This window comes from Bos mutus, chromosome 19 (genome assembly GCF_027580195.1).
Source record: "Bos mutus isolate GX-2022 chromosome 19, NWIPB_WYAK_1.1, whole genome shotgun sequence".
Taxonomy (NCBI): Eukaryota; Metazoa; Chordata; class Mammalia; order Artiodactyla; family Bovidae; genus Bos; species Bos mutus.
This window is the reverse complement of record NC_091635.1, coordinates 18,500,275-18,644,453: the sequence shown is the minus strand read 5'-3', so window position 1 is coordinate 18,644,453 and position 144,179 is coordinate 18,500,275. Positions and strand designations below refer to the sequence as shown.

Sequence of the window (144,179 nt, the reverse complement as noted above, 5' to 3'; positions counted from 1 at the left end):
CCTTGGCTTGGATCTCCTTGTGATGGATGGAAGGCAGAATGCATGATGTCCTAACACTGATATTAATTTGGGGGAGTCAGGTTCTGATTTACCAGGGTCTTGTGAACGAGAATTGGTCATTGAAAGCCTTAATGTTTTTGTTTTATTTTGTCTTTTAATCTCCATCCAGGCTTGTGATTGAAAAATGCTTTCAGGACCCTTGCTTTTCTGGCCAGCAAAAAACTTACAAAAACTATTCTCATGTGGGGAACACACAAGGAAAAAATGGATGTGTTTTCTTCAACACCTGTTTTCATTAAGTAAGGGGAAGGAAACGAAAGAACTTTTTAATGCTTATCAAGTAAGTGCCAGAAGCTTACATATGTTATCCCACTTTATCTTTCAACTCAGAGAGGTGTAGATACTGTGGTCCTTGTTTGGGACACCCTCTCTAAGATTTTAATGAAATAAGATTTATCTTTTAGAATTAAACTGTTAATGAATTTTACAGGACTCAAGTAGAAATTAAAAGTTACAAGAAAAAGAGAGAATAGTGTTTAGATCAGCACAACATGAAATCATGTTCATGTTAATTGATGTTCTGACTAAATAACAGTGTCCTGGGATAAAGGTACAGATCAGCCACAGAAGTTCAGACAAAAGAGGGACCCAGAGATAAACAAGAGCTGTCAGGGGAAAAGGAGAAACTCGACCAATGAATCGGGAGGAATCTTGGTTCGTTGCCAGGTTCTCCATTTTGTGGAAATGTACACCTGAGGCTATATTAACTCGATTCCATCAAACACCCAACCAGCTTCCCTTTTTCTGATTTCATGCTCAACAAACAAACCCCTGGTTGTAATTTGACTTCCACGTGGGTTTACCTACAGGAAAAGAAAGTTGCTGACCAAGCAGCTGCGAGGATTCTGGTCCAAGTCTTATTTATCTTGGGAGATTAATAAAATGGCTTTCTGATTTTATATGTTAGTCTTGTGATTGGTTACTATAAATAGATCCTCCTGGCATAATCAGGTTTCTGAATCTACCAAAGAGAGACCCACATCGTGGATGGGAGAGTATTTGTCAGGCAGTTCATGCCAAGTTGTAAGATCTCACTGGAATTAACCACTCTACCTGACACATATTACTTCAGCCAGGTGATAAGACTTGGCGTCAATATTGATACTATGTAGGCTTTTGACAGTGTGATGGAATTGCACTTTATCTCTGTGGTTTTCCTTCCAAATAGCTAAAATCTCTGCCTAATCATGAGGAAAAGATCAAACATTCTACAGAATACCTAACCCAAACTCACTGAACTCTCAGGGTTGTCAAAAACAATTAATATCTTGAGAAGCTATCACAGCCAAGAGGACCTAAGACAACACACAACTGAATGCAATGTGATATTTTGGGTGCCTACATGAGATTGTGGAACAGAAAAAGAATGTTAACTAAAAACCAAAGAAATCTGCATAAAATATGTGTTTTAACATCAAAGTATTGACATTGGTTCACTAACTGTAACAAATGTACCACATCTTTATGGTGGCCCAAGAAATCTGTTTAGATTATGCTGCATTTAGGAAAAAAGTACTTCTTATAGACCATATGTCCTATTAAAAAAATTGTGTTGGAAGTTGTGTGTAAATCTTCAGCCTTATTATAGTTAAGAAAACCATATGAAGAGTAAAGAAGGCTTACCTAGACCTCACAAGAGAGGAGAGGCTTTGAACAGAAAAGAACTTGAAAGGTCAAAGCTCACCCTGAATTTGTCTGATATGTTTTGGAGACTTGTAACTGAATTGCTTGGATGAAACAATCTGTGATGTGATTCTCTGCTTAGTAACTCAGGCGTTTGGGAAAGACATCGCTGTGGGTTAGTGTGACATGCTGTTTGCCTGGAGGAGGAAGGTGATGAAATCTAAGCTAAGATCAATGCTTGTGGACTACAGATGTGGTTTTCTGAAAGGCAAGTAGAGACTATTTAAAATAAGAATAAAAGAATATACTTCTCTCAGAGAGAAGGAAAGGAGGCTCTCAAGATAGAGAACAAGATTGTGAACTGAAAGATACTTCCTAAAGGATATGGCAAAGACCTCCTCTTCATCACCCATCCACCCATCCATCCCTCTAACCCATACATCCATCCACTCATCCATCCACCCATCCACCCGCCCATCCATCCACCCATACACCCATCCATCCATCCACCTATTCAACTGTCTTCTCTTCATTCATTGTCTTATCTGGGGCTCTGGGCACAATCCTATTTCATATTCCACTCTAAGTTATTGTTTCCTCTGTTGGATAAGAATAGTTATTCCCAATGCTGTCATCATATCTGCTATAAGATTTGTATGGTTGGGCTGGAGGAATTAAGAAACACAAGAGGAAAGGGAAGTAGCACTCCACATTTTCCAATCCCCTGATGCCAGCATAGCAGCAGCAGAACCACCTGAAGGAGGGTGACAGTCTCAGAGTTTCTGGTACCAGCTGGAAGTGCAATGAGAGTTGTCCAAGAGGCAGCAGAAAGCAGCGGAGAGGAATATGCAACCCAGAGAAGCAGCTGCCCTTTGGAGCAAGAAACCGTTTTAAGACAAATCCCCCTCTCCCAAAATATGGAGGAAGGTAAGCCCAGTACTTGGGTTACACATGGATTATGTCAGATAATATATATTCTGCACATAGTAAGCACTGGATATATGGTAGCTATTAAAATAATAATAATAAATCTAAACGAATTCCACCTGTGGGACTATTTATCTGCGGAGGAATCTGGAGAGAGGTATAGCAGATCTGGGGGCCTCTGGGAATGGAGTAACATTATTTAAAACATCAACAAATACTGGAAACATAGAAACATTGAATGCCAGAGCTGGGAAGCCTGAAGAAGCATTTTAGGTCAACACTCTCATTTTACAAATGTATAGACTGAGTCCCTGAGAAGTCAAGTGACTGGCTTGAAACCATCCAACATCTGTAGCAACTGAGCTGGACACGCTGACTTCCAATTGACTGGGACTTTTTAAAAATTGTTTTTCAAAAAAATCATCCAAATCTAAGGTCCATAAATAAATTCAAGAAAATTCTGGATAATGGTTTTCTTAGATTTAGCTTAATGGGAAGTTATTGGCAGATATCGTCCCAGAAAAGTCGAACCATTCAGTGGGAAAGAAAGTGTATTAGGGTTTCAGTGATAGACATGAATTCTTAAAGGAATGAAAATTCTTCCCCAGAAAATGCTGTAAAGATGCCCATTTTGTGGGTGTCTTGAAAACTTGATTTTCTGTTTTCCATCTTCATACAGTCAGGAAATCTTGCTGAGATGCTAACAAGGGTCTGTAGACCTTCTCCACCCTACAGACATGGGAGCATGCACAAGGAAAATGGACAGAAGCCCAGTGTCATCAGGCTCGTGGTCCATGGGATAAGGAGGGAGCCCCAGGCCAGCAGGTCCTGAGATCAGCTCCGGGGAGAGAGGCTGGTCTTGTGTGTCCATCAAAATCCTCTATCTCCACTTGGAACCTTTCAACTAGGACCATCTTTTGTCAATAAATATTCATCCTGGGAAGCAACCTTACAAATAGAGTAACACCATCACTGTCAGGAAGTCTTTGACCTCAAGTTTCAGAACCAAGACTAGAACATAATTTTTTAATTTCTAGATCTTCCTGGAAGGTCATGATGTTATAGCATCATTGTCAATCCCAAATGAAGGGATTGTTGTTGTCAATCCCAATTGAAGGGACCAAATTGAAGATCAAGATATTACAGCATCACTGTCAATCCCAATCCCATCACACAAAGGTCATTGTTATGTCTGGTCCACTGGTGTATTTGCCCTTTAGGTCTGGCTCACGAAATCAACTCTCTCTGAAGTAGCGAAACTGAGTAGTTTAATATATTCTCTCATTACTCTAAATCCTGGTCAACCTCTTAATGACCCAAACTAGCCTATCTCCTAAAGTTTATTATCCTAACCTACAGGTTCCCTTGGAAATCATGTAGGTCGGAGCTCATACAGCCTACCTGAGCTTCTAAGTGTGCAAGCCTTGTCTTCCCTTGTCTCCTAATTCCCCCCCCCCCCTTTGCTTGTACCACACGGGTATTAGTTCCCTGACCAGGGATCAAACCTGGGCCCTTTGCATTGGAAGTGTGGAGTCTTAACCACTAGACTGCCAGTGAAGTCCTTAGGTTTTCTTTGTACTAAATGTCTTGCCAGGTCAGGGCCCCTCGACAGAGATCCTTACTTCAAGTGCTGCCTGGAAACTACTAATTGATGCCAAAGGTTTTTATTATTGCTGTTGTTGGTTTTGTTTTGTTTTGTTTTTAAGGAAAACTTCCTCCTACAACAGGTGTTGGACAGATTATACAACCTTGGGAGGGATGTGTGTGGTATCCTCCGGCATTTTTACAACTATAACAGCTATTCATGACATCCCTTGATTGACATCTAAGTTTGGTATGAGATCTGGTGCTAGCCAGAAATTCCCAACTTGGCAGATTTTAATGCTGCTTTAAGTTGCCAAGGATTTTGAGGCTGCTGAGTGTGGAGGGGAGTCTAAGTGATGCATGTCTTCTCATCCCATCTGTTATTTATTCAAAAAATACATACCGAGCTTATAGCATGTGTACAAGGCCATGAAAATGCAACATGGGGTCAGATAGTCTGGAATCCCCCCACAATGACACTCATGAGAGTCTACAAGAGCATTTGAGGCAGGCCACAGAGCCTTAGAAAAAATAAAGTGATTCCTCATCAAAGAACATGTGGAATTTCAAACGCAACTCACTCAGCCATTAGGCATGCTGACATATTTACTGAGGGAGTCAAAATTTTAGCTGTAAATAACATGACTCTCGCCATCTTGGAAAGTCTTATGAAACCCATCAAATGAATGTTTGGTGAGTATCTGGATCAAAGGAAGCCATCTTAGGACATAAGAAGAACCTTATAGGGGACCCAGACAGGAAAGAGGCTATGCATGTGAAGGCCAGGTTCAGAGGGCTGCCCCGTGGGAACTGTTTAGGCTCAGGGAAGCTGTCCTGAAAGACTTATCTGGGATGGCCTTGGGAATCAAGTGAGATATGAGGTGGGAATGAGCTAGTGATGAGACAGTTCTGAGCAGAGACATCAATGAAGAGCAATGGAGACCAGTTTTGGTCATGGAGTGAAGAAACCCTGAGCATATTTGCTTTGTACAAAAGGAGACCATACAGTCTAAAGTTCTGCTTCGAACACCGTAATGGGCTTTTCTATATCTAATATCAGTTTTGGCTACAGTATTGCAAGCTAGTCCTCTCAGGTGGCACGGTGGTAAAGAATCTGCCTGCCAACGCAGGAGACGCAGCTTCGATCCTTGAGTTGGAAAAATCCCCTGGAGAAAGAAATGGCAACCGACTCTAGTATTCTTGCCTGGGAAATCCCATGGACAGAGTAGCTTATGGTCCATGGGGTTGCAAAGAGTTGGACACGACTGAATGTGCACTCTGTTTAAAAACAGTTCAGTTTTATTACATTTCTCTAGGGACTGGCAGAAGCATTGATTACATGAATGACTATCTTGTGCTTTGTTCTGAACAAAGTATAACTTATAAAATCTTTAAAGTTTATTTACCATCAATTTGGAACACCCTGAATAGCCATTCCCTTAATATGCAAAAACTTACACAGTTCAGTTCAGTTCAGTCACTCGATCGTGTTCGACTTTTTGAGACCCCATTGACTGCAGCACGCCAGGCTTCCCTATCCATCACCAACTCCTGGAGTTTACACAAACTCATATCCATTGAGTTGGTGATGCCATCCTATCATCTCGTCCTCTATCATCCCCTTCTCCTCCCACCTTCAATCTTTCCCAACATCAGGGTCTTTTCGAATGAGTCAGTTCTCCACATCCGGTGGCCAAAGTATTGGAGTTTCAGCTTCAGCATCAGTCCTTCCAATGAATATTCAGGACTGATTTCCTTTAGGACTGACTAGTTTGATCTTCTTGCAGTCCAAGGGACTCTCAAGAATCTTCTCCAACATCACAGTTGAAAGCATCAATTCTTCAGCACTCCGCTTTCTTTATAGTCCAACTGTCACACCCATACGTGACTACTGGAAAAACCATAGCTTTGACTAGATGGACCTTTGTTGGCAAAGTAATGTCTCTGCTTTTTAATATGCTGTCTAGGTTGGTCATAACTTATCTTCCAAGGAACAAGCTTCTTTTAATTTCATAGCTGCAGTCACCATCTGCAGTAATTTTGGAGGCCCCCCCAAAAAATGTCTCACTGTTTCCACTGTTTTCCCATCTATTTGCCATGAAATCATGTGTAAAGTTTACACATGAAAACACAATTTAAGTAACTTGAAATGTATTGCTTTCCATATATCTTAGTGTATTTTTTTGGTCATATTCGATTTGACTTTTGTTGTTCAGTTGTTAAGTCCTGTCTGACTCTTTTCAACCCCATGGACTGCAGCATGGCAGGCTTCCCTGTCCTTCACTGTCTCCTAGAGATTTGGCTTTAGAATGATGTTTTTCATTTGATGAGAGTAGTGTGGGAATTACTTTATTTATGCAATACAGATTTAAGGGGAAAAAATATCTTTGTATTTTTTACTGCAGAATTGTACAAACATCCATCATGGAAAAGAGGTTTCCATAGATAGCCTGCAAATCAGTACTTTGCCAACAAAGATCCATCTAGTCAAAGCTATGGTTTTTTCCAGTAGTCATGTATAGATGTGAGAGTTGGACTATAAAGAAAGCTGACTGCTGAAGAATTGATGCTTTTGAATTGCTGGAGAAGACTTGAGAGTCCCTTGGAAAGCAAGGAGATCCAACCAGTCCATCCTAAAGGAATTCAGTCCTGAATCTCCATTGGAAGGACTGATGCTGGAGCTGAAACTCCAATACTTTAGCCACCTGACTCGAAGAACTGGCTCATTTGAAAAGACCCTGATGCTGGGAAAGACTGAGGGCATGAGGAGAAGGGGGATGACAGAGGATGAGATGGTTGGATGGCATCACCGACTCGATGGACATGAGTTTGAGTAAGCTCTGGGAGTTGGTGATGGACAGGGTGGTGGCATGCTTCAGTCCATGGAGTCCCAAAGAGTCGGACAGGACTGAATGACTGAACTGAACTGATACCCAGACCTTGTGTCATCAGAAGGTGCTATGGACTCAACTGTGTCCTCCCACCAAATTCATATGCTGCTGCTGCTAAGTCGCTTCAGTCATGTCCAACTCTGTGCGACCCCACAGACGGCAGCCCACCAGGCTCCCTTGTCCTTGAGATTCTCCGGGTAGAACACTGGGGTAGGGTGCCATTTCCTTCTCCAATGCATGAAAGTGAAAAGTGAAAGTGAAGTCGCTCAGTCGTGTCGGACTCTTAGCAACCCCATGGACTGCAGCCTACCAGGCTCCTCCATCCATAGGATTTTCCAGGCAAGAGTACTGGAGTTGGGTGCCATTGCCTTCTCCACCAAATTCATATACTAAAGCCTTAACTCCCAAGGTGACCATATTTGGAGCCAGGGCCATTTTGAAATTAATTAAGGGTAAATAAGCCTCTTGAGAAACTTTTATGCAGGTCAGGAAGCAACAGTTAGAACTGGACATGGAACAACAGACTGGTTCCAAATAGGAAAAGGAGTATGTCAAGGCTGTATATTGTCACCCTGCTTATTTAACTTATATGCAGAGTACATCATGAGAAACACTGGGCTGGAAGAAGCACAAGCTGGAATCAAGATTGCCAGGAGAAATATCAATAACCTTAGATATGCAGATGACACCACCCTTATGGCAGAAAGTGAAAGGAACTAGAAAGCCTCTTGATGAAAGTGAAAGAGGAGAGTGAAAAAGCTGACTTAAAGCTCAACATTCAGAAAACTAAGGTCATGGCACCTGGTCCCATCACTTCATAGCAAATAGATAGGCAAACAGTGGAAACAGTGTCAGACTTTATTTTTGGGGGCTCCAACATCACTGCAGATGGTGATTGCAGCCATGAAATTAAAAGACGCTTATTCCTTGGAAGGAAAGTTATGACCAACCTAGATAGCGTATTGAAAAGCAGAGATATTACTTTGCCAACAAAGGTCCATCTAGTCACGGCTATGGTTTTTCCAGTGGTCATGTATGGATGTGAGAGTTGGACTGTAAAGAAAGCTGAGTGCCAAAGAATTGATGCTTTTGAACTGTGGTGTTGGAGAAGACTCTTGAGAGTCCCTTGAACTACAAGGAGATCCAACCAGTCCATCCTAAAGGAGACCAGTCCTGGGTGTTCATTGGAAGGACTGATGCTGAGGCTGAAACTCCAATACTTTGGCCACCTCATGCAAAGAGTTGACTCATTGGAAAAGACCCTGATGTTGGGAGCGACTGGGGGCAGGAGGAGAAGGGGATGACAGAGGATGAGATGGCTGGATGGCATCTTCGACTCGATGGACGTGAGTTTGAGTGAACTCCAGGAGTTGGTGATGAACAGGGAGGCCTGGTGTGCTGCGATTCATGGGGTCGCAAATAGTCGGGCACGACTGAGAGACTGAACTGAATTGAAGGTCATAATTATAGGACACTGTCCTGATAGGGTTAATCTTTATAAGAAGAGGAAGCCAAGACTAGAGCTCTCTCACTCTCCACACACAGGTGAAGGAAGGACCATTTGAAGACACAGCATGAAGGTGGTTATCTTCAAGCCAAAAAGAGAAATTTCATCAGAAACTGAATTGTGACGGCACCTTGATCCCAGACTTCTCGCCTGCAGAACTCTAAACAATTAATTCTGTTACTTAAGCCACCCAGGAGAAGGTGTTTTGTTATGGCAGCCCAAGCTAAGACAGAAGGCATTTCAATAGATAAAAATTTCCAATTTAAGGACAGTCAATAACTGATAACAGTGATTCAGAAACCTGTGCCTGTTCATAAGGGCTATAAGTGCAAATATACCATGTGATGTTGCTAATATATTTATTTGTAACACATAGTAATATTAATGTATATTCCTATTTACATCTTTATAAACATAAAATAGGAAATAGCCTTTCACACATAGAATATATGGAATCTTTTTGTAAAAAGAAGGAATCATTTGTGTAACCGAATGATGAGGTTCCAGTGGTTGATCTTGGAAGCATGGTTCTTTGGGGAAAATTCTTTCATTTTGTGATTTCTGCATCACTTATCTAGACCAGATCTCTTGAGTGTCATCTTAAGAGCTCTCCATAACATAAATCATGCCAAATGGGTAGTAAAACGTGGTAGAAGGTAATAGGCTGATTTGAACCATTCTTCTTTCTGACAGTTCATGATGATACCTGCTCTGTGATGGTTGTAAGTCACAGAGCTCCGGTCTGCTCATCAAAGTTCTCTGCACACACTTCCATGTAAACCAAAGGGCTCATCAAGACTCATACAGAGCTGCAGAGCTGTAGCCAAAATTCAGCCTCTATACACGCGTACCCAGAGGAATCTTGGAGACAGAGTTTTGGGTGAAGTAGAAAAGAATAGTTTTATCCATAGTGGCTTAATGTCCTCAAAATTGCGAGTGCCAACCTGGAGAGGGTACTGAGGAGATTTACATCAATAGAAATGGCTCAAAAAGGAGCACGTGATCAGCTCGTGGACATTCTTCTGATTGGTTGATGTGAGGTCAGCATCATCAACCTTCTTGTTCCAGCCAGTCTGATGTCTACGTGTTTGTGGGCTGCACACAGTTAACTTCTCCCTTCTGGAGAGGGTTTATCTGCAAAGGGGCTTATCTGTGCATATCTTGAGGTGGAACCAGGACCTGCCTCAAGGCTTCACTACTGTTTCTTGACCACTCCTCCCTTGTCTCCACTTCCCCTCCCTTCCCTGATTTGCTAAACAGTTGCTAGTGTTTGGACCTGCCCTTTGAAAATCAGGGGAGATATGGAGGCTGTGATCGAGTTGAGACTCACCTGGGTCACACATCTAGTTAGTGGCAGGGCCAGAATTGGACCCCAGGACTCCTTCTTCTTGTTGTTTGGTTGCTCAGTGGTGTCTGACTCTTTGCAACCCCATGGACTGCACCACGCCAGGCCTCCCATCCTTCATTATTTCCCAGAGTTTGCTCAAACTCATGTCCATTGAGTTGGTGATGCCATCCAATCATCTCGTCCTCTGTCATCCCCTTCTCCTGCCCTCAGTCTTTCCCAGCATCAGGGTCTTTTCCAATGAGTTGGCTCTTTGCATCAGGTAGCTGAAGGATTGGAGCTTCAGCTTCAGCATCAGTCATTCCAATGAAACTTGACTGGTTTAATCTCCTTGTTGTCCAAGGGACTCTCAGGACTCCTACCCTCCTGTTTACAGATGCTTCCCACATCTCACAGCCTCCTGGAAAATGCAGAGGAGGGTTTTAAAGAATCCACCTGAGTTTCAGCCATGAGACTCTTTTACTGTTGGACTCAATATATAAGCAGAAAAGTTATGTGGTTCTTATTTTCCTCTGTTGAATTATTAATACCAAGAGCTGACCAGCATGACATTGAAACAACGCAAACTTAGTGTCAGAGTGGGTGGGGCAGGTGCAGAGAACAGAGAGGAAGAGAAAAATCACTGACTTTAGGCAACACTGCCTTGGCTTCAGGACTTGCGGGCGTAGGACCAATTTTGGAAAGGGCTTTTGATTCCTTCTGTGTTAGCTTTTGAGAGTCTTGGAGAAGATGCTGAAGCTGAAGCTCCAATACTTTGGCCACCTGATGAAAAGAGCCGACTAATTAGAAAAGACCCTGATGCTGGGAAAGACTGAAGGCAGGAGGAGAAGCGGATGACAGAGGATGAGATGGTTGCATGGCATCACTGACTCGATGGACGTGAGTTTGAACAAGCTCCAGGAGGTGGTGAAGGGCAGGGAACCCTGGCATGTTGTAGTCCATGGGGTCGCAAAGAGTCAGACACGACTAAGTGACTGAAAACAACAACGTTAGCTCATCCGTGTGCCCACTGCTCCCTTTGCCTCCAGGCATAAGTAAGAAGACTCCATGAATATCAGCAAAACCCTTGCTTTATCACTTCTTCAAGCAGAAGCATTGTTTCAGATGAGAGGTCAAATTGTAAATGGGATGAGGGCTTCCCTGGTGGCTCAGAGGGTAAAGTGTCTGCCTGCAATACAGGAGATCTGGGTTCGATCCTCGGGTCGAGAAGATCCCCTGGAGAAGGAAATGGCCACCCACTCTAGTACTCTTGCCTGGAAAATGCCATGGATGGAGGAGCCTAGCAGGCTACAGTTAAGTGTATGTACTGGGATTGCAAAGAGTCGTACATGACTGAGCAACTTCACTTTGAGGCCTATAGATGGGATGGTAGGTATATGTGTTTAACAGTTTAACCAATTAAAGAAAAGAAGTTTCACATTGGAGAAAGAAAAGAGCATCCAGGTTTTTCTGAGAAATGAATATACACAGCGATATAGGCTTTGCATTGTGACTTGGTGACAGCTGAATTAACTCAGTTTCTCTCCTCCATTGCTTCACGCACTCACATTACTTGTCTCCTCAGTGGACAATTGACCTGGTGGCCCTTGCTTTAAAAAATGACATGAATTACATAATATTATTTTCTGCTTACAAGTACAGCATGCTCTGAAATTAAAAAAAAAAAACACTTTAAAATTAGATTTCTTTTTTGCCAGTTGATGCTAGTACTTGCTCCACTGGACCTGGTCATAGTAGAACTCATATATATATACATACACACATACACACACCTGCACACATACACACACCCTCACACAGGCACTAATGGTTAGATCTTTTAAGCCCTTCTTTTCTGCACTTGAGCATCACTGATTCTATAGTATTTCAGCTTTTAGTCCATTGCCAGTTGGAATATAGGTGTTAAATACCTCACTGACATCTTCCTGCTACTCATTCTGAACACTAAATATCTTCACGGGGATTTAAAATTCTGTGGGCATCACCCTTTCCCTAACAGAGCCAGTGGCTTCGTGAGTGTAACTCTCAGCTTCTACTGGACCCAGCTTTCAGCTCTGACATCAACGCCAATTTCCAAAAACGACTGAAAAGACTCTTGAAGCACAATGTTGACCTCAGTTGTCTCCAGTTCTCTCTCTCTGTTCAGTGAGGGTCACCAAGAATGAGATGCACCTTGGGTCAAAGCAAACTGCCACAGAAATACAGATCAGACTCTCTTCCTATGATATGAAACTAAAACATTCCTCTACCGTAAAATCTGAAAGGTCCCGAAGTTTCATCATTTGAAAACAGACAAACATGTTTTTCTTTTAAGAGAAGGCAGCGGTGACCCAAGTGTTTTATATTCATTCTCACCCTGGGGAAAAATATATTCTTGGAAAGTTTTTACTTTTTTGAGCTCATTCCAAGGATGCGATGAACACGGCTCGATTCTGCGGCTGTATTTCATGAAGTGTCATTATCCTTCTGTCAGAGCAACTAATGGATGGCTGGGAGGAAAGACACAATTTGGAGGCAATTAATTCTGCTTCAAGTCCCAATTCACTGATGCTAAATAGCATTTGAAACGTGATTCAAGATTTAGAGGCCAGTGGAAGTCTGCCTGAGCTGCTGCTCTTCTGGGCTCCTTCTGCAAGGAGCCTGCCTTTTGTTTCACTTCCTCTTGGTCCTGTGCTTGGGGCAATTAGATGGGTGATGGGGCCCCGGGCTTGTTTCTGCCCTGGTTTGCAGTGGGGAGGGAGCCCCAGGTGAGCTGTTGCCAAAGATCACTCCACAGGACCCATCCACGTCAGGACATATGCTGCCATCTGCTTGCAACACTGCAACAAAAACACATTTTGTTTCCTTCAGTGAGGCTGCTGGGTCCACTCTGCCCTGGAGATGCACCCAGCAAGCCAGAGAGGCTTCACACCAGCTGGCCAGCATTATCCTGAACCCAGGCAGAGCCAGAGGCCAGCCCGAAGATATCACTACTGGGAATACAAAGGCATCAACTTCCGTTCATGATTTATGAACAAGCGGAAATAGTCATAAAGCAACCTCTGCTGAGAGAGCAGCCATTAGCCCACCTCTTTCCTTCTTCCTCTTCCAGGACAAAGTTGCTGCTAGCAGCCCTGGGGAGCAGGGAGTCTGCTAGGAAACCAGCTCAAGTCAAGTGGCCTCCCCTCCCATCAATGCCTTCCAGAAAAGCCACTGGGTAACCCCTCACTTGCCCTGCCTCTAGGGTCTCACGTCAGACTCGGCCACTCCTTGTCACCACGGACTCCTCACTCAGCATCCTGTGCCTCTGTTTCCTCGTCTTTCTGCCGTACCTGTTGTGGTTGTTGTGCCCAGAATGATGGACTGCATTAAACGGTGCACACACAGCAGAAGCAGGAGATGTTAGTTATCATCCCCAGGTGGGGTTCCACTCTGACCACAGTGAGCGAGCCAGATTGGAACAGGGGGGTCAAGCAAATCCAGGGCACAAAGTCCCAGGGATGGGTTAAAGCCAGTGCTTGTGTTCCAGCGCCTACTGAAATCAGTGCGAGGTGGACCCACGCCCTGACAAGGGGGCCCCGTCTAACACATGGTGGTCCTCAGTGCCTGGTGCGGCTCCATGCAACTCACATATATTAACTGCTTGCCAATTTCACCACAGCCCTGGGAGGTTGTAACTGTTTGTATCATTTTCCTCATTTCTCTAATGAGGAGGTTGATGTCTTGTGGACATTAAGGAAACTCCTCGGGTCACCTCGGATCCTATGGCTGCCCGACTGGCTTGTAGCGCGTGATCTCAACCACACCACCCTCCACCACTCAGAGTCATGGAGGTGGACAGTCCTGGGGCCAGATGGTCTGAGCTGGGCTCAACCTTCTACAGCCTAGTTGCATTGAACTCCTTCGTTTTGCAGAGGCAGGAACTGGGGGTGAAGAGTCGGTTTTGGACGATGCCATGTAGTAGGGCAGCCTGAATCAGAGAGGTTGCTGAGAGTTCTAATTGTGCCGCAAAACAGCCCCTGACTTCAGAGGGCTCACTAATCACTAAATCACCCCTGGGTTTAGATTCCCACACTTAGGGTCCTGCCTCCTGCCTGTCTCACAAGGTGCAGGGAAGACCCCCTGGGTGACGTGCTGGGCATGGTGAGTGCTACCTGGGCGGAGGTGGGGCAGCTGTTCTTACCCAGTTTCATGCAGTTGAAGCGGTGGAGTTCAGAAGTCTGACCTGAAGACTAACTCCAACTCCAGGAGGCCTTCCCCTGCTGTCTACTGTCTGGAGAACAGAAATGAAAAACAAAGCCAGAGGTCTAGTGAAGCCCCCTGCCTGGACTTCACCCAACATGGTTTCCAGACCCTCAGAGCCAGGGTGGGTCACAGCAATGGGGGCAACAAGAAAAGGGGCTGCCAGCGTAACTTGCGGCTGCCACTATGGTAAACAGCATGAAAGTTTCTAAAAATAGAACTATCATATGACCCAGCAATCCCACTTCTGTGTATGTATCCAGACGAAACTGTAATTCAAAAAGATCCATGAACCCCAATGTTCATAGCAATACTATTCACAATAGCCAAGACATGGAAGCAATCTAAATGTCTGTTGACAGAGGAATGGACAAAGATGTGGTACATGTATACAACTGAATACTATTCAGCCATAAAAAAGAACAAATTAATGCCATTTTCAGCAACATGGATGCAACTAAAGATTATAATGCTAAGTGAAGTAAGTCAGATAGAGAAAGAGAAATACCATATAATATCACTTTTCTGTGGCTAGGTGGACCTGAGGAAATGGCAACCCCCTCCAGTATTCTTGCCTGGGAAATCTCACAGACAGAGGAGCTAGGTAGTCCATGGGGTCACACAGAGTTGGACATGACTGAGACAACTTAGCATATGTACGCATGGAACAGAAATGGACTCACAGACATAGAGATCAGGCTTGCGGTTGCCAAGGGGAAGGGGGTGGAGAAGGGTGGACAGGGAGTTTGGGATTAGCAGATGCTAGCTAGTATATATAGGATGGGTAAACAATAAGGTCATACTGTATAGCACAAGGAACATTGAAAACATTCAATGTCATGTGATAAATCAGAAAGAAAAGGAATATGGAATGAATACACACACACACATATACACATATATACGGATAAGTGAATCACTTTGAAATTATCACAGCATTATAAATCAACTACAATTCAATTCAAAAAAGAAACAAGAGGGCCTGCCTATAGGAGGAGCATTGACAGGGCGAGGAGCCCTGAGTCCAAGCCCCGCCCCTCACCCATTGGCCTGGCTCTGTGCCAGAGAAGCCAGTGACCCTTTAGGCATGGCCTGACCTCCCCTTCCCAGATCCAGGGCTCAGGTTAAATTGGTCCTCTTCCTAGTTACTAGACGTCCATTCTCTAAGGCTCAGTTCATTTCAGAGTTCATTGCCAGGTGCCCTGCCGGAGATACGCAGAAAGAAGTACATGGGGAACTTAGAAATGGGAAACCTGGAAAGTACCTGGCTACCATGCATGGCTGGGGGTGCACACAACATGGGAATTCTAAGAAGGATGTGGTTAATGCGGTTTGGGAAAGTGAAATGTTGAGCGTTTTGTGTATGTAAATGTGTTTTATCCTGAAAACATTCTCAGAGATGAACTTAGTTAATTTTGCAGATGGAGCTTCAATGACAAAAATCACGTACTCAAAAGGTCAGAGTTAGATGTTGGGATCTAACTATTGAAGCAAAAATCCAAGTCCTTGCTACTATCTCATTATTTCTCAGTGTTTATGGACTATCTACTGTGTACCAAGTACTCTGCAAAACATGTTATACATATTAGCTTATTTAATCCTCACAGAACCCTTGGGAGACAGATAATATTAGTCCCAATTTCTAGCAAAAGGAAGCTTTAGTAGCTTGCCCACGGTCACATCAGCAAGACAAAGAGCAAGATTTGAACAAGATTTGTGGAGCTCGAAAACTATGCTCCTTCAACTACACCCTCATTTTCCCCTTTCTCTCTCTCTCTCTCTTTTTCCTATAAGTTTTAAACAAAACATTCCCAAATTCCATCAGGAGTTTGACAATAGGCTGCCATTGCTGCAAGTGAGCATAATCCTCACCATCCCTACCAGACCTTCTCTCCTTATTTCAGGGACCAAATATTACTTCTCGAGCCCTACATACCTTCCAGGTCCAATCACTTCTTATGATGGAAGACTTCTAGGTCAAGCAGCAGATTGGTGTTGTGACCTTTTCGTACTTAACCCCTAAGCATGCTGCCCACTGCCCCCAATCCAAAGTGACCACCTGTAACCCTTCCTTCTACCTGTGTCCCGCATCCCATCAGTTGTCAGATCCCTGATGTTCAAAGCCAGGCTCCACATTTCCACAGACTTCCTCAAATTCAGGGAACCCCTCCAGCTACATCTCTCTTTCAAATCTCTCCATTGACCTCGGGTGCCAGATACATAACTTCCTAAAGAGCAGCAGAGGAGATATCAGGACAAACTACAGCATCGTAACTGAAATAGATAGTATGTAGAATGGGGAATATAGAGAACCAACTGGTTTAATGATTTTCTGCCGAGATTATGGAAAGGTGACAAAAATATCCCTTCTCATTCTGAGTCCAGGAAGAAACTTCTGAGCCTTTCCTCTGTAAAGGCAGCAAAACCTTATTTGTCAAAGAAGACTTATTTTTTTTTTTTGATACAAAATCCACGGCCTCTGCATCATTATCGTGTTCGTGTGTGTGTGTGTGTGCTTGTATAATTTTATTTATACGTTTATTTTTGGCTATGCGGAATCTTCACTGCTGTGTGTAGGCTTTTCTCGAGTTGTGGCCCTCTGTTGTATTTGCATTATTAAAACTCTCTCCTTTGATGGTTCTCATTTTAGTATCTTTCTTATCCAACCCAAAAGGTGATGGAACAGCAGTGCAGCAGCAGGCAGGTGGAAAGGAAGGCAGGTCAGTCCAGGAATCGTCAGCCAGACTCTGCTCCTCAGGTGGGGAGACAGACTGTTCCAGTTTGCCTGGGGACTTTCTCAGCCTTAGAACTGAAAGTCCTACATAATGAGAAACCCCACAGACGATCTGATGGACAAATCAGGAGGGTCAGTCACTCTGTCTTTCTAAGGTGAGAATAGAGAGGGGTAAAGATGTAAAATTAGTGTGAAAAAGCTACACTTTTCCTAGAGTTTCTTTTCTTTGGAACTAAGGAGACTTTCTAGAGATGGCAATCCCCTGGAAGATGTGCTAAAAACACAGATTGATGCTTTCAAATTGTGGTGTTGGAGAAGACTCTTGAGAGTCCACTGGACTGCAAGGTGATCAAACCAGTCAATCCTAAGGGAAATCAACCCTGAATATTCTTTGGAAGGACTTATGCTAAAACCAAGGCTTTGGCCCCCTGATGCTAACAGCTAATTCACTGGATGCTGGGAAAGACTGAGGGCAGGAGGAGAAGGGGATGACAGAGGATAAGATGGTTGGATGGCATCACTGACTCCATGGACATGAGTTTGAGCAAGCTTGGAGAGATGTTGAAGGACAGGGAAGCCTGGCATGCTGCAGTCCATGGGGTTGCAAAGGGTGGGACAGGAGTTAGTGACTGAACAACAACCACGTCCACCCCAGTTTCTGCTGCGGATGTCAGGGTAGAGTAGAGAATCTGCTTTCCTGGCAAGGTCCCATGTGATGCTGCTGCTCCTGGTCCTGGGACCACACTTTGAGAACCACCGCTCTCCAGTTTACAGATCTCCCCTCCAGAAAGTACAGGGTTCCTCCGACTGTGATTACACCAGAACCATCTTGCCACTAGGTCTGACCTTGTACGTGCCCACTGAGCCATTTTATTGTTGCTAAAGTCTTTATTGTTCAGAGAGAGCGAGTGAGTGCCAGGCCAGTGACGTGGCCACCACTGATTAATGAGCCTCCTGCAGCCCTTGCATCTTCAGGAGACCCTGGCATGCGGCTTTTGCCCTCAGAGCCCTGCGTTCGAGGGGGAACGAAATGAGAGGTCTCTTTAGAAAGGCCAGAGGGTGAAGGCTGGAGGGGCCGGGCGAGGCTGCAGATCACTGGAGAAAGACCAACCTGACCCTCTCCAAACCCACAACAAAACCTTTTCTTGAGTGATTAGCCCCAGAGAAAGGTGATTTGTTAAAGCCCGGGGTTCACCGCCTTTGTGTCCCGGGCCTTGGACATCTGGCAGGAGCCAGCGAGTCCTCTGATAGCGGGCTTGAGCCCCCATTCTCAGCCAGTGGACTGTGCATCATTGAAACACTGGCTACTTATTCTCATGCTAATCTGTGAACTCAGAGCAGATGCGAGGCGTTTGGTTCTGTTCTTGCGCGCTTGTAAAGAACTAATGCAACTTTTTGAAAAGGGAAGGGCAGGGTTGGGCTGAGAGAAGGGTGAAGGTGAAGGGGGAGAGGGAAAAGGAGGGGACCGGGGTGAATTCCAGAAAGAAGAGTTTACTTAAATGACTTTCTCTCTTGGTGGGCAAGGCACTGCGTGCAGTTCATGCAAACTCCAGCCAAAGAAGTATAAGACAGGAAATGTGAATTAATATTAAAGCTGTGGGACACCTCCAACTGGCAAAGTGGACAATATTCATAGAATGCAAAGGAAGAAAGGCATAGAAATTTCTCTCCCAATAAGCTTTCATGAGTCTTTTTCTCTCTGTCTCATGCAAAAACTTTATCTTCTGGGGCATAGAAACTTTATTCCAGCCACTAAAGATTACAGGTGGTGCAGTGGTAAAGAATCCACCAGCCAATGCCTGCCGCCAACACAGGAAAATCCCCTGGAAGAGGGCATGGCAACACTCCGGTATTCTTGCCTGGGAAATACCATGGACAGAGAAGCCCGGTGGGCTACAGTCCATAGGGTCACAAAAGAGTCAGACATGACTGAGCGCGCACACACACACACACACACACACACACACACACACACACACAGATTGCTTGACAGACTTATGGCACCCTTTGTTTTATAGTTAGAATGCCATTTGAAAATTGAGATAAGTTAAAGGGGAAGCTGGTAGTTGTTCAAAGGACTATGTCTCTATTTTTATATGCATTTCCTTTTTTCTATCGATAAAAAGATATGTATAGATTTATAGAGAGAAGGACAGATAAATAACTTTCAAAGCTGTCAGGCATTTAATACTGTTATTCCTGTGTGGTTCATTTGACTAAAGTGCCTATATTATTGATTACATTGTAAATCTGTTAATGACAACATCGATTCTGTGGAATATCTAGATTTGTTTCCTACACTGTCATTAGGAAAATTCTTAAGGAGAAAGACTTATGATGCATTTGCTGATGGTGGACTGTCCCTCTTGCCCAGAATTTGTGACCTATTTAATGCACGCCATGGACACAGGCTGACGTCTGCAAAGCATGCCAACTCAAAATTGTTTACAACTCTCACCCAGATGTCCTCTCCAGGCCACCAGCTAGCATCACTCACTTTAACGGCTCTGCCATGTCAATAGCCTCTTCGTGCTCAGTGACCAGACCGCCACCTTCCACTCTTGAATCTTTCAAGAAGTCTCTGAAGTCAGAGTTGTCTAGACTTCCCTAGGGGTGAGAAGAACCTGGAATGCTTGTTACACAAAGACCTCTCTAGATGCCCCTCCACTACACACCCTTATTCAGTAGATGAGAGCAGGCAGGGGTCCTAGCACACCTGCCAAGAGTCCCAGGTGACTCTGATCAGCAGAAATCTCTGGATCACATTGTCCAAAAGAGCATGCTTGTGACAGTCGTGGGGTGAGCAGGGGTCTCGTATGTAACCTGAGCTGCATGCCCTCTGCCCCTTCTCTGCGAATGCTGTCCTCTTTTGTTGGGCAGGTGTTTGGGTGTATAGTATTTAGTTGTAATTTTTAAAATAACACACCTGTTTCTTTCGTGATCTAATTCTTCTTTAGTACACTTGTGTTTAGCCACCTGTGACTTCTGATACCTGGCACGCCTGTTTTCACTGTACTGCCATTACCTGGAGCTTTTGTCTCCTGGTACCTGGTCCTCAGGTCTCTGTCTTGTAGAACGATGGGCACAGGGACATTTGGTGATGAAATATAGAGTACAGTAAGTGTATGGGCTTCCTTGGTGGCTTGGACAGTAAAGAATCTGCCCACAATGCAGGAGACCCAGGTTCAATCCTTGGGTCAGGAAGATCCCCTGGAGAAGGGAAGGGCAACCCACTCCAGCATCCTTGCCTGGAAAATCCCATGGACAGAGAAGCCTGATGGATTACAGTCTGTGGGGTCACAAAGAGTCAGATACAACTGAGTGACTAACACACACACAGACAGTAAGCGTATAGTATTTAATTGTAATTTTTAAAATAGTGCCCCTGTTTCTCTCATGATCTGATTCTTCTTTAGTACACTTGTGTTTATCCTTCCTTTAGGCAGTGCAGTGGTAAAGAATCCGCTTGCCAAGGCAGGAGACACAGGTGACGCAGTTTTGACCCCCGGGTCGGGAAGATGCCCTGGAGAAGGAAATGGTAACCCACTCCAGTATTCTTGCCTGGAGAATCCCATGGACAGAGGAGCCTGGCGGGTACAGTCCATGGGATCGAAAAGAGCTGGATATGACTGTGAACGCAAGAGTATTTTCTTTGAGTCAGTCATTCTATAAAACCTTTTATATGTATTAACTCATTTACTGCTCATGTCAACTCAGTCATCATAGATATCATATTACTGTTATCCTCCTGACATAGATAAGGAAACTGAAGCCAGAAGCAATTAGGTAACTTGCCCAAGATCAGGCAGCTTACAGGAGGTGGACTCAGGGTTAAACCCAGGTAGTTCAACTCCAGAACTCAGCATAATATACACATCAGTTATCCTTTCATATAACCCCTCAGTTCCTCATCTGTAAAATGGGAGTGTTAGATTTGATCTGATGTAACCAAGTTTATTTCTGTAATGGGTATATGATCAGAAATTCATCTGTGTATAAATTCCAAGGATTTAAAAATAACTTTTACTGAATGAAGCATGTCTACATTTAGTGATTTTTAGATGTGACTCCACCATGATTCAACTGTACAGGGGGTATAATTTATACCTATTTTCTTTCTGTCAGCAATCCTTCATTATGTCAGTTTGGTGACGTCAATTTAATGAAGTGAAAGTTCAGCAGTTCAAGATTGTGTGACTAACGACATTGCACTTCAGTTATAATTGGCACTCGATCCAAGGATGCTAGAGGTATACCTGGCAAGGTTAGTTCTGCAAAAGAACCAGTGAGACTGGTGGCAAATACTTGCTGCCCTGCGAGGTCAGATGTGTTGGCTCAAGTGATAGAGAACGTTTGGTAACAAGCCTCTGGGACACACTGTTGGCCCCCAGGTCACACAAGAGCAGTGGGGTAGAGGAGTGCACAGCCAGGCTGATCAGCAGTGCATCCTTACTGATACCTGCTCAGCGTTCAAAGTGTGGTCCAGCATTGAAGATGCTGTAGGAGACCTGTAAGGTTTGGAGTGGATACAGATAAAGCATCTTGCTAGTATTTAGTGGGGGGTTGTTTGTTTTTTTAAATATCTATTTATTTACTAGGCTGCACTGGGTCTCAGCTGTGGCACGTGGGGTCTTTAGTTGTGGCATGTGAGCTCTTAGTTGCAGAATGTAGGATCTAGCTCCCTGACCAGGGATCTGTCCTGGGCCCCCGCATTGGGAGGGTGGAGTCTTAGCCACTGGACCACCAGGGAAGTCTCATATAGCTAGTATTTTAGACTTGCCAATTAGTAAAGAGTCTGCCTGCAATGCAGGAGACCCCGGTTCAATGCCTGGGTCAAGAAGATCTCCTGGAGAAGGAAATGGCAACCCACTCCAGTATTCCTGCCTGGAGAATCCCACGAACAGAGGAGCCTGGTGGGCTACAGACCATGGCGTCACAAAGAGTCAGACTCGACTGAGTCACTAACACAAACAGTACCAAAAAAGCAGCCTCTGTACTCATAAAAGCCAATTCCTTTAAATAAATGAATAAAGAAAATATATGGAGAGAAAAATGGATGTAAAGATGCATATATGCGTATGTGTATGGGGTTGTGACTTTTAAAAATGTATTTTTACTCTAGGCCAAGGTCAAAACCAGTTTTTAAAGTACTCCCTTAGGTCTTCTCGTGACCAACAATTGCACCATCTCCAAAAGCCCTGTATCAGCACATGTTATTTTTCTAGTCACTCCCCTCAAAACCATTGGTTTTTACCATTTCTCACTGTTTGATGCCCACTCATACCTTCCCTTTTCTCCCACTCAGCTTAGATTCTACAGTTTTCCATGGAGTGGTTTGCCTACAATCCCTCCCTTAACTCCCTTTTCTTCTTTGACTTCAGACTATTTGACAACCTCCACTTCGGGGTCCCTAATCTTGATGCATTTCAGCTGCACCCAGGCAACTGACTGAACACAACTCAAGAAAACACAGCTGTGCTGGTTTGTTGTTCATGACAAGTGCCACGTGGGCTTCTGTGCTTGCCGTATTTCCCGATAAACTCACTCTCCTGCTCTTAGACGACACAGTTTCACACCTTTGTGTTTGTTTTCAATCTCAGGCAAAATTCTATCCACAAGGAGGCTAAGGTGCCTGTCTTCATTTTGTTATATAGCTAAAGACTCCATGATAAACAGTGTATATTTTCTGACACTTAGTAAAGGTCTCATGAAAGACTTTAATTAACTGGGTTTGGGTCCTTTGCCTGTTCATGAGCCAATTACTATGGCCAAGTTCTGGCTTTTGTGCCCACCCCTCTAAATCAGGTTGGATCCAGGCTTTCCAGGCCACGAGGACCAAGAATGAGGGGGTGCTCATTTCCAAAAGAGATATTTGGGGTGCCTACAATGTAAAATGAGACAGACTGTTCTTGCTTTGCACGTGAGGTTCATAACACAAGGCCCAGCAGGCAGCAAAGAAACATTAGCTCGATGCAAACAGCACATAGAAAAGCTTTGGGATGTAGACAAAGTTCTACCTAGATAAAAAGGTAAACCCTAAAAACTTGCATCACTGAACAATAAAAAAATGAAAATAAATAAAATATGATCTCTATTCTTGCTCAAGATTCTAGAACAGACAACAAAATACATCTAAGGAAAGAAGAAAAAAGGAAACAATAGAGTTACAAGCAAAAATCAATGAATCAGAAAATAGAAAACGGTAGTTTTACTCCTCAATTGTTTTTTTTCTTTTTGTTATATAAAATAAATAAACGTATATAACTCTGGCAAGCTTAGTTAAAAGTGATGTGTGTGTTGAGTCATGTCCAGCTCTTTGGGATCCCCTGGACTGTAGCTGCCAGACTCCTCTGTCCGTGGAACTTTCCAGGCAGGAATACTGGAGTGGGTTGGCGTTTGCTACTTCAGGGGATCTTCCTCACCCAGACATCAAACCCAGGGATCCAGCCCGCATCACCTGCACCTCCGGCACTGGTAGGAGATTCTTTACCAATGAGCCGCCTGAAGGGAGGCTAAACATGAGGGTACCAAATAAGAATTAGAATCATGAAATAAACAGGTACAATGTTTTGAAAACTATTATTGAATACTATCCACCATTTGAATACTTTGATGAAGAGAATGATTTTAGCATGTTTTTAATGTTCATTGAGCAAATATTATACAAAGGAAACATAAACATATTGTCATAGAAAGAAATCAATTACGTACAGCAAAAACCAAGAATGCTCCCTTTTCCATCTCTCTAACACTCTTCTTAAAAATAAATACCGTCAAGAGTCGAGAGTTCATTTTTTCTTCCACTGACGCATTTACATATGTGTGCATTTATGTCTTCGGTGTCATATGGGAAAATCTACCTGTGAGATAATATTATCCACACTGCTCTGGGACTTACTTTTTCACTTAAGCAAATGAGTCGATGATAAATCTAGTGTTGACATGTAGATCTATCTCATCTGATTTTACAGCTTCAGCATGTTCCTTAGGAAGGTAGCCTTTTGTGTGACTTAAACCAGTTCTCTGTTGGACATTTAGGGTGTTAGCAACGTTCCTCTTATAAACATGAAAAATGAGCGTCTCTGCATCTTTGGGCTCAAGAGCAAGTATTTCTTTGGAATAAATTCCTGGAAGATTTTTATTTTGATGGAGGGTGGCAACTTGTCTTCCTAAAGGTCAACAACTAACTCTTTTTGATTTTTCATTTTGTTTATTCTTGAAAATATTCTCTGTCATCAACGTTTTTACTCTGCCAATGGGATGAGGACACCCAGTAATTTATCTCAGGCTTTCACTGCTCCCCAGCGGTAATTTCTATTACATATTGATCAGAAGACTTAAAAGATAAAGCTGCTTCCTAAGTTTTCATCTCTCCAGACTTGGGAATATTAGTACAATTTCTCAGGTTTATGTCCATTCACCAGAATGGTCTCTAAGGATTGAAACGAACATAGGCACAGAATCAAACATTACTGCCCAGCTCTATTCCAATTAGTTTTCCTCTTTTTCTTTCCTTTCTTTCCTTCTGGTAAATTTTGTAATGGGAGAAAAGTAGCTTGTTTCTCAATTTTTACTCATTTCTTTAGGTAATGAGTAAAAGAAATTACTGTGAAGATTTTCTGGGAAAGAGATTTTCTGTGAAGAATTTTCCATCTCAAGGGAGAGATGGAGTTGAATCTTTTGTATGAATACAATATTCTCTTGATCCTCACTGATGGTAATAATTTTGTTACTGAAAAGTGTTTTTATTGTTTCTGTTTTTTTCTTTTCTACAATTTACCTACAGATATCGTTTCTTCTTTTAAGGCAATTGAGTATCGATCTTTCCTGGTGGTTCAAAGGTTAACCAAATGTCATCACTGATGTTTGGCTATTTTGTAACCTATGAAACCAGTGAATTCATATCTTTCAAGTCTTGTAAGATCCACTGTTTCTCTGCCTATGCTTTTCTGGGTAGTTTGGGCACTGATAGGGTTACCAGGTGAGGTGGGCTGGCCCCTTGAGACCCAGAGCCTCTGAGAGCTTCCCCTTGCTAGACCAGACTGCACGCAGTGTGGGTGGGAGGGGCAGAGGAAGAAGGTTGAGCATCTCTTCCTGTCCTGTCACCCTGAGGAATTACCCCTCCGCTTTAAACCCACCTGTGACTGTGGCCTTGGGACCACACCGCAGCACACTCATCTTACAGCACGTTGGGTAGCACTTGGACCCCTGTATCTACTCCATTCTCCTGGCTTGCTTTCACACACTCAGCAACATTTCTGGTCTACTCATTACACTTTTTCCTTTCCCCTCAAAGGTAATGAGTGCTCAGATTACCACAGTGATCTAAATTTTCATGAATAATTTTAAGGAATAATTACTGATTCAAGAAATGGTGGAAAATCTAAATATAGCAACCATGATTTTTTTAAATTGTCAATGCATACCCTTCCCCATTAGAGCTCCAGATCCAAATTGCTTTATGAATAATTTTTATATTACTCTCATATAAATTTTTCTACTCTTGCAGAGTGTGGAGAAAAATATAGACTATATAGAAAAATACAGACTTTTTGGATTATTTTAGAAATCCAGATTAGTCATAATAAAAAAATGACAAAATTGAAAACAATAAAAGTTTAGCCTTTTGAAAGAATATTGATATAAGCATCCCAAATAAAATTTTAGCAAAATACATACAATAGAAAAATAAAATAATAATAATAACAGCACTATATTACCAAGAAGGTGAATGTGCATATACTTCAGCATTGACACACATTGATGTAACATGAAATATTACAGAAAAGAAATAAAAAACAGGTATCTCAGTACCTGTAGAATATATTAAACAAAATCCCAGTTAATATGTACTTCTACATTTGAAATGAAGTTATCTAGTTCTTTAATAAGATTAAAAAAATCCATAATGGAAAAAGAACAAACATTACATTTTTAACCATCAAAATACAGAAGTATTCCATAAATAACATAAACAGAAGGACATCTGATATTTTATTATTATTCTGCATTTTTTATAGTTCTAACCAATTCAATGTGGCAAGAAAAATGAATGAGGCAGACAATGTGGAAAGCAGATTTAAAATTTTTGTCTACTAGAGATTAACTAGAGGTTAACCGAAAAACAATGAAACTAGTAAGAGTGCCCACTATGGGTGTTGGTTACTGAACACATGTGGAAAAGGCAATAGCTTGCTTATATATCAGGGGGAAATCCTGAAAATATCTTGAAGAAAGATTTATTTACAAAATGATCACACATCTAACTCACATAGAAATAACCATAACAAAAGACGCAGGAATGTTACGAAGACAATGAAAAATTCATCCTGTGGCCATGCAATACAATTCGATAGAACAGAGTAATTGTGGTGCTCTAGAATATGGCATACAGTGTTCTTGGAAGGGATTACATTTATATGTATGTATATATATATTTATGTGTGTTTGTGTGTGTGAATTTCCTCTCAAGTTCAGTAAATTGAATTAAAGTCCAGTAAAAATGTAAAGAGCATATGGGACGGGGGATGGTAATTGATATAACAAACTTCAAATTTCTAGGAAAATCAAGATGTGAGAATAGTCATCACATTTTGAAATGCTAGTTCAGGGTTTAGAGTGTCAAAGTGATAGTACACAAGTAATACTGCAATGATAGCATGTGATCCTCATGGGAATAACAGTTGAGTGTGTGTGTGTGTGTGTGTGTGTGTATGTGACATAGTTGTGTCTGACTCTTTGCAACCCTTTGGACTGTAGCCCACCTGTAGCCCTGCCTGTAGCCCAGGCTCCTCTGTCCATGGGATTCTCTAGGCAAGAATGCTGAAGTAGGGTGCCATGACTTCCTCCAGGGGATCTTTCCAACCCAGGAATTGAACCAGCATCTCCTGTGTTGCCTGCATTGCAAATGGATTCTTTGCCCACTGAGCCATCATAGAACAAAGTAAAATGTTCCAGGACAGATACGAATATGGATCAAGTTAAATGTGGGCTTTCCAGGTGGCTCAGATGGTAAAGAATCTGCCTGCAATGCAGGAGACCTGGGTTCGATCCCAGGGTTGGGAAGATCCCCTGAAGAAGGAAATGGCAATCTACTCCATTATTCTTGCCTGGAGAATTCCATGGACAGAGGAGCCTGGCGGGCTATAGTCCATGGGGTCACAAAGAGTTGGACAGGACTGAGAGACTAATACTTTTCAAGTTGAACGTAGGAGAAACATGTCGTTTCAAGTCAGCAAGGAAAGAACAGTCATTAGGAAAACTAGTTCATCATTTAAGAAGTTTGAAGGTTAACTTGCAATAAGTAGAGAAATTGCTTAGGTAAGAAACATACGCAGAACACCCCTTTCCTGGTAATTTTCCCTGGTCTTGCTCATGATCTCTTAGGATATTTAGTACACTAGATTGAATTTCCCTGTTTATAAAGGGAAAAAAGAGATCTAATGATATACAAAGAAGAAACTACTTTTTAAAATCACTATAGAGCCATTCTAGAAATGTTATTTTTTTTTCTGGGCAAATGGGTCTATAAGAACCACATTCTTATACAGTCCGGGATTTGAATTATCCCACATTCTTTAAAAGGGTGAGAGCTGTGTCAGAGGCTAAGCTGTAAAAAGCTCAGACATGAGTTTGGGCTTTTAGTGTTTAATTAGTAAAGATAAGCTTTATCTGTGCAGCCCCAGCTAATATTATGCCAGAAGTTGAAAGGCAGAATGCTAGAGAGATGGGGTGTGATCAGATGGATAAAATGACTGAGTCCATGTGCAGAAACTATCAGCAGGAATGAATCTTGCACTCAGTTGCTTAATAATATGTCTGGAAAAGGTACACTATTGTGTAGAAACAATAACTGGAACTAAGAATTAAAATAAAAGCCATTTGTTGAAAGTACTTTGCCTCTGTATGTCAAGGCATGTTCTAATGAGCTAACTAAGCCTAGTGGTCCATACCTACTTCAGAGAGTGTGTTGTTTAGTCGCTCAGTCATGTCCAACTCTTTGCGACCCCATGGACCATAGCCCACCAGGCTCCTCTGTCCATGGGATTTCCCAGGCAAGAATACTGGAGTGGTTTGCCATTTTCTCTTCCAAGGGCTCTTTCAGACCCAGGGATTGAAGCTGAAACTCCTGCGTTGGCGGGTGGATTCTTTACCAATGCGCCACCAGGGAAGCCCTCAGTGTTCAGTTCAGTTCAGTCACTCAGTTTTGTCCGACTCTTTGTGACCCCATGGACTGCAACATGCCAGGCTTCCATCTCCATCACCAACTCCTGGAGCTTGCTCAAACTCATGTCCATCACCGAGTCAGTGATGCCACCCAGCCATCTCATCCTCTGTCGTCCCCTTCCCCTCCTGCCTTCAATCTTTCCCAGCATCAGAGTCTTTTCTAATTAGTCAGTTCTTTGCATCAGGTGGCCAAAGTATTGGAGCTTTGGCTTCAGCATCAGTCCTTCCAATGAATATTCAGAGCTGATTTCCTTTAGGATTGACTGGTTTGTAGTAGTTAAGAGAATGTAGCGGGCACAAAAAAATCTCAAGTTGGAAATCAAGTATTCACAAAGTAAATTTTTTATACTTTTGAAAGCTGAACTGAATTTCCATTTTTAGTGCCTATTTTAACAAGTGGCAAAAATGTAATCATAGTCCATTCTGGGTACCTTTGGACTATGATTACATTTTTTTGCCATTTGTTAAAATATGCACTAAAAATGGAAATTCAGTTCAGCTTTCAAAAGTATTAAAAAAAAAAATTGGCTCAGATTGTAAAGCCTGAGGTAGCCTGTAAAGTCTGCCTACAATGCAGGAGACCCGGGTTCAATTCCTGGGTCGGGAAGATCCCATGGAGAAGGAAATGGCAACCCACTCCAGTATTTTTGCCTGGAAAATCCCATGGACAGAGGAGCCTGGTTGGCTACTGTCCATGGGGTTGCAAAGAGTCAGACACAACTGAGCAACTTCACTTTAACAAGTGGCAAAGATGTAATCATAATCCATTCTGGGTACCCTTGGGGTCTCCTTCTGTCTCCCCTGCTCCCATCCCCTTATCAATCCCTCTGCTCCCACTCTGTTATCTCTTGTTTGGTCTTAGAGATGCTAAGACATCACAGACAGTCTGAGCTTGGGCCATTGTTACCATCCATTGGGTATCTGCCGAGCTGTACTTTGTCCTCCCTGTCCTTGGTCACAGCACATGACTATCACAGTTGCATCATGCCTTGTTCCTGACCTCCAGGCTTCTCCAGACCCTGCATCCTTATCTGGACCCCACTGCCTCCTGGTTGTTGCTTCTTCCGTGGCTCTGGCGTTTGGAGGGGGGAGTTGTTGCTGGTGCTTCCTGCTAAGGAATCCCACAGCCCTTCTCCTTTGCTCTGAGGTGGGGGATATCGTTGAGACTTGCCCTTTCTCTGGCTTTCCCTGGAGGCCGTTGCACAAGTCTCCTTGGCTCTCAGATTCCCTCGGCTCATCTAGAGAGTCTAGCTTCTGCCAGACATAATCTCTGGAAGAGGGCGGACAGGAAGCATCAGCCTGTTCCTCTCCTACTTTTTTTCTGACTCATATCTCCTTCTCCTGCAACACAGGAAAGGTTAAAAATCTTTGGCACCCCACTCTAGTACTCTTTCCTGGAGAATCCCATGGATGGAGGAGCCTGGTGGGCTGCAGTCCATGGGGTTGCGAAGAGTCGGACACGACTGTGTGACTTCACTTTCATGCATTGGAGAAGGAAACGGCACCCCACTCCAGTGTTCTTGCCTGGAGAATCCCAGGGATGGGGGAGCCTGGTGGGCTGCCATCTATGGGGTCACACAGAGTCGGACATGACTGAAACGACTTAGCAGCAGCAGCAGAAGTGGAGAACTAAGGAAACTCACTCAGAATCACCTTATCATTCATGTCTATTGTTTATGCATCACGTCCTTCTAAAGTTCACCTAAAAGATTAACTCGGTTTGGATCTTCTACCATAAAACTATGTTTTTTGTTTTTTTTTTAAGGTGGACCAATTTTAAAATCTTTATTGAGATTGTTACAGAATTGCTTTGGTTGTTTTATGTTTTGTTTTTTTTTTTGGCAGAGAGGGACCTAAGCTCCCCCATCAGGGATCGAACACACACTCCCTGCAGTGGAAATAAAAGTTTTAACCACTGGACCACCAGGGAAGTCCCTATGATATCTTTTAAATAAAAGAAACACCAATATTAGAGTGAAACAGAAAAAATTATGGACCGAGCCTAAAGGAGATCAGTCCTGGGTGTTCATTGGAAGGACTGATGTTGAAGCTGAAACTCCAAAACTTTGGCCACCTCATGCGAAGAGCTGACTCATTGGAAAAGACCCTGATGCTGGGAAAGATTGAGGGCAGGAGGAGAAGGGGACGACAGAGGATAAGATGGTTGGATGGCATCACTGATTCAATGGACATGGATTTGGGTGGACTATGGGAGTTGGTGATGGACAGGGAGGCCTGGTGTGCTGCGGTTCATGGGGTTGCAAAGAGTCGGACACGACTGAGCAACTGAACTGAACTGAGCATCCTCTACTTTCAGAAAAGAAACAGAGAAGAAATTAAAAAAAAAAACTCACATAACCCACCTTAAATCAACTTTTAGCTCCCTGTAATTTATGTAAATAGGCACCATTTTTAAATTAACTGTTCTTAATTGTTCTGATGCTTAGCTTTTATTGTACCCAGGCGATTTTGAGAACTTCAGTGATCAGCCTACTGAAAATGTCCCTTGATCCTTTTGCATGTTAATTCACCTCTTGATAAGGTGTATTTCCAAACCTGCACCCATTTCTTTCATATGTCACAGAATCGGAAAGAATTGACTCAGGACAGAAGCAAGATATGTGAGTAATTATCAACGTTTCCAATTATTTTTTTTTGCCAAATCAATAATTCATGAAAGTGACCATTTGTCAAGACCTTAAAGTCCTATCCCTCAGGGGAGGTGGGTCCCTGGAGAAATAGAACAAAGAAAATTCCAGATACATGGGTGGAATGTCCCCCACCTGGTCTCAATGTAAAGCCAGCCCTCACTATCTGCAGCTGAGGCTGCTGTCTGTTCAGAAAACATTTGTCCTCTGAAGTTCCTGACAACAGCGAGCCTTTATAAAGTTTAGGATTACATTTCTTGAAGCATGTTCTGAGAACAATGAATGTTATGGGATAGGACGTGGGTAAGAGGAGTCCATGGTCCAAGAGGCTTGGAAAACATTGGACGAAGCAAATTTAACTGGTATCTTTACTAAAACGTCATCTCAGAGACTGTAACATGCTAATGTCTATTGGGAATACTCAAGAGGGTACAGTCTTTCGAATTTATTCTATTGCAGAATACTTTGCTATGGAACACCCGCCAGGATTCGGGATGTAGCTGGGGAAACTCTGGCCTCTTTCAACACTGGAAATGGCAAGAAAAGGCTTGAGCATCCACTCAGAGGAAGACCTGCTAGGAGCAAGCCCCAGCTCCTACCTGGCCTTTAGTAAATATCATTAGTCTCTCTCCCTCATCATCCTTTCTTTTCCAAAGTTCAGAGACTAATACTGGCCACTATCAGCAGTAAGACAGCTTCCCTGGCGGCTCAGCAGTGAAGAATTCGCCTGCCAATGCAGGAGACACAGGTTCAGTTCATGGGTCAGGAAGATCCCCTGGAGAAGGAAACAGCAATCCACTCCAGTATTCTTGTTTGGGAAATCCCATGGATAGAAAAGCAGGGTAGTCTACAGACCACAGGGTCGAGAACAAGTCAGGCAGGACTTAGTGACTAAGCAACAACAAAAACAGTGGAAAAAACACTTCTTAATATGGTTTTATAATAATTTTGCTCGTTTCTCAGTCTGGAAATACCACTATGCTCATCTCCACCTGCAACAATCTTACTCGATCTTCAACAAGGTCCTTCTTCAATTCCACTTACTTTGGGAAATCTTGGCCATCTTTCAGGGCATATCCAGGAGCTGGATATGAATCTGGTGAGTGGGTAGCACTGTCAGTCACTCACTGGAATACAGTGCACTGTTGCATTCTAAAGAGTGTGTGCATGTTTTGTCTCATTGAGATTACACGCCCCTAAGGCCTGTGTTTCCCCACATGCAGGACATTGGCTGCTTGCTCATCCAGATCCATGTCACCCCCTGCTTCTGCTCCAGGAGGCTCACCTGGAGAGCTGACATCAACAGGCTCCCAAGCTCTGTGGCTTCCATGATGGTTTGGCCACTGCAGTGCCAAACACACGCTGGATTTTGAAGACTTTGTATGAAAAGAAAGAACATAAATAACCTCAGTCATTTTTATATTGACATGTTAAAATCATGTTTCTAGGTATGTAGGATATATTACTAAAATCAACTTCACCTGTTTCTTTTTACCGTGTTTAGGTGGCTACTAGACATTTAAAATGACCTATGGGGCTTGTATTCACGGCTTATGTTTTATTTCTAAGGTACAGGGCTGCCCTAGGGCTAGATATGGTGTGAGTGGTTCTGAGAACCCCAGTCTCCTACACAGTGTGGGTGTTTAATACCCACGTAAAGGAAATACCTGTACTTGGAATGTGAAAGCCATGTTGGAGCTGAAGCTAGAAGGGAACTTGGCCACCACCATTTCCAGATGGGAAAATCCAACCATGTTTGTAAACATTTATGGGATTGCACATGTTTTCAGAATAACTTTAAAATTTTCTTCTTCTTCTTCTTTTTTTTTTCTTTCTGGTCTTACTTCTGCAAGTCAGACTGAAACACCTAGAGATAAACTAAATATATTAAAGCTCAACTAGATTGTTGACATCCAGTATTAGGACACAATGAGGCATTAAAGCTTGGCAGGACTTATTGCTCATCCTTGTAAAAGCTCATTGCTTTATAGCAGCAGAACCTAACAAACTCTTCACCAGTGGACAGAAAAGGCTGGGATTGGCACTTCATAAACAGAAAACCACGTCCAGCCCTCAGTATTTATCCAGCTGGCATACATACAGCAATTCCACCCAGGCACCCAGAGTCAGAAACCGCCAGATCGCCCTGGAAAGGTTATAAAGACTTCACTTCCACGTCAGATGGAGCGCGGGAAGGCAGGCGGGCCAAGTTCCCACACTGGGCAGCAGGAGCCCCCCGCACCCCGGCCCCGCGGCCGCGGCCAGCCCTGGGCAGCACACACCGGGCGCCGCGAAAGCCGCCCGCATGGCCTGCAAGGGTGAGGGTGAGGCGGCCAGGCTACCGCCCACATTGCGGGGCATCCTGCTGAGACCAGGAAACCAAGAAATCAGGAACAAATCGGATTGGAATTAAAAACCACCTCATGCAGGTTCCACGGGCCACCTCCCTCCATTAAACAGCAAGGCGATTTGTAGGCCTTTCTGACCCGCTCTCTGAGGAGCGCGCGGAGAGGATGTAGGGTCAGGGGGGGCAAGCGAACCAGGAAACCGCTGCTCAGGAGAAGACATTTAACTCCGCATTGGGGCGCGCGCACGCTCGCGCACGAAAGCACACACACACACACGCGTACAAACAACACTAAAAGAATTCCTTCATCAAAAACTGCGCCTATGGATTTGGAATCGGAGTTGATTTCTTTAAAAAAAAAATTCTGAATTTCTCCATTTGATTCAGTTTTTGGCTCGTTTCCTAAGAGATTGGTCCCTTCCAGGTCCAGGGAAACTTTGATCATCCTAAACTAGCATTCGGGAAACAATGAAATGAAAAAAACAACAAAGCACCAAAAGCTGCTGCGGGCAGAAGGCTTCGCCCGGGAATCCGCAGTGGACAGCAGCGTAGGTGGGAGGCGAAGCCGCAGCGAAGGAATCCAGTTCGCCCCGGACAGCCAGGGGCGCGGCGCGCGGAGCGGTCCCGGGAACCGCCACCAGCGAAACTTCCGAAGGTTTGTGGAAGTGGGGACTTGGCGGCTCCGGGGTCAGAACGGAGAGACCCTGGAGGGAGGGACCCCGAGCACAGGCATCGGAGGGGTCGGGGCTGCGCTGGGCTGAGTGGCGTCGGAGTGGTTTGGGAGCCCCTGATGGAGCGCGTGCCTCGCGGGGTGGGAGTCAGGTCCCGGGGATCCGGCCCCCGCGCCTGCCGGTCAGAAGTCCCAGGAGCCGCCGCAGACCCGGCCCGGCTCCGAGGGGGCGAGGCAGCCGGCTGGGGTGGAGGGGGCGGGGTGGGCGGAGTAGGGAAGGGGCGTCGCCTCGGTCGCCCCCGCCCTCCCCGCGGTCATTGGGCGGCCGCCGCGGGGTCCGCGCCACCTTCTCCCCGGCGCACCAGTCCGCCCCCCTGCGCTCCTCCGGGGGCTGGTCCGGCCCCGGCCGCTGACGTCACCGACAAGTTTGCTGCCCTCGGAGCTCCACGTGTGGCGGCGGCGACTGCCCGGGAGGCGGCGGGGAGGCGGGGAGCGCAGTGGCCGCGGCTGCAGACGGGTCCCGCGCAGCCCGGTTCAGCCGCGCCGCTCCCAGGTGGGACCAAGAGCCGCCGGAGCGGCCGGGCGCGCACGGAGAGGGGCGGACGACTGGGCGCGGCCCCTCTGGCTCCTGCTCCGGCAGAGGGACTCGGGGGACCTCGCCCCAGGGCCGGGAGCGCGCACCCAGGCGGGCCGGGGACCGAGCAAGCGGCGGCTTGGAGGCGCTGTCCCCGCCGCGGTCTGGAGCGCGCGGAGCCCAGCGGCCCGGGAGCCGCGCGTACGCTCTCCGGGACCGAGCGAGGGATGCACGATCACTGAGCTGGGACGCGCGCTGAGAGGCTGCTCCTGCCGGGGGCTGAGACGCACTCCTTCGCCACTCGCCGCCGAGATCCCCGTTCCGGCAACTCTCGGGGACCTGGGGCGCCGAGTGCGGCCCCGGGCTGAGGACTTGGGCGAATCTAAGACGATGGTTTCTTAAGCACGGCATCACGTCCCCCTTCCCGCCCCCTCGACCGACCGGAGGCTGGGATCCCGCGCGCGGCTCTGGGGCCTCCATCTCCCGGAGGAGTCCCGGCTGCTGCCGCCTGGGCAGCTCGCACGGCCGCGGGGGCGCAGGGCGATGTGGCCTCGGTCCAGCGCGCAGGAGCCCCCGGAGGATGTCCCGGCAGTTGGCGGAGTCCCGGCCTAGCATGGCCCGCGCGCTGCCCGACGTTGCCTCCGGCTAGGATGGCCCCTCCAGGCCCGGCCGGCGCCCACCCCACCTCGGCCGAGCCGCTGTCCCGCAGCGTCTTCCGCAAGTTCTTGCTGATGCTCTGCTCTCTGCTCACGTCCCTCTACGTCTTCTACTGCCTGGCCGAGCGCTGCCAGACCCTATCTGGCCCCGTCGTGGGGCGGTCGGGCGGCGGCGAGGAGGCGGGGACCCCGGGCCGCGGCGTCCCGGCCGGAGGCCCGGGGGAGCTGGCCGCGTGGCCCGTGGCCGCGCGAAGGAAGCGCCTCCTGCAAGTGCGGCCGCGGCCGAGGCGCCGGCCGCCCGCCCCGCGAGCCGACCGCGAGGAGGCCGGGGAAGAGGAGCCCCCCGGGCTGGCGGGGAGTCTCGGCGGCTCCGGGGCCGGGAGCAGCGTGGCCGAGACTCCGCCGGGGACCTTGGCCCTGCTGCTGGACGAGGGGAGCAAGCAGCTGCCGCAGGCCATCATCATCGGCGTGAAGAAGGGCGGCACGCGGGCGCTGCTGGAGTTCCTGCGCGTGCACCCCGACGTGCGCGCCGTGGGCGCAGAGCCCCACTTCTTCGACCGTAGCTACGACAAGGGCCTCGCCTGGTACCGGTGAGCGGACGTGGGGCAGGGAGTGGGCGGCCGGAGCTCGCGGTGGGGGCTCAGGAGCCCTTGGCGACCCTCACCCAATGCATCTCCCTCCCCGATTTCATCAGAGGGCAGAGGGTCACCAGTAGCTGTCCTTAAGAAGAGGGATCTTTCCCCCACCCTGCCTCTGTCTAAATATGGCGAAATATTTAGTACTAAACCCCTGTATTTTCGATTTGCCATATAGACATTATTTCCACAATAAAGTGGATGAGGGCGGGGGGGTGGATATTTTGGCCTTGGAGATATTTTTCTTTAGTTTTTCGGATTCCTTTCCCCCCAGATAGCCCATCTCTTCATTTTCTCCTACTCTGTGGAAGCAGAGAGAGAGAAAATGTCCCTGCCAAGTTAGAAACCTGCTCACCAATTACTAGATAAGTAACCTAGTGGATCCTTTCCCCAAGGAAACCTGTTTCTATTTCTCGTTTATCTTCTGGGCAGTTCCCTGGGGTTAATGCAGTTTTTGCCATCGCCTATTTATTTGCTTATCTTAACTCTTTGCCAGAGAATTGTCCTGGGTGGTAAGTAATATAGATAATTGTTCTGAGTGGTAAGTAATACAGACACTTAAAGTGTCTAGAACTAGACTCTAGGTTTGGCGGTATGTATGTGAGTGTGTTTTAAAAAAGGCTTTGTTGGCAATAACTTTTGTTTAGGGCAAGGAAATTGCACAAAATGCCTTCTGTATTTGTGGGAAAGAGTACCTTTTGTCTCTGGACTGGCAGAAACTTTTCTAAAGATCTTCAAACAATTCCCTTTATAAATGAGGTAGCTGAAATTTTTGTTAAAGGAAGAAAAGCGGGGAGGGGGAGTAGGAATCTTGGTAACACTGTGAAAAAACCTTCCTAATGCAGTGTAGGAAACAAGGCTGATTTAGATCTTAATCTTAAATTTGCCAGTCTTCTCAAATTCAGACCACCTTTAATAACAGAATAAGCCAAACTCTAATAAATCTTAGTGTCACCTGGGTTTTGTTTGCCATAAAATAGTGGTGCTTTTTTCTCTCCTCGGAGCATAAGGAAAAATACGCTTAAATTTTCCATTTTCTAAAGTTTTATCTTATTCATTAAATGTTCCTTCTCCTTATTATTTTAACTGAAATGATATTAGAAAAGTTACAACACCATTTAAGTATATTTCAAAAGCCCACTCAATTAGCCATTCATACCCCAAAGAGAAATGGACATGATTTGACAAGTTTATTTACTTGAGAGTCAAGCACAGGAAGCAAATTTACAGTAACCCAACTCAGGAGAAAACGGTTTCGTCCTAAAAGTCAAACTTGAACATTAAACATGTTTCAAACAGTAACTTTCCATTTGTTGGAAAGAAAAACAAACAGCCTTCCCGTGCTATGGGATATATATCATTTAAAATCATCAGCCACTTAAAAAAATCCCCCTGTGTTTCTGTCATTTCTGTTGTGTCCTCTGGGAAGTTCTTATAAAAATGACCTGTTGAATCTGGAAACAACAGGTCCTTCTTCTTAGCACAAAGGCAGCTCTGTTTTTTCCATCAAGGACACAAGAAAGACGTGATTAAAGACCCCCTAAAACTCTTATCTAAAGCAGTTTGCATTGAATGCGGCCCGGTACATGGCTGTAAGTGAACACATTTCAAGCCGACTGCCCCAAAACATCTAAGACAATGTTGGACTCTGAGGTGCTGTTATGTATGGTGAAATATTTAGTACTAACCCCCTGTATTTTCGTTTCGCCACATAGACTTTATTTCCACAAAGTAGGATTGTTTCTTCCCGTTTCAGAGATGAGTAGCTGAGGGTACAGTATATTCAGAGAGCTGGATCTTATTTTCTGTGGACCTTTCTGAGCTTGTGTAAGAGAAGGAAGGTTTCAAGGTAACTAGAAACACAAATTGTTTTTTTTTTTTTTTAGAAGGGAGAGGCAATTTAGAAAAAGAAGAAAAAGTCATAAACTTTTAGGCTGCTCTCTTGCTTGGAAACTGGATGCATGCTGTAAAGTAAATATCTCCTTGGATTGTTTACTTGGGTAGAGGAGTTTTATAAAGCAATTTATGGTGGTTACAAAAATAACTGCACAGTAGACTTCATGGTTTGGTGGATTTAATTTTCTGAGTGTTGGAGCAATGTCTTTGTTTTACCATTTGCAATGGGCTTTTATTGGATGCATAAATTTAAGTTTAACTCAATTACATGGAAAACTCTTATTAAAAAAGTCCAACCTATGGAGGCTGGATTATGCGATTATTTAATGAAATTTTGCCACAGTTCTCTTTGATCTTGGTTCTGAACTTGGAGTTAGATGTTTGTGGAAAAGACTGAAGACTTAAACATGAAAAAGAAAATCACACACAACACCGTCTATTAGGCACGTTTTAGCTCTTGTGTTTAGGCAGTATTTTAGGTAAAGGGATTCCTTTTAGAGCTTCCTGATTCCGTCCCAGAATTGTAATATAGGATTTCTAACACACACTTATGAAATGCCACCCCTCCCCCCTCCACACACACACAGGAACAGAAAGAAAACCCTAGTCTTTGAGCCCTGAAGTGAGTTATTCCAAGCAAAAAAAAAAAAAAAAATCGGTACAATATTTTTTAGATGCTCTTTGACATGGGAGAATCATGCAAATCTAGCCTTGTTTTTTCACCTCCTGAAGTTTCTCTCCATTTGCCAGAATAGTTTGTTGTGGCAGCGCCCCCTACCGTCCTGATGATGGCACAAATCTGTTGCTGATGAGAAGTTGGGAGAAAAATCTCTTGGAAATTGAGTTTGATCGTTTAAAACGCTTGTTGCTAGGACGTGTCAATACATTTCTCTCTCTGGGGAAGAAAATTAATGGTACTTTTTAAACTACATCCCAGAAATAGTGTAATCAATAGTTTCTTCGTTTGGACAAGTGTGTAGCAAAGCTTAAGAAAACGAGTTTATTCAAAATCTCTAAAAAGGAAATTATTCATATTGATTTAAACTGTCCGAATAGTACTGTCAAATCAGTGAAACATAGGGACATTTTACTATGCCAGGGAATTTGTTAATGATAATTTAGGGAGCTCCAGTGGAGTTTTCTGGATATGAAACTCCGCCCTGATGGGGTTTAGAAAACATTCCACATGACTTAATTTAGCCGACATGCTATCAAGGACGACGACAAATGTCTGGCTCACGCATCACTGGAAAGCAGTCCTTCGCCATGCTCTGTCTCCGTGTCCATTGGATGTGTGGCGGGTTCCTCGAGCAAAGTGGGGAATTGTTGCATTAATTTCAAAACTTTAAGATTTCTTCTGAAAGTTAAGACCAGATACCTCTGCTGTAGTTCAAGACCCGGTGAACTTGGAATTCAATAAGAACCCCCCTCCTCCACTCTGCTTGTATATTTGCACCAATTATAATGTATGGTTATTTTTCTCCTAAAAAGATACCTTAGCTTTTATCTTACCTCCTAAGATAAAAAATGCCTATTTATAAAGTATTTAAAGATACGTGTGTGCGCTTATGCATACTATGTATTTATATATGTATGTATATGTTTGCATTCTGTAACACTTCAGTCTTTTATTTTGGGACAAGATAGTTAAGTGTTCCTTGTCTAATCTCTTATGCTAGCATGTCTCATTCCTATATTTTGATTCAGTTTTTTTAGTGAGACCGGATGATTTCCACAGAGAAAAATGTTGCCAATATTATTTTACTCCGTGGCAGTGGTCCCCAGCCTTTTAGGCACCAGGAACAGTTTGGTAGAAGACAATTTTTCCACAGACTTGGGGTGGGGGATGGTTTCAGAATTATCCAAGTGTATTCCATTTATCGTGCACTTTATTTCTGTTATGGTTACATGAGCTCCACCTCTGATCATCAGGCTTTAGGTCCCGGAGCTTGGGGATCCCCGTGTAGTATCCAGGAAGATCAGAGGTGACTCAGCTTGGAGTTCAGAAGATGCTTCTTTCCATGGCTTCAGAATGTGAAGCTCTCTGGCCCTTCCCGATCACGGCCTTGTTTATCATCCTGGGGAGAGGCAGGCTGAGCAGAGGCCCTTTCGGTTTGTATCGGGGGTGATGGGCGTCTCAGAGCAGCTGGGAGCAGCTGCAGAGCACCCCGTGTTCGCTTTCCCACCCTTGTGAGCCACCAGCCCTTCTGCAGGAAGGGTGGGGGATGAAATTCGAGCCACAGGAGTCTGGCCACCCATGCAAGGTCCTGGGGACTGCCATCCAAAGAGGCCCTGTGTCCTCAGAAGGGAGTGAAGGACCTTGGAAGGGCTGAAAGGTCGAGGGGGGAAGTGGGGAGAAGCAGCTTTGGGCCCCGAGTCCTGTGTCTTTGGAGGGGGAAAGGGCATCATGTCTTTCATGCATTTGCTCCCAGGAGTCCTCAGTGACTGGACGCATTCCATCGAGTGGGAGGTTGCAGACGGTGCCTTGAGACGCCTCATGCTGCCATTTTGTTTGGCCTGGGTTCATCCCCTGGTAGACCTCCCCGGCAAGACAAGTTCAACAGTCTCGTCTCTGTGTGTGTGTGTGTGTGCGCGCGTGCACTCAGGTTTGTGCGTGAACCCACATTCAAGAGCAGGCAGCCAGTAGGTGGACAGATGATAGAACTGATAACAGGAATGTTACTTAGTGGTTCGGGAACTTCTGAGCAGTATCAGACTCAAGTGAAACAGGGTCTAGGATATTGAGTCCAGCCATTAAAACAACAACAACAGCAAAGCCATGCTTGGTACAGTCCGGAGCGGGAATGCCTGGTGTGAGTGATTATTCGCTTAGAGTGATGAGCTTCATCACTTGCTGATAGAGCGTATGTGAAGCGCACGGCCATCTAGGAGCAAAAATCCTTTTGTCATCTCCTGCCTTCCCTTAAAAAAAAAAAAAACCTAAGAATGGTCTGGCCCAAATATTTGTCTCATGGAAATGTCTGTGGATGGGCCCAGAAAGAGGACATGCCAAATCTGTGTTCTGGAGGGGCCATGAGAACAAAATAAGCTTTTGCAGTTAATGACAAGAGGGAGTGACCTTACATAGGCCAGAAGCTCCCGTCTTAGGAGGAGAGTGTCACAGAGCAAACACACCCACTTGATATAAACAACTAAGGCTTGCCTGTCTCTACGGGATGCGTTTGAACAACTGCACATCATACTTACCATCACTCAGGTTGCTGGGTCGGAAACTTCATAGATGTAGCGCTTTTCCTTAGGGAAAAGCTTTCCCTTTCTCCACCAAGGAACAGGAACTTAGCTGATAAAGAGCATCATTTTTCCATGTGCTTCCTAGTGATACTGGACTTGAAGCTTTGAGAAAGTTTGTTTCTCCTTAAGTGATGAATCCTTATTGTGGAAATGAGGTTTCTTATTAAGGCATATGCCTTTAATATTATAACCAGAGGAAATTGCACTTCAGTAATATTTTGGCTGCCTAGTCTTTGCGTTTGTAAGAATGTCTTTAAAATGTTTGCCAGCACTTTAAAATCTTTGCTAATTTGATACAGTTAAAAAGTCTCTACGGGCATAGGGATATTGATACAGTTAATAAATTAGCCTATATGAAATAAACTTATGTGAAACCAGAACCTAGAAATTGAGGAAATGCCGAGTTTAGAGATCTGAAGCATATTCCCAGCTGCTTGCCTCCAGTGATACAACTTCTGATTTTTTTATATCACTCATGTGGTCATGACTGTTACATTTAATCTGTGGTCCTTTGAAAGCTGTATTCCAGAAGTTCAGATTTGCTGTCAGATGGCTATAAATGTGGGCTTCCCAGGTGGCTCAGTGGTAAAGAATCCACATGCCAATGCAGGAGACTCAGGTTCCATCCCTGGATTGGGAAGATCCCCTGGAGAGGGAATGGGAACCCACTCCAGTACTGTTGCCTGAAAAATCCCATGGACAGAGGAGCCTGGCTGTTTACAGTCAATGAAGTCCTAAAGAGTGGGACGTGGCTTAGTGACCAAACACGCACATAGGCGGTAAATGTTTAAAAAAAGAAAAGAGGAAATATTTAGTAAGAAGGAAACTTAGTACTTGATGTTAGGCTTGTGATATTCTTGCAAACTTTTAAAAAAGAAAAAAAATCCTGTTCAGGGACTCTTGAGAGCAGCCCACTTTGAATGTGACATTTAGCGCCACCTAGTGGGAGGGAGAGTCAGCAAGGAACCCAAAGGGCTGAACTTGGAAAACTTCATCATGATCAGAGTATATTTGGTCTCCCCATTTTTTTAAAACAAAAAACAAGGAGGGAAAATCATGTTGGGTAGCACTTACAGCCTCTCTGCCTGAGCCCGCTCTTTCAGGCAGGGAGGTTATCCTTTCGAGAGAAATAAAAAAGACCTGCCTTAACAGTAAACCTGAAAAGCAAGGTAGAAGTGATTAGGAGATTTGTATTAGAAATGTGCATGCCTGAAAGAAATACCATATGCCCCAGATTAGTTTTGTTAGTGTGTTTTGCCTCTGTTTCTTAAAACCAGCTTCACATGAAAATACTTCCAGATGATTTTTATTTCAACATCAGTCATGCAGTCTTATTTCTTCCACCCTGTGGGACAGGCTCTTGAGGAGGGTCCCAGGATTCTTAGGGGGTGGCACCCGGAAGCCTGTTTAACCCTTGACATGCCTGAGATACACTTTGGAAGATCTGTCTGTGTGGGACAGTCTTATAGGAAGGTCCTTTCAGAGTTTCCAGCAGGAGACGGCTTCCTGTGAAGCCGTCCAGGGCCTGGGGAGCAGAGTGGGCAGGTACACAATACTATATGTAAAATAGATAACCAGCGGTGGACCTACTGTATAGCACAGAGAACTCTACTCAGTATTTTGTAATAACCTATATGGGAAAAATATCTGAAAAAAACAGATAAGTGAGTGTATCTGAATCACTTTGTTCTAGAGGTGAAATTAATGCAACATTGTAAGTCAACTCAACTCCAGTTTTTTTTTTTTTTTTTAAGTAAGCATGGGTGGTAAGGGGCTTATAGGAATGTTACAGTGGAGGAACCTGGCAGACCCTGCCCAATCCAGGTGATGTGGGTGACATCCCCTTGTTTTCCTATGGAGATCCTGTGTGTGTGTGTGTGTGTGTGTGTGTGTGTGTTTGAGTCAGTCAGTCATGTCCAACTCTTTGCGACCCCATAGACTGTAGCCCACCAGGCTCCTCTGTCCATGGGATTCTCCAGGCAAAAATACTGGAGTGGGTTGCCATTTTCTTCTCCAGGGAATCTTCCCAACCCAGGGATTGAACCTGAGTCTCCCACATTGCAGGCAGATTCTTTACCATCTGAACCACCAAGGAAGCCCCTGAGATCTTGTATCCCCTGGTGTAGTACAGGAAGGAAGGCTTCATGTGCGGGAGTTTCTGGCCCCACCAAATGCTCAACCACCGTCTGGTCGTGAGAAAACATGAAGGGAGGGGGCAGCCACAAAATGCCTGAGCAGCATTCTTCACAAATGTCAAGATCGAGACTAGCAAAGTAAGGCTAAAACACTTGTCACCACTGGGAGCAGATGAAAGAGACTAATTACTAACGAGTACATAGAATCTGGTACCGTCCACTGGGTCCCAGGAATAGAAAAAGGGTGTTGATGAAAAACTGAGGGTATGTGACTGGCGTGTGTGGTTGAGTTCATGGTGTCATAGCAAGGTTAGTTTCCTGGTTTGATCCTTTACCAGGGAAGATGATAACCTCAGGGGAAGCTGTCTGGGTGAAGGGGTTTCTGAGAATTTTCTGTACTGTTTTGTTTACAATTTTCTTGTCTAGAATGATCCCAAAACCAAGAGGAAAAGAGCATCATTAACAAAGAAGGCAGAGGGGTGGGATGAGGGTTCAAGAAGGGCTCGAGAGGGAGGGCTTATATATGTACTTACAGCTGATTCATGGTATTCTACAGCAGAAACTAACCCAACATTGTAAAGCAGTTATACTCCAATTAAAAAAAAAAAAAGAACAGAAAAACAAAAACAAAGAAGGCAGCGGGCAGGAGGGCTCATTCTGAAACCCTCTACCAAGCGAGCCCCTTTGCTCCTCTCCTTCCAGCTGCCCCCACCCCCCATCACGCCCCCCAGCATGGGCTAGCAAGCTCCCCTCCATGCCAGCACCTGTTGCTCTAGACATGCTGATCTTTCCCTCAGCTTATTTCATAATAAAGTTGGCTCAGGGCTCCCCTTCCTGCTCTCTTGTCTCTGAAACATGGGCAGAGACAGTTTTGTGTTCCTTTTCTGTTCTTTGTGGCTGGCAAGTGTCACATCACGAGGGTATAAAGTCACCAGCCCTGACTGAAGCCCTCTCAGGCTGGAGAGCAAAAGCTTTGATGTCGGTGATGGGTTTTTGAGGACACAAAGCGCTGAAGTGGGAGTCAGAGGAAAATCTGACGTGGGCATCTGGCTTTGTATGTTGTTGCTTGCAATCAAGGAGGAGGAGTTGTCAGGGCTGGGGAAGCTGCCGATGTAGGTTAGAGGGATGGGTGGACCCATGCCTGTGGATGCGCCTTAAGCTGGGATAACAACACAGTCTAGATTTTAGGGGTGAGCTTAAATATTCTTTTTTTTTAAAAATATTTATTTGGCTGCACCAGGTCTTGGGGCAAATGGGCTCTTTAATTGCAGCATGTGGGGTCTAGTTCCCTGACCAGGGATCAACCCCGGCCCCCTGCATGGTGTCTTAGCCACTGGACCGCCAGGGAAGTCCCCTCAGTTTAAATAGTCTATCTCCTCACTTGACCTTGTGCTTCAACCTTTGGTTTAGACCCTGGCTTGTGAGACCCGCTGCAGCAGCGATGCAGATCTGGACCAGTTGCAGGTGTGCAAGAGAGGGAGGAGAGGAGAAAGTCCAGCTTCCATAGTGCTGGAGGGCTGGACCAGGGTGATCTGGGTGGCTCTTGCTGCTGGAACGGCTAAGCCTGGGATGCCAGCGTTATCAGACTCCAAGTTCCCGTCTGGGCGGCATACTGGCGTTTTCTGCTTCTGATTTTAAACACACAGTGGTGCATCGGAGGCTCTGACTTAATAGAATTATGAAAATCTGCTTCAGAACATCTCCTTTGATATTTTTAACGACTGTCAAAATAAAAATTACCTTTTTACTAGAGCAAAACAAGAAAACAACTCTGGCTACATCTTGAGACTCAAAGAAGATAACAGTATTTCCTCTTAATCCTTGACTTACTTACCTTGATTGAATCTGTTTTATGAACCTGTGTCATGCCAAGGACAAGCTATTAAATGCTTGTGTAGATAAAAATAATTTCTGTGATTTAATGCTATTCTGGGCTTGTTTGGCATTTTTCCACCTTAGGTGGCATACACTTTTCTTCATGCAGTTTGGAACTTTATAAATATACCAAAATATTTGAACCTGCAACGTACGTTTGATGAAATGTCATTTTCATTTCTATTTCATTTATTTTCACTCTGATTTGTGTTATTTTCTTCCTTCTAATAACTGTGGGCTCAGGTGGTTCTTCTTTTTCTGATTCCTTGGGGGGTAAAGTTAGGTTGTTCATTTGACTTTCTTGAATGCAGGCATTTATCACTATGAACCTCCCTCTTAGAACTGCTTTTACTGCATCCCCTAAGGTTTTGGAGTGTTTCCTTTCCATTTTTATTTGTCTCAAGTTATTTTTAAAATTTACTTTTTGATGTGTTCTCTGACTCATTGGTTGCTGTCTGACTCATCGTGTTGTTCAGACTCTACGTATTTGTGAATTTTCTATTTTTCTTCTTCTCACTGATTTCTAGCTTCATACCATTGTGGTCCGAAAAGACACATACCATGATCTCAAGGTTCTTAAATGTGTTAAGACTAGATCTGTGGTCCAGCCTATGACCCACCCGGGAGAATGTTCTGTGATGTTCAGAGTTCATCTGTAGGCATATCAGAAATCCTGAGCCATCCAAGTGATTTATCACCCATCCATTAAAAAATAACAATCAGCATGGGGGGAAAAATCCTCTTTATTTAGTGGTCCTGATGAGCAAGTCTAAATGGCTGAATGGGGATGCCAAAATATTGTCAGGAATATAATGAGAAGGTGGCTGGCTGCTCCTGGAAGTGGGGGGCAGGGTGAGTTGGTGGTTGTACTCATTCCTTAGGATCTCCAACCCTGTGCTCTCTTTTGACTGTGGGAAACCCCCAACCAGACCACCCTGAACATGGCTGAGTCATCGCCAAAGTCCATCTTTCTTACTCTTTTCTGAAGTATTTCAGATCGACACTTTTTTCTTTAGAAGTGTTAATACTCCCAGTCAGGCAATAGCCTAGTTTTTACCCCCCAGCACTCTTCTGTTGATCTTCATTATTATTGTTATTAATAACTTTTATCTAATTATTCTGCCAATTGGTCATTAGTAGTGCCAGGCTCTATACTATAGTGGTTAGGTCATTGCCAAATAAGACATGACTGTCGATTTGCATTTCTTTGGTTCTAACAATCAGAAACTGTAAAGAAAATTGGAATGAGAAGGTATCTTAGAGATTGTCTTCTGCCTATGAAAAAACAGGGTGCCTTGCCTAAGATTAAACCAAAGACAAGTGCTCAGAACTTCTATTTTTCATGGTAAAATTCTGGAGACTACAACTGGGAAACCATTGCTTGCTCTAAATTACGTAAATTTTATTTTGGAGGATTTATATCAATGGCAAAAATATTCCAGAGAATGGAACAATTGATAGCATTATTTTCTCTCCTTCCAAGACTGGTGATTAAAACAGTGAATCAAGTTGAGTCAGTGATCAGTTCATCTTTGCATTTCTGGCTTTCATCTCAGATGTTTTCACCAATATTTTGATGCTTATAGATTTTGGAACCCAGCTAGCACCATTGGCCTATGGATCCTCGTAAGTAATTTGTTTTATGGTTGTTACCTGTTTGTAAAAGATTAGTGGGAGAAATCCAAGTACAGACAGGATAACGTTTTCTTTTTCTCTCTTGAGCATTTGGAATAGGAAGTAATCAATCAAATTATAGGAATAAAATTCCTTTCCCTTTTTCAGAGTTCTCATTTGGATTAGAGCTCTCCTTTCAATAGGAACTATCAAAGTTGCCAGGCTGGTTTGAGTGACAAAGTCAAAAATGGTATGTTTGTTACGGTCATAAATCTTTGCAGATACTCATTACGCTCAGGTATTTTAAAGAGGCAACTGGATTAAGCTGCAGTGAAAGTTACATTCCCAGGGCTAACTGCTCCCCCCTCGTCACCTTTCTTAACTGAAGCCATGTTTGCTGCCAGTGGATGCTTTGAAAATTTCTGGCCCTACAAACAGGCTTCAGTGATGAAGCGATTTCGTTTTACAAACAAAGCTGTCGAGTAAACAAATCTGGCATCTGGTCCTTTTTCTTAATTTTCTGCTGGACTTTAATTATTCTTGTAGTTTTCTTTCATCAAATGTTGTGGGATTTTTTTTCTTTTTTAAGAAATAAAGGCTGCTTGTTTTTCTTTCCAATGAGGTCTTTCTCTTTCTTCTTGCTATAGGAGGACTTGAGATTACAACAGTATCTGTTAAAAAGGCTTTCCCCAAAGCCAGAGGGTCTGCTAAAATGACCTGCTAAGGTTTAATGATGGAAAGAAAATACATTTAATCTGTTTCATATTTATACGGGGGGAGGTCATGGGGAGCTAATGCTTGTGATGAAAATTCTTGGGGTTTTCAGGTGCACTTGCTTTGTGGCAAAGGGTGGCAAGTTGGAAGCAAATATTGGAGAAACCACTTCTCGGCTCCAGTTGACAGTTAACAGGAAGGTAGACTTCTAATTCGGAGAAGGCAATGGCACCCCACTCCAGTACTCTTGCCTGGAAAATCCCATGGACGGAGGAGCCTGGTAGGCTGCAGTCCATGGGGTCGCTAAGAGTTGGGCACGACTGAGCGACTTCACTTTCACTTTTCCCTTTCGTGCATTGGAGAAGGAAATGGCAACCCACTCCAGTGTTCTTGCCTGGAGAATCCCAGGGACTGGCGAGCCTGGTGGGAGGCTGTCTACGGGGTCACACAGAGTCGGACATGACTGAAGTGACCTAGCAGCAGCAGCAGCAGACTTCTAATTGCCATACCCTCTGATTTCTCTAAAGAATCTTGGGATATTGATTTTTTAGAAACCATAGTGAGAAATAATTAACATATTCAAAACAAAAACTCAGAAAACCCAAAATTCTGCAAAGAATGGAGTAAATCAACCTCATCTGACCCAAAGTGGCTGCTAGTTTTTAGCCTTTGGCTTGCAGTGAAGATCCGCGTCAGCAACAAAAATCTGGTGCGTACTAAGAGTTTTTCAAACTCTGAATTGCAAGACATTGGTGTACAGTAAAGCCAATTACTATTTTTTAATGGAAGGGGTTATAATAGCATAAAATAGGAGAGTGAATCCCAGGTAGTAACCCAGAGAAATATTACCTTGACAAAGTTGCTTCAGGTATGAACATAGATAAGTAGATCAGGTGTGTGCAGGAAGGTTGGAGATAAAATGTACTTGTCAGTAGTGGATCTCATTAGAAAAAACTTTGAAAAACACTGGCCACTGTGAGCAGAGGTCCTGTGTGAAAAGACTGCAATGAACATGCCAGGGGTGTCCCTCCAGGAACTCACCTCAGTCTTTGTCCACCTTCTGTCTCCGGGCCCTGGAACTTTACCTCTCACAGGAGAGATTCGCTATTTGTTTAGTGAAACAAAAATGATGCCTTAGGTCATGGGTCAGCAGTTTTTTTGTGGAAAGGGCCAATAGTAAATGTTTTAGATTTTGTTAGTCAGACGGTCTCCATCACAAGTATTCAACTGTTTCTTAGCAGGAGAGCAGCCTTGTTGTTTTTCAGTCACTCAGTCTGTCTGACTCTCTGCAACCCCATGGACTGCAGCACACCAGGCTTCCCTGTCCTCCACTGTCTCCTGGACTTTGCTCAGATTCATGTCCATTGAGTTGGTGATGCTAGCCATCTTATCCTCTGCCGCCCTCCTTTTGCCTTCAGTCTTTCTCAGCATCATGGTCTTTTCCAATGAGTGGACTCTTTGCATCAGGTGCCCAAAGTATTGGAGCTTCCTTATATAAATGATGGATGTGGCTACCTCCCAATATGTAAATGAATGGGCTTGGCTATCTCCCAGTAAAACTTTATTGACCAACACAAGCCTTTGGCTCACTGGACATGCTTTTCAGACTTCTAGGACAGGCTAAAAGCTTCATGTATGTCCCTGGACCTTCCCTTACTTTACTGATCATGTAACTCTCAGGTGAGTATCCATCATGGGAGGTGTTGAGGATGCATGATGTAGCTGATGGACTCCCCACAAGGTATCACTCAGAAACTACAGCTCCTCTTAGCCAGATGAGGCTAGAAGAGTCCATCCTGGGAGTGGCCTGTGGGAACTTTTTGAAATATGCAGACTTGTGCAGGATGATGGCATTTCATGTAAAAGTGATTCATGTGCTCAATGACAAACATTTTACTTTAGAAAAGCCATCATATAAACAGATCCAAGAGGTCTTTGGTCTTTTTTTAATATATATAAAAACAGTTTAATAATGCAGTTTGCTGTTTCCTTGACTTCGTGTTTGAGTATGTGCTTAATTTACATACATCTTCCTCCACGTCTCCATTTTTCCTTCAGTCTTTTGGATGCCTGGGCATCCTGCGATGGGGTCACTTGACCTCTGTCCTGAAATGCAGTCCCACCATGTGGTTCCAGCCAACAGTTTGAGTTTGCAGGTGAGGAGTGAGACATCAAACTGGGATCAAAGTGTCAGGAAGGATTTTTGAGGCTATTTCATGGCATGTGTAGGGAGACTAATAATATTTTGATAGAAGCCAATATGCCTGAAATATTACAATTTCAATGCATAATCAACAGTAAACCATTATCAATGAGATATTTTGCATTTTTCATACAAAATCTTCCAACTCTCAGGTGCCTTTTATTTTTTAACACTTTATTTTTTAAGTTTAAAATTTTTTAGTTGTGCCACATGGCACGTGGATTTTAGTTCTCTGACCACAGATTGAACCCGTGCCCCCTGCATTGGAAGGCAAATTTCTAACCACTGCACCGCCAGGGAAATCCCTTTTTTTCTTTTAATTGCAGATTGGGCTCTTTGGATGGATACTTATGGCTTCCTGCATTAGTTTTTACACACAAGTAGCATCTGATTGATATTCCTATTTAATTTTCTTGAACGTTCTGGGAAAAGTGCAGTGGCTAATTTCCAAGGCAGTGCTGGATGAGCCTATTCTAAACTCCATCACAAGGGTAGAAAGCAAAATAAACTTGCTTTAAGAATCCCTATCTTTTTGAAAACTCACTCAAAAATTCCCTGAAAGAATGAAGATATTTGAATACTTTGTGTTTTCTCTTACCAACACTGAAATTCAAAGTTTCAACCATGGATATTCTTTCATTGGTGACATCTTATTTCTTCTCAATGAATGCCTAATAGCGGACATTGTAATGCTTCTGATATTTTCCTTTTCACTGGGAATTTTGGTGATGACGAGAAAGCATTAAAAAAAGGGAGGGGGAGAAAAAACTGAGAAAAGCAAACCAATGTATTCCTACTATTTGACTCACAAATTTATTGCTTGTGGGAAAAAATTGCTTCTACAGTGTTCAATGTAAGTTGATGGCAGTAATTTCTGTCTGATTCACAGAGGCTCATGGAGAAAGGACTTGGAGGACATTGCAAGTTGAAAATGGCTTAAAATAAGGATACTCGAGTATCTAAAGTTCAGAAGCTATTTTCATGGCATCTCTCTAGGTTTAGTCTTGGAATGTTGTAACTAATTAATCTATTTCACTGTGGTGGTCCTTTTCTAGGTCACTCAGAAACTGAGGTGGGGGGCCTTTAAATAGCATGGTGATGGATCAAGGGGATCAATTTGGAGAAGAGGAGGGAAGGGGAGTGTGTGAGGTTTGCAGAGAACTGTGGCAACCCCCTGCAGTATTCTCACCTGGGAAATGCTATGGACAGAGAAGGCTGGCGGGCTACAGTCCCTGGGGTCCAAAAGAGTCAGACACAACTTAGCAACTAAAAAACAACAACAAGAACAAACAAGTTCAGTTCCTAGAGAGTTGAGATTTAGTACAAAGTCTGTGAAACTCAAACAGGAACTGAATATCACAAAACTAAATCCAGTCACACCATTCTGAGCCTACGGTGCCCTTGAGAGCTTCGGTTCAGTTCAGTTCAGTCACTCAGTCGTGTCCGACTCTTTGCGACCCCATGAATCGCACCATGCCAGGCCTCCCTGTCCATCACCAACTCCCGGAGTTCACTCAGAGTCACGTCCGTCGAGTCAGTGATGCCATCCAGCCATCTCATCCTCTGTCGTCCCCTTCTCCTCTTGCCCCCAATCCCTCCTAGCATCAGGAGTTTTCCAGTGAGTCAACTCTTCGCATGAGGTGGCCAAAGTACTGGAGTTTCAGCCTTAGCATCATTCGTTCCAAAGAAATCCCAGGGCTGAGCTCCTTCAGAATGGACTGGTTGGATCTCCTTGCAGTCCAAGGGACTCTCAAGAGTCTTCTCCAACACCACACTTCAAAAGCATCAATTCTTCGGCGCTCAGCCTTCTTCACAGTCCAACTCTCACATCCATACGTGACCACAGGAAAAACCATAGCCTTGATTAGACGGACCTTTGTTGGCAAAGTAATGTCTCTGCTTTTGAATATGCTATCTAGGTTGGTCATAACTTTTCTTCCAAGGAGTAAGCGTCTTTTAATTTCATCCATCTGCAGTGATTTTGGAGCCCCCAAAAATAAAGTCTGACACTGTTTCCACTGTTTCCCCATCTATTTCCCATGAAGTGATGGGACCAGATGCCATGATCTTCATTTTCTGAATGTTGAGCTTTAAGCCAACTTTTTCACTTTCCACTTTCACTTTCATCAAGAGGCTTTTGAGTTCTTCTTCACTTTCTGCCATAAGGGTGCTGTCATCTGCATATCTGAGGTTCTTGATATTTCTCCCGGCAATCTTGATTCCAGCTTGTGCTTCTTCCAGCCCAGCGTTTCTCATGATACACTCTGCATATAAGTTAAATAAGCAGGGTGACAATATACAGCCTTGACGTACTCCTTGTCCTATTTGGAACCAGTCTGTTGTTCCATGTCCAGTTCTAACTGTTGCTTCCTGACCTGCATACAGATTTCTCAAGAGGCAGATCAGGTGGTCTGGTATTCCCATCTCTTTCAGAATTTTCCACAGTCTATTGTTATCTACACAGTCAAAGGCTTTGGCATAGTCAATAAAGCAGAAATAGATGTTTTTCTGGAACTCTCTTACTTTTCCCATGATCCAGTGGATGTTGGCAATTTGATCTCTGGTTCCTCTGCCTTTTCTAAAACCAGCTTGAACATCAGGAAATTCACAGTTCACATATTACTGAAGCCTGGCTTGGAGAATTTTGAGCATTACTTTACTAGCATGTGAGATGAATGCAATTGTGCAGTAGTTTGAGCATTCTTTGGCATTGCCTTTCTTTGGGATTGGAATGAAAACTGACCTTTTCCAGTCCTGTGGCCACTGCTGGGTTTTCCAAATTTGCTGGCATATTGAGTGCAGCTGGAGAAGGAAATGGCAACCAACTCCAGTGTTCTTGCCTGGAGAATCCCAGAGACAGGGGAGCCTGGTGGGCTGTCGTCTCTGGGGTTGCACAGAGTCGGACATGACTGAAGCAACTTAGCAGCAGCATTGAGTGCAGCACTTTCACAGCATCATCTTTCAGGATTTGAAATAGCTCAACTGGAATTCCATCACCTCCACTAACTTTGTTTGTAGTGATGCTTTCTAAGGCCCACTTGACTTCACATTCCAGGATGTCTGGCTCTAGGTCATTGATCACACCATTGTGATTATCTGGGGTATACAAATGACTGCAAGAAATCTTTGCTCAGCTAATATCCTGATTAAAATGAAACCAGTCACCCCATAGCCATCTGCACTTGTGCGACAGAACGGAAGAGCGTTTTCATTGTATGGCCAGATTACTACGTAATTGCAGCAGTGGAGAAAGTAGAACACTTGAAGGGGAAGAGAAAGAGAAACACTTTGGAACAAATGCCTCAGAGGCCACCGATAAAGGGGCCTAGAGACCCACGTCGGGGGTGTGAGGTGGGAAAGGTGGTTCAGGTCTGGCTGGTGGGTGCCCTTGTTCTCCGTAGATTCCTCTGGGGATTTTTGTGTGTCATGGCATGATTCATTTCCAACAGATTTGTAAGTGAAGTGAAAGTCACACTGTATCAGCGTGCCTGCTGGGATGACTGTCCAAGACAGCATAGCTAAAAAAGAGGGTTTGGGGAAAATACGACAAAATGTCAAATGTGATTTCTTATAACAGATTATTGATTTCTTGGGGAGAGAGAACAGGAAAATCATGAGTGGCATGATATGATGTGTGAACAGAGATATACATATGTAATAGGTAATTATTATGAAGTCCTTACAAATCCTGGTAGCTCAGTTGGTAAAGAATCCACCATCAATGCAGGAGACCCCGGTTTGATTGCTGGGTCAGGAAGATCCACTGGAGAAGGGATAAGCTACCCACTTCAGTATCCTTGGGCTTCCCTTGTGGCTCAGCTGGTAAAGAATCCACCTGCAATGTGGGAGACCTGGGTTCCATCCCCAGGTTGGGAAGATCCCCTGGAGAAGGGAAAGGCTACCCACTCCAGTATTCTGGCCTAGAGAATTCCATGGACTGTATAGTCCATGGGGTCACAAAGAGTTGGACACAACTGAGTGACTTTGACTTCACTTACAAATCTGTTGGACATGAGTCATGCCATGACCAATCCCCTGATTGTTATCAAACTACATCAATGGAGAGATCTATATATATGCATATGTATATATATATTTGTGCATCCTGAAATTCCCAGAGGTAGAGATGTTTGTACCAGCCCCTATAATATATATATATATAGGGCTTTCCAGTTGGCACTAGTGGTGAAGAATCTGCCTGCTAGTGCAGGAGACATAAGAGATGTGGGTTTGATCTCTGGGTTGGAAAGATCCCCTGGAGGAGGCCATGGCAACCCACTCTAGTATTCTTGCCTGGAGAATCCCATGGACAGAGGAGCCTGGGATTCGATAGTCCAGAGGGTCCCAAAGAGTCAGACACAACTGAAGCAAGTTAGTATGCTTCAGGGCTAAGATATGTAGATGTATATGTGTATACCTAAAAGTCTGTATTGATATATAGTTGATTCACAATGTTGTACTAATTTCTGCTATCCAGCAGAGTGACTCAGTTATACATACATGTATTCTTTTCCATTATGGTTTATCATGGGGCACTGAATACAGTCCCTCTGCTGTACAGCAGGACCTTGCTGTCCATCCATTTGGAGAGATTGTATTTTGACTCTCTTCTTGGAGGCATGTTTCCCCTTCGTTTATACCAAAAAATAAAAAATAAAAAAAAGCAAATAAATAATAGTTCATTTAAACAGCTCTGTTAGTACATAGACTTGAACATGGGACTTCCATGCAACTAGTCTTATAGGCTTAGCACAGTTTTAAAGGTTCCAGTGAAAAGGTTCAAAACAGGAAGTTCTTAAAAATTGCATTCTCACTAGATATGTAAACAATTTCAACACAGTGATGTGGGCGTCTGACTTCTGACTGCCTCTTATCAGAACTCAGTAGAATATGCTAGCGCAGTTTTTGAAAGCGTGGGCAAAATCATTTTCCGTAAAGAAAGTACTTTTCGTTCCTCCCCAAGGCCTTACAGATCTGAACTGTTGAACTCAGACTTGAGTAATGATGTCCTATACTTTGCCAAACAAGTCGTTTCCCCGTTTATCACATCCATCAGAAGGGGAAGTGTCCCGCAGGACAGACTGTTTCCCAGGAAAGGCCTTTTCGTGTGTATGTGTCTGTTTTCTGAAGTCAAGGTAAGTTGAAAATCAGAGGAAAATTTCAAGTTGGTTTCCATATCGTTCGCAGGCGATGTTCACAAATCTGAGTCTGGGGGTTGTATTCTATTGGCACCGAAATGCTGAGATGTTAATTAAAGAGGAATCTATTATCACAGAAAAATAATGCAGACTGTTTAACAGCACCAGATCATGTAAAAAGGATGGAAATAAGACACAGTTGCAGCTTTATTAGACACAGCTGCAACTAAATAAAAAATATGTTGTAAATATTTTTTTTGAAAACTTGAAAAATTTAGGCTCAGAACAGTGTGACTGAATTTACTTTTATTGTATTTAATTCCTGTTTGAATTTCACAGAGTTTGTACTAAAGCTCTCCCTAGAAACTGAACTTATCCCAAAATCAATTATTAAGAAAAAGTACATGATCGTAAAATCTCATATTAGCATTGGAAATGACCTCCCGAGTCATTTGGCCCAATACTTATCTGATAGACCAAAGTTTATTAATATTAAAACGGCTCCATAGCTACTCTGGTCAACAAATCATCTCCTGATATATCTTAAAAAACTGATAACGTTTGTGTGTGCTCAGTCTCTCAGTCGTGTCCGACTCTGCGACCCCATGAACAGTAGTCCACGGGCTCCTCTGTCCATGGAGTTTTCTAGGCAAGAATACTGGAGTGGGTTGCCAGTTGCAACTCCAGTGCATCGTCCTGACTTAGGGATCGAACCTGTGTCTCTTGCATTGGTAGGCAAGTTCTTTACCACCGAGCCACATGGGTTGCCCTTTCCTTCTCCAGGGGATCTTCCCAGACCAGGGATCAAACCCCCATCTCCTGCATTGTGGGTGGGTTCTTTTCCACTGAGCCACCGTGGAAGCCTGAAAGAAACACTAGAGGAATGCAGAAAACTGCACGCAGCTGAACTGAGTCGTGTAAGTCTACTTGAGTCTATACACACATGCAGATACGTGCCTCACCTGTCCACCAGCCACCTCAGCTCAGCTCCAGTTCCGATTCACATTCATCCGTGTCTGGTCAACAATTTTCTGTCGCATTTTTGACAACCTTCCTTCAACACTTTATAATAACTCCCAAGCTGCAATCTTCCCAATGCCTACTTTCATGGAAAACATCAGGGCTTTTTCAAGGTCAAGTGTCATATTTATTGTTGTATCTATGAATTTCTTAACCAGTTCAGGTGTGAAAACTGTGCTACCCTTATTGTTAGGTTCCTACCTTTCAAAAAAGTGTGCCCCTGATAAAGTTCGAGAGTGTTATACCCTTATTCCATTTTCCACATAAGCTCTGTGGCTTTTATGTTATGATTTTTTATAGTGGGGGATTTGGGAATGTGTACCATGAGTTACAGCACAGCTGATTGTATACCATCACAGAAAATGTAGCAAATGCGGCACAGACAAGCTTTGTACCAATCTGATGTATTTTTTTCTCAGGCATCTTACTGTGTATCACATATTTTTAAAATTTTGTTGGTCTAATTAGACTCAGGGCATATGTACAATTTGTTAGGAGTTTTATCATTTAGAAATTTAATATAAACATTTTCTAGCTACATTGTTAGACCTTTGATAAATGTTGTAATGACTTCTAAGTCCTCTTTTAAGAATATGTCATAATTTACTTATCATTTAATCACTTAGCCTTTAATCACTTTTTGCTTCTGTTCTGCTGCTCTGTCGTATCCAACTTTTTTGCAACCCCCTGGACTGTAGCCTGCCAGGCTCTTCTGTCCATGGGATTTCCCAGGCAAGAATACTGGAGTGAGTTGCCATTTCCTCTTCCAGGGAATCTTCCCAACCCAGGGGTCAAACTCATGTCTCCTGTGTTGCAAGTGGGTTCTTTACCCACTGAGTCATTGGGAAAGCCCAGTTAATCACTTTTTAATTTGGGGGCTATTTTACACAGTACTTTGATGGATGTCTTTGTAGAGCTTTTTGTTATATTGAGTCCAACTTGTTTGGCATGAACTCTGAGAAGTAGAATCATAAGGTCAAAGGCCATGAATATTTGATACATATTGCTAAATTGATTTCCAAAATGATGGTGTGAATTTATACTCCTGGCAGTGTTGTACAGGTAGAAATGTGATCAAGTTTCTCTGTTTCCAGGATTCTCAAACACAGAGGAAAATTCCATCTGAACACGGAGACATGAGCCCTGCATCTGCAGGATCAGATGCTCAAAACTGCTCTCTCGTTGCTTTTTCGGGCTCCTACCTTGTTCTTAGCATCCTGGCTTCTTTTAAATCTCCTTCTAAAGTGTCCAGGAGTGTTGTCTGGTCCTTTCAAGTCACACCCTCGAGACAGAGGTCCAGCTGTCCATCCCCTGGGAGACCTGCTCCTGAACCCTTCGGGTGATGACCTGGGACAAGTCCATTCTCCTTGTTAGGACCTCAGTTTTGTTTTCTTAAAAACTGGGTTCGACTCAGTGTTTTCTGAACATATTTGGAGACATCTTTAGAGACATGTTCTCAAGGAATTCATAGAGGTAAGAAAGAAATGGTAAAGGTTGAGGAGAAGGGAGATGAAGGCAGATGAAAAACATCTATCCCTCTATGACTTAGGAGAAGACTGATTTTCAGAATAGCATTTTGTTATGAAACATTTCAGTATAAAGTTAAAAGGATTTTATAGTAAGTGTACATCTACTCACTACCTGCTAAGTCACTTCAGTCGTGTCTGACCCTGTGCGACCAATAGACGGCAGCCCACCAGGCTCCCCCGTCCCTGGGATTCTCCAGGCAAGAACACTGGAGTGGGTTGCCATTTCCTCCTCCAATGCATGAAAGTGAAAAGTGAAAGTGAAGTCGCTCAGTTGTGCCGGACTCTTAGCGACCCCATGGACTGCAGCCTACCAGGCTCCTCCGTCCATGGGATTTTCCAGGCAAGAGTACTGGAGTGGGGTGCCATTGCCTTCTCCACTCACTACCTTGAGTCTATTTTTAACATTTTTTTATATTTCTAGTAATTAAAAAAAATTTTTTGACCACACCATGTGGCATGCTGGATCTTAGTTCCCCAACCAAGGATCAAACATGTGCCCCCTGCATTAGAAGGTGAAGTCTTAACCACTGGACTGCCAGGAAATTCCCACTGCTTGTTTTGTCACATATTTTTCTGACAACTGTGGATTCTCTTTTGTTTTCACAATCCCTCAGGGCACAGCGACTCTCTTCAGACTCCACGGGGCTCTGGGAAGGTTGGGGTAGTTTTGGCAGTTAGTCACTGAAACCATTGGAGTTGGCATATTGGTACCCAGCACCATCTTGGATGGTACCCAGTGCCATCTTAGATGCCCTCTGAGGGAGATTTTCTCCCTGCAGTTTCATAGAGAAGTGCTTATACTAAAATAATGCATCAGTTGCAGAGTGTAAAATATAAAACTAAGGAGACTGGATTAGAAACGACACAGGATCTGTAGATCCACATGAGCCAAGGTCATCGAAGCCATCTCACTATAGACATTCCAAGGTTGCCACCACACAGAGTGTGCGGGCGGGATTTTTTTCTTTTGGAATTCCCCTGAGGACCGTACAACTCACCAGAACACTGGCTTTATTGCTCTGGGAGGCACACGCTAGTTAGACTAGTGACCCTGGTCCTCCAAGCCACCCCCAGCCCCCGCCTTCTCCCGTTAACTCCAGCTGTGGCTCTTGTGCTCAAGACCCATGAGCTTGTGTGGGCTGAAGTCAGGAACCCTGAGCTCCCTGGGTTTGCAGACATCTGAGGAGAGAGTTTGGATGACAGTGAGCTTCTCTTGCCTCTTTGTGCTGCTGAGCAACTCACCATCAAATGCCTGTGTCATCCTTTCCTTCTCTGTAAAACATGGCCGAGAATTTTTACCTGGCTTGAGTTAAAGGGTTGTTGTGATTTTTTAAAAAAAATGAGATACTTGGGAATCCCAAACTCCTGTAAATACATGAAAAGTACATGGGGTAAAATGATTTTAAATAACAGTTTGCGATACTGACGGAGGAGGGCTTGGCAACCCACTCCAGTATTCTTGGCCTGGAGAATCCCATGGACAAAGAAACCTGGAGGACTCTGGCCCACCAGATCACAAAGAGTCAGACGTGCCTGAAGCAACTTAGCACAGCACACATGATACTGAAATAAAAGTAAGGCAAAAAAAAAAAAGACTGAAAGAAGATGCATTAAATGCTGCTGCTGCTGCTGCTAAGTCGCTTCAGTCGTGTCCGACTCTGTGCGACCCCATGGACTGCAGCCTACCAGGCTTCTCCGTCCATGGGATTCTCCAGGCAAGAACACTGGAGTGGGTTGCCATTTCCTTCTCCAATGCATGAAAGTGGAAAGAGAAAGTGAAGTCACTCAGTTGTGTCTGACTCTTAGTGACCCCATGGACTGCAGCCTACCAGGCTCCTCCATCCATGGGATTTTCCGGGCAACAGTACTGGAGTGGGGTGCCATTGCCTTCTCCAAATGCTAGCATGCTGAAATTAGGTACCAGTGATGATTTCTCTTCCTGTTTCCAAAATTGTTTAGACAGTAAGTTCCCTGCAGGGAAACCTTCAAGTTGTGGGCTTTTAAAGATGGGGAGGTGTGTCTCCATGTCCAGTCTTATCAGTTTGCTGATGTGTGTGGAGCATGTTGTCACTTGCATGCACCCTCTACAAGTGGTGTGCTTGTGTGTCCTCTGCTGTACAGCGCTGTGTAGAGTACAGCAGTGCAGGATCTTCATTTCAAGCCCAGGCTGTCCCAAACTTCCCAACAGAAGCGAACTTCCCAAGAAATCTCCCCAAACAGAAGCAAGCATAAAAGCAGCGGTGATGTAGCTGCTGCTGCTGTCCTTTTCCAAGTACGGTAAAAATGTTTTAGTTTTTGTTCGTTTTTAATGTATTATTTGTGTGAGAAGTATTATAAACCAGAGCTTCCCTGGTGACTCAGACAGTAAAGAATGTGCCTGCAATGCAGGAGTCTTGGGTTCAATACCTGGGTCAGGAAAATCACCTGAAGGAGGAAATGGCAACCCACACCAGTGTTCTTGCCTGGAGAATTCCATGGACAGAGGAGCCTGGTGGGCTATAGTCCATGGAGCCACAAAGAGTTGGACACAGCTGGGTGATTAACACATACACATGTTGTAAACCTAATAGAGTACAGTATTATATAGCCGATTGTGTTAGTTTGGTACCTAGGCTGACTTGTTTGGACTTACAAACAAATTGGACTTCAAAACATACCCTTGGAATGGAACTCATTCATACATGTAGGGGACTTCCTACCTTTATCACGAAAAAGTGTATTAGGACTACGCATCTGTTGTTCTCATCATCTTAGGACAAAATGCAAGAAGTGACTTTTGTAGTAGCCAGTGGAAGAGGGAAGCCATCAGTCTTCTTGGGGAGAGGCTGGAACATCCCAGAAATGAACCTCCTTTGCCTGCTAGTAGCCCCGACTGCTGATTTATACCTTCTGCAGCCTACGAGCAGTTGTTTACTTTGCATCCCTGGGTAACAGCTGGAGTCTCGCAAATGTGTTGAGAATATTTGACTGTCAATAATTCTGGAAGGTTTTATCACGTTGGAGCTGTTGAGAGACTTTGAGAGGTTAGATTAACCGTTAGGTTAACCCACTAGCTCCTGTCTTCTGTGCTGTGCCACTTTCAAGGGGGGATTAGCAGTGCCCGGAATAGAATTCTCAGGTCCCAGCTTCTGTGAGCAGGAAGGTGGGAGGAGTGGGAGAAGGCCAAGACCCGATTTAGGATTTTAGAGCAGAGAATGTGGATACCAGCCAGGTGGCAAGGGCAGGCATCCTTGAGAGTCTTGAGTATGCTCTTTGGAAGTTCTGTTTTGCCTTTTTTACCCCAGGGGATTGGATGTACATCAGAATTTTACTTCCAGTCTAGTTTCCCGCATTAAAATTTCAGAAGTTGCTAGTTGTGTGAAATGAACATCTTAAAAATCTTGACTGGTCAAGTAAGTCAGATGGAGAAGGAGAAATATTGCACGACATCCCTTATATGTGCAATCTAAAAAGGAATGATACAAATAAACTTACTTATAAAGCAGAAATAAGCTCACAGACTTAGAGAAGGAACTTATGGTTGCTGGGGGAAGGGATAGTTAGGGAGTTTGTGATGCACATGTTCACATTGCTGTATTTGAAATGGGTAAGCAGCAAGGACCTGCTGGATTGCACAGGGAACCCTGCTCAGTGTTAGGTGGCAGCCTGGATGGGAGGGTAGTTTGGGAGAGAATGGGTACATGTATATCTAATGGCTGAGTTCCTTTGCTGTCTACTTGCAACTATTGCAACATTGTTAATCAGTTATACTCCCATATAAAATCAAAAGTTTAAAAAATTTGAGCTGGAATATAAAGTGTAAGTCATGGCTGGTTGTACAGAAAGAAGGGAATAGGATGAGCTGGCAGGAACAGGAGTGGTGACTCATCAGATTCAGTTTAGAGTCAAAGCGAGCATCAGGCTTTGTGCACACGATGGCATTTCAAGGAGTCTGCTTTGGGGGACTTCTGTGCTGTGTGCGTCTGCCGTGTGTTCCCACAACATACGCTTGACTTCAGTCATGAGATGTGGGACCAGTATAGTCTCATAAATACAGCCTGTAATTATTTCAGAAACACTTGCAGGGGACGAGCCAAGATGGGAAAAGACATGCTTTCCTTTTGGCCTACACTCCGCCCTTTAACAATAAACACACAGGGATGTTGCCGAAAATATAACAACCACCACAATGGCTCAGACAGTAAAGAATCTGCCTACAGTGTGGGAGACCTGGGTTCGATCCCTGGGTTGGGAAGATCCCCTGGAGGAGAGCATGGCAACCCACTCCAGAATTCTTGCCTGGAGAATCCCCATGGATCGAGGACCCTGGCAGGCTGCAGTCCATGGGGTCGAAAAGCATCAGACACGACTGAGCGACTAAGCACACAACAAAAACACGTGCACCCAGCCAGAGTCCAGAGACTGGGAATTCCCGCCTGCCGGGGCAGTGCAGACTGAGGCTGTGCCCATGGCGATTGCCCGGGATGGGGACCTGCAGCCAGAAGGTGAGGGTTCTGGGATGCGGCCTGTGTTTGCCAGGAGAGACAATGCAGTGACCCCTACTTCTGCCCAATGCCTTGACAAACCCCCTGCTCTTTGACCTCATGGCTCACCTCCCAGGCTCAGAAAAATGCAATAGAGAACCTTGCCTTCTCAACAGGGGTTTGGGGAAAAGAAAAAAAAATCACCCACAAAAAATTCAAACCACAGGTCTGTATATTGGCAAGCGATCTGAGCTTATACTTCCTGTGAATGTGAGAAGTACACACTGAGAGGCCAATATGAGAGCTGGTCTCAGGACTGTTGAGACCCCTGGTGTCTTGAGCAGGGGGAAAAAAACTGCTCTGGATTTTCTACAGCTTGGTTCCCAAGAGGCATGAACAACCACAGGAGAGGGTGTGGGCACCATTAGCAATTTCAGCCACTTGAGAAAAGAAGTCAACCATGAATGAAAGACAGGAAATCTGGCAAACCCCAGGCAGACCTCATAGATATAACACTCTGAAAGGTGCTTACAGCTTGTTTTAAATTATTAAAGAAGTTTTAAAATATGTAAAAATTACAATGAAAAAGTGTGACAGCAGAAAAAGATTTGGGAAAGGACCAAAGAGAATGTGGGAGGAACACTGGAGTTGAAAAAGACTCGGTGGCTAGGCTAAGCTGCAGATTAAAACAGAAAAAACAAACAGTAATAACCAAGAGATCAATCTGATAGGTTTACCAAACACAAGAGCCAAACAGCCAGAACATATAGATAACTTAGAGATTTGATGAAATTACCAAAGAGATAACAGGATGGGGGACTGGAAGAGGATGGTTTATAGCCACAGAGAATAGACTTGCTAGGTCCAAGGTACATTTAATAAGATGTCCAGAGAACAGAACATGAAGAACTTTCAGATAGAGTTAACTACACACAGATTTTTGCTGAAACAACTATCGAATGACATATTTTATCAAGAAAGACTGAATCCTTAAGGAAAGCATGATGTATTAAAAAGAAAAGCCCTGTGGAGCCAAGAATTGGGTCAACATGCTAATGCATTGAAATGAAACTTAATAAAAGTGATAAATGGGTTGGATTATTAATGAGACTAAGAGGTGAGGTGGGGGCAGTGTTGACAGTAATGTTCACTTTTGATTTTCTTAAAGTACTCATCAGGCAAACCATTTACATGTAACCACTGAAAGAATAACTTCAAACTGGAGGACAGTAAAATAAAATACGTAATAAACTCAGTCAACCCAAAGGAAGTAAAAAAAAAAAAAAATGAGCCAACCCCGCCCCGCCCCAAAGAATAGGAACAGTAAAACATACAAATAGACATAGAATCTAGAAAGCAGCAGATAAGACGGGATAAAACAAGTCCGAATGTATAATTTATCAAGCTAAATGGAAATGGATTAAACTCAGACATTAAAAGATTCTCAGATTGGATAAGTTTCTCAGAAAGGGAAGCCTCCATCACAAAGAACCTGGATCTTTGGAGAAAATTTCTACTCCTTTCAAACGTCCTCCATACTTCTGTTTTCTACACCAAGGCATTAAAAATACATGTTGCTGTGCACAGACTGAATAAAGATCAGAGTGTAGAAAAATGATCATTAACACATGTCCTGAGGTGCTGCTGGTGGAAGAATGGCTTTTCTTGGATTAACATGAAAAGTTTCCTGAAATCAATCCTGAACTTTTTAGTTTCCTACAGAGCAGTGGTGATGCTGATTTTGGTCAGGGGGACCAGTCCAAATGTTTCATTGTATAAGAGTATCTTGGGCCATTCATTAATAATTAATTAACAAAAACTCTGTGCCCAGCATCAGTGCTAATAATTACGATTTTGTGACTTTTTAAAATGGGTTTACTGTTTTATTAACATTTAATCTTCACTAAGAAGGAGCTCAAGTATCTGCCTGCCACACGTTCACATTTTTAAAAGGAAGATAAAATGGACAGCTTTAAGGGTGCAATGTATTTGTCATTGCACAATATATTCAGCAGTTAGACAATCTAGGGGATGGTATAATTGGACAGCAAGAAGATCAAACCAGTACATCCTAAAGGAAATCACCCCTGAATATTCATTGCAAGGACTGATGCTGAAGCTGAAGCTCCAATACTTTGGCCACCTGATGTGAAGAGCCGACTCATTGGAAAAGACCCTGATGCTGGGAAAGATTGAAGGCAGGAGGAGAAGGGGACGACAGGTTGAGATGGTTGGATGGCATCACTGACTCAGTGGACGTGAGTTTGAGCAAGCTCTGGGAGGTGGTGAAGGACAGGGAAGCCTGGCGTGCTGCAGTCTGTGGGGTCACAGAGAGTCAGACACGACCTAGTGACTAAACAACAAGTAACTATACACCACAAGTACAGCGAAAAGCTCTGAAATTGGAGGGAAAAAACCCACCATTTAGGACTGCACAGAGGTCCTTGGCTGCTGACACAATCTCCCCTTGACTTCAGACTTGAGACAAACTGAGGGAGTCTGTCAGTACACAGAAACTCTGAATTCAGAACAAACAGTAACAGGATATATTGGCCAGAGCCAGTTCAGATTGTGGGGCCCGGTCCAAAGCCAGCAGGGTTAGCTGGAGGCTGAAATGTTGCAGCCGAGGTCCAAGAGAGCAGACGTCTTCTAAAAATTGCTTGTTTCCCGAGAAGTCCCTCAGAATCATTTTCCCAAACAGGGAGTTTTGTGATTTTTAAATTGCCCTCTCATAGTTGATGAAAAGCATCTAAAGAGCTCAGAAACATATAGTCAAGACACGAAGGCACTCCAGCCATGCTCTTTGAGGTCACATTTCCACAGCCAGAAAGAGAGAGAACTGAGCCCTCACTTGAACGTGGGGGACCCGTGTCTCAAGAAAAGGTCGTTTCATGATGCTTTGCCGGGCTAAATGTCTTTGTATCAGTCATTCCTAGAGGCAAAGCTGGAAAGAACCTTCTGAATTTCGAACCTATCCAGCTACTGTAGACCTAAAGGACGCCCAATGCCCCCAGCATCCCTCCCCCTGCCAGCCTGTACTGGAGCAGCAGAATGGCTGGACATCTGTGACCTTTACTTAGTTTGTCCAGATTCCGACTCCTAGATTACCCACACAGTTGCCCTGATTCCGGCTGACGTAACATCCTTGTGCATCTCAATCTGAACAGGATGTGGGTACCGGCCAGCACACGGACCCTTCAGGTGCCTCCAAGAGCGGAGAATTCGCCGTCCTCTTCTGTAGCATATGGCCCTTCTAAGCCCTCCACTTCCCTGGGCTCCAACTTTTGTTTCTTTCAAAACGGTTGTCCCCCTGAACAGATGACCTGTGATCTAACCGTCCTCAAGGTTCGGGTGGCGTGTCTGAAGGGCTCATCATTTTCCTTTCCAAGTGGGGTCCATCCATCCCCAGAAAAGACTCTGATGCTGGGAAAGATTGAGGGCAGGAGAAGGGAGTGACAGAGGATGTGATGGTTGGATGGCATCACCAACTCAATGGACATGAGTTTAAGCAAACTCCAGGAGATGGTAAAGGACAGGGAAGCCTGGCATGCTGCAGTCCATGGGGTTGCAAAGAGTCGGACTCGGCTTAGTGACTGAACAACAATGACAGCAATATCCCCAGAGGGAGGCGTGTTGGAACTAGTTTGGGGACAATGGGTTCCTCCCCACTGCCTTCCGTCTGCAGTGTGCATCACAGGCATAGGTATTTTTCCCACTTTCAGTGCAGCCCTGAGAACCTGAGGAACCTGGTTGAGAGCCCCTGTTGGGTTGACTCGATTCCGTTATCCCAGCAAAGTGAGCAAACAACAGCTGGCCGATTCAGCTCCTCAGGCTCTGTATCCACTCCTGATACACAATCCCCTTGTAAAAGAAGCTCGGGCCTTCCAGGCACCCGAAGTTAGAGAAAACTCATCTTTTTTATGAACTCGAATACAGTCCTGTCATAGTAAATATAAGATGGTTTACGGTCACAGGGCACGTCGGCTGGCTTCATAAACCCTGCCTCCTGGAGCTCAGCTGGGTGCCTTGATATTTGACTCTACCGATGGAGCTGGGCCCTGGTGGAAATGTTTGCCAGCGATTTCCATCAACGTAGAAAAACAGGACTTACAGCCCATAAATTCTCTGCCCGGCCGGGGGTGGGGGCTGGGGTTAGGTACGGAGGGGCCTGGGGGGAGGGTGTTAAAGGACCTCCATCCGGATAGTGTTTCTCCAGTTTTTGAATCTGTCTTTCACGCTGGACATTTTTATAGGGCCATTCAATCCCAGGATGTAAGGAGATCAGAGTGGGCGGGAGGGGGCGGCAATGTCAGGAATAGGATAGGGTTACTGGCCTCGCCCGCTGTTTGTCCGTGAGTGCCCGGCCGCTTCGCTGGTGACAGGATGTAACAGTGCTCACAGTGCTGGGGCCTGTCCATCTGTCTGTCGGAGGCAGATGGATCTGTCGGAGCGAGTCGCCCTGGCTGGACTCCTCTGGGCCAAATCTGTGTCTGACTCATCTTCTGGCACATGTGGCAGGCTGCAGGCTGCAGCTCCCCCTCCCCTGGACACAGAGCCAAAGACACTGCTGGTCCGGTCCACACAGGACAGCACAGGAAGGCCCTGGTGGAGGAGACGGGACGGGGGCCAGTCCCATCACTGGTCCCCGTTTCTAGGGTGTTTGACAGGCTGGGCTTTGCTGGAGGAGTTAGCTGTCCGTAGGGTTGAATTTGCAGCAGGCTTTGGCAGCTGTGGGTGTGTTTCTCCTGCCGGCTCCTGGTGCAGTGTGAACCCTGTCAACGCAAAGAGCTGATCCTCCAAAGAAGCTGCTGGCGGCTGAGAGCAGCACCAGAGCCTCTCCTGGTCAGTCCTGATCGGGACCTCTGTGCTGGCAAAATACACAACATTGTGGGTGCTTCAGTGCACAAAAGGGCTGCTGTTTGCGGTTGGGCCCATCTCCCGCTAGAATTCCCCAGTGCCTCCAGCCCTGGGGGGTCTTGGCCAGTGCCTTTAGGGATGCTCCTGGTCTGGCAACTCCTTGTGAAGAAGGCTTGGGAGAACATCAGCAGCAGGGAGAGAGACGTGCAGACCAGCATCACCTCCTGAGACAAGAAACTCCCTGACTCTCGGCAGTAGACCAGAATACTCAGCTGCAGCCTGAGTCTGGGCTGCCTTCCACCCAGGGCACTGGGTCCCCATGCTGGCTGCTTTCTGGAGCCACCTGGGGAGCTGGTAATACTGATGTTCTGGGTCTCCTGCAGAGACTCCTGTCTGAGTGGTCCCAGGTGGAGGCCAAAGCTTCTGGGACCATGCGCATGCAGGGTGGGGGCCGGCCCTGCTTAGATGTGTTAGGACCAGAAATGAGGGTGATGGAGACATTTGTTCCTGGTCTTTTGTGCCTCTTCTACACCCACATCCCCTTGGGCTATACGCATTTAAGGTTTTGTGCTCTCTTGCATGATCTGCTGGAATTTGTTCAAATTTCACCAACCTGTTCTCAGCCCACGAACGTGAGGAATGCCGCTTTAATTCCCCTGACTTTGGTGTCTCTTTCAGTTAAAAGGAGAAAACATTGGAAAGAGTTTTCCTGCAGGAGTTATATTGTTGTTTAGTCACTCAGTCGTGTCCTACCCCTTTGTGATCCTATGGACTGTAGCCCGCCAGGCCCATCTGTTCATGGAATTCTCTAAGCAAGAATACTGGAATGGGTTACCATTTCCTCCTCCAGGGGATCTTCCCGGACCAGGGATTGAACCCCCATCTCCTGTGTCTCCTGCATCGCAGGTGGATTCTTTACCTGCTGAGGCATTGGGGAAGCCCTAATTACTTTTCAGTAACCTTGTCATTTTTTTCAAGTGCTATTTTTGATCTTGGCATTGTGTAAATATTTTTGTGACAGTTACTAGACTTCAGTATTCAGCTTGTCTGATGTTGAAGACTTTTATTCTCTGGTATCTCCTTTATCCAGCTATTTTTAAAAGATATAATACATCAAGCATAAAAATAATACAGATAATTTCTCATGTACCAGACCTGACATTTTGCCATATTTGCGGCAGACATAGGTACAGAAGGATATAGATGTTTTCAAAGACATAAGCTGGTCATATAAGTTAATGCAAGTCTCCCTGAGTCCCTGTTGGATTCCAGCCTCTCCCACCCTCCCTTGAGGCAACCACCATCCTGAATTGTTTTTTTAAATCATTCACTTGCATATTTTATTTTTATTACCTCTTTATACTATAAATAACTGCCCAGTTTTTTTAAATTTCTATAAGATATTTGAACATGTTATTCCCATTCATCCGTATAGTCATTGTAGTCCTTTAATATTTTCAGCATTTTGAGTCTTTCTAATTTTTTAAAAACCTTCTCTTAAATGAGAAGATTTGTCTTTGACCTACTTCACTTAGTATGATAATCTCTAGGTAGATCCATGTTGCTGCAAATGGCATTATTTCATTCTTTTTATGGCTTAGTAATATTCCATTATTCATTTACTCCGTGGAAGAAAAGCTATGACAAACCTAGACAGCATATTAAAAAGCAGAGACATTACTTGGCTGACAAAGGTCCTTCTAGTCAAAGCTATGGTTTTTCCAGTAGTCATGTATGGATATGAGATTTGGACTAGAAAGAAAGCTGAGCGCCAAAGAATTGATGCTTTTGAACTGTGGTGTTGGAGCAGACTCTTGAGAGTCCCTTGGACTGCAAGAAGATCAAACTAGTCAGTCCTAAAGGAAATCAGTCCTGAATTTTCATTGACAGACTGTTGCTGAAGCTGAAACTGCAATACTTTGGCCACCTGATGTGAAGAACTGACTCATTGGAAAAGACCCTGATGCTGGGAAAGATTGAAGGCAGGAGGAGAAGGGGATGACAGAGGATGAGATGGTTGGATGGCATCACTGACTCGATGGACATGAGTTTGAGCAAGTTCCAGGAGTTGGTGATGGACAGGGAAGCCTGGCGTGCTGCAGTCCATGGGGTCACAAAGAGTCGGACACAACTGAGCAACTGAACTGAGCTGAATATTCCATTGTATATATGTATCACATCTTCTTTATCCACCCCTCAGTGGGCACTTGGGTTTCTTCCATGTTTTGGCTATTGTGAATAGTGGTGCTGTGAACACTGGGGTGTGTGTATCTTATTGAATTAGGGTTTAGTCTGGATATATATGCCCAGGAATGGGATTGTTGAATCATATGGCAACTCTTTTATCAACTTGCTTTTTCTTAGCCTGTCTTTATCCTTAGTATTTCACAATTTATCCATTTCTGTAAAGTCTACATTTAAGTTTGGTGAGCATAGGGGGCAGATATCACTTAAAACTTTCTTCAAGTTTTGTTTGTTTTCTGTAAATCTTTTTTCTTCCTCTTCAAAATGTACCTCTGCTGTTCCTTTCTATTTAAGGCTTTGTTCCTTTAATTTTGTGGCTTCTCTTTCTAGAACTGATGTCTGTTGTTATCTGTTGACTCATACTTGAACATTCAAGGTTTTAGTCAGGCCTTTAATTTGCTCGAAAAATAGGGTGTGTGATTCACTCCAAATAAACAGGAGGTCCAGTTAATGAAAAATCCAGTCTAATTAAGTGATTCCGCAGCTGGGAGGTGGAGGGAAGAGGTGGCATCTCAGAGGACCCACCAGAAAAACATTTCCAGCCTGTCCTCTGACCCCTGTTTGTTTCTATGAACCTGCTAGTCTCCATGGCTGCTTTCTGCATGGGCTTTAGCTTCTTGGGAGTTTGCTGATTTTGTCTGTTTTCATTCAGTTTGGCTTAGTCGTCTCTAAAGTAGGTGATGTGACTGTGTCTGACCTACTTCCTTTGCCTCTACGTGCTCTTTCAGGGAAATTTCCGCTGTCCTGAGGGTTCTGCGGAGTGCAAGCCCTGTTGCCATTGAGTTTCTGAGCAAGTCTGCTTATTCTGTGATTTTTCCTTGCTGTCTCACCCTTTCTCCTTCTAGGGAGAGTTGAGGATTTCCACCAAGGAAGCCACTACTCACTGCTCATACCTGCACTTCACTTAGGAAAGGTGCCCAAGTGTCACAGCCTTCAGTACCCGCCCTTCACATGATTCCACTTGCACCCTGGCTGCAGAAGTACCCTGGAGCTGAAGGCCGAGGCCACCCTTCACTGTTTTTCAGTGCTGAGCAAGGTTTCCAGATCTTTATCCTCCTTCTGTCATTTTGTCTAAGCCTGGATGAAGGATGTGAGAGGGAGCGATTTTAACGACGTCAGAGCTATCTTTTACCTTCATGATGGGCTCCTTTGCTTTTATACTTAGAAAATCCTGCTCCAGGAGTTACTGCAGGTGCAGCTCTGTTTCCAGGTTTTTATAGAAAATAGAGTATCTTCCTGTGCACACTTAGGTCTTTTCCCATCTGGAATTTCCTTTCGTGTGTGGTTTAAGGTACAGAAGGTGCTTTATTTCAAATAGTTAAGATTGTCCTGGCACCTTCTGCTGAGTATAATCTTTCTAATTTTCATGATTTCACTCAAAAGGGCCACCTTTATATCATAGGTGGATTGTGTCTTGTTTGAATGTGAGATCCATTTTTTACAAATGTATTCATTTATTTATTTGGCTGCATTGAGTATTGTGACACACTGGCTCGGTAGTTGTGATGCTTGGGCTTAGTTGCCCCAAAGCATATGGGATCTTCTGGGACCAGGGAGCAAAACTGTGTCCCCTGCATTGCAAGGCAGATTCTCAACCCCTGGACTATCAGGAAGCCCCCTGAATATGAGGTCTTAAATTTCACATGTAAGGCAAGTTCTTAGAGACTCAAACACTCCCCTGGGAGACCCTTTGATTGGGTCTGGATTGCTGCAGGGTGACGAGCTTCCACCCCGAGGGTCCCCCAGGGGAGGGGGACCCCTGAGGAGACTGCAGAGGTACAGCATCCCTCCTTACTTTCTCAGGAAGCCCCCCTCCAGAGTATCAGGACAAATTCCCTGTAGTATTTCAGGGCATCCTCTCTCTCTGTTGCCAACCTGAATCTGTGTATGTGAAATGGGTATTTAATGTTTAACATGACAGCCCTCTGAACAAGGGTGGATCGTGCATCTCCATTGGCAATTCTTAGTCTAACACTGTAGGAACCCTGGGGTCGGTTTACAAGAGCAGGGGTTTGGGGAAGGCCCCTGGAGCAGAGTGGCTGGGGAGGGGGAGAACTGCATGCAGACAGCGGGCTCCACAGAGAGAAGTGGAGCCCTCAGGGTGCCAGGTGTTTCAAATCAGCAGGAATGTGGGTGGCAAGCTGGGGAGGAGTGGGTGACGGCCCAGGAGAGGTAGGGGGACAGCTGTCACTTCTGGGCTGAAGGGTTGGTTTATTGTTTGCTAAGAAGCCAGGTACCTGGAATGGTCTTAAGGGGAATTCAGGAAGAACGATTCAGCAAGGTGAGGGTGCAGGATAGGTTAGAATGATGGCGGTTTGCCTACAAGGAGTTCACTTACGAACAGATCATGTAGTTTAATCCAAATAAGAAGGCAGAGAGGAGCTGAGGGTGGACAGATGCTGGCAGGAGGTGACATCTGTGCCAGGGATTGTGTCTTTCCCACCACCTACCCCAGCAGATGAGAGAAACCTCGATGAACTTCCTATCTTCCTGCTTAAGAAACGAAACCTTTGCCTTCTCTCTCTTTTGGAGGAAGGCTAAGCATGCTTCTAACGAATTTGCTTCTAATGAGGGCTTGGACATGACAATTTCTGAGTCACCAGCACTGGGTGAAGAAGGCCATGCACTGGTCAGGGCCGTGCAGTGACCCGAGTGCCCGGCGGGTGACCGCAACCCAGGACGCACACGTGAACCTTGAGTGCTCAGACGGCCGCTCTGGTCATGGCTGAGTCTGGGAAAACTTGGCGGGTTTGCCGTTCCCCTTGGAGCACTTTTATTTCTCATTTTTATTTTTTAATAAGCCTGATACATTATACATTGCTCATTTACTACTAAAATTGGAACCAGTAGAGCAATAACTGGCAATTACCTCTTTGAGTACTGTGAATTTCCCTGCTACTTGCCTGCAGTCAGCGAAGGCTCCAAGCTGCTCAGACTGCTGGACTCAGGCTGTGGCCTTTGCAGCTGGACCCGTGAAACTGCAAGCCTCTGTCCTGCCTGGTGCACAGGCTGGCCACTCAATAGACGACACGTGGACCTCTTGTTCACAGGGCTGGCCTTTGGGCCACAGTGATGCTTGCTCATGAGTCGACTCTGCCCCTTGGGAAGGGAAAAAAAAAGGATTTTAAATTTACTTGATCATGAAAAACCAGGAAGCAGAAGTCCCAGAGGAACCAAAAGTCCACTTCTCAAGGCAATCAAGAAGTACTCCTTGCTTCAGAAAAGAAGATTTTTCTTATCTGAGGTGCCTCTGGTCAGCTGATACTGATACTCTGGTCAGAGTATCTTTTGTCTTTTCTGAATGCTCTAGAGTTTTTTTCCCAGGCACAATATGAAATAGTGTTGATTTCTCAAAAAAATCTCTCTTTTTACGTTCATCATTCCTAACCTCATTCCCTTACCCTTTCAAGTTGTTATTGTTGCTCAGTTGCTAAGTCGTGTGTGATTCTCTGCTGCCCCAAGGACTGCAGCACGCCAGGTTTCCCTGTCCTTCACCATCTCCAGGAGTTTGCTCAAACTCCTGTCCATTGAGTTGGTGATGACATCCAACTATCTCATCCTCTGTCTTCCCTCTTCTCCCTTTGCCTTCAGTATTTCCCAGATCGGGGTCTTTTCTAATGAGTCAGCTTTTTGCATCAGGTGGCCAAAGTATTGGAGCTTCAGCTTCAGCATCAGTCCTTCCAATGAATATTCAGGATTGATTTCCTTTAGGATTGACTGGTTTGATCTCTTTGCCATTCAAGGGACTCTCAAGAGTCTTTTCCAGCACCACAGTTCAAAAGCATCAATTCTTCAACGCTCAGCCTTCTTTATGGTCCAGCTCTCACGTCCATACATGACTACTGGAAAAACCACAGCTTTGGCTAGATGGACCTTTGTCACCAAAGTGGTGTCTCTGCTTTTTAATATGCACCCTTTCAGGTACTTCCTTTTAAAGTTGTCACCGTCTTGGCCTAACCACCCACACTGTTATCAGATTTTCCTTAAAATGATACCCAGGAGGAATCTTATCACTTTGGAAACCCTTACAGATAGGAACTTCAGAGCAAGGGATGATATAATAATTTCCCTATAAAAATTCCAGACAGAATTCCACAGGAAAATTAGACACAAGACAAGGGTACAGAAATACGGGAGCTGGAGACCCCAAGGAAAATCAGAGATTCGAAGGAAGAAGAACCTTCTCCATAAGGTAACGAGAGTTGGGGTCTTTCTATCTCATAGATGAGACATCTCGTCCATTTGACAGATCATAGGCTTATTCTTTGGGGTTTTCTTGTTGTTTATTTTGCTTTGCTTTGTTTCTAAGACTTTCTGTTGAGCGGCGAATCTGCTCCAGGCAGGACCGAGGCTCAGGCCTTCACATGTTACTCAAGTTTCTGATTTTTAGCTTGTTTCAGAAAGATTAGGTGCAGGAAGCTGTTTAGCCCAATCAGCAGCATTTCCCCTTCTCAAGTTCAAGGGCTCAGACATGGCTGGAAGAGAGAAGGTTTTAGCCATACCTTTCTTCATCTGATGGCTCAAATGGTAAAGAATCAGCCTTCACTGCAGGAAAGGCGAGTTCAATCACTGGATCAGGAAGATTCCCTGGAGAAGGCAATGGCTGCCCACTGTTGCCTAGGGAATCCCACGGACAGACAAGCCTTACAGGTTACAGTTAATGTGGTTGCAAAGAGTTGGGTAGGACTGAGCAACTAACACTTTCACTTTTTTCTTTGCTTTAATTTGCATTTGAGAAGTTCCCCCCACCCAGCTCCCACCCCACCCGCCCCCAGACCACCATGAAAAGTTAGTAATGAATGCAATACTGAATGGTCCTGATCCTGGAGTTGGTTGGATCACTCTCTCCCCAGCCAGTAGGCAGAGTTTTGGAGACAAATACATTTCAGTACAGATGGGGACTCTTTTTTATAAATAAATTTACAAGTGAGCTGACAGAGCTAAAGCTAGCCACCTAAGAAGAGGTAGAAAGAACACCCCTTCCGCCCTCCCCACGTCTACTTTTCCCATGCCTTGAGGATTCATACCTTCACAGGGAGGTTGTATTGATCAGTGTCACAATCATATTTGCCCTGACATACCTTGGCACTTAGATGATAAGTACCATGGTCAGCCAAGGGAAAATTAAAGTGTTTGAAACTAAAATCAGCAATCGCCAGCCAGGTAGCCATCAACTCAGGTCTAAATCAAGCCAGTAAGTGCCTGTCAGCTGGACAAAAAGAGGATGAGATGGAAGATCCCCTGGAGAAGGGAATGGCTTCCCTCTCCGGTATTCTTGCTAGAGAATTCCATGGACAGAGGAGCCTGGGGGGGCTACAGTCCACAGGGTCACACAGCTGAAGAGACTGAACGCACAGGCATGTGGTCCTTAGAACAGTGCAGAGGTGAGATCCAAGCTGGGCTTTAGGACCGTTCAGTGGAGAAGGAAACGGCAACCCACTCCCGTGTTCTTGCCTGGAGAATCCCAGGGACTGGGGAGCCTGTGGGCTGCCGTCTATGGGGTTGCACAGAGTCGGACACGACTGAAGCGACTTAGCAGCAGCAGCAGCAGCAGTGCTGTATGCTCGGTAGAAGGTGGAAGCCTGTCAGGGGAACCTGAGCATGCTGCTGGAGCAAATAAATGGTGACCTTGCCTTTATTTAAAAGATTGCTCCTTTGTTTGTGATCGATATTTTTGCATCAATTCTTATTTCTGAAAATACTGCATAAACATCTTATTTATTCTGATGACTGAATTTTTGGTGCCCTTGAAATTTTACACCGGAGGAAAGTATCTCAGTCATCTTTCCCGGGTCCTGAATAAATCCCTCAGTTTGAATTTCTCCCTAAACCGAAACCAACCTTTCACTTAGGATTGACTCTCTTAACAGCTTTCATGTATAATATTTGTTGTTTGTTGTTTTAGTTGCTAAGTCACGTCTGACTCTTTTGCAACCCTATGGACTGTAGCCTGCCAGGCTCCTCTGTCCATGAGATTCTCCAGGCAAGAATACTGGAGTGGGTTGCCGTGCCCTTCTCCAGGGGATCTTCCCAACCCAGGGATCGAACCCGAGTCTACCACACTGCAGGCAGATTCTTTACGGTCTGGGCCACTAGGGAAGCCCCTGAGATCTTGTATCCCCTGGTGTAATGCAGGGAGGGGGGCTTCATGGGCGAGCTTTTCTTCTCCCAAATCCTTGACCCCTGTCTAGTCATGAGAAAACATGAACGGATGGGGAAGCCACAAAATACCTGAACAGCATTCTTCACAAATATCGAGATTGAGAATAGCAAAATAAGACTGATGCACTGTCACAGCTGGGAGGAGACAAAAGAGCGAGAAGTGAGAAGGGGGCCATCTGCAAACCAGGAAGAGCACTCTCAGCAGACACTGTATCTGCTACTGCCTTGATTGTAGACCTCACGGCCTCCAGACTGTGAGAAAAGAACGTTTGTTGTTCAAGCTACTCAATCTATGTTATTGAGTTACAGGAGCCTGAACCGATTGTGACAGTATATAAGAGCAATACAGGGACAGAGTCATTGGAGACAGTGAGACTTGGACTTATTAGTATCATTAAATAGCGAGATGTTAAAAGGTGAGGCATAGGGTCAGATGCTGAGGGAAGGGCTTGAGATGAAGGCTTCTTCTCTTCCTCTGACATGGATGGGAGTGGAGGGCAGGTTTCTGTGTAAAAGACAAGGTCATATGATTTACTAGATCAGAGAATAACAGTGTTTGGTCATCTCAGAGTCTGGTATATGTTCCGTGAGGTTCCTAAGCAACCTGGAAAACACGAGTTCCACAGCAGGGTGTTCACTAAAAGTTGCATACCATGGGGTCTTGGAGCTTCATAGTACTTTTTAGAACATCACAGGGTCTAAAAGTCCTTAACATTAAACACATGTATCTCAACTCTCTCTGAACTTATCTATGAAATTCATGTTTTCATGCGCATATATTTTCATTTATTCAACACTTATTAATTGCACACCCTTACATGGCCCTGTGCTAGAAAGGTTAATTGTTCAGAGAATGCAGTTTGAAAAATGATGATCTCATCCAAACTCTTTATTTTTCGGATGAGGAACGTAAGCCCATGAATGGTCAGTAAAGGGAGGAGTTAAAGAGAGGGACTGAAGAGGAGGTCCAGTTTCCATAGGGAAGTCAGTGGGAACATTGTCTGCAGAATGATGAAAGCTGAGAAGAGCGACATGGAGCTGGCAGGAAGAAAGTAGGGAGGTAGATCCATTTTTTTTCCCCCGGTGATGATAAAGGAATGAGACAAGATGGAAAAACCTATATCCCAGCTTCAAGGAGAGAGTCTGTATAGCTGTTGTTCAGTTGCAAAGTTGTGTCCAACTCTTTTCAAACCCATGGACTGCAGCACACCAGGCTTCTCTGTCCTCCACCATCTCCCAGAGTTTGCTCAGATTCGTGCCCATTGAGTTAGTGATGCCATCTAATCATCTAATTTTATGACACAAGAGTGAGTGGAAGGACTGGTGGAAACGAAGCAGAGAAGTACACACAGGGGATCCCATACAAAAGCACCCCCTAAAATCGATAAGAGGCTGGAAATAATAATCCATCTGATATTTTTAAGTTACTGGGCTGGATGCCCTGGGTGATGCAGACCGAGCAGGAGGCAGTCCCTTCCAGTATGGAGGTCTCTTCCATGACCTCACGGACAAGGTGATGCCACCCCAGATCCAGGATCCACATTCTTCTGTCTCCTGAGCACAGGTTGGCATATTTCAGAGGCCACTCAGCCACGGAAATGGGGCCAGTGGAGTGGGACAGAAAGAATGAAAGCCTTTTCTGTTAAGAGAGATGCTTAGCCCTCAAGTCTAGAGAAGGAAGAAAAGCTTTCTCAGGTCATGACGGCAAACCAAGGGGAGAGAAAAATCCAGAAATGAAAGCTCCGCCGTGATGATAAGCAAACCATGGGGTGGGTTACTGGGGAAAGTGCTCCCTGGAGCCAGCACAGGGTCCATGTCTCCATTCATTCATTGTCCCTGGTCTCATTACCTGGACACTCTCTGGTGTCATTAAGATATCAGCGTGATGTAGGCATATCTGCATGGGCAGTTTAATGATGTCTGGGGAAGGCACGGTGTTTATTCATGGGTGATCTTGGGCAGTTGTCAGACTCCAGCCTGGAGATAAAGACGCCGGGTCTCAGGGATGTTAATCCTCCCGCTGGCACTTGACAAACACGGGAGCCGGCTATTACCAAACTGATTATTTCCATCATTAACAACCCATCCATCAGTCTCCTTTGCCCGACGTGGCCACATGCATTCATCTCATCATAAACAATTATCTGACAAGAGTGCCGAGAATTGGTGCTCAGGGTGGAATTGCCCAACCTGGTCTGCCACAAGATGTAGCAAGCTGACCCCCTTGCTAGCATCCTCATTTCATTAATCAGATTAAGACAACAACCCACAGAGGGAGCGTCTTGTTAAACAACAATATCCAATCAGGGTTCCTTTGTGTTGCCCGCCTCTGCGGCTGCGTTTCCTTTCAGAAGATGAGGCTTTGCAGGTCCCCTTGGAAAACCCGCATCTTTGCTCTCCGATCACCCACCCATTTATAATAATTACTCGTGTTCTGAGGAGCAGGGTGTGCTGAAGGGCTGGAGTGATGGAGGCACCATCTGCTCCTTATCGCTCACCTGAGTCAGAGTCTCCTGACATCTCTTCTCCACGGCAATATGAGCCAAGCGGAGCCAGTGAAGAGGCTGGGGCTGTGCCAGAGAAATGATGGATGGAAGCAGGGGAGACAGCAGCTCTGCTTCTGGGCAGACAGCCCTTTCCTCCAAAGGGTGACTCATGGCAAAGGCAGTTTTGCCCCAGTTACAAAGGTCGTCCTAGACCTAATCACGAAGGACTGATGTTTGTTTCTGTGCGCCTACAGCTTAGACAGATCCCGTTACACCTAGGGGAAATAGAACCCTCTGTCCTACTTCCCCTCTGCTTTTTCTTCTCGTGTCATGCAAGGTTTCAGGGTTTGGTTTGTCAAGGAGTTTAGATGACCGCCTTTTCAATAAACACTTGTTTATGTTTTTAAAGCAAACCTAGAACAAGGAATAAAAACATTCATCCATTGGTATCCACGGGGGATTGATTCCAGGACCCTCCGTGGGTACCAAATCTGAAGATGCTAAAGTCCCATCTCAGCCTTCCGTATCCTCATCTCCATATCCATGGATTCAACCAGCTGAGTATTGCATAATATTAATTGAAAAAAACTCCCTTTGAATCCACACAATTGAAGCCCATGTTGTTCAGGGTCAGCTGTATTAACACGCAGGCAGGACATGAAGATTCATCTGATACTCTTTAGGATTTATCTTGAAGAGATGAATATCTTCTTAAAGAGATACTCATCTTTAAGAGATGAGTATCATCTTAAAGATACTCTTTAAGATTCATCTCATACTTTTTGTGCTGGATGTTCTGGGTGATGCTGACATGAGCATACTTCAGAGATACTACAGGTTTGGTTCCAGATCACCAAGATAAAGAATATTGCAATAAAACAAGTCATGTGGGTTTTTTGGTATATAAAAATTATGCTTACACTGTGGCCTATTAGGTGCCCAATAACATTATGTCTAAAAATCAGTGTACATGCTTTAATTAAAAAATACTTTGTTGCTAAAAGCGCTCATCATTCTCTGAGCCTTCAGCAAATGATCATCTTTTTGTAATTCTAACATCAAAGATCACTGATCACAGCTCACCCTAAAAATATAATAATAATCAAAAAGTTGGAAATAGCATGGAGATTACCAAAATGTAACACAGAAACATGAAGCGAGCAAATGCTGTTGGAAAAAGGATGCCAATAAGTTTGCTCAAGGAAGAGTGGCCACAAACCTTCAATTTGTAAAAAATTCAAGGCGATGAAGCCTCCCAGGTGTAATAAAATGCATGCATATTCAGTCATGTCCAACTCTATGATCCCATGGACTGTATAGCCCACCAGGCTCTTCTCTCCATGGAATTTCCCAGGCAACAATACTAGAGTGAGTTGCTATTTCCTACTCCAGGGGATTTTCCTGACCCAGGGGTGGAATCCATGTTTCTTGTATCCCCTATAATCAGGTATGCCTGTTTATATATGGGTTAGAGTTAGGGTTAGGGTTTAGGGTTTAGGGTTAGGATGGCATTTCATTTGAAGACACAAACAACATGTTGAAGGTGATGATTAGTTTTCATTCATATAATGCTTCAATAATAGTCTTGATTTTCACAACAATTGTACTTGCTTTAAAAAAAGATTTTGGGGGACTTCCCTGGTTTTCCAGTGACTAAGACGCCGTGGTGCCGATGCAGGGGGCCTGTGTTCAATCGCTGGTCAGGGAACTAGATCCACATGCCACAACTGAGACCTGTTGCAGCCAAATAAATAAACATTTTTTAAAAAGAAAGACTACATTTAAATTTTTTTTGGAAGCTGAGATTAAGAGATGCCATGCAACTTGCCAAGATCGTGATCTGGTTAACAGTCATCTTTGATGAGAGGTCTCCTGAGTTCTATTCTTATCACTTAAAGTCATCTTAGACTCATAGCAGTCCAACATTCTACATGATGTTTCAAAATCCTGACAAATGGTTATTTTTGTGAAGGGATCTCATTTCCCTTTGTGTAGAGCTCATTCTTCTTTTGAATAACTTTAACCATTAAAACATCTTTTTAGTAATCAAGCCCAAATCTTTATCTTTATAATTCTAGCAGATTCTAGATTTCCTCCTAGGAACACAGAGAAAAAAAATTAGATTTTCCATGTCCTAGCCCCTCAGATCAAGACCTAATGTGTCCTGGAAATAATCTTCTTTCTGATGATTCCAGAGCTTAAGGTTTTATGGTTCTGTATTAGTTTGCTAGGGCTTCTCAGGTGGCTCTGTGTGTGCTAACTTGCTTCAGTCATGTCTGACTCTACGAAGCCATGGACTGTAGCCTGCCAGGCTCCTCTGTCCATGGAGATATTCCAGGCAAGAATACTGGAGTGTGTTGCTGTGACCTCCTCCAGGGGATCTTCCCAACCCAGAGATTGAACCCATGCCTCTGGGAACCACCCCGCCTTGCCGCCCCCCAGCCAGGTGGCTCAGCGGTAAAGAATCCACATGCCTATGTAGGAGACATGGGTTCAATCCCTGGGTCAGGAAGATCCCCTGGAGGAGGAAATGGCAACCCACTCCAGTATTCTTGCCTGGGAAATCCCATGGACAGAGGAACCTGGTGTGCTACAGTCCATGGGGTTGCAAAGAGTCGGGCATGACTTATCAACTAAATGACAACAACAAACAGTTTGTTTGCTAGGGCTTCTGTAGTAGAAGACCACAGACTGGGTGGCTTAAACAGCAGGAAGGAGTTTATTTTCTCACAGTTCTGAAGGCTGCAAGTCCAACATCAAGATAGTAGCAGGACCTTGCTGCCTGGCTTACAGACGGCCACCGTCCCACTGTGTCCTCACGTGACCTCTCCTCTGTGCAGGAGCATCTCAGGTGTCTCGGTCTTGTCTTATAAGGACATGAGTCCTATTAGAATAAGGCTCACTCTTGTGACTTCATTTAACCTTCTCTGAATACAGACACTTTAGGGTTTAAAGCTTTAACACATGGATTTTAAAGAGACATTGATCCCATAACAGGTACCGTTAGATCAAGGCTTTCATTTCTTCATCCATGCTTTATTATACATGCAAAAAACTAGAGAAAACCAGCACTTTGCACAGATGCAAAAAGACCTGACATGCATCTTCCTTATTGGAATAACCTTCAGAACTTGTGTCCACCCAATGAGAAGTATGTCAACAGCCAACAGAGGGCCACCCCACCATGATGCTTGAAGACTTGAACTAAATCAACGGTGAAACTAATCAAGCTTATGATTCCACTAAAGGAGGAAAGTTCTCAAGGAGCATGAGTCTCTTGGAACTGGTGCTGTTCTGTAGCACAGGATGTAAAATTGGAAGAGTTGGCCCCTCCGGTCTCGAAGAAACTGGATTCAGGCCTGAATTTCTTATAATATGTTTGGGAAGGTGGAGAGGGTAATTATACAAACTAGCTCTTCCATTCCCAATGTGTATACCAAGAGTGAGTTGAGACAGTGATGAATTACCGAGGATGAGGTTAGAATAATTTAGTAAGAAGAGGTGGAAATCTGGTCTTTAATTCCTAACCTTTTGAGCTGTGGCTAAAATCCATTAATAGAACACGGATTAAGAAGTCTAAAGTACGATTACTCAGCAGCTCTCACCAGTGAATCACTCTGGCACTTGGGCCAGAATTAACATCTGAGGATTCTTTCAAACTTCATGGCTGGGTCTTTTTTTCTTTTTTCCCTGGCTTGACTTCTTTTGTAGTCTTGGGCTCTTTAGCACAGAGATAGGAAATGTCTGGCATCCATTCAACACTCATTCAAACCACAGGGTAGAAGTATAAAGGAGGCCTTCGGGGATATTCAGGGTCAGTCTGAATAGTTCATATCATAGATTTCAGTAAAAAAAAAAAAAAAAATGGTTACACCATCAGTAAGGAGAATTGTATCACAATATACAAGTAGATTTAGCAAGATTTACAAATCCACATGTGTTTCTTTAAGCAGTAGATTTCAAATATTTGGTGACCTTAGAACTCTCGGTTCAACTGAGATTTTACACTGAGGCGAAATGGAACAAAGTTGGTGAAAGGAAAGTTGCTGTGCTTAAAGAAGGATGTGAGTCTCAGAGACCCACCCCCTTTCCATTTCCCTCTTCTGGGCAGCCCCCAATGGAAATAAACGCCAAGATCGTCTAAGAAGATAAATTGAATGCATTTTCTCTAGGAGGTTCTTATTCTACAGTGATTTTCTCCTGATGAACCACAGAGCATGTGTGAGTGGAAGCTGATCATTAACTAGTAAATCACACCTCTCAAGTTTTGAAAAATATTTTGAAAATGATATGTGGTTGTCCAACATAAATGTGGAGATGAAAGGAATCAGATTTTCCCCACTGCAGGAGCTTTTAAAACTCTTTGGCTGTTTAAAGCAAACTGCTGAAACAAGGTATATTTTATCAATTGACCATGCGTTTTTTAATCCATCACATCTACAGTGTCGAAGATGGAAAGGACCCTAGAAATTGAAATCAAATGAGATTGTTGCTTAAAAGTGCTTTGTAACCTGTAAGGCCTTTTATAAGAATAAGCGTTGATGGCAATGATGTTTACTTCTTTTCTTTAACTGAACGTAAAACATTCCTTTGATGAGCACTGCGGAATCCGTTAATTGGAGCTCAGAGAATGGAAAAACATCTTGCCCAGTGTCAAGAAGCTAGTGACACCAATAACACTAGCACAGTATAGATTGTTGCTTGAGAATATTTTGATCAATTAGAAAAGCTTTGTAATCAGAGTCCATCAGGAATTAAAAAGAGAACATTTACTTTCTTTGTATAAAACTGCATGTCATCTATACTAGAGATGTATCTCAAGGAACTGATTTTTGCTGGAACTCAAAAGTCTATCAACCTGGACTTGCAAGTCTAAAATGTTTCCATGGAGGGAATTCGGGCTTACTCATCTAAGCCTGGGTGGCAGGGCAGGTACCCTTTCTTTGTAGCTCTGTGGTGACTTTGTTTTGAAACATATAAGATGGAATCTCATCTCCCATGGTTCATGGTGAGCTTTTAATATCACTGAACTACAGCCCAAATGATCTCTAAGAATCTTTTAGACCCATGGAAGCCCATATATTATTTTTGTTCCTGGAAATTTTGCCAAGAGATTCTTTTTTTTTTTTTTTAATTTTAACTTTTTTAACACCAAAAATATTTTGTATTGGGGTATGGTAAAAAAACAAAACAAAACAAAGAGATTCCTTTTTCTGCGTTGTTGGAAGCCAAGGTTTCTTTTGAACCAAACAGGGCAGCATAAAAACATTATATGTTTCATTCTCTTTAAGCGTGATTATTGAGTAGTTGAGAATTGCCCATGATCTGATTCCACTGTACAGATTTCCTGCTTTATCCACAACTTGACTTCTGGTGATAGGACTGATCTGTAACTCAAACAAATTTGAAATGACTCAGTAATAGCAAATTTGCAGTGTTGTTTAAGGAAAAAAATGCTCTTCAGCAACAGGTCTAACCTGTGAAGTGAAATGATTGAGAATGACTGACCACAAATCTTCCCACTGATCTTTAGTACCTTCCTCTGAGCTAGGACCTCAGTTTAGAGGAACACTGGGTGATAATCTGGGATTGTGTCCAACAATGGCCACCAACAGTTCCTCCCATCCATATATGTGCATCCCTTTCTCCCATTGAAAGATGGAATCTGATAATCCAATAAGTTCTTCTCCCTTGGATCTGAGCTGGTTGTGTGACTTGCCAGTCACACAAGGCAGAGGTGCCAGTTCCAGACCTAGTTATCCATGTGGAGACCTGACAGCTTCTGCTTTTGCTCCCTTGGCACTCTGACCCACAGTGCAAGAAGGCCCACCCTCTGGAGAAGGAGGTCAGCCAGTCCAGCTCTTTAGCCCCCTCAGCTGAGGACCCGTACTTATGATGTTGTATGGGAAGCTATGTTGTTACTCTAGCCCCAGCTGAGATCCAAGATGAATAAAGCTAAGTGCTAAGTCACTTCAGTCATGTCCGACTCTGTGCCATCCCATAGACGGCAGCCCACCAGGCTCCCCTGTCCCTGGGATTCTCCAGGCAAGAACACTGGAGTGGGTCGCCATTTCCTTCTCCAATGCATGAAAGTGAAAAGTGAAAGTGAAGTCAGTCGCTCAATTGTGTCTGACTCCCAGCGACCCCATGGACTGCAGCCTACCAGGCTCCTCCGTCCATGGGATTTTCCAGGCAAGAGTACTGGAGTGGGGTGCCATTGCGTTCTCTGGAATAAAGCTACATGAGTCCAATTGACATCACATGGAGCAGAAGAACTGCTTAGCCAAGCTCTTCCTAAGATACAAAATGCTTTGTATTGCTTTCAGCATTACGTTGTGAGCACTTCATTAAATAGCAGTAGATAACTGAGACAATAGGCCAAGAGGTTTCTGATGGATTTGGTTTGGTAGAATTTTCCCTGGCACTTCTTCCTCCTGAGAGGCTCTTCTGCTTTTGTATCTTTGGATGCTGCCCAGACTCTTGGTGAAGAAAAGTGAAACAAAAACAAAACATCAGGGACCTCTCAGTGGTGGACCCTGCAGGACTTCCCTTCCCCCAGAATGGGGCCGGACTGGGGGCTGGAGGACCTGGGCTACTCAGTGGGTAATCTGAATGACTGGGAGTAAACCGCTGAGCCATTTCAGGGAATGGTAAAACATTTTTGGAAAAAATGGTGGGCTTGCCCTTGTAAGCACAAGGGTGACTGAGTTGTGCAGTACCACAGTGAGCTGCTGGATGTCTGACAATTAAGGGATAAGACATGTCATTTCTGTTGGGTAGAAAAATACTGTAAAATTGATGTGTCACTTAAAATACACAAATATGGCACTTAAAAAATAGATATTTCTTGATAGAAAACACTTTTTAAAAGAGTGGTAGGGCAAAGCAATCTGCTAAAGAATGTTTATTGCGTTCATTGAAAACTCAGTTAAATTCAGTGAGACTGTCGCCTAAGAAAACACTGACGTCCAGATTTTCATGTTATTGAAATATTGATGGCGTAAAGTGGAGGCTGATGAAATAAAAGATCCTTATTATTTTCACTACCTTGGAATAACCTTCTACCTGTGAACCCCAGGGTATGCTTTCCCAGTCTCTTCTCCCCACTCCCCTCATCCCTGTCCTGTAAAAGAGGCATCTCTACCCTCAGTTGACAAGTATCTGGTGGAAATTTTATAAGGTTTTTTCAGCGAGGCATCAGTTGTCTTTAATACTTGAAAGGAAATTGAAGGGAAGGATTCAATTACTCGTGTGAAAAATGAACCTTCTCCCCAAGGTTTGGCCACTGCTGGTGTGCTTGTTTTAAAGCTGAATTATAGGTGCAATACATTTGCCAGAGACATGGGCATTAATTTTCTCAAAGCATTCAAGACGGGGAGGACACAACTGGGGGGAGTAGAGAGAAAATAAGATAGTAAGAGTTTTACGTTGATTTATTCACCTTTGTGCAAAGTAGCAGGGACAGGCGGGGGACTGCTTCAGGAGCTGTGGAGGGAAGGACTACAGGGCAGCCAGCCAAACAGAAAGTCAGATTGTTGTTCTTAGATGATATAGGGTCGCTTTATTTCTCTAGCTACTTTATAAAAATACATATGCATAAAATATGCCTCTGATGCAGCCGTATGGGCCAAGGCCATGCTGTTTATCCAGGAAATGATTGTGTCCCTAACCTGCCTGTCTGTTAGCTCATTCCTGTCATAAAGTTAAACCAGATCTGTGCAGAGCAGAGCCTGTGATTCCAGTGTGTTCAAGTCGAGCAGTGCAGAGAGATCGACTCACAGCCCACACACCCTCTGTGGATGGATGTGTGGATGGGTAGATAAATGGGTGGATGGGTGAGAAGAGAGGCAGATGCATGGATGGGTGGATGGATAGTTGGGTGGATAGGCAGATGAATGATTAGATGCATGGATGGATGGGTGGGTGGATGGATGGATGGATGGTAGATGGGTGGATGAGTGGATGATGGATGGGAGGATGGATGGGTGGATGCATGGATGGAAGGGTAGATGCATGGATGGAAGGGTGGATAAATGGATGGAGGGGTGGATGGATGGATGGGTGGATGAGCGGATGGATGGGTGGGTGGATGGATGGATAGGTGGGTGGATGGATGGATGGGTGGGTGGATGGTTGTATGGATAGGTGAATGGATGGGTGGATGGGTAGGTGGGTGGATGGATGGATGGGTGGGTGGGTGGATGGTTGTATGGATAGGTGAATGGATGGGTGGATGGGTAGATGTGTGGGTGGATGGTTGTATGGATAGGTGAATGGATGGGTGGATGGGTAGATGGATGGGTGGGTGGGTGGATGGATGGGTGGGTGGATGGGTGGGTTCTTAGGGCACAAAGTTGATGTGCCACAGGTCTGCGTAGGTGGGCTGTCCCTCAGAGGTGGGGTCACTACATGCAGATGTGAGAAGCACTGGACCAGGGATCTGGGGTGGGTCCTCCCTCAGTCATTAATTATCTCCATGCAGGACCAGGTGTGTCCTTTGTGGGGCATGACACAGAGTGAAAATGGAGGAGTCCTTGTTAACAAATTATTATGAAATTTTGGTTGTAACAGCAGAGCACTGAAAGGAGGGTGGAGCCCTTCTGAACATGGACCCTGAGAGACTGCGGAACTGATGTCCACAAAGCCCATCCTGGCTCTGTGACTTTTAGGCAAGAAGCTTCTTCTCATATGGAGGGTTCTGTTTTCATGCCTTAAACCAACTGATTGGTTTAATGATATGGTTTAACCAACTGATACGTTTGGCAGCTTTAGCCATAGCTGGGGAGGGGGCGGTGGGGAAGTGTTCCTGAGCATGGGAAGGCTGTGATATGCTCTATGGAGAAAATCAGTGTGTTAGATAAGCTTTGTTCAGGCCCAAGTTAGTGTGTGATTAGCTGCAAGTTCAGTGTTAATGAATCAACAGGTTATATTAAATGAGATGTATTTAAATAGAAACACACATAAGATGATATACTGAGTAACTGAAGGGGATTTTGTGATCAGAGACTCATGGGAACCCAGTATAACAGCATGGTTCAGTATTCACTAATTCAGTGGTCGAAGGAGACTGTAAAGTGCCTGGAGTAACAAAAGTAGACTGCGTGGTTGAGAGTCCACCTGTTCAGGTGAAGGGTTGGAAGGGCAATGGAATGCATCCCATCTTTAAGGAGTGTCTAATGACAGAACTGATCATTCATGACTCCTGCTCATTCCAAGTATCATAAATACATCATCTTTGAATTCTGAAAATCAGGCGTTTACAGGAACGAAGACACGGGTTGACATAGCTATGCAGTGGCCCTTGCAGATGTCATGAAAATAGCGGGTTATGTTTTCTCCCTTTTCATCCTGAGTCAAAACCAGTATGTCACTGTATTGTTTACTCATTGCAAATATTTCTTAGAAATAGTCGAAGCCGCAAAGATTGTAAAACCACCAGAACCTGATTCCAGCATGCCGCTTTTCGATGTTCTTATCATCTTCTGCCTAAACATCCCAAATCCCACCCTTTCGTCTGAGGACAATGGAGGATGGTGGCCTTTCCCCATCTTAAGTGTCCTGTGAGCAGAGAGAATTCCTGAATTCTCTCCTAAACTCTGCGTCTCCAGGTTCCTGTTCGTCTTCCATTCTGAGCTCGGATTCTGGATCCTCCTGGAAGCCTCCCTCCCACCAGGATTTCTGCTTGCTCCTGAAGTGTAGCCTTCTTGTCCTGATTTTGAGAACAGTGGCTTCTTCTGGAACTTGCTTCCAGCCCCCAACAGCCTCAGGACCACACATTTGCCAACTTGAAGTCCGAACTTCCATGTGGTCCCTCTCAGTCTTCATCTTGCTCCTCTGGGAGCTAGGAGAGTCCATCTGGGTCCCTGCCCCCTGTTACAGAACAGCCAGGTCTTTTGCAAATGCAATTGTAAGTGAACAGGTGTACAGAGAATACTTGTGCGTGCCCTCCGCGTGCAGGAGCCCACCTTCAGCTGCCCCACTCCGGTCTTGAGAGCAATGGCCAGAGAAGTCGCTAACTGGTGGACTGGGATACTCTGGCACAGAGTGGCCATCTCAACTCATCTGGCCAATTGTGTTTGCAAAGAAGCTTGAGTTTCAACTCTAATTACAGCCACTAATTCAGGCCTGGCCTTCTGATCATTCATCTTTTAAGTGTTCAGCTTCTGAATCCCATTTGGTTCCTTGTCTTTCCCCCACCCCCTCCCCTTGATGTGGCCAGAATGGTTAACTCAGACAATTAGTAAATGCTGAATCATTGAGTCAGTGAATGAAGCGAGTGTCTGTGTGAGGTATACAACTTCCTGAGTGGGTTTAATGGAAGCCTAAAGAGATTTTTCACAGATTCATGGGTTTTCAAAGGAGAAATTTGCATATTAATAAGAAGCTGTTCAGACTGATTCGCTTAATGTGTTTGGAGTAAGTATAATTAAATGTCAAGGGAGATATATCATGAAGTAATGGAGCTGAAGCCAATTTATCAAAAATAAGGTCTAGGGAGAGACATTTCAAATAATAAACAGTTCTCCAACCTTCCTTTTTAAGGTGATTTGCTTAGTTTGGGCCAAGATTTACACGTTTTTTGAGACTCATTCAGACAAAGATGCTGGGAACAGAGTGGGGGGGGTGGGACAGAAGAAATGAACATTTTTTTTTCTATTCAAGTTTATAACATTCAAGGCAGTCTTTCCTGCCTGAAACATTTTAAGGGAATCAAACCTTTTTAATTTTTTCTGTCTCAGATATTGGGATGTGGTAAGATCAGCACCTCTGAGCCACCCCCCATGTACACAGCTGCCATTTGCAAATTCCTTGTTCTGATGAGAGGTTATATCATGTTTAGGAGCAGCTGGTCACCCAGGAATTGCACCAATGACAAAAATTGGTTGAACATTGAAAAGGGTTCTAGATGTTGAAGGCGAGCATTTACTAATAAGCATGTCTAAGGAATTGACTGTTCTTTGAACAAACTCTATCCATGGGTCTTCACCTTGAATGTACTCTGGAGAGAAGCCAGGGTAAAAAGTACACAGATACCTTTTTATGCTTTTCTCTCTAAGTGTTTGAATGGACCAAGACATCCAGGGAAGTAGATGGAGTCTCTTGAATTCTGGATATCACTAAGGTGACCTTGGGAATAGATGCTTGAGCAGATCAAATGGAAATGGGTCTTGATTATGTTTATCAAACTATGAAGTCATTGAGGTCATTCCTGGGCAGACTAGAGTGAGCATGCACTCACCGCCCTTCTTCAAAGAGGTTTGGGGTGGGAGAGAAGGACTTGACTCAATGCTGTAAAATCACCGGATGGAAAAGAGGTCATGCCCACCTCATCCTTGCGTGTGACGCCAACAAAATGAAAAGTCACATTTACAAAATTTTAAACATGTTTCCACATGCAGTGACTATGCCTGATGCTGACTGTAGCCATTGGGAAGATTATGTAGAGAAAGCCATTCGAGAATATAAGCTTTTTGAAGCACCGTTTAAATTTTGGTTGGTAGCAGTTTCCTCTAAGTTTTGCCAAGCAAACTCACCTTGAGTTTCATTGGGATTGATCTGCTTTGTCCTGTATCTGAACATGTGTTACCTAGGTTTTTTTTTTTTTTTTCTGTTTTTTCAATTTATTTTCAATTGGAGGATAATTGCTAGATGTCCGTCAATAGATGAGTGGATAAAGAAGTTGTGGTACATATACACAATGGAATATTACTCAGCCACAAAAAGGAGTGAATTTGAGTCAGTTCTAGTGAGGTGGATGAACCTGGGGCCTTTTATACAAAGTGAAGTAAGTCAGAAAGAGAAAAACAAATATCAAATATTAACACACATACATGGAATCTAGAAAAATTGTATTGATGAACCTGTTTGTGGGGCAAAATAGAGATGCAGATGTAGAGAACAGGCTTGTGGACCCTGAGAGTGAAGAAGAGGGTGGGACGGATTGAGAGAGTAGCATTGAAACGTGTACATTACCATATGTAACATAGATTGCTAATGGGGAGTTGCTGTACTTAGGGTTTTTAGAATTACTTAGTATGACTTTGTAATAGCAATTCCCTTCTTGGCTTTAAGTCCCAACACTCCCTCTTACCCTTTGGGTAACTTGGGACAAGTTGTTGAGTCTGTCTGCACTTCAGTTTTACCACCCAGAAAGGTGGAAGCCTTAGAGATAGTGTATGTGAATTATTTTATTGTTATTGTGATTTTTGGCATTTGACCCGTGACCTCGTGAAGCCATGGTTTTTGGACCACTCATTGGTAAACATCCTTTACATTTAAAATGACCAGAGACATCGGACCTAACCAGGAGAATCCCCTGGGAACTTCATGTTGCATCTATTTAGAGCAATGAGAAGGAGGACATTTCTTCCCCTGGTCATGTCCCTTTTCCTAATGACAGATAGATTACAGCTCTGTTTTCAAATGTTTGTACAAAACTATGGCAGCTCTTACTCTGTGATCAAACCTGTGCTGACTGAATGAGTTGGGGTGGATGTCCAGAACCCACCTGCTTAACCTACTCTCTCACTTAGCTGCTGTTGTTCAGTTGCTCAGTCTTTGCGACCCCATGGACTGCAGCATGCCAGGCTCCCCTGTCCTTCACCATCTCCTGGAGTTTGCTCAGATTCATGTCAGTGATGCTATCTAACCATCTCATCCTCTTTTATCCCCTTCTCCTCCTGCTTTCAATCTTTCCCAACATCAGTCTTTTCCAAGGAGTCAGCTCTTCGAATCAGGTGACCAAAGTGTTGAAGCTTCAGCTTCAGTGTCAGTCTTCCCAGTGAATATTCAGTGTTTATTGCCTTTAGGATTAACTGGTTTGACCTCCTTGCAGTCCAGGGGACTCTCAAGAGGCTTCTCCAACACCACAATTTGAAAGCATCAAATTAGTAAGCATATCACTTAGTAGGGCATCCCTAACACATTTCCAAAGAGCTTTTAGAGCTGTATTCAGCCAAATTTGAATGCATGACTCACTGGCTTACATTTTCTTTAGCTGTGTGGGATGGATTTGCATCATTTTTTTTAAGTAATGTGCCATTTTGATCACATCCCTAAAACTTCAGATGGACACAGGAATACTGCCATGGGGTCACGGACCCCAAGACAGCTCTATACAAACATTCCTTAGTTTTGCAAAATAGAAAGTTCATTCAATAGATGACTGCTTGGCAACTCAACAAACCATAGGCCTGAAATTTATTATACCTTCAATGTGTGCTTCCAGCTTGGAGCTTTTCTTTCGCCCCTAGAAATACTAAATATAATATTTCCTGGCTCAACCATTCCCTGGACTTTCCACACCATGACCAGTTGGAAGGACCCTCCACATACCTAGCTGAGAATGAAGCCTATTTAACTTTATCCTTGAGTCCAAAGGCACCAAATTCAAAAATAAAAGATGGAATTTTGTGAAAGCAATGGTTTTGTTTGCTACTATCACATTCCAACAGGAAAGGCTTTTGAAATCCTTGAAGTCTGCCAGCAAAATATATTCCCTGTAATGGTACTTCTCTAGTGTTTGTGGGTGTTATGAGGGCAGGAGGATCTTATGGTCAAATATGAGTGGGAAATGGATTCAACCAACTTAAATGGACTTTAGTGGTGGACTTTGAAGGGTTATGTTTCTAGGATTTGCTGTGAAAAGTAAGTGAAATTTGTCATGCACAGTGTTTCCCCTGCGACAATGAAAACCCAAAGGACTATGTGTTTCTTGGGTTTTCGCAAATGAAGTTTGGGAAATGCTGTTTCGTGGTTTTTTTTTTAAAATTATTTATTTTTGGTTGAACTGGGACTTCATTGCTGCATGGGCTTTGTCTAGTTGCGGCGAGTGGGGGCTACTCTTTGTTGCAGAGCTTGGCCTTCTCGTCGTTGTGGCTTCTCTTGTTGCAGAGCACAGGCTCAGGGCATGTGGGCTTCAGTAGCTGCAGCTCACAGGGGCTCAGTAGTTGTAGCTCATGGGCTTTAGTTGCCCATGGCATGTGGGATCTTCCTGTGTCCCCTGCATTGGCAGGTGGGTTCTTATCCACTGTGCCACCAGGGACGTCTGCTGTTCTGTTTTTTATTGAAACAAATTGTAATTTATAAACTTTGTCAGGATGGATGAACTTCATTGTTAGAATTTGATAGCAGTCTTAAGGAAGTTATTTTGGATCTCAATGGGCAGATCTTTTTTTTTTCTTCTGAATAAGTAAATGGGGATGGGAGTATTAACTGCCAGTTTCTTTCCTGAAAACACGAGCCTGGAGGCTGAATTTTACATGATAGATTGGTGTTACGATATGATTGATTTTGCGGTAACGTGGGACAAGTAATTCATTTTCTCCCTGACAAATAGCAGGTGGTATTCGTCCAAGGAAACCACCTACATAGAAGTAAAATGTCTTTTTTTTTAGGGCTGTCAGGAGTACTGTGCTATGGAACTTTCTATATTTTATTGCTTTGGGTAGCTTATTCTCCCAGAGTTACCATTTCCACAGTCTACAAACCAACAGTGTTACTGAAAGTAGGGGCCAGCTGCTCACCGCTGAAAACAAATAAAGAGGCCAGGCTGGTGGAAAGGCGTGTGTATGTGCATGCTGAGTTGTGTACGAGTCTTTGTGACCCCATGGATTGTAGCCCCTCAAGCTCCTCTGTCCATGGGATTTCCCAGGCAAGAATACTGGAGTGGGTTGCCATTCCCTTCTCCAGGGGATCTTCCCGACCCAGGGATCAAACCCACATCTCTTGTGTCTCCTGAATTGGCAGGTGAATTCTTTATCACTAGTGCCACCTGGGAGGCCCCTGGTGGAAGGGAAAGTTTGCTTTATTTTGGATGCTGGCAACTTATGGGCAAGGGCATACACCAGTCCAAAGGCCAATTCCCACCCCACCCCCAACTGGTGGGCAAGAGCTTTTATAGGCTGAGGGAGGAGGCTACATGCAGAAACAGCACAGTCAGCTCTGACAGTCATCTTGAAATTGGTCATCAGTGGTCTGACCAGTATCATCTTGATTGTTTTAAATACAGTTAGTCTTCAGTCGCAGGATCAGTTTGTTTCCATTTCTTTGAGGTCAGTTCTTGGAATTGTGGCAGCTTAAGGCAATGGCACCCCACTCTAGTACTCTTGCCTGGAGAATCCCATGGATGGAGGAGCCGGGAGGGCTGCAGTCCATGGGGTCGCTGGGGGTCGGACACCACTGAGCGACTTCACTTTCACTTTTCACTTTCCTGCATTGGAGAAGGAAATGGCAACCCACTCCAGTGTTCTTGCCTGGAGAATCCCAGGGACGGGGGAGCGTGATGGGCTGCCGTCTATGGGATCACACAGAGTCGAACACGACTGAAGTGACTTAGCCTAGCCTATGTCGTGGCTACAGTCTGGTCATCATGTAGATGACTTCTCCCACCTGGTGGAGGCTTCAGTATCTATAAGATAGCTCACAGGATATGGCTCAGAACACTGTCTACAACCCTTGAGGGGGAACTAAATGTCCCTGGCTTTGTTTAATGACAAACTATTATTATTTGGTCTCCTTTGACTGTTTTCCTTTGTTTCTGTATGTTCTCACCACTGATTAAACTTATTCTTTGGCTAAAGTATTTTCACAGACTAAAGGCAGGCTGAGGACACTGGGGGCAAGGATCATAGAGTCCTGCTTCATTTTAACAGGACTGTACCTACAGGGTTTCTGTGACGGTGGTATATCTGGGATCCTGTATTTTCCAGCTTTATGTTTCCAGTGCCCCGTCCTGCCTCTACCGCTGCAGTTGTAAAATTCTCCATTCCCACACACTGCCCTTGGTCCCACATCTGCATCTTTATATCACGTGCCTTTTCACCCATTTCTCTGCTGGAAATGCTGAGTTTCTTCTTTTTCTACCCACTAACCCCCCCACTCATTCTTCAGATGTGCTAAGTCACTTCAGTCATGTCCGACTCTTTATGACCCTATGGACTGTAGCCCGCCAGGCTCCTCTGTCTATGGGATTTTCCTGGCAAGAATACAGAAGTGGGTTGTCATACCCTCCTCCAGGGGATCTTCCCAACCCAGGGACTGAACCCTCGTCTCTTAAGTCTCTTGCATTGGCAGGCGGGAAGGGCCTGGGAAGACGCTTCTAGCACCACCTGGAAAGCCCATTCTTCAGAGGAAACCTCAGATGCCACTTCCTTCATGACCATGTTTCCCCACATGGTTGGATTCACCACATCCTTTCCTGAGTTTTATGCCATATTGTTACATCTCATCCCCCATCATTCTTTGGGTTTTCCCGTAGGTGGATCCTGAAGAGGAGTTAGATGTATAAAAGATGACTTGGAAAGAGGCTGCCTGTGGAAGAAAAGGATTGGGCAGACCCAGTGTAGACCAGACAGTCTCTGCCAGCCCCAGTGGTCGACCCGTAGCCAAGATCGCTCATCAGAGGCTTACCAACTTGGGCTAAGCTTCTGTGTCACCACTTTGTCCAGTCACTGATCAAGAGCTGCCCGGAGCAAAGTCTGTGCTTCCTACTGGGATGAACCCTGTGGGCTCCAACAGCTGGGACCTTTCTGCTGGTCACACAGCCAGGCTGCAGGTCCTTTCATGAAGGGGGATCAGTGTTAACTCATCTCTGAGCCTTCCATGCTTTTTGCTGCTGATTAGAGTTTTTTAAATATAATTTTATTTCTTTGTTTATGGCTGTGCTGGGTCTTCACTGCTGCGTGGTCTTTTCTCTAGTTGCAGTGAGTGAGGGCTACGCTCTAGGTGCGGTACACAGGCTCCTCACTGCAGTGGCTTCTCTTGTTGGGCAGTACCAGGCTCTAGGGTGCCTGGGCTTCAGTAGTTGCGGCTCCCTGGCTCTAGGGCACAGGCGCAGTAATCGTAGCACACAGATGTACTTGCTTCACAGCATGTGGGATCTTCCTGGATCAGCGATCAAATCTGGCAGGCAGATTCGTCACCACTGATCCCCAGGGCAGCCCTAGTCAGTTTTTTATTCTTTGACCTGAATACCCAGCATGTTAAAACTAGAAGGAATTTGAGCCTCTACATTTTACAGACAAGGAGGCAGAGAAACTATCTTATGATTTCCTTCATTCTAGGATCCATTCTGAATTGACTCTCAAATCAGAATCTGCTGGATCAATCCAACCATTCCCATTCTTGTTCCATTTCAATAACATTCAAGTATCCATTTTTCCAGCCATCTCACCACCCCTCCCACCCTGCCAGGAGGCACTACCTTTCCCCAGGAGCCAAGAGAATGAATGCTGATGGATGTCAGGGAAGAAAATGAGGGAATTATTTGTGATATCAGCACTTGGCCCAATGGTTCAATGACACCTTTACAGAAAAATGCATTGACACTTTAAATATTAGGCTTTTGTGACTTGAAGTCCCCAAACAATTGCAGACAATAAGGGGAGATGAACCCACAAAGGCAGATGAGCTGCGGCAAGAGTTGGGAGTCTGAGCAAAAATTTTTGTTTCTTAAAGAAGGAAGATCGGTGGTGGAATGGGAGTTCATCATGGGAATGTCTGCTAGCCGTCCTGGGTATCACTTACTCTTCCTGGGAGCTGCTGGGCTCTGGGGTCTTAGACGCACTTGCAGAGAGCTCTACACGCTGGCCGTGGGCACCAGCCCTTCCTCCCCTCCAGCGAGGTCCGCTGTGCTCTGGGGTGACGGTCTTGCCCTGACTGCCAACCCCATAGCAGGTGATGTCTGTCTCCTTGGTCCTGAGGGCCCTTGATGACTCAATTCTCTCAAAGCAAACACTTTCCACATCAATAATTAAACAGATCAATTAGGGGGAATTTACCAAGTATAATCAGGCAAAATCAACTCTGTGCCCCTCGAGCATTCTATTTTTCATGCCCCGTTCCCTCCCTCCCCTTCCCCTGAAGTATTGTTTTGTGGACACAGAAAGTCTCTGTTTTGTGTTTTTATAAACCCCGGGCAGAAAAGGGGGGAAAAAAAAGCAGTTGGAAAGGATGGACGTGAGCAGTGGTAGGTGAGTGGAGACCCAGGCTGTCCAGTCTCCGCTCTCTCCTTACAGCTCCTGGGGCTTGAGGAGTGGACCTGGGGCAGGTTGTTTTGGGGACATGGGGAGGGAAATCCATGGGGAGGGGAGGGGGCCCCGGTCCCCAGAACGGTGAAGCTTTCAGCCAGAAGCAGAGTGTGTTAGCCGTTAGAAGGCTGCATATCCCACAAACAGAAAATAGGCTGTCTTTTCAAAAGGCTACGAAACATTGATAAGTGTTTATCTGCTTGGCGACAAGAAGGATAATAAGTTTCCTGAAATGTTTAATGTTAAACTCACAGTTTGACCACAAGGGGAAAGTAATAATAAAAGGACAAATAAAATGAATGAAGCCACTACAAGATTCAAAACCATTTTCCTGAATGCCTGAATAAAAGAGGAAGTCAAATAAGTAGGGAAAGGCCATTTAGAAAAGGGACAAACAGTAAACTTAATACCTGTCGTACTTGTTCAGTCAGTGATACAGAAAGGGTGAATCCAAGTCCTCACATGTTTTCATATCAATTAGCAAAGAATGAAATCAATATTCAGATTCAAAAATCAGAAAATGAGCACAATGCAAATAAAACAGTGAGAATAAATATGGTAAAATATATCAGCGAAATAAGAAAACATACAAAGAAAGTGGAAATCAGGACGGTTGTCTGGCTCCAGGATGGCTGTAAGTGTATGGATTGTTTACCCTTGTGATTGTGGGGCTGTCAGGCAACTGTTTTCACCTTGCCCAGCATCACAAGAGGTGGGGGAAGGTGTCTAGACCTTTCCTGAAAAGCACAGTCCTTTGTAATCATTATCCAAGGCACTGAAAGAGCCCGCCTCACCTTGGGAAATTGGCAGGGGAGGTGGGCATTCTCTACTTGGGCAGCAAGGGCCCACCATGTTGTCAGAATCACCAGCCTTCACCATCCTCACTCACATCTTTGCAGCATTTGATTTTTGACATTGTTGGTCAGGACCACTTTTTAAAAGGTAGTTTTTTCCATCCCCTGTTTTGTCATTCATCAACACCAGCCTTCTCCTTCCCGGCTTTGTTCCATCAATTGTTAGCATCCTAGACTCAACCACCTGATCCTGTTTCCTTCTCAAGAAACTAACCAGGTTCTTTGTCTTTTCTTTATTCCACCCATTTTCTGCACAACTACACGGCCAGATCTTAACATCACTTTTTTCCTAGAAAGGAACAAGTATTGGAGGAAAATGGATAAAACTTCTCTTGATCTTTTGCCTTATTCTAGAGTCTTCAGTGCTGAACCCTTGAGACCTAGTTCCTCCTTTCTCCCTATGAACCTCCTCACTTGTGTAACAGCTCACTTTTGACTTTACCTCTTGACTCCAGTTCCTGTCTTGACCTACTTCTCATCCATTTTCAAACACTCAGCACTTCTAGCTCATTTCAGATGTCTTTTTCAGTTTGGGCTTTCCTGGTGGCTCAGTGGTAAAGAATCTGTCTGCCAATGCAGGAGACACAGGTTTGATCCCTGGGTCAGGAAGATCCCCTGGAGAAGGAAATGGCAACCCACTCCAGTAGTCTTGCCTGGAGAATTCCATGGACAGAGGAGCCTGGAGGGCTACAGTCCATGGGGTCGCTAAGAGCTGCACATGACTTAGCATCTGAGCACACATGCACACAGGGAGCTAAGACTACCTGTGCCGTGCAGCATGGCCAAAAAATAAATAAAAAGTAAAATAAGTGCTTTTCAAAAAAAAAAAAAGAGTGCTTTCTCTTATGTGAAGCTGTCTAATAGATTCTTATCTTGTATTTCATCGTAGTCTATTCTTTTAGGTGTAGGTGGCAGTCTTCTAAAGCAGTGCTTCCCAACCAGGGATGCGTTTGCTTCCCAGAGGACACTTGTCTGGAGACATGTTTGGTTGTTGTCATGCCCCAGGGGCCTGGTGAGATGGTTCTGGCATCTAGTGGGTAGAGGCTTATTGGCTGCAATTGTTTGGGGACTTCAAGTCACCTGCTCACATCCTACAAAACACAGGGTCACCCAGTACAAAGGATAATCTGTCCTGAAATGCCCATAGTGCCAAGGTTGAGGAACCCCTCTCTGAAGGGTTGTGTCCACAGATCTAAAAACACTTCTCTGCCAGGGTTACCAAGAAGGGGGAACACTGCCGCTAATAACACACCAAGTTTCTTCCAAGAGGAATAATAAGGACAAGTTTTGTCTTTCTGGCTAGTCTCATTTTTCCTTCCTTTAGTGCGTGGCATCCTCTTTCTTCAAGTGTGTGTCAACTAGTAAGACTTAGGTCTCCAAGGCCAGTTGGAGGTTACAGCTCTAATGAACACTCCTCCCGGTGTCCACAGAGCCTGATTCAGCACGCAGGGCGATTAGCAGGGTCAGGTTGGAACTAATGAGCTCCGAGTGCCAGTTGTGGCCATTGGAGCTTAGTGGGGCTTTGAGACCCAAAAGCCCTCGACTTCATTCTGACCAGCTTGGACTTCTATTACTTGAAAACCCAGGAGGGAGAAAACTGCTGAAATGGTAGTTTCCTCCCCATCAGGCTAATTACTTCTTTTCCCAAGATCAAGACTGTATTTGGAAGGGCTGAGACATCTGAAAGCAGAGAATATCCTGCCTACTGGGGCAAGGAAGCAAGGGCTGTTGTGTGCCCCTCAAAAGAGACGAGCGATTAGCAAAGACTCTGAAAGCAGAACACGAAGTGGAGAGACTTGGAATAGAGTCTGCAGACCCACTCGGCCAAGAAGGAGGTGGTTGTGACTGGAAATGCCAAAGCCCAGGCCTGGGAGGTGTGCCCTCTGCTCCTGAGTAGGAAGAAAAGATGCCAGTGGGACTGGAAGAGTTGAGCAGAATGCATGAAAGGGATGGAGAATTTGGAAGGGAGCATATGATGTTGCTTTTGGGTGGCAAGTGTGAGATGGTCTTACCAAGCTGTCAGCAAACTCAGCCTAGAGGAATGTGGTTCTAGTTTTCCTATGAATAAGTGATGCATTTTATTTATCTAAATGGAAATGTGTTGCCTATTCTTGAGCATTCTTGTTTGATTATTTTGGCTGCTCCAGGCCTCAGTGGTGGCACTTGGGATTTTAGATCTTCATTGTGGCATGTGGGATCTAGTTCCCTGACCCAGGGATCAAACCCGGGCCCCCTGCCTTGGGAGCTTGGAGTCTTAGCCACTGAACTACCAGGGAAGTCCCCAGCATGGTTAGCTGTAATCACTATGGGTTGGTTCTACAGACGTGCACTGGTTAGGAAGTATTGTAGAGGTTGCTCTGGCTCAGAGCGTAGGGTCCTGGATTTTTTTATCCTATTTAATTAGTAGTGCTCAGTCACTTCAGTTGTGTCAGACTTTTTGCGACTGTATGGACATAGCCCTCCAGGCTCCTCCATCCATGGGGATTCTCTAGGCAAGAATACAGGAGTGGGTTGCCATGCCCTCGTCTGGAGGATCTTCCCAACCCAGGGGTCGAACCTGCATCTCTTATGTCTCCTGCGTTGGCAAGCATGTTCTTCACCACTAGCGCCACCAGTGTTGGGCAAATTATTGTATGTCTCGCAAGCCAGGCTTTTGTAATATTTAAATGCACGGTTGGACTGGTGTCTTATGTAAAGCTTTGTTTCTCCTTGAACTTACTATGGATTGAAGAGAACTGGTTGATAACAGAACTGTCCTGTTAGAATAATTTCTTTACGTCTTCACCCAAGCTGAATTAGAAATTAAAAGCATACCAGGGAAAGGGGACTTAATAACAAGTCAGAACTTTTGATAATATCATAGAAGAAATGAATCGCCAGTCCAGGTTTGATGCCGGATACAGGATGCTTGGGGCGAGTGCACTGGGATGACCCAGAGGGATGGTGTGGGGAGGGAGGTGGAAGAGGGGTTCAGGATTGGGAACATGTAGCGGATTCTTGTTGATGTATGGCAAAACCAATAAAATATTGTAAAGTAATTAGCCTCTAATTACAATAAATAAATTTAAAAAAAAAAGAAAAGAAAAAAAGAATTATGGAGAGTGCCAACAACAATGGTATGTCAGGCAGTTCTTCATAGATCCTTTGCAGGCTTCTTAGCATTTTGAAGGCAAAAGTAGGGAGATGACAGTAAGTGACTGAATTTGATTTTTATAATGGGGTTGTTTCATTATTTCCATTAAATGAAAGAGGAAGCTGAGACACCAAGAAATTAAGACACTTATGGGTCACATAATTATTAGGAAATGGAACCAGATGCTTCTAGTCCCAAACTTGACCTGTTTTCACAGTTTTTTTCCATCCAACCACTTCTAAGTTCTGTACTTCATACCAGGGGATGGTCTTCTGATACTTTGAATTTTATGGTTATTTTAAATGCCTTGAAGGCAGTTGACAGTATTTGTTGAAGCTTAATAGGAAGAACAGTCCAGCCCAATCAATGAGTTTCTAGTGCCTTGTTCTTTTTCTAGACTTGATGAAGGTTAAACAATAACAATATCTTCTCCCAGACAGTCAGCATGAAGGGAATGAAATAACTATATACATCAGTATCTAGGTGTTTACAAAAGATCTCTCTTATTTTCATCATCTGAGAGTCCAAACTAAATCAAGCTCAAGGGGTTTGAGATATATTATTGTTGTTCAATCGCTAAGTCATGTCTGATTCTTTGTGACCCCATGGATTGCAGCACACCAGGCTCCTCTGTCCTTCACTATATCCTGGAGTTTGCTCAAATTCCTGTCCATTGAGTTGATGATGCTATCTAACCATCTCATCCTCTGTTGTCCCCTTCTCCTTTTGCTTCAATCTTTCCCAGCATCAGGGTCTTTTTCCAATGAGTTGGGTCTTCACATCTGGTGGCAAAAGTATTGGAGCTTCAGCTTTAGCATCAATCCTTCCAATGAATATTCAGGATTGATTTCCTTTAGGATTGACTGAGAGATCATATAGCAGTTGGCCATTTCTGTGGCTAAAAATAAACTCATCGCATCACCATCACATCATCAGCTTCACCATACCGAGCGCCTTCAGCTTCTTTGCTCATGTGTGCAGCATCTTGGGTAGCTCTAACAGTTTCTCATCATGGCTTTTCTCATTCCTAGGAGACACAAGCATTCTCTTGATGGCCTTACCCACCCCCAACAGGAGCCACACACATCTTTACCAAAAAATAGGCTAAAGTAAAGGTTAAGTGGCTCCTTCACTCATGTCCAGACCATCAGTGTGGCAGACAGGCACCAGTGCTGGCCATTCAAAACATTTTGCAAACCAAACCAGTGCTGTAACCATGTAGACTTCATTTTAAGACATCTGGGATTAGGGTCTATTTTCTTATTTACTCTGCTTTTGGCATTTTAGGACTGAGTTAGGGCTTCTCTGTGGCTTGGTGATAAAGAATCCATCTGCTAATGCAGGAGACATGGTTCTATCCTTGGGCTGGAAAGATCCCACATGCCGCGGAGCAACCATGCCCATGCATCACAGCTACTGAGTCTGCGCTCTGGAGCCCGGGAGCCACAGCTACTGAAGCCCGCACGCCTTAGAGCTCGTGCTTCACAACAAGAGAAGTCACCACAATGAGAAGCCCTTGCCCTGGAACTAGAGTGGAGCCCCTAGTCTGGAGAAAAGCCCTTGCAGCAATGAAGACACAGCACAGCCATAAATAAATAAAAGTATTTTAAGAATGAATAAGTTAAGGAAGATGAGTCAAAACAGAAGGAGCAATTCTATTTCTTGGAGGGTACAGCAATACTTTTGGTGTTGGGACATGTAAGTTGATCAATAATTCCACTCACTAACCTGTTAATAGTTTGGTGAGCGTCTGTCCAGATTTTTGGTAAGCCCATATTATATACCAGTACATCATGTCAGTTATTATGGCTAAAATCATGTTTCATAACATTACCACAAGACCTCAGAGACATATGGACGCTTATTGGACAAGGCTGCAGGGTTCTTCTGATCTGGGCTGGCCTGAGATTGCAGCTGGCCTTGCTCACATGTCCACGTGTCTGTGGTCAGCTGTGAGTTGACCAGATGGCTGTCTTGATCTTGCCAGGGTCTACCCACATGACTGGGGAATCAGCTGGCTGAAGGCTGGTCTTGGATAGGCTTAGCTGGGATAATTGGGTGACTGAACTTTGTTCCGTTTATTGTCCACCCTCCAGAAGGCTCGTCCAGACATGACCTCACAGTGGTGGCCAGACAAATGAGTGGAATGTGCAGGAGGTTTTTCAAACCTCTTCTTGAAATAACTATACAACATTATACATTGTATAATGTTATAACTATACAATGTTGATGCTCATTGACCAAAGCAAGCCACATGGCTGAACTCAGTATCCAGTCATGGGAAAATAGATTCCATGTTCATAATGAAAAAGCTGTAAAAGTCATGGCAATTGGCGAGGAGAGTGACAGGGACCAAGAATTGGGGCCATCAACACACTCAGACCAGTAATGACTGAAACATCCTTTAACACACGAGTGTTTTTTTATCATCTGTTTTTACACATATGAGAAAATATCCTGTCATTTTATGGCTTATACGACACTGAAGATCTTTCTTCATTTGAAACAGATACAGTTACATCTTTTTAACCTTGCACAGTGTTTTTTGGATAGCATATACAGAGTTTTTACCCAGTCCCCTAATGATGGGCATATAAATTGTTTCCTGTTTTGGGAATTTGGGGATGGTGCTGCCGTAGACACACATTTGCATAAAGTTTTCTGTACTGACACTGATGTTTCAGTACATTGAACCTATGGAATTCCTCCTGTTTTATCCTCCAGCAAGACTGAGCCACTTGTAATTCCCTGAATGTGTCACCACCTTCTGCGCCTCCATGCTTCAAACCCTGTTTCTTCTAAAATCCTGCTTCTTGGTCCCCTTGACCGATAAGCTCTAGTGAAACCCATGAAAAAGTGAATCTGCATGTAACATCACTGGTGATTGCCTTCACCCCCACCCTGCAGGGTCTCAAGTTCATAGTGTGTGCAACTGTACTGTTATTCCAGTCTTCACGGAGGCATCACTGTATTTGTGAAGCCTTCTCTAAATCCCTTAGGCAGATCTGGTCCTTCGCTGAAAATCTAAGCACTCCTATTACAGTCATTGTCCCAAACCCCTTTGCTATTCTGTCTTTCTGTCAAGAGGGTAAGTTCTTTGAGAGCAGGGCTGCTGTCTTTCTGATTCTCATTGTTCTGTTTTCTGGTGGGGTGCTTGACCCAAGTGGACACTTGACAAAGGTTTGCAAAATAAAAATCTTACACTTGGGGTCAAAACTAAAGGTATAATAATAATTCAACAGATCCTTACTTGTTCATTCACTTAACAAATAGTTATTGAACATGTGCAGTGAATTGGTGTTTGAAATGGGAAGATGGCAAGAATGTCAGTGTGATTTCCTGACATCAGATGGTGTTTTGAAAGACTCCTTATGTCAATATAAAGGAAATAAAATCTAAGAAAAAGGCATCTCAGTAGAAAATAATAGACCAAAATACATAACCAGGAAATGTCTTTAGAAATAGCATTCCTAATAAATGTCTGGGAAAATGTTCACTGGCTTAAAACATAAGTATTAAACATTTAAAAATTATTTCCATATATTTATTGGCATTAATTATGCAATATTCATAATACACAGTATAAATGAATGCATTAGAAGACATACTTTAATATATTGAAGTAGAACTGAGATATCTGAAATAATATATTAAAATTCAGAGTTAAAGTTTAAATATTTTCATAGAAGACCAGTTTGCCATATGATTCAAAAACCTTTAAAATATACACACCTTCCCTTCTACTTAAAGGAAATAATCAAACATGAATGAAATGTTTAACTTTGGAAACAACCTAAGTAGCCAACAGTAAGGACTTGGCTGAACGCTTCGTGGCGGTTCATATCATAGCATACTACACGGTCATTTAAATTAAGTCAGTGTGTATTTAAGGTCAGGAATTTCCTATTTCTAAGTGCACAAAAGCAGTTCAGAATGGTTTACATACATAATGATCTCATTTCACAAGTGTTACAAAGAATTGCATAGAATAGCCTTGAATGGATAGACTTCAAGATACTACATCTGAATGTAGAAGAATTTGGGGCTTCTCTAAACCAAGTTTTCTACAATGAACTTTTTTAATGTGTACATTAAATTTTTTTTTTTAATTTAGTTTTTAAAAAAGGCCTGGGGACTTCCCTGACAGTCCAGTGGCTGAGACTCCATGCTCCCATGGCAGGAGGCCCAGATTTGATCCCTGGTCAGAGAAGTAGCTCCCACATCCCCAAACTAAAGAACCTGAATGCTGCAACTAAGACCCAGTGCAGTTCAAAAAAAAAAAAAAAGTCTTTTGAAAAGCTGCTGTTTTTCTCTGGGATCACACCCTGCAACCTGCGGTGGTTTGTTTCCCTGAACTGATAGGAGAGAGATTCCTTCCTGCTCCATCACACAAAGGTGGTGAGAACACGCCTGCAGCATCTCTGCCATGGAGCGCCTCCCTGTGAGTAGCTTCATTTCGAAAGTCCAGTTCCTGGGGACCCTCAGGCTTGTTTGGAGTCAAAGCTTTGTCTATCTGCCTTTTTTCTCTGTGCTGACCTCTCTGAGGCCTGATACATCCTCTTGATGTGCTTAACAGGTCCCTGGACAGAACTATTCACGCATCTAAATATCCCATGCGTCTAAACATTTCCAAAGTGATAAACCAAGCTAATAAATGGTTAAACAAAATATATTCTGTTCTTCTATTTTGATAGAAGAAATATTTGAATTTGAAATACTGCTTAATAACAACAACACAAAAAACAATGATGCTTAAATCTATTGTTTTTATGTGTCTGAAAGTTTAGGCAAAATACCAGAGGTAACTCGATTTAATTGTTATTGCTCAGTTGGATCTATGGATGGACCAGCGATGTGTGGGTGAGTAATGAATGGAAACACACACACATCATGAGCAATTACATCTTCTGCAGTACAATTCATTTCTCATGCTTCATTTCAGCAAAATACTAATTACATTACCGTCAAGATTTTTATGATAATTTTGTTCTGGTGGCAATAATGACCTAAAGCAGGGGTCGGCAGACATTTTCTGAAAAGGTCAAGATCATAAATAGTTTAGACTCTGCAGGCCATCTGGTCTCTGTCACAAGTACTCGACCTGCCGTCCAAGTTCAGAATCAGCCACAGATTCTCCGTAAGCAAAGGACCTGGCTCTGTGTTTGCTATTCGCTACTGAGACAAATAGCTGGATTTGACCCACAGGCTGCCTGGTCCCTGTTGCAGCCATGATTTTCTCCTCCGGGGCCGCACAGGTGGCAACCTTGTCAATGGAGTGGATCTGTGGACCCTCACTGATCGCTCTCCCGAACTTAGTTTTGTCCATTTGCCTCACTTCACAATGATACCATGATTTTGGAGATTGGTCTCATCTCACCAGAGTGAGATTATTTTGGAAGTTCTCTCAGTGAGACAGAACATAGGTCATGTTTTGTAGCTCAAACCCAGGGAAGCTGATGGCAGGTCCTGATGGCACATTTTAGAAAGAACATCCAGGGAGGCCAGGGCCCCAGACCCTGAAAAATCACAGCTTCACGTTGATTTTTCCTGCTTTGAACTTTAAAGGCAGAGCTTTCTGTGGTGTGGCTCAGTGGTAAAGAATCTGCCTGCCAATGGAGGAAACACAGGTTTGATCACTGGTCTAGAAAGATCCCACATGCCAAGGAGTAACTAAGCCCATGTGCCATGACTACTGAACCTGTGCTCGAGAGCCCACATGCCACAATTACTGAGCCCATGTGCTGCAACTACTGAAGTCCGAGCGCCCTAGTGCTCCGCAACAAGAGACACACTGCAACTAGAGAAAGCCCACGCACAGCAGTGAAGACCCAGAGCAGCCCAAAATACACACAAATAAATAAATAAACTTTGCAGGCATATTGCTGAGCACCCACTCTGTGTCCAGAACCTAACAAACAGAAATCAAGGAAACCAAAACCAACAACAACAAAAAATGCATCCTTATCCAAATGTAACAAAGAGGCTTTCTAAAATGTCAAGGTTTTTCTTATCCTGCCCCCATGTGTCTCGGCTGCTCTACTGTCCTTAGATCGTCAATTTCAAGCCACGAAAGCACATTTCTTGCGTTATCTGTAGTGGCACGTATGCGAAGGGCTGATAATTCCAGGCTGATGAGAGGATCCGTCTGCAGCCGCACAGAAGCTGACAGCCCTCAGACCAGTCATTTATAAAAGCCTGTCTGGAGCCAAAATGAGCTGAACTGGGGGTGTGCATGGCTCTGGCCATGGCTGCAGCCCTCGCTGTGGCCGCAGAGCTAGGAGAGCTGCCCCACCCTCAGCCCCCACCCTGCCCGCCCCATGAGGAATTTCATGTCTCCTCTGGATGGTTGATCTTGGAACATGGTTAAAAGTACCAGATAGGATGAAGAACAGCCCTTCCTTTCATTGAGGCTCGTGTTTAATGCATCATTCCTGCCTCAAAAGAACCACAAGGGAATTTCCTCTGCAGGGATGAACTTTATTGTTTAGGGAGTTGAAACCTCAGCATGGTCAAACCCAGAGCTCGCTGTCTTTCTAGAATTTGAGAAGAATTTTGAATCATGGCGACAACAGTGAACCAGGGCTCAGGTGAGCAGGGTCTAAGCCAAGCCTTGGGTCCACCTAGCTTTGGGTTTTTTCAAAGGTTCCTGCCTTTGTGAAATCACGAGGCTGGGTCGGGGGGTTGCTTTGAGACTCCCTCCAGTTATCCCTCAGTGATGCTGCCCCGACAAGAGTGCAGTCTACCTACTTCCTTTTCTCCAGCTCATTTTTTTGTTGTTATTTTTTGTTTTTACTGTATATTGGAATATGGTTGGGGCTTCCCTGGTGATTCAAGAGGTAAAGAATCTGCCTACAATGCTGGAGATGCAGGAGACCAGGGTTCAATCCCTGGATGAGGAACATCCCCTGGAGGAGGGCATGGCAGCCCACTCCAGTATTCTTGCCTGGAGAATCCAGTGGACAGAGGAGCCTGGTGGGGTACAGTCCAGAGGGTCCCAAAGAGTTGGACACAACTGAAGCAAGTTAGTATGCTTCAGGGCTAAGATATACAGATGCATATGTATATATCTAAAAGTCTGTATTGATATATAGTTGATTCACAGTGTTGTACTAATTTCTGCTATCCAGCAGAGTGACTCAGTTATACATACATGTATTCTTTTCCATTATGGTTTATCATGGGGCACTGAATACAGTCCCTGTGCTGTACAGCAGGACCTTGCTGTCCATCCATTGGGAGAGATTGTATTTTGACTCTCTTCTTGCAGGCATGTTTCCCCTGGGTTACAGTCCAAAGGGTTGCAACGAGTTGGACACGACTGACGCAACTGAGCACACACTCAGAGTATAGGTGATTTACAATATTGTGTTCGTTTCAGGTATACAAATCTATTCATTTTCAAATTCTTTTCCCATGTAGGTTATTACAGAATATTGAGTATAGTTCCCTGTGCTCTACAGTAGGTCCTTGCTGATTATCTGTTTTATATATAGTAGGCGTTGTATGTTACTCCCAAACACCTAATTTATCCCTCTTCCCCCAACCTTTCCCCTTTGGCAGCCATAAGTTTGTTTTCTATGTCTGTGAGTATGCTTCTGTTTATAAATAAGTTCATCATTTTCTTTAGAGTCCACATATAAGTGATATCAAATTGTATTTGTCTTTATCTGACTTTCTTCAGCTTATTCTTGATCTCTCTGTCTTTCTGTAATCTTTCTCTCTCACACACAAACTTCTAAGAGTTTATAAATATTATTTAGGCTCTAGATCCTAATTTAATTTCAGTTTATCTCTGTTTTCTATCAGCTCAGTTCAGTTCAGTTGCTCAGTCGTGTCCAACTCTGCGACCCCATGGACTGCAGCACACCAGGCTTCCCTGTCCATCACCAACTCCCAGAGCTGCTCAAACTCATGTCCTTCGAGTCAGTGATGCCATCCAACCATCTCATCCTCTGTCACCCCTTCTCCTCCCGCCTTCAATCTTTCCCAGCACCAGGGTCTTTTCCAGTGAGTCAGTTCTTTTCAATAACTCCAACTCCAATACTGTTTTCTATTGTCATTTTTTATAACTGGATTTAGAAACATTAAGACATTTCTGTTGTTCAGTCACTAAATCGTGTCCAACTCCTTGTGACCCCATGGACTACAGCATGCCAGGCTTCCCTTCCTTCACTGTCTCCCTTAGTGTTGAAACCTGTGACCTGGACAGAATAATGATCATCCCTCCCTAGCTTGATGCATAAAGAACACCAGATGTCCAGAGATAGATCCACTGTGGACAGGTGGAAAGTCCCTATCTTTTCCCAGGTCCTCTCTTAGACTCTGGTTGTCTTTATAGATTCTGCCCCTATTATTAGGTGGTCTGTTCAGTCTAGCTTTTAATGGGGTTAGGGCCTTCTTTCTGGGTATTCTTTGATGTTTTGAGAGGACTTTGGGAGAGGTACCTCAGTTCCCAAGAGCCAGACACCATTTTAAAACAGAGTTTGGGGGACTTCCCTGGTGTCTAGTGGTTAAGACTTCATCTTCCAATGCAGGAGTGTGAGTTCGATCTCTGGTCTGCTAGCTGAGGTCCCACATGCCTTGCGGCCAAAAAACCAGAACCAAAACAGGAGCAATGTTGTAATGTTCAATAAAGACATTAAAAATGGATCACATAAAAAAAAAACCTTTAAAAAGAAATAAAAATAAAACAGAGTTTGGGATGCTGTAAACGAGGTTAGAAAGGATATTTTCAATCTTATGAACACATGAGTTTCCCAGTGAAGTAAACTTAGAAGGAGAAAATAAGAGGGTGGAGCAATGAGCCTTGTAAGATACTGGTCTATTTTTGTATTTCCTAAGAGTCCATAGATGAGAAAAATTATAGAATTGCTTGGGAAACTCTGAGATCCCACACAGACATCAAGGATTATGGACTGAATTTATGATCCCAGATAACCCTTGCCTCTTCCCCTTCAGGACTGCCCTTCTCCATGACCTGGATCCAGATGTATTTTCTGCCCTTTCATGAGGCTCCCCCACATCATCAACCAAGAATCCTTGACTTCATTCTCCTCCCCTGCAGTGCCGAGGAACATTGTGTTGCTTTCTTGAAATAAGCTAGTTTCCTTTGTCCATAAGCCCGCGGAGAATGAAAACCATCTCTTTCTGTCTCTTTACTTGATTGTTCAGATGTTTAGAAGGAATACTGGCTTTCAGGGCACTGGGAAATGTATCCGCCTTTAAGTCTGATGCTTGGATATCTTGACGACAGTTTGCTTATCAGATTTGCACATTGAGATTCGGTCAGTGTGGGAGCCGGTTCCAAAACCATATATCTTCCTTTCCTACAGAAGCCAACTCAAAAAAATCAGCAAAAGGGAGTTTTCTTTCCAGCCTCAGAAGGCATGTTTGGAGTGGAGGTCCACATAACGCCAGCAGGAAAAGAAATATTGCCATAGCTGCCCTTGGCCCAGGGGATGCAGGCCCGGCGGCACGGGGGTTACCCTGCTTCCTCTGCTCCCAGCTCACGCCATCGGGGGCCCCCCTGGGAACCACCTTCATTCCATGGCCATGAAAAGAGCATGTTTTCCCTAGAATTTCCTGCTGCCGGAGGTTTCCAGAAACAGACACACAGTTCTGTTTGGCTGCAGAGACTAAAAGAGAAAAAAAAAATGTATGTGTACATGGGCCAGATTTATTTATTTCTCAAGGTAAATTACCTTTGCCTTACAACTCAGGTCCTTCCCCTACAGAAGAAAGCCTTTGAAAAACAGGCAGTGTCTGCGACCTGTTTGCAAGATTCCAGACAGAATGATTCACGCTCTTGAGGTGGACAGGGAAGTAGTGCCTGTAATATTCCCTCATTGTGACAGAAGGTCAGCGATGGATCTGCCATCTGCCAATAGACCCCTGCCCAGGTCGCCTGCCCAGGTCCAGGAAGGTGGAAGGAGCGTGTGCTTTGGGGCAGAATGGACCTGGATTTTCATTCTGTCCCTTTCACTCATTACTGTCTGTCTTTGGACAACTCGTATTACCTCTCTGAGCCCATTTCCTCCTCTGAGAAATTATGCCAGTAATTCTAGCTTTTCACTGTTGTGAGATGCAGGAAAGAATATATCAGATCTCGTTCTATGGTAAATGCTAAGTACGGGTTCCTTTGCTTCTGTCTTCATCATGTTCTTCCTAAGACACTTGGAATTGAATTCTTGACTGTCCTGTGCCTGTTATTGGTCTGTTATTGGTAATTCCTGACTGTCCTTTTCTGTGGATTTCACTTTCTAGCAGTGACATCTTGTTTTGATGTTTTGACCACAGAGGATGAGTGGTGAAGAGATGTGTTTCCTTTGGGACTTCCCTGGTTCCCAGGGTTTGGTCCCTGGTCAGGGAACTAAGATTCCACATGCTGCATGGTACAGCCAAAAAAAAAAAAAAAAAAAAGCAGATACAGAGATGGGTCTCCTTTGACCCTGCCTTCCTAAAGGCAGCAAGATTACTCAGCTGGTGGATGGGCTAGTTGGTCTTTCTGCTGCCTCCAGGCACCAGGGAGATGCCAAGACAGCCTTCATCTGAACCAGCCTCAGCACTTTGCCTTGGTGTCTGTTACTGGAGCTGCATTCTTTTCAACCTCATTGATTCTTAAATCAATTCTGTTGATGCCAAGTTGTCCTGCTTAATAATCTGCAAAAATCTTTTTATTTGATTGGTAGTCACACATCAGAAGAGATCAGCAAGTGTGAGGCTGGGTGGAACTTTCAACCTAACAGGTTACTAATGAGTTAAAGCCCTGAACATACATGGAACCTTAGAGCTGGGATGGCCTCTGAGACATGGGGGACGGTGGTCGTATTTTGCTGATGAAGAAACCAAGGCCCAGAGAACTTAAGTGATCCACTTAAGGTCACATAGCTTTTAACATCAGAATCCAAGCTGAATCCACACTTCTATTCCCAGTTTTGAGTTTCCTATGAAACTCCATTTTCTTCATGGAGATGTATGACCCATCTGAGCCATGTTTTAGGATAAAAGCAATCATATGTTGTCTTTTGTCTCCATTAGAATTCTTAGGCAGAAATCTTTTTTTTTTCCCTCATGTGAAAGATTCTTTAGTATCTTCTATTTATGCATCATATAAATTAAGTGATGTATTTCTTCCAATAGTTATTTTTTAAATAAAAATAAGGACTGTAGCAATGGTCTTATTTTTTTTTAACTTTTTTTTTTAGTATAGCCAATTAACAAACAATATTGTGACAGTTTCAGGTGACCCTCAAAGGGACTCAGCCATCCATACACATGCATTCTCCCGCAAACCCTCCCATCCAGGAGGCCATATAACATTGAGCAGAGTTTCTTTTGCTATGCAGTACAACTGCATTTTTGTTTTGCGATCTGTTTGGGAGGCTTTTTTAAAGTAAAATTTCTATCATTTTCCACCTGTAAAGCTTTGGGATCTTCTTTGAAAATGTCTCCTCTGTTCGCTCCATAAATCAGTTATGTGGCCCCCTGTGTCTGCCTCCCATCAGTATTCCTCCCTTTCTCACCGCCTTTTTCTTCCTCACTATCAGCCCCTAACCCAGGTCTTCAGCTCCTCAAGCTGGGATCACACTGGAAGAGCCTCCCCAGATATATCTAACTACCTGCAGGGCTTTCCTGATCCATCCTGACTTGTACGCTGACTCAGATTTAATCTCTCACTGATGTTAATCACACCCTCCCCTTTTCAGTCTAATTTCACGCAGCTCCCCTGTTTCAAACAGACAAATTCCTTCATCTGTGTTCAATTTGGGCCTTTCAGCCTCTTCACAGCCACCCTATGGGGTAACTTTCTCACGTTATCGGGGTCTGCATCCATCGAACTGGCTCCATCCAAGTCACCTTCTGCATGTCCTTTTCCTATCGCTCTTGTCTGCTGACTTTTCTCTCATCCTGTGAGACAGGGATAACCTGGCCACAGGCACGGGGAGGACCATCCATCACCTCCCATAGACAACCATGGTAGCTTGGACCTGCTGCTTTTCCTGCCTAAATCTCAGCTTCTTCCTCCGAAAAACTGGGAGCATAATGTCTAGCTTATCTTACAGGAGAAAACCATTGATAAATGTTTTGCAAGCATACCACATTCTTAAGCTATCTCTGTGCTTGTGTCCACACAGTAGAGAAACATCCTCCATGACACTGAACTCCAAGGCGCTTATAAGTGCTGGGAGAATCTCATTTGGGACAGAGGTCAGGCAGCTCCTGTTCTGATAACTTACCCGGGGTGAGGGGCAAGGGGTCCCTGGGAGGACCACTGGTTCCTAGAGATGGGAGCTCAAACCTTGTCCCTTTATTTACTAAACTTCCACAAATTGGAGATGTAGTTGGTTTAGCAAATGCCCTTTTTTATAAATTATTTACTTGTTTTTGGCTGTGCTGGGTCTTCACTGCTGCACAGGCTTTTCTCTAGTTGCAGCGAGCAGGGGCTACTCTCTAGTTGCCATGCGTGGACTTCTCATTGCACTGGCTTCTCTTACTGTGGAGCACCGGCTCCAGGGTACAGGCCGCAGTGGTTGTGGTGCAACGAGCTTAGCTTCTCTGTAGCATGAGGGACCTTCCCAGACCAGGGATTGAACCCTTGTCATGTGCAGTGACAGGCAGATTCTTTACCACTGAGCCACCCAGGAAGTCTCGCAAATGCCCTTCTTGAAATCCATGTGTTCCTTGGAGAACTGTAGAAAATTGGTCCATTTATTTTTATATGTGCTATAAGTTTTTATTGAAGTATAACACCGTTCAGCAAAGGACTCAGATCCTAGGATCCGACTCAGTGATGTTTCACAGGGTGGATACACTCATGTCACCAGCACCCAGATCCTGCACTGGGGTATTCCTGACCTTCCAGAAGCCCCTGTGGCCTCTTTCAGTCACTAATCCTCCCCCCACCAAAGGCAACAGCTGAGCTGACATCTAACACTAGAGGTGGGTTTTGCCAGTTTTTGAGCTTTTTATAGAAGAAATCATCTAGTGTATACGTTTTTGTAACTGGCTAATTCATTTCTATCGATACAATTTGATGTCTTTGTCTTCTGGGTGAGTTCTTTTTTTAAAGAAATCAGGATAAAATAGACATGGCATTTGCCATCTTAGCCATTTTTAACTGCCCATTTTAACTGACCATTTCCCAGGTCAGTAGCAGTAAGTACATTTACATTGCTAAGTGATCACTCTCCTGAACTCTTTTCATCTTGCAAGACTAAAATCCCCATCAAAGACAAACTCCCCCTCCCCCTGCCCCCAGCCCTGGCAATCACTGTTCTACTTTGTGAATTCAGCTCCTCTAGGGACCGCATACAAGTGGGATCATAGTCTGTATCCTTCTGAGCCTGGCTTATTTCACTCAGCATAAAGGCCTCAAGGCCCATCCATGTTGCAGCAGGTGTCAGAATTCTGTTCCCTTTTAAAGGCTGCGTAATACTCCACAGTATGGCTAGATCATGTTTTGTCTGCCCACTCAGCCTTCTGTGGACACTTGTGTTGCTTCTACTCTTTGGCTATGGTGAGTTCTTTTTTTCTCTGGGGACAAAGAAAAAAGTATGCCACGCACCTGGTAATAATCCTTCATTTGCTTGTGAAACTCCTTCTTCTCCTTGACATATTGAGGAGAAAACAAATAAGCATCTCTAATTTTTCTTTATAATTCTAGTTTCTACGCTTTTATCCTACCCATTTCTACTATAAAATGTCTCCAAATTATTTTCACTCCTGCAAAGTGAATGGAACAGCCAATCCTATTTGCCTGGAAACTAAGGCGTCCTAGGACCCACCCTGTCTGTTGCTCACTGGAATTTCTCACCCTGAACCCCAGCTTGTCTGGTCTTTAGACAAACCCACATGTCTTCTCATTGCACTCACCTCTATGCTCCCCTCACTTGCCCAGTGTTTCCGAGAAGCTCTCATCGTGCTCAGGTGGCCCTTCCAATGTGTGTCCCAGGCTGAGCCCTTATACAGAACAGTCATAGTACATGCTTCACTCGGGTAAGGAAGGAAAATGTCCAAATTCACCTAACCTCTTTGAAATACTATATTCCAACATATATGTGCAGTTTGTTTTGTGTGATAAAGGAGCTCTTTTCTGAGCATTAAAATTCAAGTTGCAATAAGGAAACGAATCTAAGAATTTAAAAGGGAGATGGCTATTTAAAGAATTCTGAGATGAGTCGTGACTGCAGCCATGAAATTAAAAGACGCTTACTCCTTGGAAGAAAAGTTATGACCAACCTAGATAGCATATTCAAAAGCAGAGACATTACTTTGCCAACAAAGGTCCATCTAGTCAAGACTATGGTTTTTCCAGTGGGCATGTATGGATGTGAGAGTTGGACTGTGAGGAAAGCTGAGTGCCTAAGAATTGATGCTTTTGAGCTGTGGTATTGGAGAAGACTCTTGAGAGTCCCTTGGACTGCAAGGAGATCCAACCAGTCCATTCTGAAGGAGATCAGCCCTGGGATTTCTTTGGAAGGAATGATGCTAAAGCTAAAACTCCAGTACTTTGGCCACCTCATGCGAAGAGTTGACTCATTGGAAAAGACTCTGATGCTGGGAGGGATTGGGGGCAGGAGGAGAAGGGGATGACAGAGGATGAGATGGCTGGATGGCATCACTGACTCGATGGACGTGAGTTTGAGTGAACTCTGGGAGATGGTGATGGACAGAGAGGCCTGGCGTGCTGCGATTCATGGGGTCACAAAGAGTCGGACACGACTGAGTGACTGAACTGAACTGAGATGAGTCCTTTTACAAAGCAACAATTCTCAGCAATATAAGCCTCATCAAGGATTTACTTGCACTTGCATTTCTTCCTTTATGAAGAAAGAAGGTAGCAGGCAGCCCCTAGTTCACTCGGACTCCCCATCCCATCCACTTCCCTCATCCTGAAGATGACAGTAATTAATGTGTTTTTCCTCTGAAATCCTATTTTAGCTGTTTCCTCTTCAAACTCCTCCTACTTTGGATAGCTCTTTTCCTACCCTATCAAGATAATTTAAAATAGCATTTCTTTTTTTCAGGGATATGGGTAATATTTCCTCTGGGCTGGCACAATCTATGACTTTAATCTCTGCTGACAGGCCGCTGGGGAGTCTACTTCTCCCCAGGGCCGGAGGGCAGGAAGACTGAGATTGCCCACCAGCAGCTCCCATCTGAAGGGTGTTATCTCTATTCTACTGGCAAAATACGAGGTCGAGTGGTTAAAGGTCAGAGATGATAGGAAAGGAGGCAAGAATGCTGACTCTTTTAAAAAAATCATGGAATACTCCTCATCATTTCAGTGGTGTCTGATGTGTGCTTTTTTACAGTCCAGAACTTTTTCACACATTTGATCCAATTTTCTTCCCTGAGATAGTCCAACAGTTTCTGTATAGATCTCCTGGCTCATCTTATAAAAGTGTAACTTAGCTTCCAAAGTAGTTTGGTCTAGCCGACTTCTCAGTTCCATGAAGGGAATATATATGTGTGTGTTTGTGTGTGTGTGCGCTGTTTTTGTTGTTGTTTAGTTGTTAAGTCCTGTCCAACTCTTTTGTGACCCTATGGACTGTACCCCTCCATTCTCTTCTGTCCATGGGCTTTCCCAGGCGAGAATACTGGAGTGGGTTGCCCTTCCCTTCTCCAGGGGATCTTCCTGACCCAGGGGTTGAACCCAAGTCTCCTGCATTACAGGCAGATTCTTTACTGCTGACCCTTGAGGGAAGCCCATACATGTGTGTATATATGTAACAAATACACAGATTTTGTCACTGTGAATATGTATGCATACACACGTATGCAGTGACAAAATCTGGATTTTGTGTGGCCCCAGCATTACACAGGCAGTCAACCGTCTGTGTCTCCCTTGTGTTAACACAGACCTCCCTGGTCTTTGCTTTTTCTTACCCAGACCTTCAGCTATGTCTAAGAAATGGGGGATGGGGGCACAGTTAAAAGTTCTGAAAAAGGAATTGCAGATATCTTAAATCAACAAGGAAAAAAGCAAGAGGAATCAGATATCTAATTATCATTTCTCCTCCAAAAGAAAAGTAAAGATAAGCTGACTAAAATATCAAAGAAAGTAAATTGTGAGGAGATCTGTATCATTAAACTAAGCCAGCATCAGTGGCTTATTGCCACGAATGTTGAAGAATTTGTGCCAGGTATAAATGCACATGGCAACAGATTGTTTGTGAAGCAATTGACATGATGTCTGAGATAAACGTCAAAGTAATTCATTTAGGGTGATGGGGGAGTTGACATAGAGGGTTAGGGAGGAAATGAAATTGGCAGTCAGTTGCTTTTTGAAGCTGGATGTAAGTTACGTGAGATGTATGTTATAGTACTCTCTACTTTGGGGTATATTTGAAATTTTTCATAATATACAATTAGCAAATACACAGGAGGAATAAAATTATAGGAAATCAAACAAAAGCAGACACATGTAACACACAGTGCATTTTTTACTACAAAGGTGAAATAGAAATTAATAATTATGAATGAAACCAGCAAGTCAACCATCAGAATTTAATAAAAGTAAAATCAATTCTAATGCCTGGACCAAAAAGAAAAAGTATCAAGTGCAATTACTAAATATTTGTGAAGTTATGCAAATGACCAACAGTGCATGTTGAAGTTTGGGGAATTTGACCAAGTCTGTACTTGAAAACAGTAACTTCAAAATGTTTTTATTACTTGAGAGAAATTATAATAAATGAACTAAACATTCAGTTAATTAAATTGGAAGAGCAAAGCATGAATAGAAAAAGAATAAATGTCATTAAAAAAGTAAAATGCAAATAAGTAAATTTGAAAAGTCATCTACCAAACTAGAAAGAAAGGCAGGAAAAAAACTCCACAAAATTATAGTTGAGATAGGGCATAAAACTTCAACTACTCAACTGGGTGATTTTTAGAAAAATATTAATTGACAAAATGCACTGAAGATGAAGCAGATCATTACAAAAAAAACAATAACCACAGGAGAAACTGTAAATGTATTTGAAGATTCTAGTCCCTTTCTTATCCTCAACCCTTAAAAGCACCAGTATTAGATGACTTTGGGCTTCCCAGGTGGCGCTAGTGGTAAAGAACCTGCCTGCCAGCGCATGAAACACAAGACTTGGGTTCGATCCCTGGGTTAGGAAGATCCCAGGGATCCAGGATTCTTGCCTGGAAAATCCCCTGGACAGAGGAGCCTGGTGGGCTACAGTCCATGGGGTCACAAAAGAGCTGGACATGATTTAGCCACTAAACAACAACATACAGATACCTATTTCAAATCTATGATAAATAGTGGATTTAATGGCAGTACACTTTTGGAAAAATACATAGGTTTTATTTCACCTGCTTGTACTTTTGGACTGGCTCTGAAACCCATCCTTTCTCATGCTTGAACTAGGTAGCAATCTCTCCAACAGGACTCCAACAGGAATTTTTTTTTCCCCCCACATGACAAGTGATTCTAACATTTGTCAGGAAGAATAAACAGACAAGAATCATCAAGAATATTTTGAACAACAGAGTCAGAATTTACTTTGATGTACATGAAAATATATTACCATAACACGATAGTAACTTAACATGACAGTTGGGCCAACAGAGAGAGGGACCACGATATTTAAACTATTATAACGGTGGCATTTCAAATTATTAGATGATAAAAGATGAATTATTTGATGTTTGTTATGGGAAAGTTCAGGAATTATAAAGAGAAATATTTTGTGTGCTACACAATGATATTATGTTGATTATAATTTATTTGTTTACAAGAAAACCACAAAAAGGGCTCAGGGTATTTTAACACCATCTCACTGCTGTATAATTGTGTTTATTACAATATTCTAATTCACCTAAAAGAATTTGATCAAGGTTATTTTCTTACCACCTTGTGGGTTGATGATTATAAAAAAATTACATTGCACTTATTTTGTGCCAGGCACTTTTGTAAGCTATCGAGGTATATTAATACCTTTAATATTATACAACATCAAAACAACCATAGGAGGTTAAAATAGTATTATTATTTCCCATAAAGTACATCCGCGAGCAACTAGGGGTGCAGAGTGTCTGTGCAGCTTCTCCGAGGTCACAGTCACATACCTAGTAAGGGCAGCGATTGGTACTTCAACTCAGGCGACCTGGCTCTGGGTGCATAAGACTTCTGCTCTCCTAGAAAGAAGCTCACGGAGTCTATTAGGGGAAGGCACTCAGGCTCCTGGCTCTAATGTGCCTTTCTGCTCCACTCAGGGACCTGAGGTTCTCATGGCAGATGTTCAGAGCCCTCTAAAAGCTGGATAGGGCAGAAAATAAGGGAGAGGTGACGCCAGAAGAGGATCTCAGAGAATGCTGAATCCTATTCCTTCTCCTCTAAACTAAGGTGCCTTCACATCTTAAGTGGATAGAGGATATCTGATCTCCAAGCTTCAGAGGGACGTTCCTGTACCTCTCAGCTCTAAAATTCGGCTTGCATTTTTTCATGTTTCTACAACTGTAATTAGATGGTGCCAGGATTAAAAGTGTTGACATTGCAGCCTGATGCTCTATGATGACCTAGAGGGGTGGGATAGGGGGACGGGTGCGATGAAGGGGCGGGTGGGAGGGAGGGGGTATGTGTATACCTATAGCTGATTCACGCTGTTGTACACTAGGAATTTACACAACATTGTATAGCAATTAACCTCCCATTAACAATCAATATTTTTAAAGTGTTGACTTGGAGACGTGTGGCCAAAGAGCTGTGACCTCTGACCCGCCCTGGTCTGTTTGCTCCGCGCAGGGACCTGATGCCGAGGACCCTGGAAGGCCAGATCACCATGGAGAAGACGCCCAGCTACTTCGTGACGCGCGAGGCGCCCGCGCGCATCTCGGCCATGTCCAAGGACACCAAGCTCCTGGTGGTGGTGCGGGACCCGGTGACCCGGGCCGTGTCGGACTACACGCAGACGCTCTCCAAGCGGCCCGACATCCCCAGCTTCGAGAGCCTGGCCTTCCGGAACCGCTCGGCGGGCCTGGTGGACCGCTCGTGGAGCGCCATCCAGATCGGCCTGTACGCGGAGCATCTGGAGCGCTGGCTGCGCCACTTCCCCGCCCGCCAGATGCTCTTCGTGAGCGGTGAGCGCCTGGTGCGCGACCCGGCCGGCGAGCTGGGCCGCGTGCAGGACTTCCTGGGCCTCAAGCGCATCATCTCGGACAAGCACTTCTACTTCAACCAGACCAAGGGCTTCCCCTGCCTCAAGAAGGCGGAGGGCAGCGGCCGCCCCCACTGCCTGGGCAAGACCAAGGGCAGACCCCACCCCGAGATCGACGCGCAGGTGCTGCGGCAGCTGCGGGATTTCTACCGGCCCTTCAACCGCAAGTTCTACCAGATGACGGGCCACGACTTCGGCTGGGACGGATGAACTTATAATTTAAAAAGAAAAAAGAAAATATCAGAAGATAATATATTTTTTTACCAATCGGTAGAGAAGAAGCAGTTTAATATTTGCGCTGCCGATATTTGTTTCAGTATTTTTTTTTTCATGAATGTTAAAGAGATTGTTCTCCTCTCCACCCTCACTGGCATGAACAACCAACCGCAAAGGTTTCGAAAAAAAGGAAATCTGCACGAATCTCCATTTTCCATCTTTATTTTATGTTTTACGTTCACCGTTATGAAGTATGAGTGTCAGTTACCATTAAAACTTACAAGAAATCCCTGAGAGTATAGCTCACTCTCTTTTTTAACACAGCCCAGATAAAATTGATATCTCTCCTGATGTTTTTCTCCCTTTACTTTTGTTCCTGTGCCACTTTATCTTAAACCTTTTCCCGATTAATAATTCTGTACGGTTACCCATCACTTCTCGGATATCACAGTGTTTTCAACTACATCTTTCTTGATCCTTATACTCAGCTGTGATTTAACAACAGAACAGGAAGGCTATTATCCCCATTTTACAGATAAAGAAACTGAGTATCAGGGAGGTTAAGTAATGTATCTTACCGCCAGATGGTAGACCCTTGACAAAACTCCATCTTCCGCTTATTCCCTGCTTTGTGCCACTCTTCCCAGGGAGAATGGGAAAGGCACAGACATCCTTTAGAAATGCTTGGCTAGTTTGGGGAGGGTTTCCTGTTGCTTTTGAGTTCTAGGCAAGCCTTATGGTGCTCAAACATCTTACACAGTTGTGCTCAAGGAAACTACTCTGTCCTGGACACAATGTCTTTTAAGAGGCAGTCTTGGCTTGCTAAAGCACCCCAAGAGGTGGAAATCCCAACTGAATTGAAGTGAGGGGAATTACTGGATTGTTGCATGGAGAACAAGGTGGCTACTCACACTAGGAGCAGGACAAACTGTGGTAGGGGCAGAATTTACCTATTCTTGTTTTGATTACTTTATTTTTTTTCTTAAAAACCCATTCAGTAAGAGTTTGCAAATATCAACCTCAGTTTTTAACCTCTTTTTTTTTTTAACAAAGTCTGCCTCTGTTATAACATCTTATTTCTAACCTTGGAGCTAGTACTAAAAAAAAAAAACAAATCATCTTATTTACAAGGCCCTCAGTTTTTTATGGGTGGAGGGAGGGCTGTCACTTTGTCACTTTATTTTTTTCCCATTTCCTCTTTATACCAATTATAATATTCATTAATATTTGGAAAATACTCTAAGAACTGCAGATATGGGTAAAACAGTGATTTTTTTTTCTATTCTCCCATCTGTTTCTGCCTGTTCCCCATTTAAATAGCTCAAATAAATCAATAGTTTATTAAGAGTGTTCCTTTCCTCTCTGAGTGGGCATTAACCAGATTAGCATTAATGGGAATTAAATTGGTTTAGAGAAGAGCACATATGCACAAACTATATAAAACATTTATAATTAGTCTGTCAGCAACATTTTATTACAGGTTTAAACCCAAGAGGAAAATGTCTCCAATCTCATGGAAGTTTTCCATGTCTGCTAAAACATAAAGGACCAGACACTCCAGTATTCTAAAACAGTATTCTTTTTTCTTCTCAGTTTTGTCAATCAAAAGAACGTAACATTGTTTTAAAATATGAGGTTTTATTGTGCATTTGACAGAGATGCTATTATTGAGTGAATTATGTATTTCTTGAGAAGTCTAACACGGGATTAAAATGAAGGAAAAAAAACAAGTTTCTAGGTATCCTATTCTTGCTTTAAATCTCTGGATTTATTTATTAATTCTCTTTTATGGGGGTTAAGTAGACCCCAAATCCAGGTCCCCTTTCCCAACTGATCTCCTTCCCTTCTGCACCCTCAACTTCCTGACGCTACAGCCTGTTTTTTTTTTCCTACTTGAATCATGACTACCAGCAATAAGAAATTCATTTTACACTCTTTTCATCTTTTCTCTTATGTCTGTGCTTCTGATTCTCTCATAAGCATTTGCTTGGCCTCACCCAAAGGTGGCTCGCACAAGTAAACAAGCACATCTAACAACTGTATTCAGCAGCCTTCATCTTTTTGTGTTAAGAAATAATAAAAGAACAGAATTGAGTGCAAAGAACTTCTTCTTGCATGTAGATGTTTTGTTTTCTCATGTGACTTTTTAAATGGATGACTACAGAATATTCCGGGAAAACCTTCTAAGATTTCATAAGAATGGTAGACGTTCTTTATCCTAACCAAGTGTATGAATATCTCAGGTCAGTGTACCCCAGAATAGGAATTTTCCATTTCTGCCTTTATGTGATATTTCCCCTTGCTGTGTGTGGACTTGGACTCAGATTTCTTTTGTCCATTTGGCTACATCACATAAGAAATAGGCTGTGCTCTTGATTTGAGCCTCTTAGTCACCCTTCCTCCAAGCTGTCTGCTCCACAATCATGTCCACTGACCTCCTGCTCTCCTCTCAGATAGAGAGAACAACCAGAGGTCTGCAGCTTCATTCTGAATCATTTGCTTTTGAGGCCATGCCTACAGTGTATAAATTCTTCTGATTAGTAAGAAATTCTAAGAGAAATAAATTTTAGTCTATTGACTAGAGATCAATAAGCTTCTAGAGAATGGATATTTATTATTTCTGGAGTATTAATCCCACTCCAATTATCTTATTTTCAAAGATCCTCAAAGTTAGAGTAAACCGTGACAGTGATCAGGATTAAATCCCCATTTGGCACTTGAATCCTTTCTTCTGCTGGTTGTGCAGGGGTTTAAAACACTGATGTGTCTATCAATTAACTTGATTTTTGCAGTTGTAAAGAGGAAAAGTGAAAGTGAAGTTGCTCAGTCGTGTCCAACTCTTAGCGACCTCATGGATTACAGCCTACCAGGCTCCTCTGTCCATGGAATTTTCCAGGCAAGAGTACTGGAGTGGGTTGCCATTTCCTTCTCCAGGGGATCTTCCCGACCCAGGGATTGAACCCAGGTCTCCCGCGTTGCAGGCAGATACTTTATCATCTGAGCCACCAGGAAAGCTGGCTGGTAAGGAGGATACGTTTCTTCCAAACACTCCATCCTGTCAGCTGAGACCTGCCAAATCTGGTACCTATGCAGATAAGCAGCATTTAATATGTGAATAAATAAAATCTGCCTGTACAGCAATAATATAATAGTTTATATGAATGTAGCAGATTACCCTTAAAGGCATCTTTTCTCCTTAAATCAACACCTATTTCCACTCACATTCAGTCATTGTACAGATGAGAAAACTAAGTTTGGAGACAGTGGTTCTCAAAAAAAGCAATTTTTCATCCCAAGTGATGTCTGGAGATATTTTGGGGTTCTAAATAAGCATGGTAGGGTATAGGGTACTCCTAGTGAATCAGTGCCAGGGATGCTGCCGAATATCTAATAATGTACATGAGAGCCTTCATCACAAAGAATCATCACACCCAAAATGTCCAATGGTGCTGTGGTTCCCAGCTGAAGAAGTAAACCAGTTACAGCTGGTGTGTGTCCAAACCAGGTCTAAAAAGACAGATTCTAATTAATGCTTGACTGGTAATTCTTTCACTCAGCACTCTAGGTTTTCTCTTGAAAACATTTCTTTCTCTCACTCTATAAATGACTCCATTATAGTAAGCAGATCAGAGTTTAAGGGTGTGCTTTGTCAAGAGAAGTACTAAAGAGAAACTTTGCTGAGCTGGGTTTTTACAACTGAGGCACAGAAACAGATTGTAACAAACGGATGGCTGCATTTCTGAGAAGTGGAAACAGCTTCACATGAAAAAATATCATTAAACATTTCTAGAGTATTTCTCAAGTTCAAGTCTTACAGCTTCAGTCCTCCTCCTTGAGAGTGCCTTGACAGTATTTCTTGTCACCTGATGCGACCAAGTGTCAGGAGATAGAGGTAAATGCCTGGGTTTATGTTAATCAGCTAAATTCAGATGGACCTGCGGTGGTTTATAATTGACCCCTAGTGGATGAGTAATAGCAAAGGAAGATGAGTTCTTACTGTTACATTTTCTACCAGGTCTTTGATGTGATCACCGTAGAATCAAAGAGAAGGTATGGCTCCCCAAATTAGGAAAATATGGAGTTTTTCAGTCCACTGAAAGTCTTAGTGTAGGAACTCCCCTGGCAGTCCATTGGTTAAGAATTCACCTTCTGGGACTTTCATGGTGGTCCAGTAGTTAAGAATCCACCTTCCAATGCAGGGGACATGATTCAATACTTGGTGGGGAGAAGTAAGATTGCGCATGCCACAGGGCAACTAAGCCTGAGCACCACAGCTAGCAAACAATGCAGCCAAATAAGTAAAAAATAAAATAATTTTTTAAAAAAGAATTCATCTTCCAGTGTAGGGGATTCAGGTTCAATCCCTAATCGGGGAGCTAAGTTCCCACATGCCTCGTGGCCAAAAAGCCAAAACATAAAACAAGCAATATTGTAGCAAATTCAATAAAGACTTTAAAGAATGGTCCACATCAGAAAAAAATCTTAAAAAAATATATATATGTCTTAGCATAGAAATAAAACCCCCATCTATGCTCATGTTGCAGCCGATAATCACTGAGGAATAATAGGACTTTCAAAACCCAAACATCAAGAAGCATCAGTGTTGCGTGGAGTTTGTGGTCCTTGAAATATCTTCATCAATGTGAAAACAGATTTGCATTCAGAGTCTCAGCTACACAGGTGAGAACCATGGATAGGAAAAGCACAAACCTGTTTGTCACATCATGAAATTTTGGAACCTTTAAAACTTAAAAAAAAGTGAATTTGGGAAAATTATAAAGCAGTGCAACCTCAAATACAGAGTAATAAAATAATGGATTTTTATTATGTCAGGAGGAAATAAAGCTGAAAATAGAAATCACTTCTAATATAGGAATCCATTGTGGGACATTTAAGATATTTAGTGAGTATGTTTCAGGCTATAACCCTAATTTTCCAGTTAAATTGCCAACTGTTGGCTGTGTTCTTTTAATAGCTATATGCTCAACATCTTAACTCTCCTCTAATTTCACTGTCAAAAGGTAATAAGAAAGAAAGATCATGCATTCTGCTCTGAGCCCTTTTCATTCCCATCATCCTGGGTCTGATCTCTTAGGTACGAAGGGTCAGACAGGATGAAACGGCGTCCTTTGCTAGCTCTGGCTGGCTGGTATGTAATGAAGCTAGATTTCTGGCTTTCTAATTCCTCAGAGGCGTCAAGGTTACTGTCTAGTCCACACATTGTTAAACCATGGTCCACATGTTTCTTATAAAAAACATCGAGTATTTATCATCCTTGGGGGCTTCTTTTCATTGCAAAGAGAAGTGATGTAGATTTCCCCCACCTACCTCTAAGCTCCCTGCTCTCTTCCACTTTCCAAGTGCCTTCTCTCCGCCTTCACCTACCTGTGTCCACGGATCCCTGGTGTCCTCATGGGCTTCACCTACTGGCCTAAGTTCTCCCCGCTCTTCACAGGCATCGTGCTACATGCTGTCCACTCCACACTTCAGATACTTGCAGTCCACCTAAGGCAGCTGCTCTCAGCTTCAGCTCTAGGGAAAGTAGTCTGTTTATCTGATACAGACACCAGGAGAGACGAAGGTCAGATGGGTTTCAATTTCCCCAATGGTATTTACATTAGGAAAAACAGGGCCCACAGGAAGATGGATGAAACAGAGGTGAAAGTTGGGGGCACACCTTTGACTGGAGCTGGAGGTGTTCTCGGGACACTTCCCAGGCCTCCAGGGCCCCGCCCTTCATCCTTGACCTGAAGGGCCAAGGTCAGCAACTTGGCATTCCACTCCTGAAAGGTCGTCTGCCTCTGGTCTGGGCAGAGGCATGTTTCTCCCACCTGTTTTCCCACAAATCCTTATCTAAGCTCGGATTTCTTTATTTCAAGCCTGCAACAGCTGGTCAACCAGGGAACAGTAGGAAGTGAGAAAACTTGACAGTCATTCCATTGCAGTTTTTCAGAGGGAACAAGAGTTCTTGATGAGTTACCATCAACTGATACCTCTAGAGCCAAACCTAGTTCTTATTTCAGACCACTTGATCTTACCCTTTAAAGCTCAGATCAGTTGTTCTTTGTCACAAAGAGTCCCAGAAAATATTCTAGAATAATAATAACTTACATTTATATAGAGTGATTCAAAGCATGTTTATACTGTAGTTAGGCCTGAATAGTTTCTTTCATTTCTAAATTAAAAAAAAAAAAAAGTTTAGTCTGTTATAGCTTGCCGGGGTCCAGCCCCGGCTGATCCAGGGAGTTCGAAGCGGAGACGGCATCGGCAAGGATCAGAATACAATAGCTTCAATTAGATATTAATTAAAGATGTAAAGAGTAATAGAATAAGGATAGCTCAGTAGGAAAATTCAGTGGAGAAAAGAGGCTGAGTAACTTGGTTTACGCGGGAGACCAGTAAAACTTCAAGACAAGAAGCTTGCACCACTTACGTAGGCCGCAGGCGTCCTTCCGTTCTCCCGAAGGAGAGGAGACACTGAGGTCTCCCCGGTCGGATCCTAGAAGCCCAGGCATAATTAGTAAGCATGGTGGGTTCCGAGCTCCAGATGGAGACTCAGCCAGAGTGAGAGAGAGAGCGACATGGGGAGACCAGTCTTTCGAGGAACTGATCCCAATTCTTTATTTTCCATGGTCTACTTTTATACACTGAGATATTATGCAAAAGTCACGCGGGGTCAGCAGTCCTGACTTTTATCAAAGTCAGGTGCTTCATACAAATGTATACAGAGGTCTTAGGGGTGTTACATCATCTTCTGGCCAGGAGGCCTGCTGACAATTTATGACCCTCTCCTTGTGACAGCGGTCAGTCAACCAGGACACTTATTTCTCCAGGGGTGATTATTCTTAAAACAGATGCCACCCAAATAAAGTTACATTCCTATAGGGTGAGGGTGTAGTGGGTTTTAGTTAAGGAAAGAATTTACTTAGCCTAAGGTCTAATGTGATTAATATCAAAGGTTAATACTTATTTCTTCTATATATTCATTAACGTGTGTAAGGGCAGGGGATGTGGAGACTTAGCAACAAACATTGGCTCAACAAATGAAAAACCCTTCACCAATACAATTTCTAATCAGCCCATTATACTTATACTAATAGTTGTCTAACTTTTCTAAGGAACCTGTTTTTAGAAGGTTTAAAGCATCTTGTGCCTCTCACGGTTGGGAGGCCGTAAGCAATCACATGTGGCCGGACAAGCCTGTCAGGCAGGCTAGAGAACCTTCAGAGGAGTTTGTAGGTTAAAACTCTTGTCACGCCCAGGAGTTTTTATTAACTGGAGCTCTAGGTTAACTCCTTCTCCGAAAGAGGTGGTGGGGGACAGCCCCCCGTAAAGTCAGAGGTGTAGGTGGGAGCACAAAGTAGTAAAGCAGGCAGGCTCTGGTTATGGGGGTAGATGCTCTAGGATTTCCAGGGGGACTCCTGAGGCTCCATCCCGCCTTTGCATATGTCGAGCCTCCTTCCTCATGACCTTTGCCACTGGCGGAGTGCCTCACTCTGGCCCCCAACAATAGCTCTTCAGCATTTCCAACAAACTCCACATGTCCCATCAACTGAATAACTTACAAATATCTTTGCACCCCTTCCCCCTCCCCGCCCCTCTTGCTTCCATATCATTTCTCTTCTAGGTGACCTCTTACCCCTCAACATTTTATTATATCTAAATCCTATACCAAAAGTCATCTTGCATTTTTATTTTTTTTTAGATTCATTCCTATCTTTTCACTGAGACTCTTAGCTGTTACTTTTCGCTTTTGGCAACCACCTGGCCCCAAAATCATACATTATTTTTTATTTCTAAACTTGGCCTTGATTCTGCCTTCTTTGATCTTCTTCACCTTTTATTAGGATGTATCTTTTCATTTTGGGCTTCCATGGTGGCTCAGACAGTAAAGAATCTGCTTGCAATGCAGGAGACATGGGTTCGATACCTGGGTCGGGACGATCTCCTGGAGGTGGGCATGGCAACCCACTCCAGTATTCTTGCCTGGAGAATCCCATGGACTGAGGAGCCTGGCAGGGTTGCAAAGAGTCAGACACAACTGAGTAACTAACACTTTTCATTTTAGGAAAAGTTCTCTTTAGAGAAAAACACCCTTCCCTCCAGTATCCAAGCATCTGGCATTGAAACCTTTCATGAGGATGCAACTTTCTTATCCCTTCTTATCCACAGAGATGCAAAAGCACCAAGCAGCCTCAGCTTTCAACTGTAAAATGATTCTGTACTCAACACATCCAGCTCTTCTTCCACCCAGCCATAAATAATGAGCTCCTCTTCAGACTGTTTGGCCCCTGCTATTTGATGAGGCCATTAATAAAAAAGTTCTGTGTCAACAGAATGGTAAACTCAACTAGCCTGAGCCATATATATTGAATACACAGAAAAATTGGAAGCAGATCTCTTTTGACCAGCCTCATCCTGTCTCCTAACTCAAGTTGCAAATCTCCCACATGATCATAATGTCCAGAGTCCATCTCCCTCATCAGTCCTTCAGCATGTGTCCTTAGCTCTCTCAGCAGTCTCTTCCCTGCTTTTTCAGGCCAGTTTGTTCCAATGACAGCTTCATTATTTAATTGACTCTAGCTCTAGTTTCTCCAGCTTTATCATCATCATTTTTATTGTCCCCTGGGCTTCCCTGGTGGGTCCGTAACAAATCTGCCTGCAATGCAGGAGACTCGGGGTTCAATTCTTAGGTCAGGAAGATCCCCTGGAGAAGGAGATAGCAACCCACTTCAGTATTCCTGCCTGGAAAATTCCATGGCAAGAGGAGCCTGGTGGGCTACAGCCCATGGGGTCGCAAAGAGTCAGACATGATCGCATGACTAAACCGCTACCACCACCTTTTTTTTCCAGTATTGTCACCATGATGTCTGCTATGTGTCCAAAACTGTGCTGCCCACCTTTGTCTGACTGTCACCTTTCTAACCAGTCCTTCTCATTTCCTACATTATTTAAAATTTTCCCCATTCATTGCTTCAGGTCAGGGATATAGCCATGCTGATAAATAATAGGATTATACATTCATTAGATTTACCTAACACTTCATTAAATTCATTAGATTTACTTGACCCACCAGGCTCCTCTGTCCACGGGGTTTCCCAGGCAAGAATACTGGAGCGGGTTGCCATTTCCTTCTCTAGGGAACACTTCCTTCTTAAATAGACCATGAAAGGAATCCATGGTTTGTCCAATCCATCCATTTTCTTAACCCTATCTTCTTTCTCTCTCTCTTCTTTTTAAAATGATGTTCCAATTCATCAGCTCTTTCTGTACCTTCATGATGAAACCCCAGGTCTTGTGGATAATTTTGTGAATAGTCTTGATTTGACCAGAAAGGATGAAACCTTGCATGAATCATTCAGTACCACTAAACCTCAATTTTTCTCATTTTCTTTTTAAATGCACAGGATAAACTGTACTGTCAAGTTCATTCCAGCTGAAACGTCTGGAAGCATTTTATGGCTGGGGCTGTCACAACGATTTTTCTTCTGTCTCTTAAAATGATTATCATTTCCATCACTTTATCTATTTGCCATAGTCCACTGAAAACTGTCACCAATTGGACTTCTTGGAAGTCCAGGGGTTAAAACTCTGGGCTACCACTGCAAGGAGCATGGGTTCAATCCCTGGCTAGGGAATTTAGATCCCACATGCTGCACAGCACTGTCAAAAAATAATAAAAATAAAATACAGTTTCTATATCTGTTCAATCATTTGTCCAACTCACCAAAGATTTTTTAAAATTGTGACTGAAATTTGCTTTTATTAATAAGAATCAGTGCTAGCTGGGCCGCCAGACATTCCCTTCCTCTCTTGCTTGGCCACATATGTCAATGTCAGAGGAGCCATGACTACCCTTGAACTGTGAGTTGCTTCCTATTTTTTCTGCTGCCCCGGTGTTCTCAATCCTTGACTCTACAGCCATATCTTTTCTAGATTCTGGAAAAAAAATCTGTTAAAAAAAAGTCCTTAATAACAGTTTCTAAACTGAGACTCTCTTAATCCATCCATTTTTGGCCCTTTAATTTACAGACTACCTCCCACCTTGAACAGTAAAATATAGCTATGAAGAAACTTATTCATTCTGGCGTTAATCATTGCCTCCATCATCACTTTGATCTGGTCCAGACAGACCATGATTTTCCACTGACATATGCTATTTTCTGTGGATTTTTTTACTCTGACTTTTTCTACCAACTGCACCATCCATTGCCTGCTCGAGAAAGAAAGAAACAGAACCTCACTCTGTGAATCCTTTACAACTGAGAGAATCACCATTGATAACCTTTTAGAAATGAGGACACTGCTTCTTGCCTCTTGTGTAGCCATACAAATGCCTTCTGAGTCCAGTGCTTGCCCAAAGATCGCCATTGAATGACCTGAAAAGACAATGTCTATTATATTATGTCCTGACATCTAAGGTTTTAATCGTTAAATACAATTGGCTTGAATTTGTGGGAATTTACCTAGTTTCCAAGGGATCTTTGGAACTCTCTTTTTAAAAAAGGATCTTTAAAAAAATTCTTTGAAACAATACACTTAAAATCTACCGTCTTAAACCATGAAGTGTATAATCCGGTGTCATTAAACATATTCATAATGCTGTTGGGTAGCCATCACCACCATCCATCTCCAGAAATTCATCCTCCCAGACAGAAACTCTAAACCTAAAACTCTAAACAATAACTCCCCACCTCCACTCCCTCACCCCAGGTAGCCTCTGTTCTACTCTCTGTCTCTGTAAGTTTGGCTCCTCCTGGCACTTCATAGTGTGTGTGTGCCCAGTCACTCAGTCGTGTCCGACTCTTTGTGACCCCATGGACTGTAGCCCGCCAGGCTCTTTCGCCCATGGACTTCTTCAGGCAAGAATGCTGGAGTGGGTTGCCATTCCCTTCTCCAGGGGGTCTTCCTAAACCAGGGATTGAACTCAGGTCTCCCGCATTGCGTGTGGATTCTTTACTATCTGAGCCACCAGGGAAGCCCAGTGCCTGGCACATAGCAAATACGATGTAAGTTTCAGCGTTTCTAGTAGCTATTGTTTAGAAGCCTTACAGACTCCCTCTCTATCTTTTAGGACATGACCGTTTGTATGAATACTTTTACACAGGTATATCCCTATCTTCCTATGCATTTCCTGGCCTCTCCGCACAGATTATGCAACTTGGGATAACTGCTGTCCATTTTAAGATTGTTTCACCCTGAAATTAGAAGACTGCTCAAACACACACTGGAAACTTCTGAATCCTAAAGTTCTCGAAGCAGAGATGGAAGGAGAGAGGAGTAGCATAAACCCACTGACGGAGTTTGTGTTTGAGAGTCCACAGTCACAACCCCCTATTTTGCAGAAACAAATCATGGGCAGTGAGGAGTCCACCTAGGCTTGCTGACTCTAAATTATCCAACAGGAAGCAAACCCTCAGAGTTACGTGGTGGAGGGAACCGTGGGTCTCACCAGAGAAGGGCTGTCAGAAGCCACAAGGAGCAGCCCCCATGCCCTCATGGCCCCATTCTCTCTTGTGACTTTCCATAAATCCTTAAAGTTCTTAGAGGCTCACCTGGCTCCTCAAAGAGTAGGTGCTGCTGCTGCTAAGCCGCTTCAGTCGTGTCCGACTCTGTGCGACCCCATAGACGGCAGCCCACCAGGCTCCTCTGTCCCTGGGATTCTCCAGGCAAGAATACTGGAGTGGGTTGCCATTTCCTTCTCTAATGCATGAAAGTGAAAAGTGAAAGTGAAGTCACTCAGTCATGCCCGACTCTTAGCGACCCCATGGACTGCAGCCTACCAGGTTCCTCCATCCATGGGATTTTCCAGGCAAGAGTACTGGAGTGGGGTGCCATTGCCTTCTCCCCAGAGCGTAGGTGAGATGGTCTTAAATGTTCCCATAAGCTCTCAATAAGGATAAACAGTTGTTTTTGTCAAACTTGAAAATAGGATGGCTCGGTGAACTATTTTATTTTAATTGTGTCCACGTTAAAGTTTGCTCAAGCCTTTTGATGCCAAATATTAACTTTTTTTTTCATCAGGACCCCCGAAGGTGGATCTTTCCATGTTCATCACAGACTATTCCTCAGAGCCCCTGAGTTCAAAGGCACATCCTCTCTAAGACCCTTGCAACCACACAGCAGAGTATTAGCTTTATTTTAAGAATTCTTGTCCCTGGCACAGGGATGGAGCAGACTTAATGTTAATACCAGTGTACATCACACCCTACTTCTGTAATCATCAGGTATTGAGACAATATAAGTTCACATTTCTTGTTTTTATTAGAAGAGGAAGGGACTTACCTGAGGGTCCAGTGGTTAAGACTTTGAGCTTTTAATGCAGGGGTCTCTGGTTTGGTCAGGGAGCTAAGATCCTACTTACTGCACAGTGTGGTCAAAAGGGGGAAAAAAAAAGAAGGAGAGGAGGAAAGACGATGGTTTGCAAGTTTAAAATATATTGAGTTTTCAAGTGATAACTTTAGGGGAAAAAAAGCCTGATGAAAGAAGATAACTCATATACTGGCAAGGGTATTGTTCAACCTCTCCAAATATAAACTAGGTTAATCAAACTGAGAAGTTGTATTTATCAGACTGTTTTGAGGTCATGGAATTAATTCATGATTACAATTGCAAAACCTCAACATGACGTAAATGCTCTTTAGTAGCACTTCTATAAAATGAAGATATTTACCATGAAATAGGACTTATGTGCTATGAAATAAAACTTTACAAGGCTCCCAGCTTTACAGACTAGAACTATTAGCATTTTATATATCTATCAAATTGGTTAAAGAGTTTTAGCTTCTCTGCCTTTTCTGAAATAAAAAGTTGTAATTTTTCGAGGGTATGTCTAGGCTTCCTAGGGCTTTTTGCAAATATATGAAGGTTCATAAAAAACAAGCAAATTCATCATTTGCCTTGATGGTTGGGTTTCATTAAAGCCAATGGCATGTGTTTATTTACTTTCTTCCCCCTGGATTGCAAGGGCAACTGAAAGGAGACCATTGGTGGTAGTGGGTGTTGATTCAATGTAATTTATTTTCTCATATTTGTTGAAGTAGAAATTATATTTACATATATGCTATATTAAGAGGGCACTCTATTTGAAGTTCCAAGTTGTTTGGTTGTATTTGATGACCATTAACAAAGAAAAAAAGCCTTTCAAAGATCCTTAAAAATATTTTTATATGACTATATCATCAAAAAGGTAGCTTTTATGTGCTTTGAATTTTCTTTTCAGTATTTCAAATTTTGCCTGAGACAGTTGACCTTTTCTTTTCCTCTGAGCAAATATAGTTTTTCTTCTGTTTTCAGTCCATAATTTTTGATTAGTTCTTACAAAGCTGCTGAGGTCTTTTATTCAAAATGTTTCTCTGAGAATTTTCTTAATTCTTAAATTTTCTAGTAATTTAAACTAGACACTAATGTTGAATGTCTTAATTACATTTAATGCATTAAGTGTAAATTTGCTGTGATAAAGTTACAAAAAAGAATATTATAGGCAATAATAATAAATTGAAAATTTAAGCTTAAGGGTCTTCCTTGATGGTTCAGTGGTTGGGAATCCACCCTTCCACTACAGGCGGCATGAGTTTGATCCCTGGCCAGGGAACTAAGATCCTGAATGCTGCTGGGAATGGCAACAACAACAAAAAAAAATTAAGCTTAAAACGGGAAAATCCCATTTTAAATATATTTATTAAGTTGCATCACTTTCTGTCTCTTTCTAGTAACAGGAAATGTATATGTCGTCTGTGATAAAGATTTAAAGAGTTTAAAACACCTGTTTTTATGTGCTTTGTTGGCCACTTTCTGTTCCATGTTATTCCTGTTTAAAAATAAATTAGATTTTGTTCGTGTTTTATATTGTATGTAACAAACGGCATCCATTTCATACAATACAGGGTCTATTGCTGGCATTCACTGGCGCTTACTTATGGGACAGTCTGTCTTATTTTACATGGACATTCGAGTAAATTAATTCTGACCGAGGGCCAGTATTTGGCGAAACTCTTCTCCGAGTCTCCAGCCTCATCACTGTGGACCATCTCTCAGGGCAGCAGTGTCTGACCCGCGCCTCCCAGGATGGATGGGATTATTGCTGGTGATGTGAGGGTGTGAGACAGCACAGTGCCGCCACAGAGCAGCGTCTCAGAGCACAGGCCTTAATGAGCCGGTTTATGGTTTCAGGTCCCTATTGAGGGGTCAGTGGAGGTCAGTGGCACCACTGTGGGGGATGGATGTCACCTGGCTCCCCTGTGTTGTCCACTGCCTCCCACACTCACAGAAGATGCCATTCTCCGTTCATAGTGCAATGACGTATTGAACCCTGAATCCCTGGAAAATCCTCCCCAGGCACATGCTTAGAGAACCTACTACCAAGCGGCCAAAGCTGCTGCACATGATGACTCTATCTGCATCCCTGCTGTAGACCTCAGGGCACGAACTCAAGGGATCAAATGGGAAACTGAGGCTGAGAAAGAAAGATGGACAAGATCCCTGGGGTCTCAAATAGTATGAGACCTCTTTGATAGTATGTTCAGCTTCATCACATTTCAGCTCCCCAGACCTACATCTGGAATATAAGAGCCCAGAGATATGTGGGTTTCCAAAGAGTACAGAGTCAGATGATGGTGCTTTTAATTTGCTTCTCTTTCCTGTGTTAATGGAGACATCAATGACATCAGATCCTTAGAATTGTTGTAAAGACTCTGTAAAGTTGTGTGCATCAGGTTCTGAGAGCAGGGCTTGGCGAGTGATGGGTACTTGATAAATGTCAGCTGTCACTGGTATTCACATCACTCAAGACGAAACAGTTCCCCTCCTAGTGAGGTCTGGGGGGCCTCTCTTGTGTGGGCTCAGGGGAACCTCACCCCTGCTATAGGGACAAGGCATGTGAAAGAAGTGAAAAACTCCTCTAAGTTTACCACGTCATGTCAGAATAGCTACATCAGTGGGGTCTATAGTCTTGAGTGAATTTGAATATATTTCCCCCAGGCAACCTGATCCTGGCCCTTCACTGTGCTTTCTGTTAACTTTTACTTCTCCTCCAAGAGACTTTCACAGGAAATGTGGTTTTAAAAGTGTTGGAGGAACTTGTGAGCCAGGACCTCCTTCATTACAGAACCCAGGTGAGTAACCAGGGCAGGAAGACATCTGTTCCTTGGCACTCAACTGCCCCACTGGGCACACAGCACCCCCACTTCAGGGGAACAGTTCATAGCCAAGTCCCTTCTCACCGCCATATGCCCCCATAAATCCTGCACGTACTGTTCATTAATACCCGTGTATCCTGGGATGCAGCGCTTGATTCATTAGCCACCGGTGAAGCTAGGAATCCAAAGGCCTGCCTTTTCTCCTCTGCTTCATTATGTTCAAGAGCAACTAAGAAAAGCCATGTTTTCATCACAGGCTTAGCCATAAATGCCCTTTCAGTGGGCGAAGCTGTAGCCTTGAGGCAAAAAAAAAAAGGGTCAGGGGTTTCTATCACATTTTCTGGATGAAGATAACGAAGGCCATTGTCAGAGCCTTTTGGTCTGTGTCTCTCAGAGGAGCCTAGTAGGCTACAGTCAAGCTTCCCTGGTGGCTCAGTGGTAAAGAACCCAGCTGCCAATGCAGGAGATGAGGGTTCTATCCCTGGTCTGGGAAGATTCCCTGGAGGAGGAAATAAATGGCAACTCACTCCAGTATTCTTGCCTGGAGAATTCCATGGACAGAGGAGCCTGGCAGGCCACAGTCCATGGGGTCATAAAGAGTAGAACATGACTGAGCATGCATGCTTTGAGATGGACCATTTTTAAAGAACTTTTTTTAAAAAAATGTTTTTAATGTAGACCATTTTAAAAGCCTTCATTGAATTTGTTACAACACTGCTTCTGTTTTATGTTTTGGTTTTTTGGCCAAGAGGCATGTAGCTCCCTGACCAGGGATCGAACCTACACTTCCTGCATTAGAAGTCTTAACCATTGGACCACCTGGGAAGTCCCCTAGAGACCACACTTTTGTAAAGAAAACCACCAAGAAGGTTTCATGAGTGAATCCTATTGTCTCCTCTTCCTCTGGTTGTTCATCCCTCATTCACATAGCTGTGGGGACCATCTTTCTCCGTGGCAAGTATCAGGGTGCTGGCAGGCTGTCTGGGCCAAGTCAACTGACCTCCAGAGCTAGCATTGTACAACTCCTGTATCCTTTTCATCCATGCCAGATGTTATATGCACTGTCATCTTTTAATGCACACAGCATCCTGGTCAGAAGTTTCAATGTCAGATTGTTTCTGGAGAGTTGTTCAGTTGCTCACTCATGTTCGATTCTTTGTGACCCCATGGACTGTAGCACTCCAGGCTTCCCTGTCCTTTACTATCTCCTAGAGTTTGCTCAAGCTTATGTCCATTGAGTCAATGGTGCCATCCAACCATCTCATCCTCTGTCGCCCTCTTCTCCTTCAGTCTTTCCCAGCATCAAGGTCTTTTATAATGTGTTGGCTGTTGGCATCAGGTGGCCAAAGTATTGGAGCTTCAGCTTCAGCATCAGTCCTTCCAGTGAATATTTAGGGTTTATTTCTTTTAGGATTGACTGGTTTGATGTCCAAGGACAGATCAATGAAAAGGATCCTGTTTCTTTATGTCCCTGACTTCACCCTACCACTACAGTAATGTTCTAGAAACTTCTTGTTCAAAAACTTTTATTAATCCACTATTTGTCTTCCCATAATTGGTCTGGATTTTTTTTTTTCAGATGCTATTTGTTGTGATACCTTTCTTCCTTTCCTGCTACCCATCTGACAATCCATGTGTCTGGCTCATGCCTTTTGGAATATTCTACTCTTGTTCTCCTTCCTCCTAATTTCTCTGCAGGTCATCACACTCTGACCCTTTCATGGCCCTGTTGAAATGCTTTTTTTCATAATCTTTCCTTCAATCACTCCATGACTTTAGCTACTACCCTTCTCTGAGCCCTTCAGTGAGCCTCTTCTGATTGACACCTGACAATCTCTCTCTCTTTTTTAATATATTCTTTTGATGTTGATCTTGCCCTCTGATTGTTAGGGATGGGGGAGATGATCTTTGCACAGGAGTCCACCCTCCCCCCCCCCCGCACCCCCTCCTGTTGCCAGCACCCAAAATAAAGCAAACTCTCCTTTCCATCCACCTGGTCTTTTTTACTGGCTTTTGAGAGGCAAGCAGTCAGACCCCACTTTCGGTTACAATGTTGGTACCTTGAACTCAACCATGATGAGAGTATTTACACTGCGGAAATTAGCAAACACTACATATATGGCCTTTCTTTTCTTTTTTTCCTGAGAGAGCTAGTTTACCAAGTTCCACTGAAGCAAGTCCATCTCTACTTCTAAAGACAAATATAAGACAGGATACCTGCCGACAGGGGTATTATCTCATTTCTCCTAAAACAGAAACTGTATCCTATCTCTGCGAGGCCAAGTCCATATGAGGAAGCTGAGGCTTGCAGCTGACTTCTCCAAGGGAAAGAACACTGAATGGAGCCCCAAAATCATCTTGATCAGCATCTTAGTTCCACCCAGGTCTGACGTTATGGTACCACATTTTTTCTGCCCCAGAGTCAGATGAAGCTAAGCAAGACGAGGGGGAAAAGTCAAATGGACTGTTTAACTTTTTAAATGATTTTGTTGTTTTTCTGTTTCTAAGTCCTGTCTGACTTTTTGTGACCCCATGGATTGCAGCACGTCAGGCTCCTCCGTCCTCTACTGTCTCATGTCCATTGAGTTGGTGATGCTCTCTAACCATCTTATACTCTGCTGCCCCCTTCTTTTGCCTTCAATCTTTTCCCAGCATTGGGGTCTTTTCCAGTGAGTAGGCTCTTCACATCAGGTGGCCAGTGTTTTAGAGCTTCAGCTTCAGCCTCAGTATTCAGCTTCTAATGAATATTCAGGGTTGATTTCCTTTACGATTGACTGGTTTGATCTCCTTGCAGTCCAAGGGACTCTCAAGAGTCTTCTCCAGCACCACAGTTCAAATGAAGTCAATGAATGCTTAGGATAGAAGGAGCTGCTTCCACCCCAGCCTCTTGTACATTTCCACGTCATGCCGGCCCTAATGGGGAGTGACAGCTGATGAAAGCTGCTATTCATGGTCATCTGAAACAGCTTTTCCTCCCAGATGAAATTCAGTGTGGCATGAGTCTAAACATGCAGACCAAAGGCCGGGCGAGTGTATTCCCCAGGTCTCTAAGGGCTGGCAGAGGCAACTCAGTTTGTGAAGGGGGCTTCCTGAGAGGGCATCACACAGCCCCAGTGTAAACAATAGAGTCTTTGTGCCCCACCCCCCCGGCCCTGAGCTTAGTCCCGAGAGGGTGGTCCTGGCCCTGGACTCTGCCCATCTCAGGCTCTCCTCTTTGTTTATAATCAGCAGCAGGCACTAGGGTGACTTTCGAGTTCGGTGACTCATACTTTCCATCACCCTGTGGAACAAAGCTGGGATTTTTCCTCACTGCCTCCTAGGTGAACCACATCTCTGCAGGGAGTCATGTTGGGTGGGCGACACGATGCTTCAAATCCGAGATGGCTATTCTGACTCCTTGTCTGGAAGAACCAAGAGCGAATGCATGTCCAGCCAAAGGGCTTTTTGTGTGGAGTTTGGGGACACTGGGTTATTCCAGCAAACTGTAGATGGACCTTTACCAGCCTAAGGCAAGCAGCCACCCCTTGGAACAAGAAGCCAGAGCTTCTACTCTGAGTCTTGCCATCTGACACTGACGTGAAGTTACAAACATATGGTTTCCATCAAAACAGAGTTGGCTCTATTCCATCAGCCTCTGGGATCCAGGGACTTAGAAACTAGGGGCGGTGTGGTTTCTCATAGTGAGAGGTTGGGCACTTGGAAGGTGTCTGGACATCGGGGCCAGGAGTTGAGTCCATTTGGAAGAACCAATGCACAAGCTCCAAGAGAGTAAGCATGGACTGAAGTGGCAAGATCAAGAGAATATAAAAGAATGAAATCCTGCCATTTGTAGCAACACCGACAGACCTAGAGATTGTCATAACTAGCTAAAGTAAGTCAGACACAGGAAGACAAAATACGATGTCACTTATATGTGGAATCTAAAAAAAAATGGTACAAATGAACAGATTTACAAAACAGAGAGTCACAGATGTAGAAAACAAATTTATTGTTACCAAGGGTAAGGTAGGAGGAAGGATAAATTGGGAGATTTGGATTGACATATACATACTACTACATATAAGATATATGTGTGTTAGTTGCTCAGTTGTGTCTGACTCTTTGCGACCCCATGGTCTGTAGCCCACCAGGCTCCCCTGTCCATGGAATGCTCCAAGCAAGAATACTGGAGTGGGTTGTCATTTCCTTCTCAAGGGGATCTTCCTGACCCAGGGATTGAACCTGCGTATCCTGCATCTCCTGCATTGCAGGTAGATTCTTTACTGAGCATCCAGGGAAGCCCCATATATAAAATAGGTAACTAGTAAGGACCTACAGTATAGCAGAAGACACTGCACTCAATGCTCTGTAATGGCCTCTATGGAAAAAGAAGCTGAAAGAAGAGGATATATGTATATAGATAACTGATTCACTTTGCTATAAACCTGAAACTAGTACAATGATGCAAATCAACTATACTCCAATGATTTATTTTAATCCCCCAAAAGAAGAGTCTAGGGCTGAGAGAAAGCTGATTTAGTCCCGGCTTCTGCTTCCATCCTGACTCACCTATCAAGACGCTTCTTCTTCCTTGCTGTGAGGTTCAGTTCAGTTCAGTAGCTCAGTCGTGTCCAACTTTGCGACTCCATGGAGTGCAGCATTCCAGGCCTCCCTGTCCATCACCAACTCCCGGAGCTTGCTCAAACTCACGACCATCAAGCTGGTGATGCTATCCATCCTCTGCTCTGTTTAAACTACCAGAAACTTGGTTGTGGGTGCCCAGCCAGGAGAGGTGAAGCATACTGTACATCACACTGGCAAAGGCAGGCCATTGGGCTAAGAAACCACAGCAAAACATCAAGGTTTCTCTCTTTGTGTTTCCCGACTCCTGCCCTACCCTTGAGATCCCTGAGGAATGATTACTCATCTCAGGCCAAACTCACCTTCTCAGACATCTTGTTTTCTCCAGCTAATCTTCTTTTCTCTTTTAAGATCCTATGCCATTGTTTTATTTTTTCTATCCCCAGGAACTTAAAACTATGTACAGAACTCAAGAAATAAGTTCTTGAGTGTGTAAATTTTAGGATCTTTCAATTCCCATAGTGCTGTGTTTCAGTGTCTTGCCAAGTGCCCAGGCAGGGCGTGTGTTTGTGTGTGTGTGTGTGTGTGTGTGTGTGTGTGTATGTTGGGGGATGGAGTGTCTGGTCCTCAGTAGAGCCAGCATTCACTGGGTTTTCCTTCCTTGTCCCGTCATTTTCTACAGTTACTTGACCATCCAGTTTGTTGTTTCATCCTTCCTGCCACAGACAAAGGTCTCTTCATACACACCTGTTTAGCTCCCAGTTAGCCTTTTCTGTGTTTCTCTGGTCAGGGGGTGGTGTGCAAGTCAAATACTCACCCACCCTCTGGTGCCCTTCTTGAGCCTGAGGACTCTGAGTCCTCGAGACACCATCACGGCCATTTCTCCCCTAGAGCATCAGAGAAAGGGGTTTTAATCTCCCCAAGCTCCACAGGGAAGACAGACACAGATGTCACGGCTGCACTTCTCCAGCCCTCCCGGAGCTGTCATCCTGCCGACCGGCCTAAGGACCAGGTGGGGAGAGCGGAGCTGCGCCACTCCTAACCTGGCTCGAACCTCCTTTCTCTCCTCTAATGGGAGAAGGAAATGGCACCCCTTCCAGGATTCGTGCCTGGAGAATCCCCATGGACAGAGGAGCCTGGCGGGCTACAGTCCATGGGGTCGCAGAGCCAGACACAGCCAAACATGAGCGTGAGATGGTTGTCTGAACTCATTTCTCTGAAAATACCTTGAATGTAAAGTAGACATTATAAACCAGGTAATCTGGGTGAGAAAACTGAAGCCAAGGAAAAGGGAATTACTCATCCAAAATGTTCTGCTAGGGAAAAACAGCAGACTGACTTCTGTGGAGATCCAGTTTCCCCTTTGATGAGTTTAATCAGATTTCTGGTAGCTGGAATAATGGGTGCCAATAGAATAAGCATTTTAATATGGCTTTTACATGAGAATCAGGAATGAATTTGAGTGGTGAGAATTCTAATTTGTTAAGGCTGTAGAAAATACCAGAAGGAAGCTTGAAGTCCCTGGCTACTAGGAGGTGCTAGAGCATGAGTGGGGAAATAGAAGAGATAAATTCTGTGGGGTTTTTATTCAACAGTTATTACAACTATGTTACCACTGCTCTAGGCATAGGTGACAGGAATATAAAGATGAATAAAACACCATCAAGTAAAATTCAGATGTAGTGGAATATGAGCATTTCACCTATCTTTTACAGAGTTCAACTTGATTTTTACTGTTTTCTTTGCTTTGTTAGGTTTCATAACACATCTATGTGGAATCTAGAAAATGGTAAACATGATCTTATTTGCAAGGAAGAAATACAGACGAAGACATAGAAAACAAATACGCAGATGCCAAGGGAGAAAGGGTGGTGGTGGAGTGAAGTGGGGGACTGGAATTGACACATATACAGTGTTGATACTATGTATAAAAGAGATAACTAATGAGAACCTACTATATAGCACAGGGAACTCTACTCAGTGCTCTGCTGTAACCTGAATGGGAAGGAAATCCAAAAACAAGGATATATGTGTATGTATATGTGTAGCTTGGAGTAGGAAAAGGCAGCTCGCTCCAGTATTCTTGCATGGAAAATTCCATGGGCAGAGGAGCCTGGTGGGCTACAGACTCTGGGGTTGCAAAGAGTCAGACACAACTGGGCACACATGCAAAAACAAATAATACAATTCCAAGGAATTTCTTTTTAAATGCCTTTGAGAAATGATGTCACTTTAATCATGCCCTCACTAGGGTTAAGGTAAGTAGTGATGCATGACAAGATATTTGACCCCAGAGTTTAATTAATGATTTAGTGATGTGGTAGGTCTGTCTCAGGGGGAGGGAGAAGAAACAAGGTTGCTAGTGAATGAATGAATGAACTCTATGCATCTGTTCATGACTCCGGGCTGTCTGAGGGCAATGGGGGGAATCAGATAGAAAGGGTATGGCCAGCTAGAAATCCTTTATCAAATGCACAAGTTGCCACAATGCCACGTGCTTTCTGAGAGTACCATCCACCACCGTCAGAAAGAAAATTGCATGTTTTAGAGGAATAAAAGCAGTCATGCCTCATGAACACAAAAAGTTGTTCTTGGAGACAGGAGTTCTGAATAAATAATTGATGCTTCTTTTCGCTGAATGCACAATGGATTTTTTGCATCATAAATAAATGAGCAACCTTTTATTTATCTGGTGAGACCTCCTTGGGTGCACACGAAACATCATTCTTATACCATCATGTTCATTTAAGGGCTAACCAGCTGTTTGCTCTCTGCTCTGTGGGATAGGAGAAATGGTTCAAGCAAATGATAATAGCAAGTATGTGTCAGCCACAGGTACTGCGGGGGCCTCGATCAGATGATGTTTTATGGCATTTTCTTAAACTTCAGACAAAAAAAGTGGAACATTGTTTTCTGGGAGATGGGTTTTATATACCTGTATTGGGAGTCATCTTGTTTTGTGAAATTCTCACTTTGTATTACGTGGGTTGCAAATGCAGGGCTCAAGAAGGTCATCATTTCCTCCCGGGCGTTCTGCTCATTGCTGAGTGCACAGTTTTGCTTTGCTTTAGCTTTGTGGGCCATGTCTCTTGTGTCTCCTGCATTGGCAGGCGGGTTCTTTACCACTAACGGCACCTGGGAAGCTTACTAGTTGGATAAAGTGAAGAAAATGGAAGTGATGAAATTTTTTCCTCGCCAATGCATCCTAAGATGCAGAGACTGAAATTAAAACACCCCCTGGTGACAACCTAGAAGGGTGGGATGGAGAGGGAGGTGGGAGGGAAGTTTAAGAGGGAGGGAACGTATGTATACCTGTGGCTGATTCATGTTGATGTATGGCAGAAACCATTACAATATTGTAAAGTAATTATCCTCCAATTAAAAGTAAAATAAAATAAGACTCTCTGTGAAACTTGAGGCTATCAAATACGTTCTCCCAAGGCCTTTGAAAGACAAATAACAAGCTGGGGTTATTGTGGTCTAAGAGAAAGGGCATGTTGGAAATAGGACGAAAAGCCCTTGGAATGGCTGGAGTCTCTCATATGAGGTGATATAAATAGCTGAATCAAAGGATGTCTGTTCTGAGTTGTCCTTTCTGCTGGGTGTTCTTGAGGGGAGAAGGGCATGGGGTGGGCCCACTGGATCTGAGGGAGGGAACCAGTGTGGACCAAGAAGCACTGCATTCCTGGAATAAGTCCCACTTGGTGATGGTGGATAATCCTTCTGATACACTCCTGGATAGGGAGGATTCTTTCTTAAGTAATTAATCTAGTACATAATATGTGTTGTTGTTGTTCAGTTGCTAAGCTATGTCCAACTCTTTGCCACCTGGGTCAGGAAGATCCCTGGAGGAGGGCATGGCAACCCACTCTGGGATTCTTGCCTGGAGAATCCCAGGAACAGAGGAGCCTGGAGGGCTACAGTCCATAGGGTTGCAAAGAGTCGGACATGACTGAAACAACTTCGCATGCGTGCATCCAACTAAACAGGCAGGAGAATGTGCACATATTAAGAAATATTAGACATTTGTCTAATTTTAATCATCCATTTGAGAGGTCAGGGAGCAGTGAATTCAAGCTAGAATATAAGGAGTCTTACCAGAGCTGAAACTGGAATCTGCCTGGAGGGAATGGCTGGATGAACATGGTTTTGTTTGTTGGTTTTGTGAAATTTCTCAGTTTGTTCTGTTTGGCTGCTTGCAGCTCCCTCATTACAAGTAGCTGCCTTTGTATTAGTACCAAGCAGCCCTTCAAGTGTGCGCTTGCTGACTCCCTGACCTCAATGACTGATGATGCTCTGCTGCCAAGCCCTGGTGTTGACACACCTAGAAAGAGCAGGGGTGACCTGATGCACTTAGGCTTGACATTTCTGTCTTCCTCACAAGCCCCTGAACTTGAGTATTTGTGACTCTGCTAAGCTGCTAATAGTCAGTCCCCCAGGCTACACGCTTATTCACTCCCTCAACAGTTACTCACCGAGTGTCAATCCCATACTAGGCACTACCACCCTGAGTATGGGGGATGTATGAACCCAAAGAAAAGACCTGACCTCAGCTCCTAAGAGGTTTTTACCACATTCAAGGGAGAAACATGACAGATACACAGAATAAAAATCCGAGACTCAGCATCAATTAAATATTACCTTCTGAATTCAAAGGGGCATCCCAGGTGGCTCAGTGGTAAAGAATCCATCTGCCAATGCAGGAGATGTGGATGTGTTCCTTGGGTCAGAAAGATCCTTTGGGGGAGGAAATGGCAACCCACTTCAGTATTCTTGCCTGGAAAATCCCATGGAAAGAGGAGCCTGGTGGGCTACAGTCTGTGGGGTCGCAAAAGAGTCACACACAACTGGGTGACTGAGCACACTCTGAAATCAGATTCTATTGATCCTAAAGATTGAGGTTCTGGGTGTGGGGTGGACTCAAATTTAACTCAGGACTCTCTGAAGAACTTATCGCTTACTTACAGAAACACATTTTTTGAATTCTGTCCCCAAACTCCAAAAAAAAGAGGAATTCTTAAAAGTTGGTTTGCACTTAGGTTGCTTCTCTCTCTTGGCTAGTGTAAATAACATTTCAGGGATGGGGGGGACACGTGTGTGTAGCCATGGCCGATTCAGGTTGATGTATGACAAAAACCACCACAATATTGTAAAGTAATCATTCTCCATTTAAATAAACAAATTTTAAAACAAAACAAAAATAACGCTGCAGTGAACATAGGGGAGCATATGTCTTTTTGAGTTACTGCTTTTTGTTTCCTCTGGATGAACACCCAGAGGTGGGATGGCTGGATCATATGGTAGTTCTATGTTTAAGCTTTTTAGGAACCTCCATATGTTTTCCAAAGTGGCTACACCATTTCACATTCCCACCAAAAATTAAAAGAATCATTTTTGGTGAGTTTTTTAAGTGTGGATTCTAGATATAGAGCTGAGAGGAAAAAAAGCATGTTTCCATTTCTGTGGGTCTTTTGAGGTTTGGGCAGGAGGGGAAGTAGGGCTTTTTGCACTGTGTCTGTTGCTTGCTTAGTAAAAAACAACTGTCCTAGGTCCCCTATCCTTTCCACAGAACTGACTGGCACCACAGTGGAAAGGCTTGAAGACTTCAAGCTCTATTTGGTGTTTCTGTATAATGAAGATACAGAGTCTCATAGCCCAACCCAGGAATTTCTACTCAGAGCCCAAGATTAAAGGAGTTTTCACCTAGCAGGTCATGGAAGCCCCAGCAAACTGGCTAAGAAAGGGAGACTGAACACTGTGTCATTCCGCCTCCTGGGCTTTGTCAATTCTAAATGAGTATGAGACAGTCTCAGAGAAAATGAGACCAGTGACTGTAACAGTC

At 43.9% G+C, this 144,179-nt stretch overlaps 1 protein-coding gene across 1 annotated transcript; it reads left to right on the top strand.

Moving 5' to 3' along the window:
- Positions 1-34,242: 34,242 nt before the first annotated feature.
- HS3ST3A1 (heparan sulfate-glucosamine 3-sulfotransferase 3A1) lies at positions 34,243-120,732 on the top strand. Its single transcript, XM_070388791.1, has 2 exons — positions 34,243-35,603; positions 118,013-120,732. Exons 1-2 carry the CDS (start codon positions 35,008-35,010, stop codon positions 118,632-118,634), a joined length of 1,218 nt encoding a protein of 405 aa, XP_070244892.1. The 5' UTR covers positions 34,243-35,007; the 3' UTR covers positions 118,635-120,732.
- Positions 120,733-144,179: the final 23,447 nt, after the last annotated feature.

What these genes read in the sequence shown, in the direction of transcription:
- HS3ST3A1 (XM_070388791.1), top strand. Translation starts at nt 35,008, where the DNA reads ATGGCCCCTCCAGGCCCGGCCGGCGCCCACCCCACCTCGGCCGAGCCG. An exon ending in AAGGGCCTCGCCTGGTACCG is followed by an intron (nt 35,604 to 118,012) that starts GTGAGCGGACGT and finishes TGCTCCGCGCAG; the next exon opens with GGACCTGATGCCGAGGACCC.